The following is a 114,483-nucleotide window of genomic DNA, read 5'->3' on the forward strand; positions in this document are numbered from 1 at the left end:
GGGTTAAGGATCCAGTGCTGTCATTGAAGTGGCTCAGGTCACTGCTGTGTTATAGGTTTGATCCCTGGCCCAGGAACTTTAATATGCCATGGGTGTGGCAAAAAAAAAAAAAAGGTTTAAAAAATAAACTAAAATTATTTACCCAAACTGCTTTATATCTTTAGCCACATTTCTTCTAGTATTTAGTTAAATGGCAAAGTGATACAATAGGCGATTTCTGAAAATAATTTCTAGAAGTTGACTTATAATAAATCTACTAATGAAACTTTTTTTTTTTTTTCTTTTTCTTCTTAGGGCCTCACTTGTGGCATATGGGAGTTCTCAGCCTAGGGGTCTAATTGGAGTTGCAGCTGCCAGCCTATGCCACAGCCACAGCAATTCGGGATCCAAGCCACATCTGCAACATACACCACAGCTCACTCCAGATTCTTAACCCACTGAACAAGACCAGAAATCAAACCCACGTCCTCATGGAGTCTAGTCCGGTTTGTAACCTACTGAGCCACAATGGGAACTCCCCTAATGAGATTATTTTAAATTCTGCTAAAGATTCTATATCCCTGTGGAAATTTGCACCTTGGTGACTTTAGCTTCTGCTATAAATTCTGTCAAAGCAAAAATTCAAACACTAACCCGAAATCTATTTGCTGTACATGACATATAACACTGACAGTGTCCTACAAAGTTCAGGACAATACTGGCATCCGCAATGCTGTGCCACTTACATTTATTGGGATTTTTGCTTGCAGGAGGTAGAAAATCCAGCCAACTAGCTGAAACACTGAAGCGAATTTATGTTGCAGAAAAATTCAAAGATAGATCTGACTTCAGTTAAGCTTTCATTTAACCCAGCAGCTCAAAAATTAGGACAAGTACCCAGTTTCTCTCCCTCAAAATTTTGCTTCTGCTTCTTCAATGTTGACTCCACAAAGATAGTTGCTAACACCTTTGGAACTACTTTGTTCAGGTCCATTGTCTAACAGAAAAATGAGAGTTTGCTTCACCAATTTCTCAAACCACCTCTGAGAATGGGGACTCTTTATACCATATGGAATCTTTTCATCTATGAACCAGTCTTTGGGTCAGGGGGTGAGGTGGGGGTGAAATACACTGACTGGCCTAAGCTAACAGGGCCTACGCTTGAAGCTAGTGGAGGAGGGGTCAATGCCGCTCAAACCATATAATTGAGAAATTTATGGTACTATTAAGAAGAAGAAGAGATTATTAAGAAGGAAGCAACAGGAGTTCCTGTCGTGGCTCAGTAGTTAATGAATCTGACTAGGAACCATGATGTTGTGGGTTCGATCCCTGGCCTCGCTCAGTGGGTTAACGATCCGGCGTTGCCGTGAGCTGTGGTGCAGGTGGCAGACGCGGCTCGGATCCTGCGTTGCTGTGGCTCTGGTGTAGGCCGGCAGCTACAGCTCCAATTAGACCCCTAGCCTTGGAACTTCCATATGCCGCAGGTGCAGCCCTGAAGAGACAGAAGACCAAAAAAAAAAAAAGGAAGCAGCAAATGTTCACTGTAATACTAAATCTAAAGTGACTGACTTGGGTATTCTATCAAAATAAAATACAAAGTGAAATATAGCTTTAAATAACTTGGTTTTTGCTTTGTCATACCTGTCCTGAAAGGAGTTTCCTACTGATGCCCCTACCAAGAGTAAACGTCTCTGCCTGGCATTCAGTTATATCCACCTAAAGATTTTTTAGTTACTTTCAAGGTATACATCTCTTATCAGATATGTCTCTTCAGTCTCCCTCCTGTAAATGTTTGTGGTCGTACATTTTTGAGAAAAAAAAGTCTTTATTATAAAAACAATACATGCTAACTTAAAGGTCAAGCAATATAAAAATGACCGAGGAGTTCCCACTGTGGTGCAGTGAGATTGGTGGCGTCTCTACAGTGCCAAGGATGCAGGCTTGATTCCTGGCCAGCACAGTGGGTTAAAGGATCCAGTGTTGCTGCAGTTGCCATGTAGGTCGAAACTGTGGCTAGGATCTGATCCCTGATGGGGGAACTGTATATGCCTAGGGGCAGCCAAAAAAGAAAAAAAAAAAGGGACTCAAGTAGAAAATGGAAGTCTGTTACATTTAGAGTGAGGGTCAGAGATAGAATACAGGTTATAGGTGTCTGGTTGCACATATTACTTTGGTTTAAAAAAGAAATCATAAAAAAATAAATCATGACTTTTACATTATAACTTGGCTGTCCTACCTGGCATCCAAATGGCTTCATCAAAGTGGTCATGTGAAAAAATTCCTACTTATGTTTTTACCTGCCTTGTTTGCTTTCTTTTCCACTATCTGTCTATTTAGATCTCAGTAATCTTTCAGGGCCTAGCTGAAATCACACCTCCTGATCCCTACTCCCTTTTAAAAACTGAACTTATTCAGTGCTTATAAAGAAAGCATAAAAACGTAAAGAGAATTTAAAAAACCATTCTGAGTGCTTGAGTTCTTACTGACTTTCCTCTCTACTTGGAGCCTGTACCACACAATTAGCTTGTAGCTACAAATTGTTTTCATGTTGTTTGTTATTATCCCATATATGTAACAGTAGGTGACAAGGTTGTGGGTGGAACTGTTTTATGGAGTCCGGGGCTGGGGGTGTGGGTTTACAGTCTCATGACATAGCAATGAGTGCAAGGGAGGTGTGGAAGCAGCTTGCCATGGGAAATTACAGAAAATTGGGCTGTGAATTTAGAAGCAGGGGTCTGGAGCAAGTCCTGAGGTAGGATTTGTACACAAACTAGAAGACAGGACAAGGCAATATGTCAAGGCCAGGAATTTGGTTAGAGATCTGAAAATCTATAGGAATGAGAGAAGGTATAGCAGAGCATGAATTAACAATAAAAATGATGATAATATACTATGTGTAGTTCAAATGACATATGAAACATAATGTATAACATCAAAAACATCAAAATAATATCAAAACGACTAAAATTGTAAATGTGACTGTCCTTTGTCTCAGCAATTCCACTTCTAGGATATTATCCTAGAGAAATATTCACACAACTGTGCAAAGTTAATTTACTCAACATTGTTGGTAAGAGCAAGAGATAAAATAGAAACAACTCAAATGTCTATCTAAATGCTTATTTGCTCACATTTCCCTCTACTATTCACAAATACAGTGGAATAATAGTTATTAAAACAGAGATAGATCTATCAACACTGGCATGGAAGGAGATCCAAAATATATTTTAAGAGAAACTTTCTGGAGTTCCCGTCGTGGCACAGTGGAAACGAATCCGACTGGTAACCATGAAGTTATGGGTTCAAACCCTGACCTTGCTTAGTGGGTTAAGGATCCAGTGTTGCCATGAGCTCTGGTGTAGGTCGAAGACACAGATTGGATCTGGAGTTTCTGTGGCCTTGGCGTAGGCTGGCAGCTATAGCTCCGATTAGACCCCTAGCCTGGGAACCTCCACCTGCCGCGGGTGCGGCCCTGAAAAGACAAAAACAAAAAACAAAAAAACTTTCAGAACAGTGCATATGACATGATTTCTTTAAAATATAAATTACACAGGTATTATTTACATATGTTTAATGACATTTTAAAGGAATTTTTTCAAAGCATCATCATCTGATTATTTGTTTTGAAATCACCTAGAGTGCATGTTAAAATACATAATTCCTGAACCTCATAGCAGATGATCTACTGGATCATACAAGATCTACTACTGAACTAGTATACTAGACCTACTGAATCACAATCTCTGGTGACTGGACCCTAGACTCTGCATAGCAATCAGTCCACATGAATCTTGTACCCAATACAGTTTGAGGATTGCTGGATTAATATAGTATCTGGAGTTCCCCTTGTGGCTCAGCAGTAACGAACCTGACTAGGTATCCATAAGGATGCGAGTTCCATCCCTGGCTTCACTTGTTGCTGAGGTTGTGGGTCAGTGGGTTAAGAAACCAGTGTTACCATGAGCTGTGCTGTAGGTTGCAGACGTGGCTCAGATCTTATGTTGCTACGGCTGTGGCATAGGCCAGCAGCTGCAGCTCCAATTCAACCTGGGAACTTCCATATGCTATGGGCGTGAACCTAAAAAGACAACAAAATAAAAAATAATGGAGCAAGGTAATTGCAGGTCATGTTAAGTAACAGAGTGATGAAATAGTAAATTGGGGAGTTCCCATCGTGGTACAGCAGGAACTGTGAGGTTTGGGATTCGATCCCTGGTTTCACTCAGTGGGTTAAGGATCCAGCATTGCCGTGAGCTGTGGTATAGGTCACAGATGCGGCTTGGATCCTGTGTTGCTGGGGTTGTGGTGTAGGCTGACAGCTGTAGCTCTGATTAGCCCCCTAGCCTGGGAACCTCCATATGCCCCAGGTGTGGACCTAAAAAACAAAAAAACAAAAAAAAAAAAAAAAGAGAGAGAGAGTAAATTGGGGTGGAGTAGAGGGGTAAAGGAAGACTTTTTTCAGGAAAGATTTTTGACTGAGACCTGAAAGATGAGAAGAAATTGACACAACACTGTAAATCAACTATACTTTAATTCAAAAAATATTTTAAGGAGTTCCCTTCGTGACTCAGTGGTTAGCAAACCTGGCTAGCATCCATAAGGATGCAGGTTTGATCCCTGGCCTCGCTCAGTGGGTTAAGGATCTGGCATTGCCGTGAGCTGTGGTGTAGGGCACAGATGCAGCTCAGATCTGGCGTTTCTGTGGCTGTGGTTCAGGCTGGCAGCTATAGCTCCAATTGGACCCCTAGCCTGGGAACCTCCATATGCCTCGGGTGCAGCCCTAAAGAGACAGAAAAAAAAATATTTTAAGAAAAGATGAGATAAAACAGTCATATGAAAACTTGTGCATGAGCCACAATCTTGGTCTGGGGAAGAGCTTGACATATTTAAAGGGCAGAAAAGAACTCAGTGAGGCTAGAGCAGAATGAACAGGAATGTGGTACCAGAAAAGGGTGGAATGGTAGCTGAACTTACATCATATGTAGTTCTGTAAAGAATCTGTATTTTATTCTAGGAAGCTGGTGTTAGTTTTAAGAAGGAAGTGATACTGTATCTTTTGCATTTTAAGTGATAACTTTCATACCCATTGACCTGATATTTTCACTTAGAGGAATTTTCCCACAAATTTTTTTTTTCAAAGATGTTAATAATTAGGAGTTGCTATATGGCTCAGTGAATTAGGATCCAGTATTGTCACTGCTCTGGTGCAACTTCAATCCCTGGCCCGGGAACTTCTGTATGCCTCAGGTGCACCGAAAAAAAGATGTTCATGATTAGAACTTTATATTAAAGACAACCCAATAATATAGTTAATGTGTAAGCAAAAATTGATTTAGAAGCATATAGAATGATATATAGCTGTTAAAAGTTATAAATATGTGGATTATAAAAACACACTGAAATAGTCATAATATGTGAAGTCAAGCAAAACAGATATTTTATCAGAGAATAAATCTACAATGAAAAAAATTTCCACTGTTGTAAAGTCTATTTATTTTGTTCTAGATATGCTTCTGTCATTGTATATAACACATATTTTCAATTTAAGAAGGAATTCAAATAGCCACAAAAAGTGAGTATGTGCCAAGGGGAAGGGGGGAGGGGAGGGAGTGGGATGGACTGGAAGTTTGTGATTAGTAGATGCAAACTATTACATTTAGAATGGATAGGTCCTACTACATAACACAGGGAACTATATCGAATCTCCTGGGGTAGACCACAATGGAAAACAATATATTAAAAAAGTATGTATATGTATGACTGAGTACTTTGCTATACAGCAAAAATTGGCACATGGCACAATATTGTAAACCAACTACACTTTAATTTTTTTTAAAAGCATGCATGTTAACAAAGATTAGGAAGTAAGGTGTATTTGGGGCCTTAATATTTATTGGAAACTTTCTATAAAGTTGATCACATCATAACAGCAACCGAAAAATCAAGTGTTATCTTTTAATAACAAGAACTATTTCATGGAAACCTGTTCTCTCTCATACTTGACTTGGACTGAATGTATTGGAAAAACTAACAGTGGTCATAGTTTTTAAAATAGTGAAGATGTGTAGCACACCATCAGTCACATTGTTTGACATCAGTTATGTAACATGACAACTCTGTGAGAGAGTCTACTAAGCTCTTGAATTAATAAGAACTGTTGTAAAGACATATAGATGATTTTCAATTTGGATATATTACTACAAATGGTGAAAAGACCATTTCCTGTTATTTCTGAATTCATACTCATCAAATTACTGAAAATGTGGGGTAAGGGAAACAGCTACTTGAGAGGAATTAGCTATATAAATGAAAATTTGGTTGACGGGGTGCCTGTGGCATGCAGAAATTCACGGGGCAGGGATCGAACCTACACACAGCTGTAACCTGAGCCACAATGACACCGGATTTTTAACCCACTGTGCCACTAGGGAACTCCTGTAAATGAAAATTAAAGCATACATTTCGTTAATAAATATTAAGATTAGGGGGTTCCCGTCGTGGCTCAGTGGTTAACGAATCTGACCAAGAACCATGAGGTTGTAGGTTAGGTCCCTGGCCTTGCTCAGTTGGTTAAGAAAAAAAGATTAGAAATCTTTCAATGTAGACAATAATCGAATATGACACCATATTATTTGGCATTTCTATGTAGATCTAAGTTGAATATGGACCTTAAAAAGCTTTGTAAATTAGCTCTCTATCAAAAGCTTCCCCTTAATACAATCCAATACATTATCAAAAAGCAAAGTGAAAGTATACTATCAAAATAAGATAAGTAGACTATCAAAAAGTATACATGAGAGAATTATAATGAAGGAGGTGGACTAGGTAAATAACCAATCAATGTCTATTCAGTATCCAGTCCCTAAGTGGCCAATGTACTGAAGATACTAAATTATGGAAATTCAGGATAATCAATAGTTCTCAACCAGTGGTGCATACACCTCAGAACTTCCTTGAGTTTTAAAACAAGAGACCACATTAAGTTCCCCCCTGGAAATTGTAAACCATTAGGCCTGGAAGAGAGCTTGTGCTTATGTATTTTTATTAGTGTTTCTTAGGTGCTACTGATGATCTTGGGTGGGTAAGAATCATCCGGATAGAACCCCAGTTACTATAGATTAGTTTGGGTGGAAAAGCACCATAAAAGAAGAGAGACTTCATCTGTGCCTTGCCAGATGGAAAAGCTTTAAATAAAGTAGAGATGAGTAAATCATTTACTATATGAGCAGAAAGTGAGGCCGGAATGGGCAAGGTATTGTTTGGGAGAGAGTAAGTAGGCCTATTCCTCAATGAATTCAAGGCCAATAAAGATGGTAGTGTCTACTGAGTAAGGTAATTACAAGGTAAATAGTGACTTTAAGAAAAAGTCAGTAGGTGTTTCCACTGTGGCACAGCAGGTTAAGGACCCAGAGTTGCCACAGCTGTGGTGTAGGTTGCAGCTACAGCTAGGATTCAATCCCTGGCCCAGGAATTTCCATATGCCATGAATGCAGCCATTAAAAAAAAAAAAAAAAAATCAGTAAATTCAGTAGAGGGTTGAATCCAGATTTAGGGGTTAAGAAATGAAAAAGAATGGGGAATCAAGATAGTGGGTATTTAAAACAGTCGTTTGAGAATTTGGCAGGGAGATAAAGTAAAAAATAGAATGGAATTTAAATAGGAAGAGAAGGATCAAGAGAAGAATTTTTTTCAAGACAAAGATGCCTGAACATGTTTGCAGGCAAGAAGAGAAGAGCAGATATTTTTAAGTGGGTGAAATTGGGATTTATATCGTCCAAGTGTTTTTAATGTATTTGTTTAAGGACTAAAATATATTACAGTGAAATTACAACAGTTTAATTAGAATTAGAATTGAGTAAATTTAATGGGAATGGGAATTACTGAGAACCAAAAAAGTCTTCAAAACAGTCCAGGGCAGAAAGTGGACAATAAAGTAAAAGAAAGTTTCTGCCAACTCTGTCCACTTTCTTCCTTTGATCCTAGATCCACAAACTTTAGACGCAGACACTGAATGGAAAATTTCAAGTAGGAAGATGTAGACAAGTACATTTAATTTGAGCTAGAAATGGACCAGGTCTGCTTTTCTCCAGAGGAGCAGGTAACTGGTTAAGGTGAGTGAGTGCTGTCTTCTGCTTCAAATCTCACTCACTGGCTTAACAGCTTCTTCCTTGGAATAATCTCTTAACGTTTATGTATTAATGACACCAAAGCAGAAGAAAAAAATTAGGCATTATTAGATTGGCTTGGTTTGATTACAATAACCATGTTTTTTTTTTTAAATGATTTATCAACTCTGGATAGGGTAGGACAACAGCAGCCACTATTAATAGATATGACTTTATGGAAATTATCCTTAAGTAAGATCATTCTGTCAGTTAAGGTAGGACAGACTCAAGTGGGTGAAAGAATACAGACAGGTCCGTAATACTCTTGCTGTCTTCTCAAATGTGAGGTGATAAGGGCCAGAGCCAAATTCCAATGATTAGAATACTAGGTTATTTTTTATAGGATGGTTTACTTTTTTTTAACTTTATAAATATCAAAACACTATCACATTTTATTATTTCATTTGACTCTCTCAAAAACTTTCTGCAGTTGAGAGAATGGAAGATACTTTCCGAGGCTGCTCAGAGAGGCAACAGACATTTGGAGCCATTCAACAAGTTAATGCATTGAACAAATGTGTGAGTGCCTACTATATGCCAGTCACTGTCCTAGTTAGGGTTATATATCTTGCTAATACCTGAGCCAGAGTCAGAACTCTTGATCCAGGAAGTAGATGGACACAGAGCCACATTACATGTACTTATGGCTGCTTTTTAGGAGGCCTTTGGCACACAAAGCCCAAGATGCAAGTTTTGGAAAATATAAATGCTGGTAGGATATACCAAAAAACATACACCTTTTGGGTATGACCTATAAAGGAAAGGTTCTTGTGTTTGACAAGCAGCATGTCTTACTTTTTTTTTTTCTTGAAGCAGGATGATGTGAATATTTTTTAAATACCTTTGAATATGGATTAAAGGTTTAAGACTTAATTATATAACCTACAGGGTGCAAGGTATGTGTCAGCAACCATGATAAAACATTATATTTTATGAAGCAATTTTAAATTTAATAGGTATACATAGCATGATATATTTGCATTCTTTAAAGAATTTGAAAGCAAATAGATGCTTTATACCTGTCATAGAGACATAAAAGAATGAGTTCTTTTTTTTTTTTTTTTTTTTTTTTTTGTCTTGTGTCCTTTTAGGGCCGCACCAGTGGCATATGGAGGTTCCCAGGCTAGGGGTCTAATCGGAGCTGTAGGCACCGGCCACACCACAGCCACGCCAGATCCGAGCGGCGTCTGCAATCTTTACCACAGCTCACGGCGAGGCCAGATCCTTAACCCACTGAGTGAGGCCAGGGATGGAACCCAAAACTTCATGATTCCTAGTCGGATTCGTTTCCCCTGCGCCACGCCACGACAGGAACTCCAGAGTATGTAACTTGTAACCTTTTTTTTTAGGATCTACTTGACTTGATTACCTATGTTATTTTGGAAACTTCTAGGCACATGCATATATCCACATCCACAATTAACACACACAAATAACCAGTTTCCAATTTTTAAATAAAACTGTATGTTTTTAGTTTTTATGTAAAGATTAACAATGACTAGCGAAAGTAGGGCACGATAAGTGTGTTTCCTCCATATCAAGTCCCAATACTTGAAGCAAAAGTCACACTTTTGGAAGTTTTTACACAGTGTTGTAAACAGTTTCTGTGGTCTGGGTCCACATGGCCTTCCTGCTTGCCAGGATGAAGAATCCTCGTCTCCACATGTTGGTGTAGTCAGACTAATCAAGTAGCTGCAGAAAAGGCACATTCCTCAGTCAACCTTATGTGTCTGCCCTCTGTTCTTGAATCAGTCATTGGTTTTATGGGGCAGGGCAAAGACAAGACACCAGCATCAGATGCATCATAAACGGAATAGTCAAGGTCTCCCCACCACAGCGTTTCTTTTTGAGTGGCGATTAGCTATAAGTCAAGGTCTTGTAAAGCGAATCTTCATTTCGATTTAGGGTGGGTGACACCTCAAAGGCATTTCTTTTCCTCCACAACTGGAAACCTTGGGAAGGTTATTTGGATAGATCACCTCTAAATAGCAATAGAGGTGACACTGTCAGATGAATCACTGAGCCCAAGACGTCAATGGCCGACCCTTAAATTCAAATCCTTCAGCCACGCGCTCCAGCCGGAAAGCCCACGAATCACAGGGTCCTTAATCCATCCCAATAACAGCGAAATTTTTGGACGCCAGAGAGTCGGGATAGCACCCCTGGGCGGGTTCCCGCCCGTCTCTTCCGGGCGGCGCGCTGAAATCAAACCTGGCTTGGAGGCCTCGCCGCGCGCGCTCCGCTCCCCTTGCCTGCCCGGCCTACAGCCCCGCCGCGGAGCTGGGCGGGGCCGCCTCGAGGCAGCAGGGAAAGGCTGGCGGAGGAGGAAGAGACGCGGGAGGCGCGCTCTGCGCAGGCGCGCAGTGCCCCGCCTCCCTAGCGTCGGCTCCCGGGCAGGCAGCGCGGGCCCTCCCACTCTCCCCCGCGCTGCCTCACGGCCCCGGCCCTCGCTTCACCCCGACACCCCGGCGTGCGCGTCCTCTTGCCGGCCTGCAGGCCCAGGGCCTCCGCTTGCCAGCCCGCCGCTTCTCCTCGCGGCCCCGGCTCGCGTTCACGCTGTCGCCCGGGCCGGCGCGGCCGCGGACAACCGCTCCCCCTCCCACACCTACCCCGCCCCCTCCCCGCCTTTTCCGCCCTCCTGTCCCCCTCCCTCGGCCCGCCGCCGCTGCTCCAGATGAGGTGATGGCAACGGCCAACTTCGGCAAGATCCAGATCGGGATTTACGTGGAGATCAAGCGGAGCGATGGTGAGCCTCGCCGCCGCCCCTGCTGGCCGGGCCGGTACTCGGGTGTGCAAGGAGGGGAAGCCGGCGCCGGCCGCCTCATTGATTGCTCCGCCGGGCTGTGGGGGCGGGAAGGCGGCGGCCGCGGCGCTTTTGTGTGTGGCGTGTGTGCGAGTGAGGCCAGTTTGGGGTCCGCCCCGGGTGCCGCTGCGGTGCAGGGGAGAGGAGGGGCCCTGTGGAGGGCTGGGTCGGGGGGGAGGCCGGCAGGGAAGGGCCAGGGTGTAGCGGGCCGCGTCTCTGGGGACTTAAAGCGGGCGCGCCGGAGGATCCGGGCCGGGGGCCTTGCTCTCCCGCGATCTCCATCCTCCCGGGGACTCCAGCCCGGTGGGCGGGGGCAGCGAGCTCCGTTAGGGTTGACCCAGCCTCTCAGATCTCTCGGCCTCTTCATTTTCCGGTCTCATTTCTGAGGGGTGAGGGGTGAGGGGTGGGGGGTGGGGAGAGCGTGAAGACCAGAGACTTCGGTATTTAGGGAACCGACTTGTGGTCCAAGGCCGAGGTGGGGAAGAAAGGCCAACCCCGTTGGTTAAGCTGTCTGGTTGTCAGGTTTCTTCGGCTTTCATTTCTCGAGCATGCCTGTCTTTTTCGCTAGACCCTTCCTTGGAAGAGGGATGCTCAGCCTTGAATGTGGGTGGGGGAGCAATGGGAAGAAGTATTCGATAAGCTTCTCAAAGGTGATGAGACTGAAAGGGAAGGAGGGGGATGAGCCTAGTCAATGCGAGGCACTACTGAGAGGGTGCGAGTGGGCGACCGGATGTTGATCTTTTCACACCCTCTGGAGAGGTAACCGAGAGAAAAAGTGTAAGACGAGGTGAAGACACAAGCTTAATTAAAAAATATTTTTTAAGTCTTAGGCTTTTATATCTTTCTATGGATTTCTCTTGGGGAAAATGTCACTAGCTTGGGGTGTGGAGTGATACAGCGCCAGCCAGGCTTGGAAATAATTTATATTGTAAAGGAGAAAACGCATGGAGGGGGATGGTCATTTAGCCTACTCAGTAGTAATGTCGCTATCACATCCACACCTTGTTGGTTTCCGTTAGGTTTGACCAAATCATGTGAGGCTAGGTTGACTTTAATGTTTTCCATGTGATATATTGGAAAACCTGTATAGCTAATGGTTTGTTTGTTTTTTTCCTTTCTCTCTTCGTTATATTTGATGTAGTTTGTTTTAACAATTGGAAGCATTATCTTGTGTGGGAAAGGATTAATTATATCACTTAGAGCTTTAAAAGCTACCAATAACACTAGTGGAAAAGAGGTGTCTCTTACTTGGGATGGGTTTCTTTATATTATTTTCTTCAAATTATTGTCCTTAAGCAGTGTTGTTACTGTCATTTCTTTTTTAGGTAAATGCATGTTCACTGTATACTAGGAAAAGTAGGATTTACATATTTAAAATGGGGGCAATAAAATGTAAGTTCTTTATATTCTAAGCCTTTAACTGTGAATGTAGGTATTATTGTAGAATCTATCAGAAAAAGGTTTCATGAAAGGTATCATGAAAATATAAAATTTGGATAATTATGTATTTTCTAGGCTAACATCTTTTTATTTAAGCATATCGGATTGAAAACAACTTTGGTTCTTTTGGAGTTCTAGGATAGAGACTTTTAATATTCTTTCCGCCTTTGCCTTCTGCCTGTACTAGAAACCCAGACATCAAGAGCTTTGGTTCTTACATAAGAGATAGTAACCTAAAATCACATTTCAAAGAAGTTTGCCCTTGAGAAATAATGGCAGTCATTACAGTGTGTATCATCCTAACTTACAGTCCTGTACATATTTATGCTTCTCAGATGCATGGTAGAGTTGAAAGTAAAATATAAGAGAACTTGAAAAGAAGGGAGTGATCGTTTGCATTGAATGGTGGCATTTCACAGTAGAAACTGATGTTGGGAGACTCCCCTTAAACATTCCCTTTTTCACTTTAAAGGAGCTGTTTTGTTCCTCCCATTTCTATAGCATATCTGTTTTGGATTAAAAAACAAACAAACAAAAAAGCGCTAGTAGGCATCCTAACAGAAATAAACTTTGTCTTGGATGAGCACTGATGGAAATCGCTATGAGACAATGGAAATCACATGAGTGAAGAAGAGCTACTCTAGACTGCTATTAACTGGTGACTTGTTTTTCTGAAGGCTTCCTAATGGTGATCTTTGTCCTTGTTTCAGAGCATGCTTTTCCCATCTGTGATGCTCATGTATTAAAAATAATATATTCCAAGGGCAAACAGGTAACTAAAATGGATTTGTTCCTATCCTTCAACACCCTGCTCAAAATGAATCCCAGTAAATCTTCACTGATTGCTAAAACCGAATGGCCACTAAATTCCTAAGTCATTAGGAGACTGATGAGACAGCATATTTCCTTAAGTATTAATATTTGGGTACATTTCTCTTAATACTGTGTTTTCAAACTGCACGGGGAAGGGGGTAGTATGGAGAATGCAGTTGAAGGATGGCATACAACCCACAGCTACTTCAACCAGAACCATTGCACTACGGGATTTTAAATTCCCTGAATACATCTCTGTATCTCATCATCTTTCTAGCAGAGTTCCTTGTATATAGTTTTTGAGTGAATCACTCATTATTGGATTTTGGTTTTCAAACATTATTTTAATTAATGATTAAAATGAAGGGAATCTTATCTGGAAGGGAAACCCTTCCATCTATGCTCATCCTGTGCTGCTGATTCCCTACTCTGTCCTCCTATACCTCATACAGGTTTCTTAGTTTAAGTTCCTCAGAGTTGATTGAAGTTGAGTGATTTGTGAAGGCTTACTGACTTTTTGGTATTTTAAGGTTAGAAGTGACAGAGGTTAAGCATGGACTTTTGAGATTGTTCCTAGCTGCAGGAGATAACCTGCTATGAAACTGGACTAGTTACAGAAAATGAACACTCATGTGTATTTTCTTGCATGTGTCTTCCTATTATCTTTTTGATTCAGTTTCTTTTTGGAATCTAATGACTCCAAAAACAACCATCTTAATTGTTGTATAACTAGGTGTCTTTCATTGGGAGACCAAAAACAACAATAACAAAACTCTGAACAGTTAAAACATTTCTTAGTCATTCTACAGTAGTAGTAAGTAGTAAGATAGTAGTGACTATCCTTTGGGGACTGAGGGAGTGGTAAGAAATGTTTTGAATATTTGGAAGCTGCAGCTATGATGGGATTGTTCTTTGGGCTCTCTTCTTAGTCACAGGATTGATATGTGAGATCTGAAGAGAATCATATACTATTTCAACCAGAGAGATTATTGGAGATAATATAGTTCTCAGATGTGAAAACTGAGTTTCAAGTCAAAATAAGTAACTTGTCAGAGTTCCCATCGTGGCGCAGTGGTTAATGAATCCAACTAGGAACGATGAGGTTGCGGGTTCGATCCCTGGCCTTGCTTAGTGGGTTGAGAATCTGGCATTTCCATGAGCTTTGGTGTAGGTCGCAGACGCGGCTCGGATCCCACCTTGCTGTGGCTCTGGCATAGGACGGTGACTACAGCTCCGATTAGACCCCTAGCCTGGGAACCTCCACATGCCGCGGGAGTGCCCAAGAAGTGGAAGAAAGACAAAAAAAAAAAAAAGTAACTTGTCTAGATTCATAAAGCTTGTCAGTGACAGCCAGGCACCTGGTTTACATAAGATAGAAACCAGACTATCAAGAACTGTGACAGTAGAAAGAATTCTCTCTTACTTGAGAAACATATACACCTTTTTACAGCTCTGTTAAGATGTAGGAAATTGCTTCTCACTCCTGAGAAATCCAGTAGAGAGCAGTGTTACAGAGCCCATTTGGAATGATTCAGTGAAAAGTGCTGTGGGATATTTACTGGAAGGTCACAAATCTCAAAATTGTGGGAGAAAAAAGTATTCCTATCTCTATTAAATGGTGAAAAGAGTGCTTTAATTAAGCATGTGAAATCCAGAGGAAATAGAAGATTTCATAGGACCCATCGGGAATCTTGGAATTTAGGACAGCCAATCTAAAGATTTTAATGCCTAATTCTCTACCTACTTTGCCACAGTTACTCTTCTGCTAGTTCATCTCCCCCTCTTTCTTTCTTTTCTTTCTTTCATCGTCTTAGGGCCACACCCACAGCATATGGAAATTCCCAACCTAGGGGTCGAAACAGAGCTGTAGCTGCTGCCCTACACCTCACCTCACGGTGATGCTGGATCCTTAACCCACTGAATAAGGCCAGGGATCGAACCTGCATCCTCATGGTTACTAGTCAGGCTTGTTACCCCTGAGCCACAGTGGGAACTCCTACTAGTTCATCTTTACATGTCATTATATAGGCTTTTGGAGAATAGACTATGAATTTAAGAAATGAAAATGAACCACATGGCAGTATGGTTCTTTTTGGTACAGTTATGTGATTTTAATTATGAAATGGGTAGAATGAAGGAAATTATTGATTAATGAATTCTTTACATGATGATTAGCATGATGATGATTCCATATATGTATTTGTTAAGTCTTCATAGTTTTTCAAATAGGTTATCTAATTGGGTCCTCACGGAAACCTTCTGAGCTAAGTAGGGTAGTGGATGGCAGATTCATTGTTTTATAGGTGAAGAATCTGAGGTTGGATTATTTGCCAAGATCACATAGTTGATAAAACTTAAGTCCTTTTTCTCCTAACTCTCTCTTTAAATGCTGGCAAATGTTTGCTGATGATGGTATGAAATTGTTCACTTTGTGTACTTTGATTTTGGGGGTGGGGTTGAGATATAAAAGCTCCTAAAGCTGAGATAACCTACAATTAATAACGTTGCTTAAATTTGCCCAGTTTGTGAGATCAAATTGATTTCTAACGTTTTATTAACTTTAAGTATTAAGATTCGGCAATCTAAGGCTTTAAGACTTTTTTTTGATGGTCACTTGTTCCTTCCAGAACTACCAAAGAAAGCTAGAAATCAAATGTATTGCCCAGTCACTTGATTTTTATGACAGAAATTTTGGAACTAAGGGGAAAGCCTGTGTGTTAACTTTTTTGTGTGTTGTAATTTTTTTTTTTTAAATCAAGAGAAAGTAGCAAAAAGCCAGTTAAGCTTGTGGCCCTTCAAATAGGAAAAGAGGTGCAAGTGTGGAAAACCCTGAACAAGATTCCTTGGGAGATCATCCAGATCCATTCTTTCTAGTCACAAGTATACTTGCCATTAATGTTACGTTAATCTTTTGCAAAGCTTAATTCTTGGAATTAACTACCCACTTTGCCTTTAACACCACTGTCCTATAACCTAAAATAATTTTTCAAGGTGTTTGTTTTGAAATCATAGTTCTGAGCTTGAAAATAGATAAAATTTTTAAGCCCTAGCTAAAACTAATTTTTGCTTTTCTAGTCCAATTGTGGAGCAAATATAGGAAGGTTGCCATTCCATCACACACCAGCTCTTATGATTAAGGTAGTCATAATGGTATTATAGTTTGTAAGTGAAAAAGATGTTAGAACCTCCCTATATTAGACATTTAAGTGCCTGGTTACACATAATGGATGGTGTGCCAGGTACTTATTATAGAGAACTAAATACAAGCTCATGAGCACTGGGATTTGTCTAGTGAAAACTTACACAAAATGAAATGAACATCGTTTTATTGTTGGTTAACCTTAACTTTAAGTTTTTGCTGCTATGAAGGAGGAGTTGTCCTTTTTAAAAGTTGTGCTTCTCAGTGTAGTTCTGGGCTTTCTCATTTTAGGAACTGCTTATTTTTTTTCACCACCTACTACAATCAAGCTTCCAGTTCAACTGGGCATTTACTAGGGTGTGAGAGTATTTTGGTGTGAAGACCTTAAGTAATTACGCCCTATCACAAAATAATGTGATCTCAAAGCTCTCTGTTTTCTTGTTACAGAGTTAATTAAATACACTTTTGTAAACTGCTTTTTATATTTAAGTCATTCTAAATGGTGTTGGAAATACAAAAAGAAGGTACACACAGTTTCTGCCCTCAGAAACAAATAAATGATTGGTATATAGTGTGATTAATATTGATAGAACTATGTCATACTGTGTGTACATCAATAGAAGTCACCTTTTTAGGTTTAGATTCTTTAGTTAGACCCTTGAAGTTACAAGTCTTCTGGATGGAAAATATATGTCATGCATGCTGCCCCTTTCACCTCTTCTGCCCATTGCCAATATCCATTATCTCTTACGTCATGCTTTCCTGAGAAAGTCTTAGCATTCTTCTTAAAGTACAGCAGCACTAGCCCTGGCAGCCCCTGTTAGTCAATTAAAATTGACATTACTTGTCATCACTGGCCTGTTTTCTACTCTCTAATACAAATTTGAGTTTTTACTTTATCACTTAACCTTTTTTTTTTTTTTTTTTTTGATATAGAAGGGAATAAGGTTTAGTGTGTTTTTAAATTCTGGCAAACCAGCCCCTGGCAGCAGGTTCCTCTCTAGATATCCTGTGTTGGGATGCTTTTAAACACAGGGACCAAGAAAGCAAATAGAACCAGCTGCTGGTGCCTCTCTGTAATTTGGGAACAGCTTCCTCACACAGTGTAGCCAAAGGCTTATAAGAATCAGCACTTCCCTGGGCTATGTTTTACTTATTGCCAAAGACTTTTTCTCAAGGTTTTTTTGTTTTTGTTTTGTTTTGTTTTCCACTGGTTTTGGTATTAATTTTAACCAGATTTCACATACATAAAAATTTTTAAAAGAAAGACTGGATCAGGATGGGACGTATTTCTGGTTAAATTTGCTGAGTGTACTATGTAAAGAATGACACATTTGATTAGAACTCTTGGCTAGGAGCTATCCACTCAGCCTCATCCAGATAGCTTGTATCTTCCATTTTATCACTTGAGTTTTGTTTCTTTCTTAAAAAGTGAATCCAGGTGTTATTTTGATAGCTGAAGGAATTTTACATTTGTGCCCTTTTTTATTCTTGATACCTGAAGGATTTCACATTTGTGCCCTTTGTAAGTCACTTGCTTTGCTAAGTGTAAAGTATCAAGTATTTTGTTTGATTTTCATGACAACCCTTCAAGATAGATAGTATCTTCCCCATTTTACAGAAGAGAAACCCTATGCTCAGTGTTCAAACTACTATAAAATGTTTAGGCCTTATGAAGGGCCATTTTAGATATTTACATTATATTCATTTGTCGGGGCTATTCAGTAAGTGTATTTTAGGGATCTGAGATATGGATATATTTAGAGAACGCACTGAGTAAATGTTGTAGGAGTTCTGTTTCTAGCCTGGGTAGGGTTCAAGTTGTGGTTCACAGCCCTGACTGCTTATTAGAATTACGTTATTGAGGTTTGGAAAAAAACAACTAAACTTAACTCCCCCAACTATCACCACCAGTATCTGAGTCCTTTGCATAGAAATTCTGTTTTAATTGGTCTCTATGGAGCCAGGGCCTCAGTATTTTATTTTCAGTCACTTCATATGCTGGTAAAACAACTTCCCACACACGGGTGATTCCAGCTTGCACCCAAGATTGTGATCCCCTTATTTTAGAAAAAGTAACATTTCCTAACAGTGATTTGACAAGACCTCATGGAGAGTGAAGTTTGCATGATGAGAGGAAAATGACCATTAGATGGCTTGTGGGGGAAGGACACATTCCAGGCTCAAGGTACAACTTGTGAGCTGGTAATGGAGTGCTGTCAGGTAAAGGGCATTTCAGATAAGCATACCAGATGGTGGAGTTCCCGTTGTGGCACAGCAGAAACAAATCCGGCTAGGAACCATGAGGTTTCAGGTTCAATCCCTGGCCTCACTCAGTGGGTTAAGGATCCAGCGTTGCCATGAGCTGTGGTATAGGTCACAGATTCAGCTTGGATCTGGCGTTGCTGTGGCTGTGATGTAGGTGGGAACCTCCATATGCCAGGAGTGTGGCCCTAGGAGATTTAAAAAAAAAAAAAGACAACAACCAAAAAAAAAAAAAAAAAAAAGCATACCAGAGGGTGATAGATGAGGAAAGTAAGGAAGGAGGAGTAATCTGGGGCACTTTTTTATTAAAGACCTAGGAACGAAGGTAAGGTAAGGCGTCTTGGAATTAATTTCTAGGACACTTGGAAACTACTGTAGGACTTAATCTCCTAAGAGCAGTAATAGGAGTTAGCCAGTGATTAACGATAGATTAGAGGGAGAGAAGTACTGAAAATGAGAGCTAGTGAGGCTAAGATTCCATCAGTCTAGGAGGGTAAGCAATAATTAAGGAACAGATGAGATACAGAGCACTCACTGCAAGAGGAATTGATGTTATATGCAATATATCACTTGTGCCAAATAAAGGGCAGATGTGTTGAAAGGAATGGACTTAACATTTGGAAAGTCTGCATATAGGTTATAAAATCTCTTCAGCCTATTTAATCAAGCTAGTCCTATTCATGAATACAGTGTAGAGGACTATAGAGCCAGTGTACAATGTGATATCAAAGAGCATCCAACTTAGACTGTTCATAGTTTTTGCCACTAGTATGTTAAAGTGAGTCTTAAGGTATGAGTCACTCCCAGTAAATGTTTATATGTAGATCATGAATTTACTTAAACTGTAGCTGCTTTGCCTACCTTCAAAAGACTCAGTTATAGTATTTTTTTTTTTTTTTCTTTTTAGGGCTGCACCCAGGACATATGGTTGTTCCCAGGCTACGGGTTGAATCAGAGCTGTAGCTGGCAGCCAAAGCCACAGCGACACCAGATCTGAGCTGCATCTTGGACCTACACCACAGCTCCTGGCAATGCCAGATCATTAACCCACTGAGTGAGGCCAGAGAACAGACCCATGTCCTCATCGATACTAGTCGGCTTCATTACCGCTGAGCCACAAAGGAAACTCTTCAGCTATAGTGTATTAACCAAGATCCTCTCAGAATTCCTGGAAGGCACTGGGAAGGAAAAACAGAACTTAAAGGATCTGGCTTTAGCTCTTTAAGGGATGGTATATTTTGATTTCCTTCGCTCTTATTTTTGGACTATTTTTTCCTGCCCTGGCTTTTGCCTTCCCTTTTCATCCGCAAGTTTCTGAATATCATTTCAGCATTTAGAATCTTTTAACTGTTATTTGCAATTTTAGGACTTAAAAATGGGTAAGCAGGGGATGAGTAGAGAAGACATGAGTGGATTTTTAGGGCAGTGAGATAATACTGATATTATTATGATACTGATGATACTGTAATGGTGAATACATGCTGCAAATTTGTCAAAACTCAAAGAAGATACAATACCAAGAGTAAATCCTAATATAAAATATGTATCTTGAGTATTAATGTGTCGCGGAGTTCCCACAGTAGGTTATGAACCTAACTGCAGCAGCCCAGGTCACTGCATAGTTACGGGTTCAATCCCTGTCCTGGTGCAGTAAGTTAAAAGATCCAGCATTGCTGCAGCTGTGGCTCAGATTCAATCCCTGGCCCTGGAACTTCCATAGTACACAAATGTGCTGTGGGTGTGGCCATTTAAAATCATCATCATCATCATCATCATAAATGTGTTAGTGTAGGTTCATTGATGGCAACAAGTATACCCAAGTATGGGATATTGATAGTATGGGAGGCTATGGGTATGTAGGGGTGGGGGATATATGGGGAATTGCTGTACCTTCTGTCCAGTTTTGCCCATAAATCTAAAACTGCTCTAAAAAAAAAAAATCAGCTTTTGTCGGGGGTGGGAGGGATGATGACACATGCAAACTTTAGGTGTTAAAAGTCAAAGCTACATTTTAAGAATAAGGATCAGCTGAGGGTTGCAGTTAAGGTAAATTTATGCTTAGTCGGTTGGCCAATATGAGAGACCTAGGGTTTGCTTACAAAATTTTTAAGTGGGCTGTAGTGCTCAAATATAAGAGGATTCGCACATGCTTATAACTTTAGCACCATTTCTTTACTTTGGCCCATGGACATTTTGAGTTCAGATGCCGTGATAAATGTCCAAGCAGTGTGCTTCATCCTTGAAATTGGTTAGCATTGAATTTAAACAAGTTTTAATTTAAACCTGTTATAGTTAAAACTATAGAGAATTCTTTCTGTAAGAAATGCATATGAAATCTAATTATGTGTCATCCTGGGAAAAGTGAGTTGGGAGTACAAACAGCATTGAACTTTTTGGGAGGCCCAGGGTGGATGGTGTTTTTAAGCTTGTATGGACTGCTTAGGAGAAATGGATATAGTGATTTACTGATAAGATTTTTAGGAAATGAGAGCAAATTTCAGGCCCTAATTAATAAGGTAGGTCTTAGAATTTAACCACAGACATCACTCTAATGAAATACTGCTTTTGGTCAAAACTGCAGTGAGGAAATTCACTTATCAAAGGTTGTACATAAAGTAAGTAGTAAATATAAGATTAGAACATAGATTGTTTTCCTCTGAAGACCTCCATACTCTAATTCCTTTAGAGTTCTTTGTGTACTATGGATGTTCCAGGCATTGGAAGTCAGATCATTAATTCAATAATGCTTTTATTTTCTTTCTATAGTATAGACTGCCTTCAGCTGTTTTTATTAATCCAGCTAGCATTTGCTATATGATCATTATGAGTTCCTTTATCTGATGTCTTTGAAAGAATAGATTTTAGGACTTTTACCTGGAAAAGGCTGCTTTGTCAGTTACAGCAGATACTGAGTAGCTGTTGCCCTGAATGCAAGTATTCTGGCTATATAATTTCTTTTGGAAAAAAGTTCTAGTTGGTTCCAACCTGTTTGCACTGCTTAAGTTAGGCCATTGTTCACAGAGTTTCAAAGGTTTAGACAAGTGCATATGCTGGCAAGTGAAAAAATGCTTAGTAGATGAGCAGCTGTATTGTCAGGAAAATGCAACATTAGACCTGCTTGCTAGGAGGCTGCTGGCATAATTGATGATTTGGAGGCCTATCTAGATTCAGTGATCTTTATTTTTGTGAAACTCTTGTTCAAGATTATTTTGGGATAATATGTGGGTTTCATTACAAATTGTTTTCCAGTTATAGCTGTTAGGAAAACTGACTACAACATGGCCCTAAAAATTGGGATGTAGTTTTATTAAGAAGGATACACATCAAAAAGTCTACAAATAATAAATGCTGGAGAGGGTATGGAATGTAAATTGGTGCAGTCACTACAGAAAACAGATTGGAGGTTCCTTAAAAAACTAAAAATAGAGTTACCATATGATCCAGCACTTCCACTCCTGGGCATATATCCAGAAAATATGTAAATTCTAATGTGAAAAGATAGACGCACACCAGCTTTCATAGCAGTACTGTTTATAATAGCCAAGACATGGAAGCGACCCAAGTGTCCATCTACAGAGATATGGATAAAGGGGCGTGTGTGTGTGTGTGTGTGTGTGTGTGTGTGTGTGTGTGTGCGCGCGCGCGCGCATGCGCGCACGTATACATACAGTGAAATATTACCCACCTATAAAAAAGAATGAGGGAGTTCCCCTTTTGGCACAGGGAAAACGAACCTGACTAGTATCCATGAGGATGTGGGTTTGATCCCTGGCCTCACTCAGTAGGTCAAGGATCTGGTGTTGCTGTGAGCTGTGGTATAGGTTGCAGATGGGGTTTGGATTCCTCGTTGCTGTGGCTGTGGTGTAGGCTGGCAGCTGTACCTCTGCTTTGACCCCTAGCTTGGGGATTTCCATATGCCATAAATAGGGCCCTAAGAAGCAAAAAAATTTTTTTTAAATTTTAATAAAAAGGAATGAAATATTGCCATTTGTAGCAATGTGGTTGGACCAAGAAATATCATACTAAGTGACTTAAGACAGAGAAAGACATATTACATGATATCACTTATATATGAAATCTACAAATTAATACAAATGAACTTATAAAACAACCTGACTCACTGACATAGAAAAAACATTAATACCAAAGGGGAAGGGAGGGTATAAATAAGGAGTATGGGATAAATAGATACACATCACTATTTATATAAGATAGATAAACAGCAAGGATTTACTGTATAGCATAGCAAACTGAATCTTATAATAACTTATAATAGAAAGTAATCTGAAAAAGAGCATATATGTATGTATGTATACCTGAATCACTTTACTGTGCATCTGACACTAGTACAGTATTATAAATCAACTATAGTTCAATTAAAAAAGAAAAGAAAAATTCCTGGAGTGAAACTAAAATGTCACTACATTGTTGTTGGTTTTTTCTCTTTTTTTGGCCACACCCATAGCATGTAGAAGTTCCTGAGCCAGGGATTGAACCCAAACCACAGTAGCAACCCAGGCCACTGTAGTGACAACGTAAGATACTTAACTTGCTGTGTCACAGGGGAAAGTGATATATTGCTTTTAATCTTGCATGCTCTTTTGGGTTTCATTCCTTAACTAAGTTAAAAGTAAATAAAACTTACTTTCCTCCTACCACTCATACTTTTCCTTTTTAATCTATGCAGATGCATCTTTCTCTCTACATTTCCTTTGTGGCGGGAGGCATACTTGGAAGTTCCCCAGGAAGGGGTCGAATCAGAGCTGCAGCTGTCGGCCTACACCACAGCCACAGCCATAGCTACAGCCACGCCAGATATTTGGCCTACACCACAGCTCATGGTAATTCTGTATTCTTAACCCAGTAAGCAAGGCCAGGAATGTAACCCGTGTCCTCATTGATTATAGTTGGGTTTGTAGCCACAATGGGAACTCCTCTCTACATTTTCTAAATGTTGGTGTTCTTCAAGACTTGGTCCTACCCTTGCAGTACTTTTTGTACAGTAGTCTCCCTGGGTGATCTGAATGCTTCTCTTCACCTCAGGCTAGCTGAAAACACATACTATTTGTGTGTCTAATGGATTACTAATTATATCAGCTTGGATAGCTCATAAATACCTCAAATTCAGCATGTCAAAAATTGCTCCCATCATCTGTTCCCCAGATCTACTTCTTCAGTATCTCACATCAGTTTCATTAACCCTTTTGCCCCAGACACAAACCTAGATGTACTTGACTTCCTGTTCTGTCTTACTCTACTATCCTTTCATCAGAGCAGTTTCATCTTTTAACTGATCAAGTATCTTTTCAGTCCACACATTTTTTCATCCCTCTATTGTGGTCAGGTTAGCATTTTGTCTCATCTGTTCTACTGCAACAAATTGCTAATAAAGTCCTAGAGTCTTTCTACCTTTGGTCAGTTATTCTTTCAGAACAACCTCTTAGACATATACATTTGACCTACTGATCATCTGTTTAAAACTTTCTTTTTTTTTTTTTTTGTCCGTGCCTGCAGCAAATGGAAGTTTTCAGGCCAGAGACTGAACCTGAGCCACTGCAGTGACAAGGCCAGATCCTTAACCTGTTGAGCCACTTGGGAACTCCTGCTTAAAACTTTTTGATAAATTTCTCTACCTCTGTTGCCCTTTGGATAAAACCCAACACTGTTTAGCATAGCTCACAGTCACCCCTGAGCAATTTGACCTCCCTCTCCAGTCTCATATCTTGCCACTTGTCTGGGGCACTCCAAACACACCAAACTGTTGGAACTTGTACCTAACCTGTTTAATTCCCATTGCTCCTTTTTGTCTGTGTTAAGCATTTCATCCTTCTTTGATTCCTAGACCAGGATGGGTCACCTGCTTTATGTTTTCTGCATTGCCTCTATTTACTCTGTTAAAACGCTCTTGGGATAGTATTATATGTTTGTCTCAGATCAGACTCACATTCTGTTATGTCCCCTCTATACCCCCCATTTTTTTAAATGTTTTTATTTTTTCCATTATAGTTGGTTTACAGTGTTCTGTCAATTTCTACTGTAAGCAAAGTGACACACACACACACACACACACATTCTTTTGTCACATTATCCTCCATCAGTTCCATCACAGGTGACCAGATATTGTTCCCTGTGCTGTACAGCAAGATCTCACTTACTATCCACTCCAAGTGTAACAGTTTGCATCTACTAACCCTAGACTCTCAGTCCATCCCACTTCCTCCCCCTCCCCTTTGGCAACCACAAGTTCAGTCCTTGGCCTGAGAATTTCCATTTGCTGCAGGCACAGCCAAAAAGAAAAAAAAGTTTTAAACAGACATTCAATAGGTCAAATGTATATGCTTCCATAGAGAGCATATGAATTTACCTTCCTATCTGCAGAAGTACCTGTTTCCTCGTAGCCTTGTTCATACATTGTACAACATTATGTTTTTGAGGTTTGCTAGCTTGGATTATGACATTTATACTGTGCCTATAGAATTTTTTTTTTTCCTGAAGTTAAATGGCTCATAAAAGGTAAGAAGTTTAATTTTTATTTATTTTTGGTCTTTTTTTTTTTTTTTTTTTTTTGGCTATTTCTTTGGGTCACTCCCACGGCATATGGAGGTTCCCAGGCTAGGGGTCGAATCAGAGCTGTAGCCACCGGCCTATGCCAGAGACACAGCAACTTGGGACCTGAGCCACGTCTGCAACCTACACCACAGCTCACGGCAACGCCGGATCATTAACCCACTGAGCAAGGGCAGGGACCGAACCCACAACCTCATGGTCCCTAGTCGGGTTCATTAACCACTGCGCCACAACGGGAACTCCAGAAGTTTAATTTTTAAAGTGTATATGAGGTCCAGACATAAAATGAAAAAACATTCAAGTTCTAGTGTTGTGAGTCAATATAGAAAAATAAGATGTCATGTACTTTATCTGATTATGAAAAGAAAGTGATTTTTTCATTAAAATTTTGAAAAATGAACATTATAGTTTTCAACTTAATAAACTTGAACAGCCTTGCTAAATAATAGATTGATATTTTTCAAACTCTAAATATAGTTAAATAGATTTTGCTAATGAATTAACTTGCCTATATTTCTATCAGTTTGTACTTGTTTAACTCACTTAAGTAAATTGTCTCATTATTGAAGCCAGAATTGATGACCTTAATCTCTTAAAGCCAGTTATTTCTCTATTCTTTAACTATTCTATGAGTATTTCCTTAATTTTAAAAATCATTCAAAATGCCAGCCTTTAATTGGAAGGGTGTTTGGTTAAGAGTATGTGTATTGTTTATATGTTCATTTAGCCAATGTATATTCATTACTTTAGGCAATGTGCTAGCTCTTGAGAATATAACCGTTGGGGGTGGATGGGGGGATCAAAGATCTATGTCTACATAGAGCTTTCTTTCTTTTATTTTTTTTTTTGGCGGGGGGGTCTTTTTAGGGCCACACTCTAAAAAGAAGGTATATGGAGCTTCCCAGGCTAGGGATTGAGTGGGAACTGTAGCCGCCAGCCTACACCACAGCCACAGCAACACCAGATTGGCGCCATGTCTGCAATCTACACCACAGCTTATAGCAATACTAGATCCTTAACCCACTGAGCAAGGCCATGGAACAAACCTGCATCCTCATGGATACTAGTCAGGTTCTGCTGAGCCGCAATGGGAACTCCACATGGAGCTTTCTTTTTATAGAGGAAGTGGAAGATGAAAAAGTATGCCACCCAATAATTTTCTTTGATTAATGGAGAGAAATCAAATCAATGTACATTGCCGTTGAAGGGAAGAAACACAAGGGTGAGAAGAGACTGAAAATGAAGAACAAAGAAAGATTACCAGTATCAAGATTTAGAAGTACATGAAACAGATGAACCTTAACATGACCTTTCAAGGCTCTTACCTTTCCTGTCTCTTCTCAGTTACTCCTTTGCTCCCACTGTTTAACCCCACTGGCCTTCTTTTAGTGACTTTCCTACCCCAGAGCTTTTGCACAAACTGTTCCCTTCACCTAAAACTTTCTTCTTGCCCACTCTGCCTGACTAAATTTCTGCTTTTAGTTCTCAGCTTAAACGTTATTTCTACACTTGTTCAGAGTAGCCTTTCCGGATTGGCAAATCAAAATTTGAACTCTTAAATCTCTCTCAGTACACTTTACATTTCCTTGATAAACTTTGTTGCACTTTGTTAGTGTACCTTTATTTTTGTGATTTTTTTTTTTTTTGAAGTCATAGACCATGTCTCTTTGGTTCTCTACTGTAAACCTAGCGTCTAACATGGTGCTTAGCATATAGCAGGCATTCATTGATTAAATTATGAAATTAACCACCAACGAGGAGTTCCCTTCGTGGCTCAGTGGTTAAGGAACCTGACGAGTATCCATGAGGATGCAGTTTCCTGTTGTGGCTCAGTGGTTAATGAACCTGACCAGTATCCATGAGGATGTATGTTCAATCCCTAGCCTTGGACTTGGGTTAAGGATCCGGCATTGCCATGAGCTGTGGTGTAGGTTGCAGACTTTGCAGCTTGGATTCCATGCTGTGGCTCTGGCATAGGCTGGCAGCTACAGCTCTGATTTGACCCCTAGCCTGGGAATTTTCATACGCCACAGGTGTGGTCCTAAAAAGATAAAAAAGACCCAAAAAAAAAAAAAAAAAAAACCACCAATGATGAGTATGCATCATGTCCCTGCATCCTCAACAATTTAGGTTTTCAAAAACTTTTGGAGTTCTCTGGTGGCTGAGCAATTTAAGGATCCAACATTGTCACTGCTGTGTTGTGGGTTTGAACCCTGGCCTGGGAATCTTTGCATCCTCCAGGCACAGCCAAAACAAAACAAAACTTTTCACAAGAATGGGAGTGGGGGTGGAAATGAATAGGCAGAGCACAGAGGATTTTTAGTGTAGTGAAAATATTGTGTGTGGTACTGTAATGGTAGATACATGTTACTATACATTTGTCCAAACCTGTAGAATGTACAACACTAAGAATGAACTGTAATGGGCTTTGGGTGATGACTGTATGTCAGTGTAGGTTTTTCAGTTGTTAACAAATGTACCATCCTGGTGGAGGGTGTTGATAATGCGTATTTGAGGGTAAGGAGTATACAAAGAATCTCAGTACCTTCTGCTCAACTTTGCTGTGTACCTAAGGGTAACATTTCTCTAAAAAATTAAAATTTTTAAAAACCATAACAAAAACATCCTTATGTCCTAGGAATATACACAAGAGATATGAAAACCTTTATCTACGTGGCGTGTATAAATGTCTGTCACATCATTCATAACAAACAAAAGGTGGAAACAACCTACATGTTACATAACTGTGTGGAATATTACAGTGTGGACAAATGTTGAAAACATGCTCATTGAAAGTAGTCAGTTACAAAAGACCACATTATAGGATTCCATTTAGGTAAAATGTCAAGAATGGGCAAATCTATAGAGACAAAAACTAGCTTAGTGATTGCTTGTGGTTGTTAATAATTGTTGGGGGAATGAGGGAGTAACAGCTAAAGGATAACACAATATCTTTTTGAAGTGATTTAAATATTATGAAATTGGTAATGATTGCAAATATTTGTGAATACACTTAAAAACAGTAAATTGTATAGTTTAAGTAATAAATTATGTTATGTGATTTATACCTGAATAAAGTTTTTTTTTAAAAAAACTTTTCATAGGCAAAAATGGCAAATTGTTTAATTTGGTTTACTGCTAGTAAGGCTGAAGTTCTTATGTTTTTTGTTTGTTTTTGCTTATTGTACTTTTTGTTTATCTCCTCATACCTTTATTTTTTCTTTTTTTTTTTTTTTCTTTCTTTTTGTTAGGGCTGCACCTGTCGCATATGGAAGTTCCCAGAGTAGGGGTCTAATCGGAGCTGCAGCTGCTACCCTACACCACAGCCACAACAACGCAGCATCCAAGCCATCTCTGCAGCCTATACCACAGCTTGCAGCAACACTGGATCCTTAACCCACTGAGCGAGGCCAGGGATGCACATCCTCAGTCAGGTTCTTAACCCACCGAGCCACAGTGGGAACTCCTACCTCCTCATACCTTTAAAATGGTTTTCTTAAGAGAGTTGCAGCTGTGGCACAATGGATTAATCTGACTCAGTTGCTCCGGTTGCAGCTGTGGCATGAACTCAGTCCCTGGCGCAGGAACTTCCATAAGCTGAGAGTGTGGCCATAAAACAAACAAAAGACTTTTTTGGACTTGATTGTACCAGGTTATGTGAGTTCTTACTTTTTGAACTCTTCTTCTTAATCTCCTAAATTCATTCTCCTTGTCTGCTTCTTAAATGTTGATGCTTCCTAGAATTCTGTCATTGATCGTCTTCTATTTCCTTATGTTCTTTTCAGTTACTGTGACCTATTTTTAAAAATTTGCAGTGTAGTTCACATACAGAATTCACCCTTTTTAGAAGTAACAGCATTCGTAGCAATGGACGTAGAAATTATCATGCTAAGTGAAGTTAGTCAAACAGTGAGACACCAACATCATATGCTATCACTTACATGTGGAATCTAAAAAAAGGACACAATGAACTTCTTTGCAGAACAGAAACTGACTCACAGACTTTGAAAAACTTATGGTTTCCAAAGGAGACAGGTTGGGGGGCAGGGGGATGGGATGGAAATGCTATAAAATCGGGTCATGATGATCATTGTACAACTATAAATGTAATAAAATTCATTGAGTAATTAAAAAATAAAGAATCCACCCTTTTTTGGCAACAAAACAAAAATAAACAAGTTTGATTATATCAAACTAAAAAGTTTCTGCACAGCAAAGGAAGCCATCAACAAAATGAAAAGGCAGCCTACAGAATGGGAGAATATATTTACAAACCATGTGTTTGATAGTTAATATCCAAAATATTTAAAGAATTCAGTAGCAAAAAAAAAAAAATTCTTGTTGAAAAATGAGCCAAGAATCTGAATAGACATTTTCCCAAAGAGATATAGATGGCCAACAGGTACATGAAAAGATGTTTAGTATCACTGATTATTAGGGAAATGCAAATGAAAACTACAAAGAGGTATTACCTTACCTCTGTTAGAATGGTTGTTATCAAAAAGTCAAGAAATAAGTGTTGGTGAAGATGCATAGAAAAGGGAACCCTCCTGCACTTTCAGTGAGAATGTAAATTGGTACAGCCACTATGGAAAACAGTACGGAAGTTCTTCAATTAAAAATAGAACTATCTGGAGTTCCCGTTGTGGCGCAGTGGTTAACGAATCCGACTAGGAACCATAAGGTTGCAGGTTTGGTCCCTGCCCTTGCTCAGTGGGTTAATGATCCGGCGTTGCCGTGAGCTGTGGTGTAGGTTGCAGACGCGGCTTGGATCCCGTGTTGCTGTGGCTCTGGTGTAGGCCGGTGGCTACAGCTCCGATGGGACCCCTAGCCTGGGAGTCTCCACATGCTGCGGGAGAGGCCCAAGAAATAGCAAAAAGACAAAAAAAAAAAAAAAATAGAACTATCTAATGATCATTGTACAACTATAAATGTAATAAAATTCATTGAGTAATAAAAGAGAAATTAAATAAAAATAGAACTATCATATGACCTAGAAGTTCTACTTCTGGGTATTTATTGAAAGGAAACAAAAGCTATCTCAAAAAAGTATTTTACCCCTATGTTCACTGCAACATTATTTACGATATACAAGACATAGAGTCACTTCAAGTACCCATCAGTGGATGGATGAATAAAGAAGATGCGTGGGTGTACACATACACAATGGAATATTATTCAGCCATAAAAAAGAATGAAATCTTGCCATTTCAACAACATAGATGGACCTTGAGGGCATTATGTTAAGTGAAATAAGACAGAGGAAGACAAATAACATGATCTTTGTTATATGTGAAATACAGCAATAAAACAACCAAAGTTGAGTGCAGAGAACAGATTGGTAGTTGCTAGAAGCTGAGGGTATGGGGGCAGGGTAGGCAGAATGGAGAAAGGGGTCAGAAGGTACAACCGTAGGTTATTTAATAAGTCATAGGGTATAATGTACAGCATGGTCGCCATAGTTAATAATACCGTATTGTATATTCGAAAGTTGCTAAGACAGTAGATTTAAAAAGTTCTCATCACAAGGAAAGAATTTGTATATATATGCTGTGATGGATTCAACTAACTGTGTGACCACATCAGAATATATGGGGGGAAAAATTGGTCCTCTTTTTTTTTTTTTAATTTTATTTAGAGAAATATGTTTTATTTTTTTTAATTACTCAATGAATTTTATCACATTTATAGTTGTACAATGATCATCACAATCCAATTTTAGAGGATTTCCAAGCCACAACCCCAGCACATCCTCCCCACCCCCCAAACTGTCTCCTTTGGAAATCATAAGTTTTTCAAAGTCTGTGAGTGAATATCTGTTCTGCAAAGTTCATTGTGTCCTTTCTTCAGATTCCACATGTCAGTGAAAGCATTTGATATTTGTGCCTCATTGAATGGCTGACTTAGCATGATAATTTCTAGGTCCATCCATGTTGCTAAAAATGCCGGTATTTCGTTCCTTTTAATGGCTGAGTAATATTCCATTGTGTATATGTACCACCTCTTCTGGATCCACTCCTCTGTTGATGGACATTTAGGTTGTTTCCATGTCTTGGCTATTGAAAATAGTGCTGCAGTGAACATTGGAGTATGTGTGTCTTTGCGAGTCGTGGTTTTCTCTGGGTAGATGCCCAGGAGTGGGATTGCTGGATCAAATGGTAGTTCTATGTTTAGTTTTCTGAGGACTCTCCATACTGTTTTCCACAGTGGTTGCACCCATTTACAATCCCACCAACAGTGTACTAGGTTCCTTTTTCTCCACACCCTCTCTAGCACTTACTGTGTGTAGACTTTTTGATGCTGGCCATTCTGGCTGGTGTAAGGTGGCACCTCAGTGGTTTTGATTTGCATTTCTCTAATAATGAGCGATGTTGAACATCTTTTCATGTGTTTCTCGGCCATCTGTATGTCTTCTTTGGAGAATTGTCTGTTTAGATCTTCTGTCTATTTTTTGCATGGGGTTGTTTGTTTTTTTGGTATGGAGCTGCAGAAGGTGTTTATAAATTTTGGAGATTAATCCCTTGTCCATCAATTCATTTGCAAAAATTTTCTCCCATTCTGTGGGTTATCTTTTTGTGTTGTTTAGGTTTCCTTTGCTGTGCAGAAACTTTTAAGTTTGATTAGGTACCATTTGTTTATTTTTGTTTTTATTGTCATTACTCTAAGAGGTGGATCTGAGATGTTGCTGTCATTTATGTCAGAGAGTGTTTGGCCTATGTTTTCCTCTAAGAGTTTAGAGTGTCTATTCTTATACCTAGGTCTTTAATCCAGTTGGAGTTTATTTTTGTGTATGGTGTTAGGGAGTGTTCTAATTTCATTTTTTTCCATGTGGCTGTCCAGTTTTCCCAGCACCACTCATTGAACAGGCTGTCCTTTCTCCATTGTATAGTCTTGCCTCCTTTGTCATAGATTAGTTGGCTGTAGGTGCATGGGTTGAATTCTGGGCTTTCTATCCTCTTCCACTGATCTGTATTTCTGTCTTTGTGCCAGTACCATGCGGTTTTGATGACTGTTGCTTTGCAGTGTAGTCTGAAGTCTGGGAGCCTGATTCCTCCAGCTCCATTTTTCTTTTTCAGGATGGCTTTGGCTATTCTGGGTCTTTGTGCTTCCAAACAGTCTTTAAAATACTTTGTTCAAGTTCTGTGAAAAATTCCTTGGTAATTTGATAGGGATTGCATTGAATCTATAGATTGCCTTAGGTAGTATAGTCATTTTGATAATATTGACTCTCCCAAACCAAGAGCATGGTATGTCTTTCCATCTATTTGTGTCATCTTTGATTTCTTTCATCAGTGTCTTATAGTTTTCAGAGTACAGGTCTTCTGTCTCTTTAGGTAGGTTTACTCATAGGTATTTTATTCTTTTGGATGCAGTGGTAAATGGGATTGCTTCCCTAATTTCTCTTTCTGATCTTTCATTGTTAGTGTATAGAAATGCCATCAATTTCTGCGTATTCATTTTGTATCCTGCGACTTTGCCAAATTTGCGGATGAGCTCTAACAGTTTTCTGGTAGAGTCTTTAGGATTCTTTAGGTATAGTATCATGTCATCTGCAAATAGTGATAGTTTTACTTCTTCCTTTCCAATTTGGATTCCTTTTATTTCTTTTACTTCTCTGATTGCCGTGGCTAGGACTTCCAAAACTATGTTGAAGAGTAGTGGCAAGAGCAGACATCCTTGCCTTGTTCCTGATCTCAGTGGGAATTCTTTCAGCTTTTCACCATTGAGAATGATGTTCGCTGTGGGTTTGTCATATATGGCCTTTATTATTGTTGAGGTAGGTTCCCTCTGTGCCCACTTTCTGAAGGTTTTTTTTTATCAGAAATGGGTGTTGGATTTTGTCAAAGGCTTTTTCCACATCTGTTGAGAGGATCGTATGGTTTTTATTCTTCAGTTTGTTAATGTGTTGTTTCACACTAATTGATTTGCGGATATTGAAGAATCCTTGCATCCCTGGGATAAATCCCACTTGATCATGATGTACAGTCCTTTCAATGTATTGTTGGATGCGGTTTGCTAGTATTTTGTTGAGGATTTTTGCATCTGAGTTCATCAGTGAAATAAAAATTGGTCCTCTGGGAGTTCCCGTCGTGGTGCAGTGGTTAACGAATCCGACTAGGAACCATGAGGTTGCGGATTCGGTCCCTGGCCTTGCTCAGTGGGTTAACGATCCGGCGTTGCCGTGAGCTGTGGTGTAGGTTGCAGACGCGGCTCGGATCCCGAGTTGCTGTGGCTCTGGCGTAGGCTGGTGGCTATGGCTCCGATTTGACCCCTAGCCTGGGAACCTCCATATGCCGCAGGGGCAGCCCAAGAAATAGCAAAAAGACAAAAAAAAAAAAAAAAATTACTGAATTGTATGCTTTCAGAGGACCAATTTTTTGTTTTCTTTTTTTTTTGTCTTTTTGCTATTTCTTGGGCCGCCCCTGTGGCATATGGAGGTTCCCAGGGTAGGAGACTAATTGGAGCTGTAGCCACCGGCCTATGCCAGAGGCATGGCAACGCGGATCTGAGCCACGTCTGCAACCTACACCACAACTCACAGCAACACCAGATCCTTAACCCACTAAGCAAGGCCAGGGATTGAACCTGAAACCTTATGGTTCCTAGTTGGATTCGTTAATCACTGAGCCACAATGGGAACTCCCACAATTCAGTAATTTTTAACTATATTCACAAAGTTGTATTACTGTTATCTCTGTCTGATTTCAGAACAATTGCATGACCCCAAAAGGAAACCCATACCCATTAGGAGTTCCTGTCGTGGTGTAGCAGAAACAAATCCTACTAGGAACCACGAGGTTGCAGGTTCTATCCCTGGCCTCGCTCAGTGGGTTAAGGATCCGGAGATGCCATGAGCTGTGGTGTAGGTCCCAGACGCGGCTTAAATCCTGCCTTGCTGTGGCTGTTGCGTAGGCTGACAGCCGTAGCTTCGATTAAACCCCCTAGCCTGGAAACCTTCATATACTTTGGGTGCAGCCCTAAAAAGCGGAAAAAAGGAAAAAAGAAACCTGTACCTAATAGCAGTCACTCTGCATTCCCCTTCCACTCTTAATCATCTACTAATCAACTTTCTTTATTGATTTGCCTATTCTGGACATTACATATAGGTGGGACCATATAGTATGTGACCTTTAGTATCTAATGTCTTTCACTTAGCATAATCTGTGCTCAAAGTTTATCCATGTTATGGTATGTTTCAGTGCTTTATTCTCTGTGCCTAAATGATGCTCCATTTTACTTACCTATTCATCAGTTGATATTTGTTTTGTTTTGTTTTTGCTATTATGAGTGGCACTCATCTACAAGTTTTTGTGTGGACATACATTTTTAGTTTTCTTGGGTATATGGATACCTAGGAGTGTAATTGCTGGGTCATGTGGTAACTCTGTTTAACATTTTGAGGAACTGTCATACTATTTTCCATGGCTACACCATTTTACACCCTAAGCAGTAATATTTGAGGGTTCTAATTTCTCCAAATCCTTCCACAAACTTGTTACTATATATCTTTTTTATTATAGCTGTTCCTATGGGTGTGAATGTGTTTATTAGCCTTTTGTATATCTTCTCTAGAGGAATATCTCTTCAAATTCTTTGACCATTTTAAAAATTGTATTACCTGTCTTTTTATTGTTGAGTTGAAAAGATTTTGTGTGGGGGTGTGGTTTTTTGGGTTTTTTTAAGGGCTGCAGGTACGGCATGTTCCCAGGCTATGAGTCAAATCTGAGCTGCAGCTGCTGGCCTGCACAACAGCCATAGCAGTGCAGGATCTGAGCCACATCTGTGACCTATGCCACAGATGGTAACCCCAGATCCTTAACCCACTTAGTGAGGCCAGGGGTCAAACCCACGTCCTCATGGATGCTAGTCAAGTTCATTTCTGCTGCTCCACAATGAGTACTCCTAGTTGAAAAAGTTCTTTAAAAATATTCTGGGATTTCCCATTATGGCTTAGTGGGTTATGAACCCAACTAATATCCATGAGGATTCGGGTTTGATCCCTGGCCTTGATCAGTGGGTTAAGGATTTGGAATTGCCATGAGCTGTGGTGTAGGGCACGGCTCAGATCCTGCATTGCTGCAGCTGTGGTGTAGGCCAGCACCTGAAGCTCCACTTTGACCCCTAGCCTGGGAACTTCCATATGCCATAGGTGTGGCCCTAAAATAAATTAATAAATATTCTGGATACTTTATCACATATATGCTGTGCAGACATTTTCAACCCATTGCATGATTTGTCTTTTCCCTTTCTTAATTAGTATTCTTTGAAGCACATTAATTTTTAATTTTGATAAAGTTCAATTTATATTTTCTTCTGTTGCTGTGCTTTCGTTTTTATATCTAAGAAACCGTTTCCTAATTCAAAATGTTCTCTTATGTCCTTTTACTTCTGTAGTCCCTTTCATGATGTATGTAACCTAAAATATTTATGTATGTTCTTCCTTGATCCTAGTACCCATTCTTGACTTTTTAATGTGAATAATGTGGTATTTATCAGTGAATACACTGAAGTTTTTTGATACAGCATGATTAAGACTCTGGGATATATTTGAATCCTAGTTGTGAAATCAGCTGTCAATGTTGCTAGAGTTGAAGGGTACCTGTTATAAGTGTAGGTGTGCATATGCGGTATAATGTGTCTGGGATTTAGAGGAATCATAGTAAGATAGCATAAAATCAAGCATAAAGAGATATGTGGGAAGTAGAGTTTAAATTTGAACTATGGTAAAGATGATTTATTTTGGTTTGGTTTCTTTTTTGATCATATCCTTAGTATTGTTTTTAAAAAGAGAGTTCCTGTCATGGCTCAGAGGTAATGAACCCGACTAGTATCCATGAGGATGAAGGTTTAATCCCTGGCCTCACCCAGTGGGTTAAGGATCTGGTGTTTCTGTGAGCTGCGGTGTAGGCCCAGACGTGGCTCAGATCCCTGAGTTGCTGTGACTGTGGTGTAGGCCAGCAGCTGCAACTCTCATTCAGCCCCTGTCTTGGGAACTTCCGTATGCCACAGGTGCAACCATGAAAATAATTAATTAAAACAGATCAAAGACATGTAGTTCAATTTATTAAAAACACTTCCAGGTGTACTAAAACATCTGGGAAAAGAGGAAAATACATTCATAAGAAGAGATTTCTTTTTAGAAAGAAAGAGTGCATGGGAGTTCCCTGGTGGTCTAGTGGTTAGGGATTGGCACTATCAGGCCTGTGGCATGCTGCAGCCAAGAGAGAGGGACAGAGGGAGGGAGAGAGAGGGAGAGTGTGGTGTGGAAACCCCATAAAATTGTATCTCTGTACATACTAAAATGAATATGGATGATTTGGTATCTCAGATTTGCTTTAAAATGATCTGGTTGTGGTAGTGGGAGGAATGGCAGTGGGGTTGGCCATGAATGAAACTGAATGAAGGATATTTGGTGTTTATAATATGTGTTTGCAGTTTTCATAATAGAATTAAAATTAAAAAAAAAAAACTTTCTAAAATGTCCCTTCATACCTAATCTTGCTCTTTAGTTCAGATCTACCTTTTAAATAATTACCACGTGGTCTTTCTGCTGGTACTGCCAATTAAACTCATTAAAAATGGAATCCAGAGTTCCCATCATGCCGCAGTGGAAACGAATCTAGCTAGGAACTATGAGGTTGCAGATTTGATCCCTGGTCTCGCTCAGTGGGTTAAGAATCCAGCATTACTGTAGCTGTGGTGTAGGTTGGCAGCTGTGGCTCTAATTAAGACCCCTAGCCTGGGAATCTCCATATGCCTTGAGTGTGGCCCTAAAAAGCCAAAAAAAAAAAAAAAAAAGAAAAGAAAAGAAAATGGAATCCATTGCCTTTATCTACAGATTTCTGTATTTCTTGTATTCTTTATTTTGAAATTAATAGAAACACTGTATACCTGGTTTTCCAAGATAGAAATTTCAGACGTTGCCAGCTTCTCTAACTCCTTGAAGATTTTTGCTCATGACTCAGTATTACTCTCTCCTACCCTATTCCTGTCATATTTTTTTGATAATTGCATTGTTCATATATATAGATGATCCTTCTAGTACCCTCTCCTCTTTGTTCTGTTCTTCCTTCCTTTCAGTGATCTTGCCCTTGGTCTTAGCTCACTGTATTCCTGACATCGATAAACATCCACCCATCCATCCAGGATCCAGTTTCAAGCATCCTGGTTTTCAGTCACCATTCTGCCTTTCTAACCTAATCTCTCTAGTATCCTGACTCCACTAATCTTTTGACCCACCCTACAACTTTTTATAGTTCCTTTTTCCCCTCATGTCCTCACTTACTTTCTTATGAACATTCCCTTATATATGTAATTTAAACTCCCTTGCCCCCTATCTTGATTGACAGAATCCCAAATCACTCCCTTATATATGTTTTAAACCCACCAGCCCTTTCTAGATTGTCTGAAATTGACTGGGGGGAAAAATCATAATTATGTTAACTGGTAGCAATTCATATTCATGGCTACTTTCCTTGAATTAGCCATCATATCTCTAGTCCCATTCACTCTTTCCTAGCTGACTTTTGTCATAAAATCCTTAGTGTTTATTTACTCACCCACACTTGACCTTGCTTGACATGTCACCACAGTGAAATATAAACAATCAGAAAAGAACATTCTCAAGTGTACCATATCTATCCAAGTTTTAGTATCTGTGCCTGTAAATCTGCCTTCCTTACTTAGCCATCTGTCCTCACTTTGCCATGGATAAACTCTTACTGCTCCTGTTTTAGGCCAGTTTCCTTTACTTGTACACTAGGTTTTATCCCCCTTTCACCTGTCCAAAATTACCATTTCATGAGTTCTCTTTTGGCTGTATCGTTAATATTTTCTTTTTTACTGAATTATTTCCATTGACATATTAGATTGTTGTTATTTCTCTCGTCTCTAAAAGTAAGAGTGGCTTTTGATCCCACTTTCACTTCTAGGCATTGCTTTTATACTTGATCTGTTAACAGCATTTGACACACTCTCTCTTCTTGAAATAAATACCATTTTCACTTCACTTTTAGAACTTAACGCTTCTTTTTCTTTGGCAACTTGCTGGTATCTTACTCTCTCCCTTACTCTGTACATTGAAGATGAGGATGTCTACCCTCATTTTCTTGATGATCACATCCACTTTCCCTACCTTAAACTATCTATATTAATTTTTTCAAACCTTTTTTCATTATTGCCTGCTTCAAAGTGCTATTTTTTTCCTAATCACACTGTCCCATGAAATTTTAAAGTCACTTGAACAGGGAGTTCTTTGCATGGCTCATTGGTAACCCAATTAGTATCTATGAGGACTCTGGTTCAGTCCCTGGCTCTGCTCGGTGGGTTAAGGATCTGGCCTTGCTGTGAGCTGTGGTATAGGTCACAAATGTGACTCGGATCCTGCATTGTTGTGGCCATGGTGTAGGCTGGCAGCTGCAGCTCCAATTCAACCCCTAGCCTGGGAACTTCCCTATACCTCAGGTGTGGCCCTAAAAAGACAAAAACTAAAACCCCACGCAGAAACTATGTATTTGTTTATGTGCTATGTGGTCTTATGACTCTACTTTTCCTTGTATACCTTTTGCTTAAGCCACATTGACTTTGCTGTTCTACATTTTACTTTAGCGGTAAAAGGGTTTAATGGAGTGATTATCTATTCCTTAATCCACACTGGTTAGGTATTGAAAGTAGGAATTTCCCTGGCTTAGAGCCCCTACCATCTTGGGCTTCCATAGGTAGAGTGGAGCAGAGACTGATGATAAATCCTGGGGGGAGTAGTGCATTGCAATCAGAGATTGAGATTTTGGCACAGGGCCAGGAATGTGTCTTGTTTTCTTTGTACCCCTACTTCCTAATTATTGCCTTTACCATTTGAAAGAGGATATATTAGTCTGCATAGCCTCCTATAACAAAATACCGTAGCCTGGGTGGATTAAACAACAGATACTTATTTCTCACTCTTCTGGAGGCTAGAAAATCCAACCAAGATCAGGGTGCTGGCTGATTGGATTCCTGTAAGAATGGTCTTCCTGTCTTGTAGCTAGCCATCTTCTGTGTCCTCACATGATGGAGAGACAACCTCTCCCTATTCCTCTTTACAAAGCCACAAATCCCTGCATGAGGACCCTCAGGACCTCATCTAATCCTAATTATCTCCCAAAGACCCCCATCTCCAAATACCATCACATTGGCATTTAGAGCTTGAATATATGAATGGGAGGGGACAATACAGTCCATAGCAAAGGAGTTGGTAAATGTTCTGAATCTAGGCTACTGTTCAAGACCATGGCAACACAGTAATTCATGAAGGAATTGTATGGTAGTTAAGAGTGTGACTGTTTTAAATAAAATTAACCAAATTCATTTTCAGTAATTAGTGGTTTAACAAAGCCTCAGCATTTTCAGTTGAAATTTCTTTTATGTCTGTAGCAGTTTTATTTATTATTTATTTATTAATTCATTTATTTATTTATTTGTCTTTTTCCAAGTCCGCACCCGCGGCATATGGAGGTTCCCAGCCTAGGGGTCTAATTGGAGCTGTAGCCGCTGGCCTGTGCCACAGTCACAGCAACACCAGATCCAAGACGTGTCTGCGACCTACACCACAGTGCACGGCCACACTGCATCCTTAACCCACTGAGCGAGGCCAGGGATCAAACCCACAACTTCATGGTTCCGAGTCAGATTCGTTAGCCACTGAGCCACAACAGGCTCAGTGGCAGTTTTATTTTAATGTTTAAGTATAGTTATCCTTATTATTTAGCTTGAATGGGCGTTTCTCATATTCTTCCTCTTCTACTGTTGGCGTATATTGCTGTTTCTACAGACAGTAGCAATATTATATTTATATCTAAATATTATACAGCAAGATTCATCTCCTGGTAAAATATTCAGATTGCTTAGCTTCTTGAGCAGTGAGAGGGTGTTTTTTGTTGTTTTTTTTTTTTTTTTCTTTTCCTGGTCTTTTTATTTTTTGGTCTTTTTCCAGTGCCACACTCACGGCAGATGGAAGTTCCCAGGATTCAATTGGAGCTGTAGCCGCTGGCCTTCGCCAGAGCCACAGCAACGCCAGATCCGAGCCTTGTCTGCCACCTACACCACAGCTTACAGCAAATGCTGGATCCTTAACCCACTGAGCAAGGCCAGGGATTGAACCCACAACGTCATGGTTCCTAGTCAGATTCGTTAACCACTGAGCCAGGACAGGAACTCCGTTTTTTTTGGCTTTGTTTTGTTTATGTTTGTTTTTTCAGAAAGATTCTGAAGTTAATCAGTCTGCTTGGTGTTCACATATGCACATCTGCAAAACAGTTATTGAACTCATTCTCTTGAGTTCAGACCTTAAATTCACTAATGAAAGTTAGGAGGGTATGGGAAATCTAATAGGGGTGGCCAAGCATTTTATGTTTTTTCGGTTTTCTGTGTTATGTACTTTTTGTTTGTTTGTTTGTTTTTCTTTCTTTGCTGTTTAGAGTCATGCTCGCAGCATATGGAAGTTCCCAGGCCAGGGGTCCAATCAGAGCTATAGCTCCTGGCCTATACCACAACCACAGCAACACGGGATCCAAGCCACTTCTGCAACCTACGCCACAGCTAATGCAACACCAGATCCCTGTCCCACTGAGCAAGGCCAGGGATCGAACCTGCATCCTCATGGATACTAGTTGGATTCATTTCCACTGTGCCACAATGGGAATTCCATGTTTTAATTTTGTTAATAAACATGTGTAAAAATCTACATTACCTGGGTTACTGCTGTTAAAAACATTTTTAAAAATTCCAGAATAGCCCTAGCTCTTGTTAGGATGTATTTAAGCATAGGATAAGATGGTATGTAAATACAACTAAGAAAAGTTGACAGAAAAATGCACCTGTATGGCTATGGAATTCCCTTTTGAATAAATAGGAATATAAGCCAGGGAGCAAATAGATAGCATTGCTGGATATATGCAGCAGGTATCTGTGAAAACCAGTTCTTCAGAACTTTTAGATTAGTGCTTGCTTCAACAGCATGTGTCCTAAAAAACTTTGGACTGTCAGCAGTGTTATTTAATACCACACTTGTAAAATTCTGGTGTGCTAGATCACAAGTTTTTCATTGTTAAACAAATGAATGCAGATGTAGTTTGGATATTCTGTTACCCAGGAGAATGGCCTTTTACTTAAAATGTGTTGAGACTTATTTAGTTATTAAACTTTAGTTAATAAACATTATGATTTTTTTAATACTTTCTATGGTATGTTTGTTTATGTTTTCACTAGTTCAGGTAGAATTTTAAACATATAATAATATGATTTTAGAAATGCAGCTTTTATGTTTTCTAGTGGTTTGGGTACTTTTTTTAACCCTCTCTTCCCCCAGCCCCAAGTATGCAGAATTATATCAATAAACTGGTGTTTTCATACTTTTTAATGGGATCATGGCCCCTTTGTTTTGACGTTTTTCTTATTACCCTTGTGGGTGAATGAGGATGGAAATTTCCTAAAAAGCTGCACAATGAGCCTTTCTAAATGATAATTTTACCCAAACTCTGCGTGCAGTTTAGTTCAGTCATCCCCATAAAAGCCCAACATGATCTGAAATTTCCTGTCAGCCAGAGAAAACTGAGGATTATTGAATTTTCATATCTCTTTTCAAAACAGTGAGGTGAAAATTTGAGGATTTGTAGTTTGTTCACAATGTGAGTGATGTTTGTCTCATTTTTAAGTTGTATTTTTTTTTTCATGAAAATTCGTAGCTGTACCATTCCCGTTTTTCAAAATTACAACTTTGTATTTAAAATTCCAGCTTTAGGAGTTCCCATTGTGGCTCAGTGGTTAACAAATCTGACTAAGAATCATGAGGTTGTGGGTTCAATCCCTGGCCTTGCTCAGTGGGTTAAGGATCCGGCGTTGCCGTGAGCTGTGGTGCAGGTCACAGATGCTGCTCGGATCCGGCGTTGCTGTGGCTCTGGCATAGGCTGGTGGCAACAGCTCCGATTAGACCCCTATCCTGGGAACTTCCATATGCCATAGGAGCGGCCTTAGAAAAGGCAAAAAAAGACAAAAAAATAAAATAAAATTCTAGCTTTGTGTTTAAAATTGTCTCAGAATTCCAGCTTTGTGTTTAAAGTCTAAGAAAGGAAATGATAGAACTTTTAAATTTAATTATAAACAGTAACATCTTAAATGTAATAAACCAAAACAAAACAAAAAGGTCTCTATGTTTGGCAAAGTCACATTCCTCAGGGATTTACTAAACAGCAACAGCGCTGTTGCCAGTGTCAGCTGAGGCATTATTTGTGCTCTTCTCTAATGGCTACTTGTTCCACCAAAGCTGTTGAAGAAGGTGTGACACATACATAGTCTTCCTCATTAAGGATTCTTTTCATCACTGATGATGTTAGCTAACAAAACCTGGATATCAGAGTTTAGGAGTTTAACTTCTCCTGGATCTGCTGCAATGATCTCTGACAGATCACCAGATCTTTTTGGCCTTCATTTACTGATCAGTGCATCTAGGAGAGATTTGACATTTACCGTTCAAGAGAGTATAAATAATAAATTGGAAGCTGCTTTGGGGTAGTCGGCAAGACAAAAAATGATGTGTGCACATTCCTGTGTATTTAACCTTTTTCATTTTCTAAATAATGCTTAGTGATGTCCTTTGTTGTCTATTTTATTTTTTAAATTTTATTGGAATGTAGTTGACTTAAAAGGTTGTATTAACCTCAGGCATACAGCAAAGTAAATCAGTTATATGTATACATATATCCATCCTTTGCAGATTCTTTTCCCACATAGATTGTTACACAGGATTGAGTAAATTTGCCTGTGCTATATATGGTAGGTATGTCTATATCAATCCCAACTCCCTATTCTTTCTATTTTAAAAAGCAACATTTTGGGAAGTCCAGCTTTTTCCCTTTGGTCTGTCTTCGTGTTCCTTTTAATAAATTGAAGAAAGGAATTTTGGATCTGTTTGTTGTTGTTGTTGTTGCTGTTGTTGTTGTTGGTATCTGTTTTAAAAGACATCTTTAAAACAAACCTCTTAGACAATGAAAGTTAATGTGTTTTGCTATGACTTCTTGGAAAGATGCACCTAAATTTGCATTCCACACTGGCGCTGGTTCTTATAACTAAATATACACTCATTTTTTTTATTAGAATCAATATTTTATACAAAATTTAAGAAATAATAAAACCTATTTAAGGTTTAATCACATGATGTAAAGGTGGAAAAGTTTTGAGGTCAGTATGTTTTAAGAAAATTTATCAGGATTCTCTTCTGGTACAAAACTGACTTGGAAGAAAGTGCTTCTTTCAGGTATTTATTTACCAACTACTCAGAAGTGAGTGAGCATATATGTATTTTACTCACCCTCCAGAAACAATACTATGCCAAACACTTGTTCTGAATGTATGATTTTATAGGTCAGAGTAATATTTAATTTTTTGTTCTTCCTAATATGGGTATTTATACTTGCTTTTCCTCTTAGTCCCTGCTTGTAGAGAGGAGAAAACTGGATTTTATCACCATTTTTAAAAAAGTCAGTTAAGGAGTTCCCGTCATGGCACAGCAGAAACGAATCTGACTAGCATCCATGAGCACGCAGGTTCCATCCTTGTCTTCACTCAGTGGGTTAACGATCCGGTGTTGCAGTGAGCTGTGGTGCAGGTCGCAGACACACTCGAATCTGGCATTGCTATGGCTATGGTGTAGGCCGGTGGCTACATCTCAGATTTGACCTCTGACTCTGGGAACTTCCTTCCATATGCTGCAAGTGTGGTCCTAAAAAGCAAAGAGGAAAAAAAAAAGTCATTTTAAAAAAGAGCCATTCAAATTATGCAGTAGTATTCTGATTGAAAACTGAGGAGGTTACTAGATTTGTAAAAAGAATATATATATTAGAGAACTGTATATTTTATTGGCATATAAAATTTTTCTATTTGTTTTCATTACATTGCTAAATGCAAGTGAATGACCAGTGTCTACTAGTTTATTTAAAGTTTATGTAGGAGTTCTGTCATGGTGCAGCGGAAACAAATCCAACTAGGAACCGTGAGGTTATGGGTTCCATCCCTGGCCTCGCTCAGAGGGTTGAGGATCCAGCGTTCCCATGAGCTGTGATGTGGGTCGAAGATGGGGCTTGGATCTGGCATGGCTGCAGCTGTGGTTTAGGCCAGCAGCTGTAGCTCCAATTAGACCCCTAGCCTCGGAACCTCCATATGCTGCAAGTGCAGCCCTAAAAAGCCAAACCAAAAGTTTGTGTAAAAATTTGTAAACATTTTTAGCTGATATTTATGAAGCATTGATTTTTGAAATGTTTGTAAATTTATCAAATGTTACACAAAAATTAATGTTAACTTCTTAGGGTTTGCACACTGCCATTGTGAACAGCCATAATTCAAGTTTTATTTTCACTAACCACTTTAGTTGTTATTTTCACATATTTCAGCTTTGAAAATTTAATTTACATCTCACTATTTTAGAACTATGAAAATAAACTTTCATAGAAACAGTTTAAAGGGGGACTGATACAAATAATGTTTACTTTTTAGGAAGACGTGTCATAGTATGCTCATGTATACCTCAACTCTGGTTAGAGTAATTAGAAATAGAAAAAAGCATGGAGTTTGTAAATCCTACATATGTCGCAAACACCTGCAACCTTTTTAAAAGCACTGTAGGTCTGAGAAGAATTGATTGTTGCTTTTTCATATTTGTCCTTATGTTCTATCACTGTATCCTTTTAATGTACATTTATTTGTTAGCATTGTAAATATTCAGACTTGTAAATGCTTGTAATGATATTTTATTAGGATTCTTGAATGTTTTATTTTAGCCTTTGCTTTCTGCATCTGCAGCCAAATTATACTTTATATGTTAGACAAGGTCTATGCCAGCCTAATTGGTTGCTGGCATTTCTTAGCTTCACAGCTGCTGTGAATTCAGCTGTGAACTAGGAAACATATAATAGGATCCTGTTTTCAAAGACCAAAAGGCAATTGTCAACATGTAAAACTTGTTTTTGACAGCTAAATAAATATATGAGATTTTATTGCAAGTTAAATAGCACCAATAGCAATCTTAAGTAACCATCTTAATTTTAAAGATTTAAAGTCCTGAAATATAGAATTCATTTATTTTTAATTTTTGTTCACTGGGCAAAGGTAGCTTGAGTTCAGTTGTTTGTTCTATTCATTAATCTGTCTTAATATTTACTAGTAGATTAAAATTGAGTTCTGAACTATTTTATCTTTGATTTCACCGCAAAAGTTGAGACTTAAATTATGTAAAGATATCTCCTAAAGTGAGCTAAACATAAATGGTTTTGAAATAAAGATTATGATTTCAAAATATTTAACATTTATATTATTTGATTTAATAGAGGTTATTTTTATAAGGTATCCTGACATCTAAATATGGGGTAAAACTTATATTTCTCTTAGGTTTAACCATATGAAATGGTCATTTTTTAGATTAAAAATAGTCAAATATAGATTCCAAGTTTTTTCTCCTTATAATTATTGTGGTTCTCATATGATTTTTTTGTTTGTTTGTTTTGTTTTTGTTTTTTGTTTTTTGGTCTTTTTGCTATTTCTTGGGCCGCTCCCGCGGCATATGGAGGTTCCCAGGCTAAGGGTTCAAAGCGGAGCTGCAGCCACCGGCCTATGCCAGAGCCACAGCAACTCAGGATCCGAGCCGCGTCTGCAACCTACACTACAGCTCACGGCAACGCCGGATCGTTAACCCACTGAGCAAGGCTAGGGATCGAACCTGCAACCTCATGGTTCCTAGTCGGATTCGTTAACCACTGCGCCACGACGGGAACTCCTCATATGATTTAATTGTATTTAAAAGTCTTAGTTCTCAATAGCAGAAACCAAAAGGAACCTGTTTTTAAACAATTCATCATCTCCCACTAAGGTGGGGAATCTGCTTCTAAAAATCAGATGTTGGGAGTTCCCATCGTGGCTCAATGGTTTAGCAAATCCTACTAGGAACCATGAGGTTGCAGGTTCGATCCCTGGACTCGCTCAGTGGGTTAAGGATCTGGTGTTGTCGTGAACTGTGGTGCAGGTTGCAGACAAGGCTCAGATCCCAGGTTGCTGTGACTCTGGCGTAGGCTGGCGGCCACAGCTCTGATTAGACCCCTATCCTGGGAACCTCCGTATGCCTGGGGTATGGCCCTAGAAAAGACCCCCTCCCCCCAGAAAAAAAATGTTGTGTGTGAAAATGCTGACTGGGAGTCTGTTTGCCTTTATTTTGAATAAGAAGAAATTACAATGTTAATCTTCAATCCAAACTCCCTAATCAGTTTTAGAAATGTATCTGGCACTAATACTATCATGTTAACAAGCAATAAATAAGGGTAGCAAATCCATTTCATATGCAGTAAAATATTTTCTTCCATTTTAACTTGTGGTAATGACCATCTATCAGTTCTATTTGGAATGTAACTTAGAACTTCTCTTTGCACACTTGTTTAAAATGTGAATTAAGTTTGGGCACATACAAATATAAATCTTTTCCTATTTAAACATTGGCCAAAATACCTTACATTGAGAAATAACTTTTATTTTTAAAAAAATTTTTGGTATAGTTGATTTACAATGTTCTGTCAGTTTCTGTTAGGTAGCAAAGTGACCCAGTTATATTCTTTTTCTCATATTACCTTCTATCATGTTCTGTCACAAGTGTTTGGGTATAGATCCCTTTGCTATACAGCAGGACCTCAGTTGCTTGTCCATTCTAAATGTAATAGTTCACATCTACTAACCCCAAACTCCCAGTCCATCCTACTCTCCCCAGCTCCCCTCAGGCAACCATAAGTCTTTTCTCTATGTCTGTGAGTCTGTTTCTGTTCTGTGGGTATATTTGTGTCATATTTTAGATTCCACATATAAGTGATATCATATGGTATTAGTCTTTCTCTGACTTATTTCACATTTGAGAATCTCTAAACCATCCACGTTGCTTCAAATGGCATTATTTTGTTCTTTTTTATGGCTGAGTAGTATTCTATTGTGTATACATAACATACTTTTTTTTTTAATTTGGTCTTTGTAGGGCTGCACTTGTGGCATATGGAGGTTCCTAGGCTGGGGGTCCATTCGGAGCTGTAGCCACCATCCTAACATGACAGCCACAGCAACACAGGATCTGAGCTGTGTCTGTGACCCACACCACAGCTCACAGCAACACCAGATCTTTAACCCGCTGAGCGAGGCCAGGGATCAAACCTGTGTCCTCGTGGATGCTAGTCGGGTTTGCTAATTCTGAACCTTGATGGGAATTCCCCCATACCACATTTTCTTTATCCAGTCGTCTGTCAGTGGACATTTAGGTTGTTTCCATGTCTTAACTATTGTGAATAGTGCTGCAGTGAACATAGAGATGCATGTATCTTTTTCTATGAAACTTTTGTCCAGATACATGCCCAGGAGTGGGATTGCTCATAGTTTTATTTTTAGTTTTTTGAGAAACCTTCATACTGTTTTCGTAGTGGTTGTACCAATTTACATGCCCACCAATAGTGAAGGAGGGTTCCTTTTTCTCCACATTCTCTCCAGCGTTTGTTATTTGTTGACTTGTTAATAATGGTCATTCACACTGGGATGAGGTGGTAACTCATTGTAGCTTTGATTTGCATTTCTGTAATAGTGATGTCAAGCATTTTTTGTGTGCCTGCTGGCCAGTCTGTATGTTTTCTTTGGAGAAATGTCTGTTTAGGTCTTCTGCCATTTTTCAATTGGGTTGTTTGGTTTTTGTTGTTGTTGAGTTGTATGAGTTCTTTGTATATTTTGGAGATTAAGCCCTTGTTGGTTGCATTGTTTGCAGGTTTTTTTTTCTCCCATTCCATAGGCTTTTTCTGTTTTTTTTTTTTTTTAATGGTTTCCTTTGCTGTGTAAAAGGTCCCATTGGTTTATTTTTGTTTTTATTTCTATTGTTTTAGGAAACTATCCTAAGAAAACATTTGTGTGGTTTGTGTCAGAGAATTTTGCCTGTGTTCTTTTCTAGGAGTTCGATGGTGTCTTGAGTTTATTTTTGTGTATGGTGTGAGGATGTGTTCCAGTTTCATTGATTTACATGGAGCTGTCCAGTTTTCCCAGCACCACTTGCTGAAGAGACTGTCTTTTTCCAATTTTATATTCTTGCCTCCTTTGTCGAAGATTAATTGACCACAGCTGTCTGGGATTACTTCTGGGTTCTCTATTCTATTCCATAGGTCTGTATGTTTGTTTTGGTACTAGTACCACACTGTCTTGATTACTGTAGCTTTATAATATTGTCTGAAGTCTGGGAGAGTTATGCATCCTGCTTGTTTTTTTTCTCCTCCAGGATTGCTTTGGCAATTCTGGGTCTTTTATGGTTCCATACAAATTTTTGCATTGTTCTAGTTCTGTGGAAAATGTCATGTGTAATTTGATAGGGATTGCATTAAATCTAGAGTTTGCTTTGGATAGTATTTTAACGATATCATTTCTTCCAATCCAGGAGCATGGAATATCTTTCCATTTCTTTGAATCCTCTTGAGAAATAACTTTTATGAAGCTTGGGTATTAAAAACCAAGAAACTTGGTTTCTTGGGGAAACTTGTACAGGATTTCCTTATACTTCCCAAAACTCTGCAACTACTTTTATGCTTCACCCTCAGCAGATATATTTATCTTTACAAGTAGGTTTAAGTCAAGCTGAAATCTTTTAAATCTGTTGCTAGATTTTTAAGTTTTAAAAAATCATAGTTTTGGAACTAATAATTATGTAATAGTGTGAACTTAACAGTTTTCAAATCTGAGTCCCATTTTCTATGAATATAATGTATAACTTAAAAATGGATTGACACTTTTCATCAAAATAGTACAATAAAGTTTATGTATTGGCATCCATCTGCTCCAGATATATAAGAGAAAACCTTTAAAAGGGCATAACTGAGGAGTTCCTCCTGTGGCACAGTAGGTCAAGGATCTGCCATGGCAGGTTGCACCCCCTGCTTTGCGCAGTGGGTTGAATATAAATAGCCATTATTGCTGCAGCTATGGTGTAGGTTGCATCTGTGGTTCCAGTTTGATGCCTAGCCCCGGGAATTTTCATATTCCACAAATGCAGCCAAGAAAAAAAGGCATAGTGGAGCTCAAGAACAAGATACCACCATGGAGCAGAAATGGCTTCAGAAATACTAGTGGATGGGTGGGGCTGAGCAGACAAGCACAACAGAAGTTTGACTCCTAAAGGATGAAAAAAAAAAGAATCAGAGTTAGATTCACTGTTTGAAGGCAAAGGTTTTTGTGGCTCTTCTTTAAAGACATTGATAAAAAAAATTCCTGTTGATTTGTCCCCACAGCTTGTTTATAGGAAGTTTTCCTGAAAGGGACACAGTCCAGTGTAATTAAGGTAGGAATGCAGAAGTGATACTTTGCCACTGTGCACTGGATAAATCCACTTATTCGTGGCTTTATCTGTTCTGATTGATGATGTGTCTCACCTTCAGAAATCATTAAAGGGATATGTAGGACCAAGGTTTCCTATTAAAATAGAAAATAGTTTGAACTGAACAATAACAAAAATACTGAATATGAAAATGTTTAAGATGCTGCTAAAGCTGTTCTTGAAGAGAAATGTGTAGCTCTAATTGCTTTTAAGGAAAAAAGAAAGGATAAAGATGAATGAGCTAAGCATCTACCTTAAGAATTTAAGAAAACGAATTAACACGATATGCCCAAAGTAAGTTGAAAGAAAGAAATAATAATGACTAGGAGCAGTAATTAAGTATTAATAACAAAGTAAAAGGGGTCAACAAAACCAGGCATTGTTCTTGGAAAAGACAAATCTCTTGGGAGTTCCCATTGTGGCACAGCAAGAATGAATCTGACTAGGAACCATGAAGTTGAGGGTTCGATCCCTGGCCTTGCTCAGTGGGTTAAGGATCTGGCGTTGCTTTGAGCTGTGGTGTAGGTCACAGGCACAGCTCAGATCCTGGGTTGCTGTGGCTGTAGCGTAGGCCGCCAGTTGTAGCTCCAATTGGACCCCTAGCCTGGGAACCTCCATATGCTCCGAGTGTGGCCCTGAAAAGCAAAAAAAAAAAAAAAAAAAAAAATTGACAAATCTCAAGTGAGATTTATCAAGGGCAAATAGTTGAAAATTAGGAATAAATAAGTGATTATCATTACAGATGCCATAGGCATTCAATACAATTATGAACCTTATGTCCAGAATTTGAAGACTTAATATAAATCACCTAGAAAAATGCAATTATCAAAAGTCAAGAATAGAAAACAACAATAATCCTATATTAAAGAAATTGAATCTTCTCACAAATAAAACCCTAAGCCAAGATGGCTTTAACCAGTGTCTACGAAACACTTAAGATTCAAATAATTCTAATTTTATGCTAACTATTCTAGAATAAGGTTGGTATGAGAAAGAGGAACTGCTGGCCAGTATTATTCTTAATCAGTGGTATAAAAATCTAAAACAATATTCAATGCAATTCTAATCAAAATCCTAACAGGTGGGGTTTTTTATTGTATATATTTTTTGGAACTTGATAAGCTGATTCTTAAATTTATAAAGACATACAAGAAAGGGTAAAAATATCCAAGAAACTCTTAAAGAACAATGAGGAGGAAAGATTTATAACTACCAGATAATGTGACTTATTGCAAGGCTATAAAAGTAATTAAGACACTGTAGTTTTGGTTCAGAGATAAGAAAAATAGGCTTTTGTTTTGTTTTAATATTATGCCTGCAACCATGACATATAGAAGTTCCTGAATCCAAGCCATAGCTGTGACCTCCGCTGCAGCTGCAGCAACACCAGATCCTGTAATCTACTGTGCTGGGCCATGGATTGAACTTGCACCTCTTCAGCCACCCAAGCCACTGCATTTGGATTCTCACCTGCACCACAGTGGGGGCTCCTTATAGGCGGTTTTGCAGGTACATGGAAGGGTTTTTCAGGAAAAGATATTGGAACAGTTTCCTGTGGTGGAAATTGTGTTAGCATACACAAAGATCAAAATGACAGTGGATTACAGTCTTGAATATAAAAGGCTCTGTAAAACTTTGGAGGACAATATAGGAAAGTATCTTAATGACCTGAGTCTCTGGAAGAATGTTATGACATTTAAAAGCCATAATTAATATGTATATTTTAAAAAAGCCATAATTGAGATATATATATATATTTGACTACATTAAAATTAAAAATGTAAAGTCATCAAAAGGTACTATAGAGAAAATGAAAAGATAAGCCACAACTTTGGAGAAAGTACTTGTTATACATATAACAGAAAATTGTTACAAAGAGTATATAATTTCTGTAGAGAAGTAGAAAAAAATAAAAATAAAAACACAAACATATGAAAGGCCCAAATGGCCAGTGAACTTGAAATAGGCATAACCTAAGTCAGAAAAATTAGATCCACGATACGATTATTTTAAATCTGACAAATATTAAGTGTTATTGGAGATGTGAAGTAATTGCTAGTGCGATTATAAATCTTCATAGGCACAGCCATTGTAGGAAACATCATAACACTACCTCAAAAAGTTATTTTATGTTCTTACTCTTTATTTCTTCTTTTATTGTATGTCCCAGAAATACTTGTGTATTTGTATCAGTACACATGTACAAGAATGCCCACAGTACCATTGTTCCTAACAGAAAAAACATAAAAAGAAATATCCATCAACAGTAGAAAAAAATTTTAGCATATTCGTATGTAGTGAAAATAAGTGAATATAAATGAGTGAAAAGCAACATAAATGAATTTCAGAAGAATAGTGTTGCATAAAACAACAAAGTCTTAAAAATGTCCATTTATATACATTTAAAAATAGGTAAACTTTAGATTTTTGTGTATGTTACATTTATAACTGATAAAACTATAAAGAAACAGCACACAATATTAACCTCAAATATCAGGGTATTGGTTACTTCTGGTAGAGAGGAAAAAGAGGGAGAGGGAGGTTCACTTAAGGAGAGAGGCATAACGGGGTTTCAAAAGTATTGTTTTTTAACCTGGCTCATGGTGGATACATACTTGTTTGCTCTATTATTTTTTAAAATATGGATGTATATATGCTATAATTCACAATAAAGTTGATGGGAGAATCAGAGAACAATGAGTTAGGATAGGGTACAGGAATTTTTTTCAACAGAAATTGGGATGGTATTTGGAGGGCCACATGGGAATATTGTCACAGATTCTGGGGAAAGATATTTCTAATCCTGATTTAATCTCTGAGCTGTAATTCTGTATCTGTAGTTATCTTACTAACAACAGTGCATGATTGCTATTAACAACTGAGACTTAGGGATTTCCTGTTGTTGCTCCAGGGGTTAAGAGTCCAGCTAGTATGAAGATGTGGGTTCCATCCTTGGCCTCGCTTAGTGGGTTAAAGGATCTAACGTTGCCACAAGCTGCATAGGTCACCGATGCAGCTCAGATCTGGCATCACTTTGGCTGTGGTATAGGCCACAGCTGAAGTTCTGATTCAACCCCTAGCCTGGGAACTTCTTAAACAGTCAAACAAACAAAAAACAAAAATCAGACTTAGTATAAATTATCTAGTAGCATCATTTTACCAGTCATCCTGGCTCAAAATTTTCCTATGATATCCATATTTATCACTAAATGATCATTTTTTTCCTTTGAAAAACCTCATGTGACTGTCCCTCTTTTTATTTTATTAACACCTTTGTTTAACAAGTGATTACCATTTGACTTTCGAAAAAATAAAACTGTAATTTTTTACAGTAATTAAAAATAAAGTATTTGATTATCTCAACTGAACCATATTATAAAACAAAAACTTTTTTTTATTGCACCCAAGGCATACAAAAGTTGGCCAGTCCTTAGCCACTAGGCCACCAGGGAACTCCAAACAAAAATCTTTAAAGGCATATGGGAAAGATTCGGTCTTAGAAAATTTTTTTGCAACATCTTTTGGTAAAAGTAATAACCCCCCCCCCCCCATGTTGCATAGATAACTTCAGATATTTCTAGTTATCTGATTCACTGGCAAAAAAGCAAACACTTAAGATTTTATTTGTTCATTCATTTCCAGTCTTTTTATTTCTTATTGCTGGAATTTCACTTTAATTTCTTGTTGGATGAGTAAACTGAACTATACTAGAGATAAGCCAGCATTTTCTCAGTCTTGCCCTACTAAGTCTCAAGAGCTTAGTCTTAACTGGTGAATCAGCTGCTTTTGACTCTGCCAACTTGTAGCTGAAGGCTTTCTGAGTGTTTACATTGGTAATGGAAGTTTTGAAGGTACCAGCTTTGAAAAGACTGCTGATATTATCTCCTTGATTTTCTTTATCTTCCTTGCTCATCAGTCTAGGCTGTTTTTGAAGATTAAAGTCCCTGTGAAATCATGATATATAATGCAGATTTTGTCCCACTGGTCTGCCTCTTTTCACACATCTAGTTATCAATACATTAAGTCACTTCTCCCACCTTAGGAATGTTGGAATATTGTGGTAGATGCTCAATAGTAGGATTGGTAGTATTGGTCCTGCCTTTTGGAACCTGCACATGCTTTTCCCTATTTTCATTATTGTGGTAGTTATTTTGGGAATTACATGGAGACCTCTAAACTCTTCAACAGCATTAACAACAGCCTGTCCCTCTCCTCCTGGAAAGTTATATTTTCTTATGGTGTAGGCTGGTGTTCAAATATATCTTCTTTGGGATCATTTCCTATTGGTGAATTCATATCAATGTACTATATTAAACCACTTCACCTTTCCCAAAACCTTTGTAGCAATAATTTTCTTACCTCCGCTAGTGGGTATTATTACAGTTGTGAGGCTGCCCTTGGTGGGGGGGTAGGAAAGATGTCTGCTGGGTCCTAGCCTCACTACTCATGTTACGGAGATAATAAATTAGGGGCTTGATACAAACAATGGTAGCAGCCTCTTAGACTGTGGTGGTGGACAGCAGGGCAACTCATGTCTCTTTGAGGTTCACTCTTCACCTGCATTACCAGTTGAACTCATATCCTGTGGCAGTCATAAAGACATGGCTTAGATTTCCCTTTGAAAAAAAGCTTCGGCTTCAAGAAGTATATTTAGCTGACGGCCTCAGCTGTTAATGTCTTCAAGGCTCCTTAGCTTTTGAGCTGAGGCCTTGAATTTCCAGGGCAACATCCTGCCAGTGACTGAGCATGGTGTGAGTTCTGGTGGAGTATTTCTGTTTGGCCCAGCAAGACTCCTCTAATGGTCAGTCTTTTCTCTGGAGCTCCTTGATGGGTTGGCCAAGACTGTCAGATCTGCATCAAGGTCTGAGATTTTCTCTGCCTTATATCCCCTTTCCTTCGTAATCTGCATCATGGTCTGAAAATTTTCCACCACAGTCCTGTTTCCTCCTCCTTTTATCTTTTCACAGTAAGCCTCTTGTCCTCATAACTGTCTCAACCTCTGCTTCCCAGAGGACCCAACTGACATGTACTATTTGTACTAGTTATTTACCTAATAACTAGTACAAATCAAATTTCAGCGAGCATTATCTAATTTCCTTTTTTTAAGCCTCTCCCTTAAATTCTCCCAGTATTTTCCAGCTTATTGTTTCCCTCCATCCCCAACACTTGCCTCTCCTCTGATGTCCACTTACCTGAGTAAATGACACCACTGTTTACTCAGTTGCTTTTACATTTGTGTTTCACATTCGGTCTTTGACCCATTTAGAACTTTTTTTTTGGGGGGTGGAGTATTGAGTGTGATAGAAATTAGTCGAGAAAATGGAGAATTGCCATTGTCAGGGATGAATGGTATCAGAGTGGTATTGAGGGGGCAGATCATGTAGGGCTTTGTTAAAGGTCATTAAAAAGACTGATTTTTACTCTGTGCAAGATAGGGAGCCACTGGAAGTTTTAGAGTAAAGGAGTAATCTCATTTAGTTTTCACTAGGAACGTTTAGGCTTTTCTGTGGAGAATAGGCAATAGGTCAGATAGGGTAGAAGCAGAAAGTAGTTGGGAAATGCAATAATCCATGACCAAAGCATCAGTGGAATTGTTAAGACATGACATATTATCTGGGGATAAAACTCAGCGTCATCATTTTATTTTGTAAAAACCACTGGGAGTTTCTGGTGTACAATGAGGGTTGAAAATCTGTACTACACATTATAAATTGTTACAGAGCTATTTGGAATTTAAGCCACATGGGCTTTCTTCCTCATTAGCTTAATTTAGGAGTGTAGAGAAGCATAGTGATAAAAGCAAGTGCTTTTTACATCAGACTGAGGTTCACATCCATGCTAGTTGTTAGCTATGAAACCATGAACTTCAGTTTTTTCATTTTAACAAAGGAGGTAGAAGTTCCTGTTGTGGTGCAGCAGAAATGTATCCGACTAGTAACTATGAGGTTATGGGTTCCATCCCTGGCCTCGCTAAGTTGGTTAAGGATCTGGCATTGCCATGAGCCATGGTGTAGAAGACACGGCTTGGATCCTGCGTGGCCGTGGCTGTGGTGTAGGCTGGCAGTTGTAGATAGACCCCTAGCCCGGGAACCTCCATATGCTGTGGGTGCGGTCCTAAAAATCAAAAAAAAAAAGAAGAAGAAGAAGAAGGGAGGTGTCTACTCCATAGTTATTGCATAGCTATGTTTGTTATGTTAAATGAGCCAGTCTCTGACATGTATGTACTTAGAAAGTAATAGGTTAAAGAAACACCTGGCCTACAATATTGGTTAAAAAAAAAATTCCATTGATTACTCTTGGTGTTGATGAGGAATAGATGCATTTGTTTGGAATATAAATGGAAAGCGATTTTTCAGAGGTCTATCAAAATTTTAATTTCCTTGACCTGGTCTGCACAGACACCCAGTGCAACATCTTTTAATGGCAAACAGGAACAATTTAAATTATTCTTAGTGAAGGAATAAATTGTGATGCATTCCTTTTATGGAATGTTATGCAGTTATTAAAATTAATAGGTCAGTCTATAAAGCTGTCACGGAAAGATTGCCAGTATATATTTTAGTGATGTTAAAAAAAGCACCAATAGGAGTTCCGGTCGTGGCACAGTGGTTAATGAATCCCACTAGGAACCATGAGGTTGTGGGTTTGATCCCTGGCCTTGCTGAGTGGGTTAAGGATCAGGCGTTGCCGTGAGCTGTGGTGTAGGTTGCAGATGTGGCTCAGATCCTGCATTGCTGTGGCTGTGGTGTAGGCTGGTGGCTACAGCTCCGATTCGACCCCTAGCCTGGGAACCTCCATATGCTGTGGGAAGCAGCCCTAGAAAAGGCAAAAAGACAGGGGGAAAAAAAAAAAGCACCAATATATCACTTGAGAGTACATACTTAAATCATTGGTATTTGAATTTTTAACAAAGACTTTGTTTCAAATTTTTATATAAGCCCATATAGAAAAGATATTAGTAATTCCATATATAAATAATACTTAAAATTATTAGTATTCATATTTTCTTTAATGATACTGTATACCTTGTTATTATAGTAACATTTTTTGTTTTATATACTCTATATCTGGGCTTTTTAAAGATAATTAAAGAACTGTGAATTATTCTAAGATAAATTATAGATGCCTCAAGGATGTCATTTAGGAAATATATAAGAAAATTCCATATGTTCAGCATCTTATTAGATAATGTTGAATAAGCAGATATATAACACAGTTTCTCTCTTTACTTGACTAATAATCATATCTGTGAGTAAGATGAAAACAGATGAAATTAGTTTTAAATATATATATACAAATGTACAGAGTACTTATACTCATGTGTGTATGCATCTGTTGATCTGTGTGATGACAAGTACGTGATAACAAATGTGTAATAATAGTTTGTAATAGTGTAAAAAAAAAAAAATACACCTATCAGTAGGTATTAGGAGTACCCTGGTGGTGCTTAGGTATTCAGCATTGTCACTGCTGTTGCTTGGGTTCTATCCCTGGACTGGGAACTTATGCATGCTGTGGGCATAGCCAAAAAGAAGGCATTAAATAACTTGTGATAAACATGGAATGTTATGTAAAAATGTAAAATAATTATTTTAGATCTATAGTCACTAACAGATAAGATCCATAGTAGGAATACTTTCTAACAATTAGAACTCTTTTAACAGTATAAAATTTCAGATATTCCATGCCACTGTAACCATTTATCATGTGTTTTGAAAACTTTCAGTCTAATCCACTTTCTTGAGTTCTTGGTCTTGACAGGCTGCAAGATTTGATTCATGGTCCCATAGACAAAGTTCATTCCCTAATCCTGAGAATCTGTAGAAATCCCTTGTAAGGAAAATAATGTCATAGTCTTTTAAGTTTGTAAATTATAAATTTGTTTTTGACAATATTTAGGAATGCCATAATTCATGGCATTTTAAAAGTATATATTTTATTCCCCCTTAGGCCGAATACATCAAGCAATGGTAACATCTTTAAATGAAGATAATGAAAGTGTAACTGTTGAATGGATAGAAAATGGAGATACAAAAGGCAAAGAGGTATGATAACTGGGTTAAATTTTATTTCCAGTCTTACAATTAAAGATTTTTGAATATGAGACAAAACATAAAACTATAGAATTTTAATATAATCCATGTATTCCTTGACATTCCTCAAGTGACTAAAAAATTTCACTCAAAGGTAGATTCTCCTGTATATCTTATGTGATTGGTCATGTAATCAAGACCACAAAGTGCTACCTTGTTAAACATTTATTCTTTCTATGTAAATTTATTTGAAAACAGAAAGGTGAGTTGGTCACATACACTCATATATAAAATATTGTGTGCATTTTTTTAAAAACAGATTGACCTGGAGAGTATCTTTTCACTTAACCCTGACCTTGTACCAGATGAAGAAATTGAGCCCAGTCCAGAGACACCCCCACCTCCAACATCCTCAGCTAAAGTAAACAAAATTGTAAAGGTTAGTGGTGCAAATTCAGAGCAGGGTGTGTGTGTGTGGTGTGTGCATGTATATGCATGTATATTCTAGTTTGAAATGGGGCTGAGAAGAGTGTAAGTATTAGCTTGCTTTTTAATTATTATTATTTTTTTCTTTTTACAGCCATACCTACAGCATATGGAGGTTCCCAGGCCAGGGGTCGAATTGGGGCTGCATCTGGGACGTCCACCACAGTCACAGCAACACAGGATCTGAGTTGCATCTGCAGTCTGCACCATAGTGTGCGGCAATGCCAGATCCTTAATCCTGAGGATACTTAAACCCTGAGGCCAAGGATTGAACCTGAAACCTCACAGAGAGAACATCAGGTCCTTGACCTGCTGAACTGCAATGAGAACTACTAGTTAATAAACCTTATTGAGGAGTTCCCATTGTGGCTCAGCAGTAATGAACTGGGCTAGTATCCATGAGGATGAGTATTTGATCCCTGACCTTGCTCAGTGGATTAAGTATCCAGCATTGCTCCGAGCTTTGGAGTAGGTCGTAGACGTGGTTTGGATCCCATGCTACTGTGGCTGTGGTGCAGGCTGGCTGCTGCAGCTCCAACTGTACCCCTAGCCTGAGAACCTCCATGTGCAGAAGGTGCAGCCCTAAAAAGAAGGAAAAAATACTTATTAATTCTTTCTTGCCTTTACATGCATGTATACAAAGACAAACTTTCAAAGATTGAAAGTTGTCTAATTCAGAGTTACAACAGTCATTAGGTAAGATCCTATAAAATCCATGCCTGATTAGGATTTTTCCTAAGACTAATAATAGTTTCTTAGGAGATATGGTTCAAAACTGCTTGTTAGTATTTGCTGAGTGAACATATATGACTTCGATAAGGAAGAAGTGAGTTTATTATTCATAATAAATTCTCATTTCAGTATTCTGAAATAGTAATTCTGCTGTTTATGTTTATTAAAGGAAAATGGAAAATAACAGATTGTAGTTTAACTATTTCTCTGTTAACTTGTGACGGTAAATTTTAAAACCATGGTATATCCTCCCTAATAGTTTTATCTTAACAAAAATAAAAGACATGTTACTTTTATTATTTTAAAAGATAATTCCTATTCCTTTCTATAGAAATGTCTCAATGTTAAAACTTTGTATCAAAATACAACTTTTAAAATCAGGTAGTCCCTGAAAGTTGTTAAATCTGCAATTCGTTGCTTTGTGTTCAAAAATTCTTTTACATTGTTGGAGTTGTTGCTGTGGCGCAGTGGGTTAATGATCTGGCTTGTCTTTGTGGAGGTGCCATTTTGATCCCTGCCGTAGTGGGCATAGCAGGTTAAGGATCCAGCATTGCTGAAGCTGTGGGCTAGGTCTCAGTTCCAGCTCGGATTCAGTCTGTGGCTGGGGAACTCTGTATGCCATGGGGGAGGCTAAAAAAGAAAAAAAATTATTCTACATTGTTAGTTTTATCTCTACAAAGATTAAGATGATATGACTTTAGCACTAAAGGAACTTGCTATCTTGCAGGGAAGACGTAAATAAACATCCAAATATAATATAGAAACTCAGCAATATCAACAAAACATTCTGTTGTTCAAACCATGCATGTGAACCTAAGACAGAGTTTCTATTCCTATAATTTCATCCTGTTAAGAGTTACTGCTTAGAGGTCATTAGTTACCCCTTATAAATGTTCAGTTTTTCATATTTGGCTTCACAACCTTGAAGGACCATCATAGTTTATACTTCTTGGTGTATCATTAGCAACCTTTGCTGTGCATTAATATCATCTGGAAACTTTTTTAGAATACTTATTCCCAGGCCCACTCCCAGAGGTTGTTTTATTTTATCTGAAGGATGGCCCTAGCATCAATATCCTTTTAATAGTACCCGTGTGATTTGAAGTGTAGTTAGCATTGAGAGCCATTTGATATCTTTTTTTAGGTGAATGAAGTCTTAATAAATAAATAATAGGACCAAAAACTTCTGCCCTTAACTATTCAGTGTTGGAAATCTTTGAAAGTCTAATGAAACCTTTTAGTAGAACCGTCACTGTGCATTTTATAGTATTTTGATGTTTCACTTTTTTTTTGTTTGTTTGTTTTTTGGGGTTTTTTTTGTTTGTTTGTTTGTCTTTTTGCCATTTCTTGGGCCGCTCCCACGGCATATGGAGGTTCCCAGGCTAGGGGTTGAATCGGAGCTGTAGCCACCGGCCTACGCCAGAGCCACAGCAACGCGGGATTCAAGCCGCGTCTGCGACCTACACCACAGCTCACGGCAACGCCGGATCATTAACCCACTGAGCAAGGGCAGGGACCGAACCCGCAACCTCATGGTTCTTAGTCGGATTCGTTAACCACTGCGCCACGACGGGAACTCCCTGATGTTTCACTTTAAAGGGGGGCTGTAAATTGTCTAAAACTGGTATTTTATTAATTACCCCAGTATTCAAAGATGAAGTGTATTACATGATTTTGGCAGGATAGCATGATGGTTAAAAACGCGTACTTTAGTGAAATTACCTAATCTCTCTTTACTTCGATTCCCTCATCTTTGAAACCAGAATAGCAATAATAATGACCTCAGAGTTCCCTGGTGGTTTAGTAGGTTAAGGAGCTGGTATTGTCATTGCTGTGACTTGGGTCTTGGGTTCAGTCCTTGGCCTGTGAACCTCTGCATGCCATGGGTGCAACAACAAAAAAATTAAATAATATATGAAAGCAGCTAGTAGAATGGTAGGGACTTATTAAATACCATTTGAGATCATTAATTCTTCCTCTGCATCCTCTTGTTCCTTTCTGGTTTGATCAGAGGGTCTGCCATACCACTGGGCTAGTGAATCCTGTTACCAGTAACCGTTAAGCTGTTAAATAGAAATGTGAAAAAAAAATCATAATAATGACCTCATAGAGTTGTTATGAAGATTAAATTAATTAATACATATGGAATCTTTAGAGCAGTACCTGACTCTTGTTTGGGACATGTGGAAGTTCTTTGGGCCAGAGAGCAAATCCATACCATACAGTAATAATGCCAGATCCTTAATTCGTTGAGCCACCAGGGTACTCTTGTCCTTTATTCCTGAATGTTTTTGAGCAGTGGCAGGATACTCATAAAAGAAACTTGAATATTGATAACCATTAGGAGTAATTCATTAGAAGATAATTTTAGTTTTTCTCCATTTAGTTTTATATTGTTGTATGTCTGCTTTTGTTCAGTTAAATGAAATTACTGTGATAGACATGTATATGAGGAGTAGAGAGAAAATAAAATGAACATTTTCTCTTTTATAGAATCGACGGACTGTGGCTTCTGTTAAGAATGATCCTCCTCCAAGAGATAATAGAGGTGAGTAAAAATTTACTTACTCATTTTTGCCTATGGCCCTTACCAGGTAAATCAAAAGTAAACATTACCTTTGATGTACCTGTTCATTTACACTTTATGTGGCTAATTTTAAGATTGGTATCTTCTTAATTTCCAAACACAGTGTCAGTGATATCAAAAAAAATGTTTTATAATTGTAGTGAATGTGAAACTTATGACACAGTTTTGATTCATCTTATTTACCCAATGATTTTTCAAATTTGAGGAGAGTATTATGAGAAAGAAAGGATTAGAGAGTTAGTTTTCACAAGTGTAAATTTAATTATCATGACATTTTCCAAGATTTTCTGGGTAACAGACTTGCAAAAAGGGTCATGGGTAACTTTGTAAAATCTGCTAAAGACAGGTTGAACATTAATTGCATGTCTCTTGTATTTTTCAGCTAGGTGATGGAAACCACAGTTAATTTCTTTTCTAATATTTAGCTGTTGAGAATGGTCCATTCTGTTAGTGATGCTTCCCTGTATGGATGGATGGTGAAGCGGGACAGGTGTAGGTATTAGTAGTGAGATTGGAGGTAGAGGGAAAGTCCTGCACTTACAGCACTATTCTTTGAGCCTTGTGAAAATTTATATTTCTTAGTAAAATGTGATATAGTTAATATTCCTTTTTTCACTTTTTTAACATCCACAGTAGGACATTGTCTATTGAGGGTTTATGTATCTAAGGAGCAAAGAGTGGGATTTAGAATACAAGGAGCATTGAGGGACTTTCAAGTTTTTAACTTTCTGTATTTCAGAATTCTGTAAGTTTTTCAAAATGAGAATGCATATAAAATCTGTATTTTGTACACTTATATTTTTTAAATGATTGAAAACCTCTTAGCATTTCAGTGTATTGAACAATTATTACATATTTTGTTTATATACACATGAGTAGAGAACCTGGTAGTTTGGTAATGCAGTTTTTAAGTATCAGTTCTTTTGAGATATCTCTTTTCCTTTTAATAAGGTTCACCTTTACTAATTTTCTGTTCTAAATTTTAAAATTTGTTTCATTTACAGTGGTTGGTTCTGCACGTGCACGGCCTAGTCAGCTTCCTGAACAGTCTTCCTCTGCACAACAGAATGGTAGTGTTTCAGATATATCTCCAGTTCAAGCTGCAAAAAAGGAATTTGGACCCCCTTGTATGTAAATCATGTATCAAGGATTCAGTCATTTTAGGCATACATGTATTCTCTCTTGGTCAAACTTGTAAGTCCCCAAATAGTAATCAGTCTAATTACAGACTTGATTACAGATTTTAAATTGTGGGAAAAAAATTTTTTACTTGTTAGTTTAGTCTCTGTTGATTGGGTTTTTAAATGTATATTTTGGAGAAAAAATTATAAATAAAAAACTCTTGACAATGTTTCAGTTGCTTAGATTTTAAAATTCTGGCCAGATGATAATTTGAATAGATGGTATAGAAAAAAATTACTTTGCTTCTTGATCTCCCATTCAGAGATCTTTGATTCTAAACCAAGAGATGGCATGTATCAGTATGTTAGAGTCATTTTTCTTGACTCTTATTTGTATATTGTCCTTTTCCTACTTTTGTTAAAGCAGCTCATAAGTAAAATTCACATATTGTTATAGGCATGTTTTGTCACTGTGTACCTTTTTTTGGTGTATGTGGTAAAATGACAAAATTTTTGTATGTAAGTGCACAGTACTCTAAAAGGAAACTATACTTTTACAGCTCATCTTTTTCTTTCAGCACGTAGAAAATCTAATTGTGTGAAAGAAGTAGAGAAGTTACAAGAAAAACGAGAAAAAAGGAGACTACAACAGCAAGAACTTAGAGAAAAAAGAGCCCAGGTTTGTAAAAGAAACACTTTGTTTATGCACCAACCAAAGATTAGGCTGTTTCAGTGAAAGTGATTGGCTTATGAAAAATAATTGTGGCATTCATTTAAAGATTTCAATATGGTTCCTTAAATTGATATTGAAAAATAATATAAACTATTGGGGAAGTAACTTATCATGACATATTTTCACTACATATGCTTTTCAAGTTTTAGTGGGTATGTGTTAGTCCTAAAGCTTACTCCATTTTGAATATTAAGCCATTGTGTTACAGAACTCTGATGGAAGTATAACATCAAGAATAATAGGATTTGGGCTTTTTAGAAGATCTAAAAACACATACAGAAAAAATACCCAGTTAAAGTGTATGGTTATACTATAAATTTTTTAGTTGTTTTTGCATGGTTAATAAGTTCAACATACAATGAAAGGGTGGAAATTCATTGTTTTGACTTATATTAAATGTTGACTTATACTAGGTGTTGTGTTCCTCCTCTCACGTTCCCTTTAGATGGTAGAATTTTATTAGCAACGGAAAAATTGCATAGAAGACTGGTCTTTTATCCTTCTACAGGTCTTCACATATTAGAAATTCTGCTCTTGTACAGGTGATCATCCATTGTGCTTGCATTGTATCTGCTATATTCTTAGAACTTGTTTCTTGTAATAAAACATCAGGATCGTTTCCTTATTTAGGAGTACGTATGTTCAGATGACCTTAATCATAAAGATGTCATGTTGTAAAACTGTGGAATCCATATAATATTCAACCAGAATAAATCAGCTTCTATCTGAAAGTGACCTGAGAATGATCAGTTGAGTTTTGAAATAGTGCACAAAACAGATAGATCTGCTGCTACTTAACAAAGATGCCACCTGGTGTTTCCTGTGGGTACTTTATAGTATTTTTTTTCATCTTTGTGATCTCTTCTTACTTTAATTCTGCTTCTCACTTGACATAGTTGGTATTATTTCCCAGAAGTTTAATTGAAAGTAAGTTATATTTACAATTTTGAAATTTTATTGTACTCAGCAAATCTACATATAGTATATGGAAAAAATCTGGATTAAAAAAATTTTTTAACTACTCAATGAATTTATTACATTTATAGTTGCACAATGATCATCACAATCCAATTTTATAGGATTTGATAATTTATTACTCGTGGCTTGGAGATGCCACAAACTTTTGCTATTTGTATCTTAATCTGAATTTTCTCACTTTTGGAGCAAAAAGTAAACTGATGCTAGTGTTCAGTAATTGAATTTTAAAAATTATCTTGGCTTTTGATGCTTTAAATTCTGTGTCCTATTGATTTAGGAATGTTTTATACCATGTCTTAGTTTTTTTGGTTTTTTTTTGTTTTTTTTTTTGTTTTTTTTTTTTTTTTTTGAGAGAGAGTCAGTAGACGCTGGGAATGAACATAAATGAATCCATAGTTCTACTTTGCTGGATCATTGAATTAGGAATTGAGAAGAATCTGACTAAATGAGGTTTCTCTAAGTATTTCAGCTTTTCTAGAGTTCTTTGTTAATATTTAGGATGAGCACTCTTTCTATTTTACTCAATTTTCTAAGATAATTAAGGTATATGTATAATAGATGAATATTTGAAATAGGTTGAGTGGCCTTGATAAGGAGTATTTGGTTTGGAGTTAACAGAATGCATATAGACTAGCAGAATTGTGTTTCTCATATGAAAGTGATTCCTGGGTGTATTATTAATCTTAAATTCTGGAACTATCACATCTCCAGCTTGAATTTGGACTTGGCTGTTACAAATGACACAATTTATTAGCTTGAGTTTAATTTTCAAACCATACAATATAAATGCAACAAATACTACATTATTGTAATTACAATAGATGATGTGTTCTCTTTTTCTTCTTACAGGATGTTGATGCTACAAACCCAAATTATGAAATTATGTGTATGATCAGAGACTTCAGAGGAAGTTTGGATTATAGACCATTAACAACAGCAGATCCTGTAAGATTTTTTGCAAACAATTACCTGGAACTTTTTATGCTATGAATAAAAAGATGTTTAAAACCCTCTAAATTAATATTGTCTTTAGCTCTGTATTTTTTCTTCTCCTTATTAGTGCTCCTCCATATTTTAAGAAAATCGAGAAATCCATCCACATTCACCCTTGTTTCCAATGATTTAAAATGTTAGACATGCTTCTAACTTTAATTCTGCTTCCATTTCAAAGCAAAGCCTCCATGTGCTTGGTAGGGCGGAGCCACACTCAAGGAGTGATGTTAGAAGTGTTGAAAGACCCAGTTTCCTTTCTGACCATCATTTATACTTTTATCTCAATTCCAGACTTATTTCCTCTTTGACTTGGGCTGATGATCCTACCATCAATCCAAGTTACTACTAATTAATTTATTATTTTTAAATAAATGCTATTCTGGCTTTTAACAATAAGTGATGATTGTTGAGGACTGCTGTAGACCAGAAATCTAGTGCTTGAAAAATGTTAGGTTGTCTTATCATGCAACCCCTTTCCTACTGAACAATGAGAACTTATTGTACAGGTAATATTTTTGTGAGTAATTCATACTTAGGAAAAATAATCTGTCTGACCTAGCATATACGGAATGTATGGAGTATACCAAACACACTTGTGTTAGGCAGACATTATGTCTGATTTAATAGAATAGTTCATGAAATTTGCATCTCATGTACTTTAGTCCTTGCTACTCCTCCATTTATTTAACCTACATCTGAGCTCATTCTTTACCACAGTGAGCGGCAAAATCTATTTGAAAAGGGCCAGATATTTTAGGCTTTGTGAACCAAATGGTCTTTGTTAGAACTACTGATTTTGACCTCTGTAGTATGAAAAGCAGCCATAGGAGTTCCCGTCGTGGCGCAGTGGTTAACAAATCCGACTAGGAACCAGGAGGTTGCGGGTTCGGTCCCTGCCCTTGCTCAGTGGGTTAACAATCCGGCGTTGCCGTGAGCTGTGGTGTAGGTTGCAGACACGGCTCGGATCCTGCGTTGCTGTGGCTCTGGCATAGGCCGGTGGCTACAGCTCCGATTGGACCCCTAGCCTGGGAACCTCCATATGCCGCGGGAGCGGCCCAAGAAATAGCAAAAAAAAGGTCTACAAACAATAAAGGCTGGAGAGGGTGTGGAGAAAGGGAAAACTCTTTAAAAAAAAGGAAAAGAAAAAGCAGCCATAGACATATATATATAAGTGAATGGTTATGGCTATTTCAGTAAAACTTTACAAAAGTAGGTAATGAGTTGGAGTAGGCTTTCAAGCTGTATTTTGCCAATTCCTGCTTTATATTAAATATCATTAGAAGGCAAATATTAGAACATGAGTTTTGTGAAAAAATATTTATGTCTAAGAATTGGCGCATTGTAAAATTGTTCAAATTATTTTGGTTAATAATCTGAGAATCATGTTTCTTGTCTACAGCCAGTTATCTTTGCCAACAACTTTCTCTATAATCAGCCTTTGTTTTTTGAGCTTACTTATCCTAAATTTCTAAAACTTCAAGAAGAAATACTGCATAGTTGACTTTTCAGTATTTTATATACCACTGCTAATTACTGGAAAAAATATTTTATTTTTAGATTGATGAACATAGGATATGTGTTTGTGTAAGGAAACGACCACTCAATAAAAAAGGTATGCTTATTGAGCTGTCATAAAGTGTTGGTTTTTTGTCCTGTGTGCAGTAATATATTTTGAGAATGTCAGAAATCAGATTAGTTTGGAAGAGTTAAATGTAAATTATCGAGTTTGTACATAACCATTATGCAGATCTCTTTGGTTAGGTTTGTTGATTTGTTACTGCTCTCTGAATCTTTGCCATTCCTGGCTTCACAGAAATCTTGATTTTTTTTTTACTTTGTTATTGAAATATTCTGTCTTATTGAATGGCATGTTTATGGGATATTTCTATTTTCAAGACTACTTTTATCTAAATTCTTCCTACTTTAAATAATTTTTGTGCATTAATTCAAATGCTGTGAAAATTACTGGGCATTGATTTTCATTTTATTCTTTTAGAAACTCAAATGAAAGATCTTGATGTAATCACAATCCCTAGTAAAGATGTTGTGATGGTACATGAACCAAAACAAAAAGTAGATTTAACAAGGTACCTAGAAAACCAAACATTTCGTTTTGATTATGCCTTTGATGACTCAGCTCCTAATGAAATGGTTTACAGGTGAGTAAATTTGTTTTAAATCAGAATTTTATTTTTATACTGTGTGTTCATCACCACCCTGACCTTGATCTTGGCATGTCTCTCCAGAGGTGTAATATCCTTTTTTATCTTTCTGAGTTTAAACAAAAAAGAATATGTAATAAACACTGCAATGGCTGTTAAGACTTGTTCTCTTTAATGCTCCCCATATCAGTTTTCATTACTGATTAACTTATAAACTATCTAACATACTGTATGTATGGATAAGAAATTTCTAGAAAATGTTGACATTTTCTGTACCTTTAGAAATGAAATATGGTTTTTTACTTTTTAGTCTCTATAGTAGTGAGATTTGAAATACCTGTAATACATTGGTCACCTCTTTGTCTAAATATTTAGCATGTATCATAACTTAAGCAGGAAGAGTTCTGTAAACCTACCTCCATTTGCCTAATTTTATCATCTATAAGCTTTGAAATAGTTTTAGTACATGAAATTCTTGTATGTTTACATATTCAACTTATAAACAACTTAAACTTAGATGTATTGTGTCCCAAATTGTTGCCTAAATTTAGATTTTCATACATGGTTTGTACACGTTTAGTTCTCAGCATTTAACAGGTCAGTTTTAGCAGCATTGTTGTAATAGTCTGTATAGAATTGTCTTGGCAATTACTTGAATGCTATGTTCGTTACTCTTTTATTTTATAAATATGACTGGAAAACTAAATCGAAAGTTAACAAGAGTCTTAAGAATTAAAGAGGTTATAAATGAGATGCTGTTAAGACTAATCCATTGCCCTTAAGCCAGTGAATTGGGAGTTCAGCTGTAAAGAGGACAAAATTAAAGAATATGTGAATCTATATAGAAATATTGTGAAGATTTTTGTTTTAAAAGGGAATTACAATTATAAATTGTGTATTTTTACCTTTCTCAAAACAGTCCAAGAAATCCTTTCTGTGTATTTACTAGATTTAGTAAATATGTTGTGTTTCACCCTACTTCTTAATTTTACCAGTATTGGTTCTACCCCTTTCTCTTATCCTTAACTTTCATGGATTGAGGAGTTAGGCTGTTTTTTATTTGATCAATCTGTAGACTTATTTCTACTACTCCAATTTGACTGGAATTTTTTTTCTGGTACTTTTGTTCTGTATTTTTTCCAGTTGTACCTTAAAAGAAAAGAAAAAAAAAAAAACAGTTGTACAAGTGTTCTATGTATTATTTTTGAAGACTATAAAAAGTAGAGATGAGGGGGTGCTGCACCCATAGCATATGGAAGTTGGGAACCCATGCCACATTGCAGCAACACTGGATCCTTATCTTTTTTGGGTTTGTTTGTTTGTTTTTGTCTTTTTGCCTTTTCTAGAGCCGCTCTGAGGCACATGGAGCTTCCCAGGCTAGGGCTCTAATCAGAGCTGTAGCCACCAGCCTACTCCAGAGCCACAGCAACTTGGGATCTGAGCCGCGTCTTCCGCCTACATCATAGCTCACGGCAACGCCGGATCCATAACCCACTGAGCAAGGCCAGGGATCGAACCCGCAACCTCATGATTCCTAGTTGGATTCGTTAACCACTGAGCCACAACGGGAACTCCTGGATCTTTATCTTATTGTGCCACAGGGAAACTTCCTAGATTTGTTTTTTTATCATAATTCTTAGAGCTCTGCTCAATGAAAAATGAAAGATTTTTTTTTTGGTCCCTCCCTACCTTTGTATTTTAACTTTAGCAGGGATTGTACCAATATGTAATATTTTGGCATCCTTTTCCTAAATTGAGGCTATCAGCTAAGAATTCAGTTCTTATAAGCATAATTTATATTTACTTATTCGTATTCAGGGAAATCTTAGCACTTTTCTACCTGTTTAGGTGGTCTAAGATAATGTTTTTATAGTATTTTTCCCCTCTAGCTTTTTTCTGTTGGGATTATCACTTGCAGTTCTGTTTCTCTTGAAACTTTTGATACTTTTGCTGGATTGGATTGGGTTTTGTTTTCTTGTTTTTGTTTTTATTATGTATATCCTACTTGTCTGGCTCATATTATCTTTAGTTACTTTTTTTTAACTTCACTATTGTCTTCTATATATGTCTTTAGCTCAGTTAATGTCAGGTTTTTTTCCCTGACCATTATTATTGTGACCATTGTTTATTATGGAATTACTACCTGAAAATATGCTTTAAAGCAATTATAGGATATTACTTTTATTTCTTATTTGTTTAAATATCAACAGTACATTCTGACTGGTACATTTTATTTTTAAGGTTTACAGCTAGACCACTGGTGGAAACAATATTTGAAAGGGGAATGGCTACATGCTTTGCTTATGGGCAGACTGGAAGTGGAAAGACCCATGTAAGTGATTCATTACAGTTACATCCTGATGTAAAGCTAGTTTAGTTTCCTTATAGCTTAATTCTAGGATCTAAATTATTTTTTCTTTTTAACATATAGACGATGGGAGGTGATTTTTCAGGAAAGAACCAAGATTGTTCTAAAGGAATTTATGCTTTAGCAGGTAACTGTCCTTTTCGCCTATCATTTATAATGTTCTTTCTTCTTGGAGTTCCCTGGTTGCTGAGTGGGTTAAGGATCCAGTGTTGTTACTGCTGTGGCTTGGGTCACTTCTGTGGTGCCAATTCAGTCCCTAGCCCAGGAACTTGTGTGCTGTGAGTACAGCAGTCCCTCTTACCCCCCACTCCCCAAGCCAAAAAAAAAAAAAAAAACTCATAGTATTCTTACATATTATTCAAGTGACTTGGAAATAAGATTTATAAGCATTGTCCATAATTTTAAGGGTAACCGTAATACTACACTTATGTATATTTTGTCGGTTTTATATTATCGGACTACTTGGAAAGAAATGTGCTTTGGGGACAAATTTTGATTATGTTTGTGTCATAATCTGGCACATTGTTGGAGCTTAGTGTTTGCTGTTGAGTAACTTTTTTTATTTGTGAAAAGCTTTGTGAAAAAAAGATTTGTGAAAAGCTTCCCTTTCGAATGATTATGAAGGTGACCTTATTATGACCACCTATCATTTTATGCTGTTTATGAAGATAATAGAATTATTTTCTTGAATATGAAGGAGAGTGGCATCTAAACTTTAAATGTAGAAAAACTGTTATTATGGTTTCTTTTATAAAATTAATCCTCACTGTAGTCTTCATTTTTATTATGAATACCATCATTCTAGGTAAATATTAGCCAATTCCTCTAAAAATAAAAAGTTTAAATTGCTTTTTAAAAACAGTATTTGTTGCACCTTAACAAATTTTGTCCATGTGAAATTCTTGACAGCTCGAGATGTTTTTTTAATGCTAAAGAAGCCAAACTATAAGAAGTTAGAACTTCAAGTGTATGCAACCTTTTTTGAAATTTATAGTGGAAAGGTAAGTGGAAACTGAAAAATAACTTTTTTTTTCAGATTTTAAAATTGTATTTAAAATATACATAACATATAATTTACAGTTTTAATCTTTTTTTTTTTTTTTTTCTTTTTATGGCCACACCTGCAGCATATGAATTCCCAGGCTAGGGATCAAATCAATTCTGCAGCTACCAGCCTATGCAGCAGCTTGAGGCGACGCTGGATCCTTAACCCACTGCATCCTCAGGGACATTGTGTTAGGTTCTTAGACTGCGAGCCACAATGGGAACTCCCATTTTAATCATTTTTAAGTGTACAAGTAAGTGGAATTAAGTACCTTCACATGATTGGGCAGTCATTGTCATCACGTAATTGTTATATGTATTTGGAATATTATATTAAAGGTTTATATATGAAGGTTTTTTGTTTATATGTTTTGCTTTTTACGGCCATACCCATGGCATATGGAGGTTCCCAGGCTAGGGGTCTAATCGGAGCAACAGCTGCCAGCCTATGCCACAGCCATAGCAACACCAGATCCAAGCCATGTCTGCAACCTACACCACAGCTCATGGCAATGCCAGATCGTTAACCCAGTGAACAAGGCCAGGGATCAAACCTGCAACCTCATGGTTCCTGGTTGGGTTCGTTTCTGCTGCACTAAGACAGGAACTCCCTATATGTGAGATTTTTTTAAATTCCTTTGGAAATTCTTTAACATCAGTATTGATAATTATTCTAATAATTATTACGAGGATTCTCTGAAGTAATTTTCAGACTCTGTCTCTATTTTATAGAACTATTCTTTTAAAAAAAATCCAGTTTTCTAATTTTATTTTTATTTTTAGGTGTTTGACTTGCTGAACAGGAAAACAAAATTAAGAGTGCTCGAAGATGGAAAGCAACAGGTTCAAGTGGTGGGATTACAGGAACGGGAAGTCAAATGTGTTGAAGATGTACTGAAACTCATTGACATAGGCAACAGTTGCAGGTAACTCTCATTTTAATTAAAAAACAATTTCATAATCAGTTTTAGATACTTTGGGTATAACTAAAAGCAAAGCAAGATTGTTGTTCATTGTATCTTGGAAATAAAAGTCACCATCCATAAAGCTTTTGAAGTATGCCAGATTAAATTGTATCAATCTGGTTGTGTTTAAGTGTTATTGACTGAGAGTGTCCCTTTTGTATTTAAGTGATGAAAACTGGATAGTCCTTGTTTTTTCTGTTAATGAAAATACTGTGATTTGAACATACAAGTTGAACTTTTTACATATCAAAATGTTCTTAATCACTGTGTAGAACATCCGGTCAAACATCTGCAAATGCACATTCATCTCGGAGCCATGCAGTATTTCAGATTATTCTTAGAAGGAAAGGAAAACTACATGGCAAATTTTCTCTCATCGATTTGGCTGGAAATGAAAGAGGAGCTGATACTTCCAGTGCAGACAGACAAACTAGGCTTGAAGGTGCTGAAATTAATAAAAGCCTTTTAGCACTCAAGGTAAATAAAGTGCATTTAATTGTGAAAAGTCTTTTACTTTTGACTTTAGTTTTGTTTACTCAGTTATAAAATGATAGTACTAGAGTTCCCATTGTGGCACAGCGGATATGAATCTGACTAATAACCGTGAGGCTGTGGGTTCGATCCCTGGCCTCACTCAGTGGGTCCGGGACCGGTGTTGCTGTGAGCTGTGGTGTAGGTTGCAGGCGTAGCTTGGATCCTGAGTTGCTGTGGCTGTGGCATAGGCCAGCAGCTGTAGCTGTGATTGGACCCCTAGCCTGGGAACCTCCATATGCCACAGGTGCTGCCCCAGAAAGCAAAAAAAAAAAATGATAGTACTTGTTTTGTCTAATAGGTAAAAGGTTATCAAAATTTAGTTGTTTATATTTGCAATTATAGATTTATATTGCACCCAGAAATTTTCCTGATAGATATTATTTATTCTATTTTGGGAGTGGATAAAGATCTGTTAGTTGGCAGGTCAATTCCAAGGTTACTTAAGGTGATTCCACAGGGCCTTGTTTATTTATTTATTTATTTATTCGTCTTTTTGTCTTTCCAGGGACATACCCACAGTATATGGTTGTTCCAGGCTAGGAGTCAAATCAGAGCTACAGCTGCTGGCCTACGCCACAGCAATGCCAGATCTGAGCCACATCTGCAACCTACACCACAGCTCACAGCAATGCTGGATCCTTAACCCACTGAGCGAGGCCAGGGATCAAACCCACAACCTCAGGGTTCCTAGTCAGATTTGTTTCGCTGCTCCATGACGGAAACTCCCCACAGGGCCTTAATTATTAATTAGTCTTTTTTCTTGAAAGAAGGCAAGGAACTACAAAACTAAGCCAAGAAATTTCTTCAAAAAATGTTGAATGGCTTTCAAAAAGTTAGGCCAGGAGTTCCCGTCATGGCGCAGCAGAAACGAATCCAACTAGGAACCATGAAGTGGCGGGTTTGATTCCTGGCCTCACTCAGTGGGTTAAGGATCTGGCATTGCTGTGAGCTGTGTGGAGGTCGCAGTCGCAACTCAGATCTGGCATTGCTATGGCTGTGGCATAGGCGGGCAGCTGAAGCTCCAGTTCAACACCTAGCCTGGAACTTCCATATGCCTCAGGTGAGGCCCTAAAGAGACCAAAAGAAAAAAAAGACAAAAAGGTAGGCCAGTATTATATCTTTTCCTTAACTAGCTAAGCAAAGATTGGCAGAACTATACGACAGCATTCTATTTTTTTTTTTTTTTTCGTGGTACTGCTTTAAAAGTTTAGTTCTTTACAGTTATTCTCTTCCCTATCACTTTTTTCTTTTTCTTTTTTTTTTGCTGCCCCTGGGGCATATGGAAGTTCCTAGGCTAGGGGTTGAATCAGAGCTGCCACTGTCAGCCTATACTGTAGCTACAACACCATATCCGAGCTGCATCTGCAGCTTACATAGCAGCATTTGGCAAGGCTGGTCCTTAACTCCCTTAGCCAGACCAGGGATGGAACCTGCATCCTCAAGGACACTATATCAAGTTTTTGACCTGCCAGACCACAACAGGAACTCCTGTGTCTATCAGTTCTAAACACTAGTTGTGATCTTCTGAGGAATCTTTGGGAATTAATAAAGCAACTTGTTGAGTTTTTTTGTTTTTGTTTTAAATTTCATTTTCTTGAATTAAGATTTAAGGAAACATCTTTACTATAAACCTCTTAAAATTTTCAGAGCTGTTCAGATCTTAAATGTTTAAAATATGTTTATTTAATATTACGCTTTATAAGTCTAATATGTATGTGAAACTTGCTTTCTTAATTTTCAGGAGTGCATCAGGGCCTTAGGTAGAAATAAACCTCATACTCCTTTCCGAGCAAGTAAACTCACTCAGGTGTTAAGAGATTCATTCATAGGTGAAAACTCTCGTACCTGCATGGTAAGTTTATACTTGCTTTTGTTTTGTTTTATTCCTAAATGATTAATTATACAATATCTATGAAAAATTATAAAATACATTAATGACAAATCATTTTAATTCTTCTATTATGAGAGATACTATAATCCCTGCCAGTCTGATAGAATTTTATTGCATTTATAATGCATTCTGCTGATCCCACATCTGAGTCTTCTTGACTTTGGGTTCTATTGGTTTTCCTTGAGCATTGGACATAATTTTCTATTTCTTCAGAGGTTAAGAATTTTGGGTTATATAATTTTTACTTTGAATAAATATCCTATAAACACTCTGTATTTTGTTGTTTTGCTAAAGATCATTGATTTATTGTTACTTTTAGCAGGATATTAATTAGCTGAACTTACTCCAAACTCTTGTATTCCCTGCTATGGGCAGCAAATGACTTTGAAGTCTCTGTGTAGATCTTTTTTTGGGGTGTGTGGGGCACACCCTTAGCATATGGAAGTTTCCAGGCTAGGGGTTGAATTGGAGCTGCAGCTGCCAGCCACAGCCACAGCAACCCCAGATCCGAGTCACATCTGTGACCTACACCATAGCTTATAGCAACGCCGGATCCTTAACCCTCTGAGCAAGGCCAGGGATCAAACCTGTGTCCTTATGGGTACTAGTCTGGTTCATTACCACTGAGCCATGATGGGAACTGCTTGGTGTGGTTCTTTCAGACTTAGCTGTGTTTCTTGGAATCAACCTTTGTGTATTGTTAGTTCAGGGGTCAGCCAGAGATTTGGGTAGTATGTTATGTAGAATTTGAATTTCTCCCTCTGTGCTTATTTCTCTTCTAAGATAAATTTCACTTCCCAGCTGCTATGATGCCCACCTCCAAACTCTGTTCTTTAAATTTCTTAACCAGTGAAACTCCAGGTTTCTAATGAAATTTTAGTTGTCTTGTGTCACGGAGGCAGGATTTGCCCTTAGGCAAAAAAGTTATCAAAAGGAGGGGCAGATAGTCATCCCTTTTTCTGGGTGTTGACCTTCATTTTCTGTCTGATTTTTGATCCTTTTCTGGTGTTGTTTATATTTTAATTGGAGTTTGCAATTAATATCTGATTATGGTTATGAGGTAGTGAATTATCTTGGAGTTCAGGTATCATTAATAATTTTTTTAGATAACCATATTAAGATTAGACTTTAATGAGCTATATGTCATCATTTATAATGTTTTCTTTACATTTGCATTTTTTCTCCTATAGATTGCCACAATCTCTCCAGGAATGGCATCCTGTGAAAATACTCTCAATACATTAAGATATGCAAATAGGTATGAGAAATGGTTATTTATTTTGAAATTTAAGGGGAGTAGAACAGTATATGCTTTAATATTTCATCAAGTAAATCTTTTTACATTGTTCTTTTGCATTTTCAAAAGAATTTTGCATGTTATTCACTGAGATAAAATTTAGAATCATTTTGTCATGTTCTAAAAATAATTGAAAATGTATTGTGTAATTTGGGAAGACAGTTACAGTTTTTGTAGAATGATGTTATTATTTATTCTAGACTATGATTATATTCTTCCATTTAACCAAGTTATAATTTATATTAATTCAGAACATTTAAATCATTCAGGAGTTCCCGTTGTGGCCCAGTAGAAACGAATCCAGCTAGTATCCATGAGGATGTGGGTTCAATCCCTGGCCTTGCTCAGTGGGTTGGGGATCTGCCGTTGCCATGAGCTGTGGTGTAAATTGTAGATAGGGTTCAGATCCCTCATTGCCTTGGCTATGGCTTAGGCCAGCGGTTGTAGCTCCAATTTGACCCCTAGCCTGGGAACTTCCATGAGCTGCGAGTGCAGCTCTAAACCCCCCCCCCCCAAAAAAAATCATCCAAATTCTTCTTATTATATTAATACTCTAAAGAAGTGATTATCAGGAGCCAGTCTGTTTTTTAATTATTTTGCTATATGCTTAAAATTATTTTTTATAATATTAAATGTTATACATGGGGAATATAGGATTTAAGTAGTGGTAACATGGTTCTTTCTGGTGTTCTGTATGGAATCATTTCTTAAAATATGAAATACATTTGCATACGGAAAAGTATCTAAAATGTAAGTGAATTATTTAATGAGTACCTAAAACGTGAAAATTCCTGTCATCAGACCAGGGAATAGAACATTTCTAGTCCCCCTGAAAATGCCCCATGTGTCCGTTTCTGATCATGAATCCTGAATAACATGCCTAAATCCATTAATTTCTACCCCATTGCCATTGTCCTGACTTGGATGAAATAAATTTCTCATTTTTTTTTCTTTCTTTCTTTTTAAAAATGGTTTTACTATCTATGACTGTATCCCTGAACAATATAGATACCCGTATTTGAACTTCACATAAATGAGGTCATGCCATTTGTTCTTTTGCATTTTCATTTTGTTTCAGCTAAAGAGATTTTTTGCAATCATAGTAAAAACTGCTGGAAAGAATAAACCTATTGACCTTTTGTAAAAAGGAATTAAGAAAATAACTTCTTAAAAATATAATAGAACTTTATTTTTAAATTTAATTCCCTTTTCAACTTTGAATTATTAGATCCTAGCTTTATAGTACTTTCAATCAATCTGTGTAGTGAACATTTTTGGTTTTATGGAGTTTGTATCATTAATTTAAAATGCTTCTTATTTCAAAATTGTTCCTAGAAGAGATGAGGAACAGCTTAGTGTAATAAAATATTTACCATGTTGTAGAATTAAAACTCTCAATGTCTTCAAACTTCTGACTGCAAAGAAATCTCCTTAATGTGAAAATGCTGTATCTGGCCACTCCTCTAGTTCATTTAGGTCCAAATAAAATGTTTTAATTTATTATCATGTATGGTGATTCATTTGCAACATCACTAACCATGTGGGACAAATAATTCTTTTATTTCCATATCTCTAGGAATCAAGATTTTCAACCACCCTTGATACCTCATTTGAGGAATATAATTCCTGCATATATTATAGTTTAGGTTGGGCAAGAGGGCTTTGAATAGAGGAAAAATGTGTGGTTGGGGCTAATAGTGGGTCTAAATATGAGATTCTAAAAGATCAAGAAGTGAGGTTGAGAGAAAAAGATTTATTAAGTCAGTGTTAGAAAATGTGTGTAAATAAGCTTTCCAAGTGACTGTAAAGAATAAAAGGCAAATGAATCTGATACTGAACCTTTTGAGAGTAGACATTACCATAGGTCAAAGAAAGATTCTACGTAGAAGAAATTATTATTTTGAGCTATTAAGCAGTAATTTCATTTAATTCAACCTAAGGGAAATAATGAGAAAAACAAAGAATATTGTTAGTATATTGAACTGTTTAAACATTAAGGTTTCTATTCATAGCTAACTAGGTTTGAACCTCAGTTATGCTGCATTCTTATTGATTGAACTTGGGTAAGGTACTTTATTGCTCTGAACCAATTTCTCATCTGTGAAGTGGTGATAATAATGTTACTAGATTGTCATAATGACTAAATAATATAATGTCTAAAATTTACTAACCATAATATTTGATATATAAGAAATAGTTAAGGAGTTCCCATCGTGGCTCAGTGGTTAACGAATCTGACTAGGAACCATGAGGTTACTGGTTTGATCCCTGGCCTTGCTCAGTGGGTTAAGGATCTGGCGTTGCCGTGAGCTGTGGTGTAGGTCGCAGACGTGGCTTGGATCTGGCGTCGCTGTGGCTGTGGTGTAGGCCAGTGGCTACAGCTCCAATTAGACCTCTAGCCTGGGAACCTCCATGTGCTGCAGGAGCAGCCCTAAAAAAGGGGGAAAAAAAGTTAATAAATATTGCCTACTATTATGAAATGAGATTGGCCCAAAGGAGACATAAGGAGTCACAAAGATTGGATCAGAAAAGCCATGATTTGGTTAAATATAACTATTAGAGACCTTGGCAAAAGCACCTTAAATTCCATTGCTAAAGGGTTTTCTTCACCACAGTTCAACTGAATCACCAAACACAGGAAGTTATTTGAGTGATGGTTTTCAGTTTGTTCCAAGTGTGTTTCATAGTATCATTCCAGGTGCATAGAAAAGAAGTTAATTCATTATAAACAATGGATGCCATTAGGACATCCATTCTCTTGTATCCTGTTTGAAAAGATAGCAAGAGTGTTGAAGGCGCATTTATGCTAATAAACAAAACATTCATTGTGTTGACTACATAAGAAAACTAGGAGTTCCTATTGTGGCTCAGCAAGTTAAGACCCCATCATTGCCTTTGCGAAGATGTGGGTACAGTCCCTGGCTTCACTGTGGGTTACAGATCTGTCGTTGCCGTTGCCACGAGCTGCAGCATAGGTCGCAAGTGCAGCTTTGCCATCGCTGTGCCTTAGGCCTCAGCTGCAGTTCCGATTAGATCCCTAGCCTGGGAACTTCGTTCCGTATGCCACATGTGCACCCCTAACAAGAAAAAAGTTAGATGGAGTGATCATGTAGTTATCAAAGGGGCATTTCAAATTTAGGTGATGGTTTAGTTAAACTTCTATAAAGGATCATGAAAAAAGGAAGGACTGTGAAGCAGAGAATCAGAAGGAATCAAAAACCTCTTCGCATTGATTATTTTTTAAATATTCTAAATACATTGTCACAACAATATTGATCCTTTTCTAAACAAATTGAGTGCTATGTGGAAATTTAAAATATGCATTGCTGTCTTTACAAGAGCATTTTCTTTTAATTTGTTGCTGTTTTGGTGCTGCAGAGTAAAGGAGTTTGGAATTAGTCCATCAGACATTCCCTTCTCACAGGGTAGTGGCAGTCGCCCTGATCTCTCTCCTTCTTATGAGTATGACGACTTTTCTCCTTCAATTACCAGGTCTACTTCATTCTATACCTAAGATGTTTATTTTAATAGTTTCTTTTCAACTGTGCTGTGTATAACTCTTTCATTTATACTTATTTTGTCCTGAGCCATTTTATTTTCATTTTCATTTTGTTTGGCAGGTGGTGGTTATACTGCATGATCTCCATTTTTATGTACTTTATTAATTTATTTGTTTTAAAATGTGATTTAGAATTCAAGCTTCCTTTATCCCCTTCATATTTTTAAGGATGATGTCATCTTTGCATATTTACCATTGAAGGATAATTTTAAATGAAAAGTATACATTCTGGCAGGGAAATCACTAGGATCCTCTTGACTTAAAAAGTTACCCTTGGAGTTCCCTTCATGGCTCAGTGGTTAATGAACCCGACTAGTATCCATGAGGATGTGGGTTCGATCCCTGGTCTCACTCAGTGGGTTAAGGATCCAGTATTGCCGTGAACTGTGGTGTAGGTCATAGATGTGGCTCGGTCTGGCATTGCTGGCAGCTACAGCTCTGATTCACCTCCTAGCCTGGGAATCTTCATATGCCGCAAGTGTGGCCCTAAAAAGACCAAAATAGGAGTTCCCATCGTGGCACAGTGGTTAACGAATCCAACTAGGAACCACGAGATTGCGGATTTGGTCCCTGGCCTTGCTCAGTGGGTTAAGGATCCGGCGTTGCCGTGAGCTGTGGTATAGGTCGCAGATGTGGCTTGGATCCCGCGTTGCTGTGGCTCTGGCTTAGGCCGGTGGCTACGGTCCCATTAGACCCCTAGCCTGGGAAACTCCATATGCCTCGGAAGCAGCCCAAGAAATGGCAAAAAAAAAGAGACCAAAATAAATAAATAAAGTGTACCCTCTCCCAAATGTGTCAATTTACATGTAATGGGTAAACTTTTTTTAATGATAGACCTTTACAATCTTAAAATCTTTATCGATTAGAAATATTATTTCACATATAACTATTTTAACTGAGCCTTATCACTACCCAAGATATGCATAATGTATTAAATTCTTTGACTTTGGGCAGTGATTCATTTATTGATCTAAGTATCATTGTTAGCATTTTTCTGTTAATATAGTTTAATTCCAACAAGTCTTTTATTTTGAAGTACTGAATCTGCATACTTTATTGATTCTCATTTGTTATGCACAATAATGTGTGAAGTGTTCATAAAGTTATACCTAGGTAAATTCCTACAGTTAAACACCTAAACATACTTAACAGTATTTGACTGATTTCGATTAGATTTGATCTGGAAAGCTGACATCATCAACATTAATATGTTAGTTGAATTTCTGTTGGCATTTGCTCAATCCTCTGCATGAGTCTTTGTTAATTTTATATACCTCTTATGTGTTTATAGGGTGAAAGAATTGACTGTGGATCCAACTGCTGCTGGTGATGTCCGTCCAATAATGCATCATCCACCAAATCAGATTGATGACCTAGAGGCACAGTGGGGTGTGGGGAGTTCCCCTCAGAGGGATGATCTAAAACTTCTTTGTGAACAAAATGTAAGTGACTTAATATAGTTGTGATTACCTAATCCTAGTCATTTTATCTATAGCACAATAAGTGGAAATTATCATCTAAATCAGGGGTCAGCAAACTAAAGCCTTATGGGCCTGCCATCTGTTTTTACAAATAAAGTTTTATTGAAACTTGGCCATGCTCATTCACATCAGTCACTGTATGGCTCACAAGTCCAAAATACGTTATGAAAGTTTGCTGACTCCTGATCCACTATTCTTTTTGTCATATTTTATACCGGTATTAAAATTCGAAGTGATATAGGGAAAAAAATAGTTTAAGAATTGTACATACAGTATACCATATATATAAAACTTAGAACTACAGACACATGCACATGTATTAAAAGAATGCATGAACTATATCAAAATCAGTCAAAATACTGACACTTGTTAAATCTGGTTGCTTTTATATTTTTGGAATGTTTGATGACATTTCGTAACTTAAATTTTTTCTTTGTATATTAAAAGTGTAGTTGATTTACAAATGTTGTGCCAATTTCTGCTGTACAGCAAAGTGACCCAGTCATACATATATATATAAATCTCTTTTCTTATACTCTTCCATCATGGTCTATCCCAAGAGACTGGATATAGTTCCTTGTCCTGTACAGTTGGACCTCATTGCTTATCCATTCTAAATGTAATAGTTTGCATCCGCTAAACTCAACCTTCAGTCCATCCCACTCCCTCCCCCTTGTCTTAATTTAAATTTTTGATTCCTCTGTTGCTCAAAAATAATATATGTCCATTGCACAAGGACAAAGAGGTATAAGGAAATAACAAGAAAGCACAAACACATTTTCACGGTTATTGAACTTCATTATTTAAATGTATAATCTACATAGTTTTGTATCATTCCTCTTCCACTAAGAACCCTATAGTGGCATTTTCTTCTTTTTTTAAATTTTTTTTCTTTGTTTTTGTTTTTGTTTTAGGGCCTCACCTGCAGCATATGGAAGTTCTCAGGCTAAGGGTCGAATGGGGTCTGCAGCTGCCCACCTATGCCACAGCCATAGCAACACTGGATCTCAGCTGTGTCTTCACTGCAGCTCACGGCAATGCTGGATCCTTAACCCACTGAGCAAGGTCAGGGATCAAAGCCAAGTCCTCACAGATTCTAGTCGTATTCTTAACCTGCTAAGCCACAACAAGAACTCCCTCTACTAACATTTTATAGAACAATTTTAAGTGAACTTCTCTATCACTAAAGCCACATTTTGAGGAAATTAATCATTAGATGTTGGGGTTGGGAAGAGGCTCAAAACAGAATACAAGGCCAGAGAAGTTTGCTTGATGTAGGATCAAAATATATGTTGTGTACATTATGTCGGTTCTTTGTTGATGAAGTAAAGTTGTGAATTTTCACATTAAAATTCCAGTAAAAACTGGAGGTCCCGTTGTGGCTTATCAGGTTAAGAACCCGACTAGTATCCATGAGGATGCAGGTTCGATCCCTGGCCTCACTCAGTGAGTTAAGTATCTGGCTTTGCCACAAGCTGTGGCATAGGTCCCAGGTGCAGCTTAGATCCTGCCTTACTGTGGCTGTGGCGTTAGGCCAGCAGCTGCAGCTCCAATTCATTCCTTAGCCTGGGAACTTCCATATGGCACAGGTGAGGCCCTAAAAAGAAAAATAAATAAATTAGTTAATTAAAATAAATTTTCTGTAAAAACAAGCAAGCAAATTATATAGTGCCATTCACAACTTAAGATTTAATAAGAGTTGAGACCTTCAGAACACTAAGTTGATAGTCACAATCAAGGATATTGTTTACATCTCTTTTCTAGTGAAAAGAAATTTAAGACAGTTATATGAATTAACTTGTTTGTGAAAAGTAAACAATACTGAAGAAATATTTCAGTATATTTATAAATGTGTTTCTGAAAAGTTGTACCTGAAAAGAGAGGGCTTTTTTAGAGTAATTCTCCAGTAAAGCTTGGGCTAAGTGAAAACTATTCCTTACTGATATTCTTAAGTTTGAGTTGCCTTATTGAGTGTTACGTGAAATTCCTTTGACCCATAGAAAGAAATTATGGCTTTGCCTTTCATTTTATATTTTTAGTAGTCTTTTAAACATTCAAGCCTCTCAGTTTGTGTCATTTTTGTAAGTGACATAGGAAAACTACTTTTTATTATAACATTTGAAATATAAACTTAAGGGAGTTCCTGTTGTGGCTCAATAGAAACAAACCTGACGAGTATCCATGAGGATGTGGGTTTGATCCCTGGCCTCACTCAGTGGGTTAAGGATCTGGTATTTCTGTGAGCTGTGGTGTAGGTCACAGACATTGCTTGAATCCCACATTGCAGTGGCTGTGGTGTAGGTTGGCACTTACAGTTCTGATTCGAACCCTAACCCAGAACTTCTATATGCCACAGGTGTGGCCCTAAAAAAAAAAAAAGCCAAAAATAAAATACAAACTTGTGTCATAATTTTTAAATTTTGTTTTAAGGAAGAAGAGGTTTCTCCACAATTGTTTACTTTCCATGAAGCTGTCTCACAAATGGTAGAAATGGAAGAACAAGTTTTAGAAGATCACAGGGCAGTGTTCCAGGTAAAGTAAAACAGGATCTTTCATCAAATGTTTCTCTGGAGAAATAAACTAGCAACTTTCATAATTCTTTTGACTATCACACTAATCTAAAAAAATGCTTGTTTACATTTATGTATATATGTATTCATAAGGCATATGACATAATAAATTTTGAATAGAATGAATGATGGCTACAATGAATGTTTGCAACTGTGGTGAAAAGACCATTTATTTTCTACTCTTCTCCCACTTTGTTTGCTTTTGCCATTTGTCTGTTTTTAGACGAGTTGAACTTCTGCCCTCCACTTCCCCTTTCTTTATGGTAGGCCAGTTTGACAGTAGTAGAAAAAACTTCTAAAGGGTACCAGAGCAGTTGAGGAAGAGTCATTCTTTGCAGAAAAGGAAGATTGTTTCAGGAGAATTATTGCTGAACCTTGTTTTGGAATCCAGTAGTAGAATTGTGAATGCCTTGTTAGAAAGAAGTGCATGCACTTGTCTTGCTCAAAATAGATTTCTTAGAAAGCATACCTGTGTCCTTACATGATTTGTTTCAAATGATTTAATAAATCAGCAGCTAAAATTAATATGTATAGCCGTCTGTGCCCTTCTGAAACAAGGTGTCATATAAAGACCATCATTTGCCACTCTGCTACTTTATGGTGAAGTCTACCAGTGCTTTGTTTATTGGCAGAACTGGGTGTTCTTTTAATCCAGTATTTGTTTTACGGTTCCATTCATTGTTCCTCCATACTGTGATCTCCATTTCTTTTTTTTCTTTTTCTTTCTTTTTTTTTTTTTTTTTTTTTTTTTTTTTTTGCCATTTCTTAGGCCGCTCCCACTGCATATGGAGATTCCCAGGCTAGGGGTCAAATCTGAGCTATAGCCACCGGCCTACGGCCAGAGCCACAGCAGCAGGGATCAGAGCCGCGTCTGCAACCTACACCACAGCTCACGGCAACGCCGAATCCTTAAACCACTGAGCGAGGCCGGGGATCAAACCCACAACCTCATGGTTCCTAGTCGGATTCATTAACTATTGTGCCACAGCGGGAACTCCTCTGTTTTTTGTTTTGTTTGTTTTTTAGGGCCACAACTGTGGCATATGGAGGTTCCCAGACTAGGGATCGAATTGGAGCTACAGCTGCCGGCCTACACGACAGCTCACAGCAACACTGGATCCTTAACCCACCTAGCAAGGTAAAGGATCAAACCCGCCACCTCATGGTTCCTAGTCAGATTCGTTTCCACTGCACCACAACAGGAACTCCTGATCCGCCATTTCTAACACTAGGGTTTTTTTCAAAAATTGAATGTATAGGAGTTCCCGTCGTGGCGCAGTGGTTAACAAATCCGACTAGGAACCATGAGGTTGCAGGTTCAATCCCTGGCCTTGCTCAGTCGGTTAAGGATCCGGCATTGCTGTGAGCTGTGCTGTAGGTTGCAGATGTGGCTTGGATCCTGCGTTTCTGTGGCTCTGGCATAGGCCGGTGGCTACAGCTCCGATTCGACCCCTAGCCTGGGAACCTCCGTATGCCGTGGGAACGGCCCTAGAAAAGGCAAAAAGACAAAAAAAAAAAAAAAAATTAAATGTATAGCTGAAGGAAAAGAAAAATATTGGTGTGTGTGTTATGTGTGAACTTTAATTGATGCATAGTTTTCTAATAGATGATTCATGGCCTGGTTATACATTAAATTGCATTGATGTTTGGAAAAGTGAAGTTATATGTTGCATAAAAATAGAAAATGTCCATTTTTATATCCAAAAAATTTAATTTAGAATGATCTTACCTTGTTAATCCATATGATTCAGATATTCTTAAAGAATGAAACTCATAAATTCCACATATCTAAAATCAGTTAAGAATAAAGGCTTTCCTTAAAGTATTTATGAATAGTAACAAGTAGCTACTATTTAGTGGTTCATTTGACTCTTCTAAAATGGGCTAGCCATTGGTCCCTTATAGTCAAAATGTTGAAGAGGTAATGTTTAGAATTTAGGATTACCTCTTGGCCCAACCACTGAGAGGCCTCAAATTCCAGATAACTTACAAGTTCTAGGTTGCCAGAGGCCTCAAGTTGCAGACTTACTATTATATTCATTCTCTCTTTGTTTTAGGGATAGTTGTTGAGGGTTCTAGATTTATCCTGCTCATTGGTGTGTGTGTGTGTGTTTCTGTTTGATTCATTCCCTCTCCCAAACCTCTGGTGTAAAAATAAGATGAAGTCTTCTTGTTTAGCCTAGTAGTATATCTGTGTTTGTGTTCAAATTTAAGGAAATGTTCCTAATTTTACTTTGTAAATAAAGATATTTTATGGTTGCTAATATTTTAGAGAGCACCATATTGAGTATGTTTGATTATATATAAAACATAAAATTTGTAAATTGGTTTCTGTCTTAGGGGCTTATTGGAGTGCTGATTTTTTTTTTTTTTTCCTTTTTTTCGGGGGATATTCATTTTAGGAATCTATTCGATGGTTCGAAGATGAAAAGGCTCTCCTGGAGATGACTGAAGAAGTAGACTATGATGTAGATTCATATGCTACGCAACTTGAAGCTATTCTTGAGCAGAAAATAGACATTTTAACTGAGCTGCGGGGTAATTCTTTTTTCATTTTAGTGTTTGAAATTTGCCTAATATTTGTATGTAGTTCATGGGAGGATTTCATATTGTCACTTCAGACATCTGAAGTGAAAATTAAGAGCATCTTGGAGAAGATAAAGACATCTTATGATTAAAGAGGGAAAATATATTTTAACAAGTCTGTACATTTTATATAACGATTCAGTTTTAGTTTGGTAGGCTGATGCTTTTCAGAATTACTTTTCTTGGTTAGATCCATTCAGGGTCATCTTTCTATATAGCTTCATACATATATTTCCTCTCTGTGAATCTTGGGTCATGTTTTTCCTTTGAACACTTGTTTAAAAAAATGAAGGGGGGAGTTCCTATTGTGGCGCAGCAGAAACGAATTGGACTAGGAACTATGAGGTTGCGAGTTCGATCCCTGGCCTTGCTCAGTAGGTTAAGGATCCGGCATTGCCATGAGCTGTGGTGTAGATAGCAGATGAGGCTTGGATCTAGCATTGCTGTGGCTGTGGCGTAGGCTGGCAGCTGTAGCTCTGATTAGACCCCTAGCCTGGGAACCTCCATATGCTGCAAGTGTGGCCCTGAAAAAACCAAAAAAAAAAACTTCCAACTTTGCTTATGAAGGGAAGCATGTGGCTCCCCTACATGCTATGTCTTCTGTCTTGGCTTTTTTAATTAACTTATATATGCAGCTTCAGATAAGCATTTTGTTTTTATTTTTTATTTTTTTTTTGCCTTTTCTAGGGCCACTCCTCGGCATATGGAGGTTCCCAGACTAGGGGTCTAATCAGAGCCGTAGCCACCGGACTTCTCCAGAGCCTCAGCAACGCAGGATCTGACCGGCAAAGCCGGGTCCTTAACCAACTGAGCAAGGCCAGGGACCGAAACTGCAACCTCATGGTTCCGAGTCGGATTCGTTAACCACTGAGCCACGACGGAACTCCATAAGCATTTATTCTATGTGCTAATTTCTTAGCACATTAGCTGTCTTCATTTATAAGCAAGTAGGCATCTTTGTGTGTATTTGCAATGTAGCATGGAACCAGGTTGAAATTGCTAGTTTTTAGCACCAAAAAAGCTGCTTAATGTTTTCAATTAGATTTTTTGTAAAGTTGGTTATTCAAAATCATATCCTGTAGAGTCAGCAGTAACCATTTTGCCAGTTTAGAATTGTTTGGGCAGATGTAAAATTTCTAAAATTTGCTTTTGTTTTTTCTGTTCTTCATATTCAAGTCTTGGTTTAAAGTGTTTTGGTAGTTCCTGTCAAATCTCAGTGTTAACAAAGCTGACTAGTATCCATGAGGACGTGGGTTCAATCCCTGGCCTTGCTCAGTGAGTTAAGGATCCCACAGGATTGCTGTGGCTGTGGTGTAGGCCAGCAGCTGCAGTTCTTATTGGACCCCTAGCCTGGGAACTTCCATATGCTGTGGGTGCAGCCCTAAAAAACAATAAAAAGTGTTTTGATCGTTTTTCTAATCTGTCGTAACGTACAAAAGCAGCTTTTTCTGTATGCGTTTTATTCAAAGACAAATCACAGTGCATCCTAATTTTTTTTTCTCGGTAAAATGTAGCTTTCAACTAAGTTCACTCATATTTTCTCTGTTCATGTATATCAGGTATATCCGGAGTTCCCATTATGGCTCAGTAGTTAACAAACCCAACTAGAATCCATGAGGACTCGGGTTTGATCCCTGGCCTTGCTCAGTGGGTTAATGATCCAGTGTTGCTGTGAGCTGTGGTGTAGGTTGCAGACTTGGCTCAGATTGTGCATTGCTCTGGCTCTGGTATGGGCTGGCGGCTACAGATCTGATTCGACCTCTAGCCTGGGAACCTCCCTGTGCCACAGATGTGGCCCTAAAGAGACAAAAAAGTCAAGTATATCCACAACTTTGAAGAAATTACTATCTAATTATTGTATTATTCAGTTCCTTCATAGAAAAATTTTACCATCCAGAGATAATTTTGGTATTCTTACAGATAATATAATAATTTGAGACCTAGTATGCTAGGCAGCAGATCCAGAAGTCCTTAAATTCCTTTCTAAATTTCAGAAAAGTCATATTTTTAAACTTCATACTTACAAAAAGGGGAAGAGATTTCTTTATATCTTATATAAAGATATTTAAAAGACTATGTCTTTTTTCCGAAAGCCATATAACTTTTGCACCGTTAACTCATTTTGTGTGTGTGTTTGTGTTTGTCTTTTTAGGGGCACACCCACGGCATATGGAGGTTCTCAGCCTAGGGGTCGAATCAGAGCTGTAGCCACCAGCCTATGCCAGAGCCACAACAACGTGGGCTCCAAGCTATATTTGTAACCTCTACATCACAGATCATGACAATGCTGGATCCTTAACCCACTGAGCGAGGCCAGGGATTGAACCCACGTCCTCATGGATGCTAGTTGGGTTCGCTAACTGCTGAGCCGTGACAGGGATTCCTTCACTGTAAACACTTTTTTTTTTTCTTTAGGGCTGCATTCAAAGAATGTGAAGGTTCCCAAGCTAGGGGTTGAATCGGAGCTACAGCTGCTGGCCTACACCACAGCCTCAGCAACACCAGCTCCTTAACCCACTGAGCAAGGCCAGGGATCAAACCTGCAACCTCATGGTTCCTAGTCAGATTCATTTCCCCTGCACCACAACAAGAACTCCTATAAACACATTTTAAAAATTGGGAAACTATTGGGAGCTGCTGGTGTACAGGACTTAAAAATATCCTTGGTCTCTATTGACTAATGACAGTCCCACCCCAATGTGACAGTCAGAAATGTCAGTAGACATTACCAAATGTCCCCAGGAAGATGGGGCAGAGGGAGGAGCAAAAATCACTCCCAGCTGAGAATCAGTGTAAAAAGATTTCTCACCTTCACATGTGTTATTTGTGTCTGCCAATTATACTCACCTATTTCTGACTCTTAATAACTGAATCAGTACATGATAGACAGTAAGACAAAATTAAGGCCAAGAAATTTATGTCCCATAATCTCCCTTTCCCATTGTACCCTTTTGCAATTCCTGATAAGGAAAAAATGAGATTTCTTCTTAAAAATTCAAATAATCTGTAGCTCCCTCTGTGGCCTACCAGGATGGGAGGCATCCTGGGAGTGCTGGGATGTAGGTTTGATCCCCAGCCCAGCACAATGGGTTAAGGATCCAGCGTTGCCACAGCTTCAGCTTAGGTCGAGCTATGGCTTGGATCTGATCCCTGGCCCAGGAGCCCCATATGCTACAGGGCATCCAAAAGTGAAAAAGAAAATTTTTAAGTTTCATAGCTTAAAAAGGTAAAATAAGAATTAAGAGGAGTTCCCACTCTAGCACAACAGGATCAGTGGCATCTTGGGAGCACTGCTGTGCAGATTTGATCCCTGGCCATACGTATGCCAAGGGGGAGCCAAAAATATCAAAAAAATTTAAAAATAGGAGTAGATATTTCATAATATTGAGAGAAAAAATGTCTTTTTTAACATACATATATAGCCTGTATACACTGCAAAAAGGAATTCAAATAAGTTAAAATTGAATACTGTAGAATGTGCCAAATCTAGTGGAAATCTGTTGAAGATACAAAAAAAAACCCCCAATTATTTCCAAAAGGCTAATAAATCTGTTGCTTGTTGAGCATTGTATTTAGTTCTGAGTTTCTGGACAACAAACAACAAAAAGAAAAATCCTGAGTTAATGTTATGAAATAAGAGCACTAACTTGATAGGACCCATAAAAGCTGTGTACTACCATTGCATGTAATGCAGTACTTATTCCCCTGTTCTTTTCTTTTTCAAGATAAAGTGAAATCTTTTCGTGCAGCTCTACAAGAGGAAGAACAGGCCAGCAAGCAAATCAACCCAAAAAGACCCCGTGCCCTTTAAATCAGCATTTGCTGCTAACAGATCCCTGGAACCCTCGCTACTGTAACATACAATGGTTCAGCTATAAGGGCCATTTGACAGTTTGAAATTTTAAGTGTCTGTGGAAAATGTCTTGTCTCTTCACCTGAATGACATTTCAATTTTGTGAAACACTCCTTTGTCTAAAAAATGCTTCTACTCCAAGATGCACAACCAAGATTTGGGAATAGTGAAACATTTTGTTTCATTTACCCAAATAGTGATTTACTTTTGGAGATCCTTGCCAATTTTATTTTCTGTATGATGAAGTAAGATTGTGGACTTGATCCAGAGCTGAATAGTAGGGGGAAGCCACAGCATTTCCTTTTAACTCAGTTCAGTTTTCATAGCAGGACTGAGCAGTTTTAAATTCTTTCTGTGCATGCATACCTCATCAGTGATTGTACATACCTTGCCCACTCCTAGAGACAGCTGTGCTCACCTCTTCCTGCTTTGTGCCTTGACTAAGGCTATTGACCCTAAATTTCTGAAGCACAGCCAAGATAAATTACATTCCTTATTTGTCAGTGTAAATTACCTTGATTGTGTGTACATTTTTACTGTAATTGAGACATTTTTTGTGTGTGACTAGTTGATTTTGCAGGATGTGCCATATCATTGAATGGAACTAAAGTCTGTGACAGTGGACATAGCTGCTGGACCATTCCATCTTATATGTAAAAAAATCTGGAATTATGATTTTAAAACAATAACAACATGGTTATGATTTTCTTAGCATTTTCTTTGTAAAGAACTAAAATATAAACTAGTTGGTGTATAATAAAAAGTAATAAAATTCTGAAAAGAGTTTTATCTTAGGATAATACATATATATACAGTGTGTGTTCCAGTGTGGTATTAACAAGATTAATAGTGCAGTTTGATCTGTACCTATACCATTACTTAAGTTGAAGTATCCATTAGCACCCCAAAATATACCCTTTAAATGTACTGTTAAAGGAAATTGGCTTCTGATGCATGAACATGTACATTGAAAGTAGTCCATAATAGAACTGTTAGTTTACGCTAAATGTAGACAGTACATAACTCTCTAGAAAAAGGATTTACACTAAAAAGTTGACTTTGCCTTAAAAGGCAGATCTAACCCAATCTCCACCCATTACCTAATGTATGATGTTTCACCATTATTGGGTGAGAATCTCCACATTCTCACCAATAAATTTGGTCAAGGGCATGCTACTTTTTAATGGTGGCTCTTATTTTTACAGATTGCTATTCCAAGGAAGAAAACTGGCCACTTTTCATGTAAATATTTTGTTAAAAGATTTATCTCTCTAGGAGTTTTCTCTCAGTTCCCATGATAGTGTCTAGGAAGTACATTAACAACAACAGAAAGTCTCCCAAGGATACCTTGCTTTGATTTACTCCGGGGAACTACCAGCTCATTTGTATGGGCTAAAGGGAAGCAATGAATAGAGAGTCATATGAGCCAGATTCCCTAACTTCACTGTCCATAGAACTCAGAGGGTAGTTGTGGGAAATCCTAACACCATGGTGAAAAGCTCCTCTGTAAACTTGAAACCTAGGACAAATGTAGATTTTCACAGTGTGCTTATTATTAATAAATTAAATATATGGAATGAGTTTTAGAGACAGTTTACTTCAATACAATCACTTTTGTTTTTGGAAGGGACTCAGGTTTTCTTGCAGCTGTAAGATATGTTCTATTTGTGTTTATTTCAAGAAGAGGAAGAATGGAGAACAGTTACTATTGACCTTATAGAAGCTGTTTGAAAAAGGTAGTTTCTGAGCCTAATTGACCTTCAAAGGGCAATAAAGAGATATGTGAATTTGCTCATTTTAAAGCACAAGAGATTAGTCTTAATTTATTACTTAAATTAGAAAGGTACTATCTCTGGAAGGTCTCCTCATATTCAAATATGCTGCCTTAAAATATAATAGCTTCATTTTGATTCATATTCAAGGTATATTAAAAAATTAGTACCAGAAAAAATTATTGGTAGTATAATCCATTCTTCAGTTTTACAAATAGGGAAATCTGAAGGCTATAAAAGGGACTAAAACTCAGCAGTTCATAAGGGACAGGGAAATAGAAATGTGAATTAAATCTTAAATTTTCCTTTAAGAATAGAGATGGTACAAGTGAAGTTTGCAAAGTAAACAGTTTGTGAAATTTTGAAAAAAACCTCAAGGTTTATGTAGTATTTATGTAACAAAAGTGGCTTTATGCAGCTATTATTTAAAGAATAACTTACATTTTTTGGATCTGGGTTAAACATTCTTTAATTTCTCAGACTTGAATCTGATATCCCTATTAATAACTAAAAATAATACATTATTTTAGTTACATAGGAATATTTAATACATCACTTTGAAGCCAGATTTCTAAAAACATCTGTTTCGGCAAACATCTATCTTCCTTTCTACGTGCACTCAGTGAACCTTTGTTAAAATAATTGGAAACACTCCTATTAAGTTAGGTATAAAGAAAGCCAAATATCATTGAAAATATTTTTATTAATCTCCTTATATTAAAGAAATCAGCTATATAAATCTGTTATAAGACATAAACAATATTTAGTATATTGCTGATAATGATTTAAACATTGTAGCTAATTAAGACATTTATGACATCTATTAAATTCTCAACCTAACAGTTTAGTCCTTTTTTTTGTTTTGTTTTGTTTTGTTTTGTTTTTTGGTCCTTTTAGGGCCGCACCCACAGCATATGGAGGTTCCCAGGCTAAGGGTCTAATTGGAGCTACAGCTGCCGGCCTACACCACGGCCATAGCAACGCCAGATCTGAGCTGTGTGCGACCTCCACTACAGCTCACGGCAATGCCGGATCCTTAACCCACTGAGAAAGGCCAGGGATGGAACCCACAACCTCGTGGTTCCTAGTCGGATTGTTTCTGCTGTGCCATGACAGGAACTCCAAACCTAACATTTTAACAATAGCTTAAAACTAAGCATCAGATATGTAAAAAAGTACTGAGAACATGTGACTGTGGCAAAATGGCTAGTTTGGGTTTTTGGGTTTTTTTGAAACTGAAAAGCATAGAACTTTAAAGCCAGTTTTGATTTCTAAAAACCCTTTGAAATTTTGTTAAACCTATTATGACTCCCCAAGAAAAAAAAAAAAACATAGAGTCTTAGAGTTCATTTCATTCTAGTTGAGCATCATCCTCATTTCACAAGTAAGGAATCAAGCCCAGCAGTAATGTGCCTGGCACCACACAGTGGCGGTAGCAGACTCAGGCTTACAGAGAACCCTGATGTTTATAGGGTAAACAGAAAGAATGAGAGAAGCAAAATAACATTTTAAGAAATAAATGCTTTACTATACAAATGACTAACAAGAAGAAATGGTATGGGGACTATGTGACTAAGCATAGTTTGACTTTTTTATGACTTGGACAAAGGAATAAAGAGCTAAAAACCTAAAAAATTAGATCTTCGCAGTAATATATAACGTAGAAAATAGAAATGTAACATTTATGCAATACACTGTTAGAAATAATCTTAAGTGTAAAGTTGTGCGTGTCTGCGGCTCTTGAACTTGAAGATTATCATGTATAAACTGGGTCCTTCCTTTATTTATTAAAATCAAGCCCCCCCAAGAAATCCTTGGATACTTAGAACTGATTTCCTTAAAAATTCAGAGTAATAAATGGTGACAACTGTAAATCAAAAATAGTCAAGCACATAAGTGTTCAAGCATAGTTCATCTTACATTACTAAGAATATATAATTCCACTTTCTTCTCTTGAATTTGAAAACTTCTTTGTTGCAGATACCTAAGAAAAATGGATACCTTCTGCATTGAATCCATGTAGCAGTCTGAAAAAAGAAATCAAAATGGGATGGAATTGAAATGCTAATTTGTAGCAAGTAACAGTGCATACATAGTCCCTATACCATGAATTCTAAAACATACATTAGCAAAAACATGAAGCAAGCCCAGTCACTCCAGCACTAGTTATTAAAGAAACTATTCTTTAGCTAAATTTATGTGATATATATTGGTTAAAACCACATCACTTTGGTGTCTCTTCTATCATAGCCTATGTCTTAAAGGCACGATTAACTTACCTAAAATGATCTTAGACCTATACTATCCCTGACCTAAGCACATTGGCATTTGTTCCATTTCAATGTGAGTAAAAGTGAAGCTATCTGGAATTAGAGGCAGAAGAGAGATGAACGGCTAATAGGTGTCCATTCTTCCTCTGAACTTACTGTTGAGGTTCAAATACTGCACACTGCTTCTCTCTGGATACCTATGTACTTAGCAGATCCTAGTTAGCAAACTTCATGCTCAGTAAAACCTTGAAGAAAATTAATAAGACTGAAGGAAAATAAAATGAAATATTTCTATTTAGACCTTCCTGAGATTATTTTCAGGATGGCCCATAGGAACCATCAAGATCAGTTAAGATATCTGAAAAGGAAAGACAGGCGCTTAGGAATTCAACTCCTAGGATTAACAGGTAATAAAGAAAGACAGTAATGCTACTAGGCTGCCAATAAAACAGAAACACTGTCTTAGTTACAAACAACTGTGTTTCTAACAGAGAAGTCAAACCAATGACTTTTATAACAATCTACCCTCTTTTTTTCAGCCTCTAGACCATGGAAGCTTCAAAAATGAATTGGCTAAACAGTCAAAAATTTATGGCTTATCAGGAAATCAAAGTGCAAATACTTAAAAACAATGAAAACAATAATTACCTGGGTAATTTGACACCTTGCTCTCCTTTCCTAAGATTTATTTGTTCAATCCAAGGAAAATTAATTTTGGATTACACTGCCCAGATAATTATAACACCCTTCTTTTACTTCAGGTGTGTAGAACTGCCTCAGTGTATAAAATAAGTTACTACATTACAGAGCCAATCAGAAATGATAACCAGATATGACTGTAACCAATATTATTTCATAATTATTAGCTACTCAATAACAAAAAAAGAAAGCTCTAACTATATGTATTATGATTCTTCTACCTTACAGGCTACTTTTGAAGAGGCAAACTATTGAGACTCTGAATGGGAGTTGGGGGAGGGGGCTGGAGAGGAGCAGATAGACCACAAGACATTGCCACAGAGGTTATCTCCAGGCTTGGACTGTTCTTAAGGAAAATGTTCATTCTGCTGCAGCTAACTAGCCTCCATCTTTTTACACCAAATACTATTCCATGTCATGGAAGTGCTATGCAATAACTCCCAGGTAGCACCTTATACCGCTTAAAAGCCTTTAAATTTCTAATCTGAAAGTATGACAGTAAAGAAATGTAAACACGTAGGAAAAGAAAATTGTAATTACCTGATGAAGTCATCTATGTCCATGGAACGGGCCCGCTTGTCACTAAAACCTGTGCTGGTTAGGATTTGCTGTATTTTATCTGCTATGCTGAAATCTTCTGGTATTATCTATCAATATAAGATTCAGAATAAATGAACAACATATCTTTAATGAAGTCACCTTGACTCTTTTTTTTAGTTCAGCAAATAATAAAATAGTCACTATCTGTTCATCATAGTTTTGGAAAGCCTATTTGTCCAGGACTTGGATATCAAATTAAGTGGTAGATCCTTAGCACATACCAAATACTCAGATGACCCTGAGTGACTTAATCATGTATATTGCCCTTTTTCCTAAAAATTCTGAAATGGTTACCTTTCAGGCTTCACAAAGTAGTTCATAACACATAAAGTAAAGCTATAAACTAATTTTTTTTCTATTTTTGGTCTTTATAGGGCCACACCCACAATATGGAATTTCCCAGGCTGCAGGTCAAATCGGAGCTGTAGCTGCCAGCCTACACCATAGCAATGGGCAAGCCTGTCTGCAACCTACCCGACAGCTCATGGCAATGCCAGATCCTTAACCCACTGAGCGAGGCCAGGAATTGAACCTGTGTCTTCATGGATCCTAGTTGGGTTCATTACCACTGAGCCACGAAGGGAACTATAAATTTTAGAGCAATTGTTACTCTTTTAAAAATAGCATTTTCTTGGCACAGATTTCATTTGACCAGCTAGTTCTCAGAGGTGGTCTCCAACCCTTGAAAATATTAAATATTTCATATTTAACATCCTTCATCCCAAAATTTTTCTTAATCCAGTTTACTATTTCCTACACAGGCATATGTTCAAAGACTATTCAGAAAAGAGAAAATGCATATAGCAGTGTGGTATATTAAACCATATTAAGATTTGAGTAAGAAATTACAAAGAAAATTTGTTTTTATCTGTCTGCTCTTTATTTTGAAAGAACTAAGAAATCATCAAACATCACAGTAATTATATAGAGGTGTGTCTGTGTATGCACACACAATTAGTTAAAGAAAATGTTGCAAAGATAATAAAGACATGAAGTTCACAACTGGAAATCTGCTATTCATTCCATACTTTATACTAATTACTTAAGTTTGTGGGTATTAAAAAAAAGTCACTGAGAAAACAGTAACTTTAAAATTGTAATTGCTACGTGAACAAGCAAGAAGGGATGGCCACAATTCAAAGGCTAACAAATGGTACATGATTATTTTAAGCTGAGTAAGCTACCCATGCTTAAAACTTTGGGAAAATGATGAGTCAACTGAAAATTTTTCTGGCTAGAAAAAAAAGAAATGTCAGTAGTTAACAGAGGATGGAGTTGAATATTCAAGGTTGCTCAGATCTATTCTGCAAAATACACAGCAGCACTGTCCTGCTCTAGTCGTACTAGTTAGACATGACATACTGTCTTTTAAGGATCCTATGAAATGTTCAAAATTAAGAATCTTATAATAATAGATGAAATAGAATAAGAAATAGAGGGACATTTTCAAACAAATTATTGAAACAACAGAAATATTTTCTGCTTACAATATTATGGACCGAACAGTGAATTCTGTAGTTTTTTTCCAATAGCTGTTGCACCGCACTTGACCTATATAACATACAGAAATGACATCACTATTATTACTCACAAATCGCCTTTAAGCTTATTGTAAGATTAAATCTGTGATTCATATGGCAAAATTAAGGAACTTAATAGGGTGTTAAATATTTAAATGTATTAAATAATTGCAAACTAATATTTAAAAAATAACTCCTAATAATAAATCTCTTACATTCTTAAGTTCTAGACTCTTCACAAAACATCATCTCAAAAAAAATTTTTTTTCATTGTGGCTTTTACCTTTCTTTTGACCTTGGACCCCAAATTGTCATTATATTTTTCCAAGTTAAAATGCCATGAATCTTCTAAAAATGTGGAAAGTGTCCATCACTTCATTTTTCCAAGGAAAAACTAGGCAGCTACATGGTCATTTCCACCCCCCCAAATTCTGCCAAAAAACCTGATGTAATTCCCAACTTTAGGAACTTTCTTCATTAAAATCTGCCTCCCAAAGTACAAAATTAAAAATTAGGTTAATTAAAAGGTCTGGTCATGGATCATGTTTTTAGGGTTCTGTTCATGAAAAGGACCAAATTCTAGCACTTAGCACAATACCTGAAGCACTGATCCTTCATACATTATAAATCAGTAAAATACTTACTTAAATGCAGCAGACAGTGTCTTGTTTTTCCTAACAAAGGTGATCCTTACTAGGCCATCCCATTCCTGAAACAGTTGATGGATATTTTCTTACAAAATATCAAACCTTGCCCATATCAGCTAGATATTATTCTGTCTTAATAAGCAAAACTGCAAGGAACCTTCTGGAGTAATAAAAATGTGCTGTAGCTTGATCTGGCTGGCACAGATGCAAAAATAGGATGTATAGTTGATTTTCACACTTTTGTGCACCTTATGAATATTTTACCCTCAATTTTTTTTTTTCTTTTTTCCTTTTTTTTTCTCAGGCACACTGGCAGCATATGGAAGTTCCCAGGCTAGGGGTTGAATCAGAGCTGCAGCTGCCAGCCTACACCACAGCCACAGCAATGCCAGATCTGAGCTGCTTCTATGACCTACACCACAGCTCACAGCAACACTGGATCCTTAACCCACTGAGCAAGGCCAGGAATTGAACCTGCATCCTCTTGGATACTAGTCAGGTTCGTTACCATTGAGCCACAAGGGGAACTCCCCACTGAGGTTTTAAAGGTTATTTTTCACTTCAGTTTGTCTACTCTAAATAATACAAACATACATGTGCTTCTACAAGTATTTTTGTAGGATTTTGAGAATAATTAAGCCTAAATAGCCTAAACATTTATTTTATTTTATTTTTAATTTTTTTTTTTTTTCTTTTGTCTTTTGTTTTTTTAGGGCTGCACCCACAGCATATGGAGGTTCCCAGGCTAGGGGTTGAATCAGAGCTGTTGCTGCCAGTCTATGGCCAGAGCCACAGCAATGCCAGATTCGAACCGCGTCTGCGACCTACACCACAGCTCACGGCAATGCCAGATCCTTAACCCACTGAGCAAGGCCAGGGATTGAACCTACAACCTCATGGTTCCTAGTCAGATTTGTTTCCACTGTGCCAAGACAGGAACTCCAATAGCCTAAACATTTTAAATTTGACATTTATTGTCAGTTTGTTCTTCAAAAAAGTATACATTAGATTACACTCCCTCCCAAAAGAGTATGAAACCACTGAGCCACAACATGAACTCCCTATTTTCACATTTAGATTGACGTAGTATTTTTCTGCTGCTATAGATACATATCTTCCAGCTTGGACTTTTTTCCCTTTTACGGAATGACCTAGTATTTTAACCTCACCTGAAAATTGATAGGTGGTGGTGGATTCTTAGGTTCTATCCGTACAACACTGGATTCTACCTTGGGAGGTGGTCTGAAGTTATTCTTTCCAACCTATTAAAAACAATATGTTTAAGTAGTCTTCTCAAAAACAACTTTAAATAGTAATCAAATACACTCTCCTCACAGAAGGCACAGCTAGATGCTCAAGGATGAGTTAAGCCACATTACTTCAACAATAGTCACTTACTTTCATTAAATGGTCCACACGTGCTAACAGTTGAGTATTAATTGAGAGTCTGCAGTATAATTTATCTCCAGGTTTTGCAACTAGTCGGAGAGCAAATTCTCTTTGAAACATAAGTATAGCATATCTGAAAAGACAGCAGGAAAGAATAAGGAAAACAGTCATTTTCAACTACAAAAGTATATTAACTCCAATGAATTTTCTTAGGTGGGAAATAGAGCAAAGCAGTATCTGTGGTTACTCATAATTAATCTAGCTGGTAAGAAGGGAGGAGTACACTTTCAGCCTGAGCTTTAATACCACAAAATAATGCAGTAGGCTTTGTTTTCTCGTTGTCTAATGGCTGCACTCTAACTCCTTGCAAATGTAAGCCCTCAATGATCAGATGAGAAAGCATCGGCACTATTCCATCACCCCTTCTAGGGAAAACAAAACCCAAGCAAACAAAATTGGCTCAGTAGCCAAACTGTATTCAGAGAGTAGTAAACATCCTTCTAGAAGAGCTGAGGCAAGAGAAACAGGCCATGACATCAGTCCTCCTGACTTAACAGTTTAAGGGAAGTGGACTTTTCATTCAGGAAGCAAGGGGGAGGCTCCTTAACAGCAGAAGAGCACCTTCAGAGCTAGGATTTGATTTTCAAACTTTTTTGACAGTAAGTCACACTAAGAAATATATCTGATGGAAGTTCCCGTGTGGCACAGTAGGTTAAGGATCTGGCAGTATCGCAGCAACAGTAACCTGAGCTGTTGCAATGGCAAGGTGAGGGTTTGATCCCTCACCCAGGAACTTCCACATGCTAAGGGCAGAGCCAAAAAAAAGGAAATACATTTGACAGTGCAACATTGACCACAAAAATCTGTATGCATGTGTGTTTAAGTAACTCAAACAAAAGATTCATGAAACTATAATCACCTGGATCACATGCATTGATATGTGCTATTCCGTGTCACTTTTTTAAAAATGACAATCACGACTCATTAAATTTATTTTATAACAACTAAGGAGTTTTTGACCTGCAGTTTGAAAATCACTGGTAAGACTGTACTAGAAACCAGCAGGAGGCCACTGTAAGAAACTAGACTTACAATAATAAAAAGTCTGACTGGGGCTAATGGCATGAGCATGAGAAAATAAGAGAAGGCCACCTGGTCTCAGAAGCATGACTTCTACCTCCCCTCCCTCAATAACTCTATCAATTGAAAGAGACAGAGGAGTTCCTGTTGTGGCGCAGTGGTTAACGAATCCGACTAGGAACCATGAGGTTGCGGGTTCGGTCCCTGCCCTTGCTCAGTGGGTTAACGATCCGGCGTTGCCGTGAGCTGTGGAGTAGGTTGCAGATGCGGCTCGGATCCCTCGTTGCTGTGGCTCTGGCGTAGGCCGGTGGCTACAGCTCCGATTCGACCCCTAGCCTGGGAACCTCCATATGCCGCGGGAGCGGCCCAAGAAATAGCAACAACAAAGACAAAAAGACCCAAAAAAAAAAAAAAAAAAGAAAAGAAAGAGGGCACCAGATAAACAGATATTTTCAACAAAACACATTTTCCAGTAGTTTTTCAGCTGAATTAACCTTAATCTTTGGCTATCTGTGTTCATGACCTAAACTGTCATTTTTTTCTAAGATGAAGCAGTAACTCTGGTCTTGTCACAAACCTGAAAAAAGGTCGGTGCAGCAACAGCTTGAAGACAAAAGGAGAGGAGATCTGTAAGAGAATTAACTAGTTATTTCTGGGACAGACACACCAGAGAACCATTTAGTATAACATTCCTACAATTTGAAAACATACCTGATAAGGCAAATTTGCCACACAAGCATCAAAGAATGGCAAATCCGTTTTCAACACATCACCCACCATTACTTGAAGTCTGCTAGCCAAAGGCCTGATAATAAGGAAAAAAAGCAATTAAAAAGAATATTGTGGAGTTCCCGTCATGGCACAGTGGTTAACGAATCCGACTAGGAACCATGAGGTAGTGAGTTCGGTCCCTGCCCTTGCTCAGTGGGTTAACGATCCGGCGTTGCCGTGAGCTGTGGTGTAGATCACAGACGCGGCTTGGATCCCAAGTTGCTGTGGCTCTGGCGTAGGCTGGCAGCTACAGCTCCGATTAGACCCCTAGCCTGGGAACCTTCATATGCCGAGGGAGTGGCTCACGTAAAAGCAAAAAGACAAAAAAAATATATATATATATATATTGTTTCATGAGACTGAAATGCACTTTAGTTCTATTATGTATACTTACGTGCCCTGAACTCTTTTGTGAAGTTCAGCTACCAGCCTTGGGTCAAGTTCACAGGCAATTACCTAAATTAAAAAAAAAAAAAAAAAAAAAAAAAAAAATTTAGGTTAATTATGGAGTATAAATCTTTTCTTATCTCAATAGTAACTCTTAAATGACTGAAATGAATTAAACTTATTTCCTACTCTACCATCAATATTTCCTCACTTATACTCCACCAACACATTTTAAAGAACTTATTTGAAGAGAGTTCAATGACAAGACCATTTATAAAATGTGGGAACGGGGTTGGGGTTAAGGGAAGAACAACAAAAAACACTACTCAGAAAAGTAGACTATGGGAGAGAGAGTTCTACCCAAATAACTGACAGAATTTTTGTGTTTATATGGCCCCATGCTTTGTAACTCAACAAATGATGAAAAAAAAAAAATACATATATATATACACACAATATGTCTTTGTAGTCAAAGTAAATGTCCTAAAAGCATTCAGAATGAGTATATCACTTCTCTCCTCTACTAAGATCTAGAACACAGAGCACAGATAACTTCTCAAGTAAATAAAAAGGGACACCAGATAGGCTGAAATTTTAACTCAAAATTCAAAAGCTATGGAGTTCTGGCTGTAGCACAACAGGATCAGTGGCTTGGGAGCCCGGGGTCACAGGTTTAATGCCGACCTGGCACAGTGAGTTAAGGATCCAGCATTGCCACAGCTGAGGCTTAGGTTGCAACCATGGCTCAGATTTGATCCTTGGCCTAGGAATTCCATTTGACTGCAGGGTGGCTAAAAAAAAAAAAAAAAAAAAAAAGCTGAGGTTTTACTGACTTCTAGGAAGATCATGTCTACAAAGTAGGTAAATGGGCCTGTTTAGCTCCCAGATCCATTCTCCAGCTTTCTCTGTGCCTGCAGGGTGATCAGTCCAGCTCCCTTGCCCCTTGACTTCTGGTTGGTAAGGCACCAGCATTACAGGCTGCAAGGGGAGAGAATGAGTAATTTCTATTGCCTGCTCATGCCTTGCACGAGTTCTGGCAGTGGCTGTGTACTGCTATGACTGCCTCCTGTTCAAAGGCTCCCACTCTTACTGGCCTCCAATAACAGTTCCCTCCTCCTGCCTCTTGAGGTCTTGGTAACTTTCCTGCTGTTGCTAGTCCCCAGGTTTTTCACCAATGCTTACTTACCAACATTCCTGCATTTTGTAAATAGTCCCTTCAGTCCCCTCAACAACATTCCCGCATTTTGTAATTAGTGTGTTCATTAAACCCTCCTCAGATGAGTTCTTTAAAACGTGCTTTCTACTTCCACCACAAGACATGACAATGGTTCCATTTAATTGGAACTGGGTCAGCCAGGAGACAAAGAAGGTAGCAGCAACCTTATCTCAGAGACCCATGCTCCAGCTCTTAAGATCATCTCCAAAGTTCTTTTTTTTTTTTTTTTTTTTTTTTTTAATTTCCCCAATATGTCTCCAAAGTTCCAATAAGTCCAACCTCCTGGCTTTGTTTACTTGAGCCTAGAGGTGGTGGTAGCTCTTTGTAATTACTACTCTTGGGATACCTCAGTATTCCCATTTTATTCCTTTAGTCCTCTAACAATTACATAACCAGTTCCCTATATTAAATTCCCTGTACTGAAATACCTAATGTGGTTTGCTTTCCTGACTAGTATATCCCATATTTTCCTTATCTTTTAATCCATTTTTAAAAGTTGAGATCTAACAGACATATAACTTTATATTAGCTTTAGGTATACAACGTAATTCATTATATGTATGTACATTGCAAGATAAGTTTAACATTCATCACCACATAATTACAAATTTTTTTTCTTGTGATGAGAATTTTTACTCTCTTTAGCAACTTTAAAATATACTATACAGTATTGTTACCTATAGGCACCATGCTATTCATTACATCCCTAGGACTTACTTATTTTATAACTTGAAGTTTTATCTTTTTTTTTTTTTTTTTTTTTTTTTTTTTCCTCTTTAGGGTTGCACCTGCAGCATGTGGAAGTTCCCAGGCTAGGTATCAAGTCAGAGCTGCAGCTGCCGGCCTATGCCACAGACACAGCAATGCAGGATCCAAGCTGCATCTGTGACCTACAGCACAGCTAGTGGCCACACTGGATCCTTAACCCACTGATGGAGGCCAGGGATCAAACCCATATCCTTATGTAAATTAGTCAAGCTCTTAACCCACTGAGCCACAAGGGGAACTCTGTTAAGTTTGTACCTTTTGACCCCCTTTACCCGTCTCACTCATATCAGATAACATTTATAGCAAAGGAGCAAGAATTACTGTTAAAATAATAGCGATTAATTCAAATAGATCCATATTTGTAAACCACCTGAGCTTGCTCCATAGCCATTTCTGATACCAAAAATTAAATCCTCTTTTTACCTTTTTTGCCTTTTCTAGCAACTTTACAGTCATATTGCCAGTTCCAGGTCCAACTTCCAACACCACATCAGTTGGTCTCAAGGCAGCCTGCAAGCAAGCACAACCACTTTAGATTTACAGGCTCATCTGAACACATAATTTAATTTACATCTGAATATCTTTACTCAAAAGTGCTCAGTTAGGAGATCTTTATTCTCATTTCATTTTTAGGTGATTCCTTCATGACCTATGCGCTTAACGAAATCATCTCATTAACATTAGATGCAAGTGGAAATCTAACACTTCTAATTTGGGGCAATAGTTAGGAGTCAGAAAAGTTAGGCGTCGGAAAAACAGGAAGAGCAGTTCGTTCTGAGAGTGGCACTCTGCTTTCTAGCTTTGAAATGATTCCAAAAGCATCAAGTTACCAACTCTGTTACCACCAGGTTCAAACTGGAAAGGTCAAAATGATGACCTTGCCTGAGAACCACAGCATGTTGTACTAGGATCTCTCAATTTTACATCCTTGTACGGTTTCAGGGATACAGGAGTATCTAGAAATTGTACATAAATCTGGGTATCTGTATGCACACAGCTACAGTATTCGATTCCATGGCTTCTAGGAGATGCTCAAAGGAATCTGCAAGCCAAAAATGTTAAAAATAGGGAGTTCCCGCTGTGGCACAGTGGCTTAAAGATCAGGCGTTGCCACAGCTGATACGTCACAGCTGTGGCTCGGATTCAGTCTCTAGCTGTGGAACCTCCATATGCTGTGGGTGCAGCCAAAAAAAAAAAAAAAAAATGCTAAAAATAAAGCCAGCTCTCATTCTGCAAATGACACCACGTCAAGATGAGATCCTAGTGTAAATTCATGTTCTTTCAACAGCTTCAAGATGCTGCCTTTGCAACATGACAGTAATTTGCACGACCTAAGTTTCATGTCTTAGCGCTGTCATCTAAAACAGTAAGGTAAAATCGATAACCCAGACAGGAAATATACTCCAATGTGGCATTGCCTTATGCCACTTAAGTTTCTCTGGGAAACAAACTTTTAAAGGTTCAGACACATTTTTAGGCTATGGAGTAAATAAAAATTAGCAGTGATAGATGGTGCCTAGAAAAAGTGATTTGGAATAGAAGAATAATAATCTGGAATGCAACAAGTAGAAATGTCAAGCTAAGAAGTAAATACTCTACAGAAAGACAAAAGAATTTGGAGTCCGGAGAAACCGAGATCCACAGAATGAAGCAAATCATACTGAAGACAGCTTGTGAATCCTACACAATTCTTCAATTCATCCAACAGGTATTTATACAGCATCTAATTGGTGCCTGACATCCTTTCCGTGCTTAGATATTCCTAAAAATAAAATGAATTACCCAATAACTCTCCCTTTCCTATTCCACACCCACCTTATCGATAATGCTGTTAACAATGAGAGGATTTTTCAAAATGTGCTGCCCAATGCCCGTGTTGAACATGAGTCCTGTAAGAAAACATGAAACAGCCTTAATTTCCTAACTAAAATCAAATATTAGACTGTCCCTTAAAAGAAAGTAGGAGAGTTGAGGGAAGATTTCTGTGCCGAGAAGAACCAAACATCAAGCTAGGATTGATAAACTAAGTCCTCCCCTTCTGCTGAAAAGGAAGCGAGAGGGCGGCGCGCCGGGCCTGTGGCCGGCGCTCGGGGAAACCTAGGACTTGCGCTCCCGGATCGGGAATCCCGCCCAGTCTCACTGTCCCGACCCACATCTCCGTCCTCGCCCCGGGCTTGGTCCTGCCGGAAGACCTGACTCGACCCTGCTCCTCGGCTGTCCCCACCTCCGGCGCTCTTCAGTTCCCGGCGTTGTTGTTGCCGCTCGCGGCGACGGACGCTCGCCCCCGACTTGATCTTCGGCATCTTTTCCCGCAGCGGGCCCACAGGCAGGTTAAGTTAGGGAGAACCTAACCCGTTAATCCCGAGAAAGTGCACCACGTGGGAATCGCCGGCCTGCACCCCCAGCACCGGTTCGGATCACGTCTGGGAGGGGCGAGAACCCGCCCCCTGGTTTGCTCTGGGGTCCGCCCTCAGAGACTGAACCCGACCTTGGAGCCAGATGGCTGCTGGGAATTGTAGTCATAAACTGAAGGGAAAGCCTACCTCCGGAGCCTACAAATCCCAGAAGGCGCCACGCAACAGATCAGTTTGGATTGGCTAGTTTAGAATGGGGGCGGGGCTTGTTGTTCTTACAGCTTGGAGCTAGTTAAGTACGTTTTGGTGTGTACCCAGAGATGTTGGAGGCGGTTTAAGTTTAGGCCTGGCTTTTTCAGGCCAGGTTCTAGAATTGCTGAAGCCAAATGTTTTTTTTATTATGTCACCTGCCTATCTCCTGTTTCCCAGCAGATTGTGGGGTGAGAATCCCAGGAACTTGGGATGAAGAGCTTGCTTCTCTGGGGGTTGGAGTCCTCCACTACTTGATTTGTGGAAAGGAACTTAAAAGAGGTGTTTTAAGTTAAAATGAGGACCTCAGACTGTGACCTAATCCATTCTGACTGGTTTACTTTAGACACACAAAAGGGGGGTTGTGCTCAGAGGAAAGACTGTGTCATGACACAGCCAGAAGGAAGCCATCTGCAAGCTAAGAGAGACCCCAGGAGAAACCAACTCTGCTGACACCTTGATCTTGGCTTCTAGCCTCCAGAACTGTAAGAAAATAAATTTCTGTCAGAGTTCCCTTCGTGGCTCAGTGGTTAATGAACCCAACCAGGGTCCACGACAATGCGAGTTTGATCCCTGTTCTCGCTCAGTGGGTTAAGGATCCAGCACTGCCCTGAGCTGCGTGTAGGTTGCAGAGGCAGCTCAGATCCCCAAGTTGCTGTAACTCTGATGAGACCCCTAGCCTGGAAACTTGCAAATGACTCAGGTGTGGGCCTGAAAAAGCAAAAAAAAAAAAATATATATATATATATATATATATATAATTAAATTAAATTAAATTAAATTAAAAATAAATAAATAAATTTCTGTCATTTAAGCCACCCAGTCTGGCATATTTTATTATGGCAACCCTAGCAAACTAATGCAACACGTAATGAAAATTCATTTTCCAAGGGCCTACCTTAAACACACTGGATCATAATAGGATTTCGCCCTGGCAAATGCATTTTTGACAGACCCTCTAGGAGATTCTGATGCACAATGTAGGTAGGGAATCACTATTTTTTACACTAATATAGTTGGTCGTGAAATTCCTCCATAAATGAAAAAGGATTAGGAGGGCTATCCTCATCAGTACAGGGAAGCTGTTCTAATGATTGTATCATTTATTCTGGCCAAATTTCATCCAATTCTTTTTTCTCTCTGAAGTGAGACAGTATTGGATGCCTCATGAATCCATTAGTCCTAGGGAATTGTGTGATGCTGGGGTAGGAACTGCATTAAATAAATGACTATGTGGAGTTCCCGCCGTGGTGCAGTGGTTAACAAATCTGACTAGGAACCATGAGGTTGTGGGTTCAATCCCTGGCCTTGTTCAGTGGGTTAAGGATCCTGCGTTGCTGTGAGCTGTGGTGTAGGTCGCAGATGCAGCTCGGATCCCACGTTGCTGTGGCTCTGGCTAAGCTGGTGGCTACAGCTCCGATTAGACCTGGGAACTTCCATATGCTGCAAGAGCAGGTCTAGAAAAAGGCAAAAAGACAGAAAATAAATAAATAAATAAATGAGTATGTGGGATTTCCTGTCGTGGTGCAGCGGGTGCAGCAGAAACAAATCTGACTAGGAACCATGAGGTTTTGGGTTCCATCCCTGGCCTCGCTCAGTGGGTTAAGAATCTGGCATTGCCCAGAGCCGTGGTGTAGGTCTCAGACACGGCTCAGATCTTGAGTTGCTGTGGCTCTGGCGTAGGCTGTCAGCTCAGATTAGACCCTTAGCCCGGAAACCTTCATATGCCATGGGTGCGGCCCTAAAAAAAAAAAAAAGACAGAAAAAAAAAAAAAAAAAGAAATGAGTGTAGAATTTATGCTGGAATGTATTTGAGTTATTTTTGCAGCTATGAATGGTTTTGTAATTATAAAAAATAATTTTATGCTTCTCTGATTCATATCAGAATCCTTTGTTAATTAAAAATAATAATGTTTCAGCTTGGGTGTGCATAATTGATTCATTGCCATTCTTAGAGTGTTTTGTGTTATAACTTGAAAAAGAATTATAGCAATATTTTCTTTGGTAGAAGAGGCTTATTTAAATTCACAGCATGGGAGTTTCCGTTGTGCCTAAGTGGAAAGGAATCCATGAGGATTCAGGTTTGATCCCTGGCCTCTCTCAGTGGGTAGGGGATCTGGTGTTGCCGTGATTTGTGGTGTAGGTTGCAAATGAGACTAGGATCCCTTGTTACTGTGGCTGTGGCTTGTTAGCAGCTACATCTCCAATTAAACCCCTAGCCTAGGAATGTCCATATGCCACAGGTGTGGCACTAAAAAGCAAATTTAATTAATTGATTAATTCATAGCATACTTGAAATGACATTTTTAATATGCTTGGGAGTTTAATAAAAAATAAAAATAAAATATTGTTAGCATTTTCTTGTACAAATTATAATTCCTTACAGACTTTTAATGTATTTAAGTCATAAAAACATTAAGCATGTTTGAATTTCACACTTTTAACATAGATTTATTACTGAAATACTATATTCCTATGAAAAAGAATATAATTCACCTAGACAAGATAAAACAAAATTAAATTTAAATCTACTTAATATCAAGCTGTTTCATTTGATTAGAACAATGAAAATTATTGTTATTGTGACAATATCCAAATCTAAATGCTAAAATGAAGTGCTGTCTTACAGATTAGAACAATTTCAAAGAAAACCTAGAGATTTAATTTCTACTTTGCCATCTAAATCTTAACAGAAAAATGTGATGAAATTTGGTTGAAAGAATATACCTTGAAAACCATGAGCAAATTCTTCCATAAAAAATATTCTAATTTTATCAGATTAATAAAATGCTATCTTAAATTAATAAAATTAATTAAGAAAGAAGATTATGGTCTCCATTTAATACCAGCAGGATGAGTCTAAGCATTGCCAGTGGAAATCTAATAACTGATACCTTCAAAAAGTATCTGTTCCCTTGTGGTGCAGCAGGTTCAAGCGTGGCAAAAAAGAAAAAAAACAAAACAGTATCTGTCAGATAAATGTTTTCCTGTCATTACCATCAAATAATATATAACCTGTGGCAAAATAAATCACTTTGAAATGATTTAGCTTTCCAAATACAGCAGAAAAATTGTACTGAGAATTCTATTTGTGGATTATAACAGAGCCTATTTTATATTTTTTAGATTTATACTTACATATTATATTTTCATATTGCATTTTATGGGTTTCAAAGTACTTTTTTTTAATGGCCCAGGCATGCAGCAGCTTGATGTAGGAACTCAGTTCCCAGATGAGACTTAACCCAGGTTGCAGCAGTAAAAGAGCCAAGCCTAACCACAAAACCACCAGGGAACTCCCTCAGAGTACTTTGCACACAGATTTTCAGTGAAACCCTGGGAAGTTGTTAGGGCGAGCATGCTTACCCTAGTTTGCTTATGAAGAAACTGAGTCTCATAGAGTTTAAGGGTATTTGCTCAAGGTCTTTCAGGTAGTTGGTGCAGAGATAGGGATGGAGATAGGGATAGGGGTTCTGTCCTTGACACAGCTGAACACTAGCCTGTCTTTTGTGGGCTCTACTTATAGCTGAATGTTGCCATTACAGAAAATTACAGTTGGCTCTAGGTTTACACCCTTGGATACAGAGGACTCAGTGTACTATGCTATCTTATATAAAAGACTTGGGCATTTGTGGATTTTGGCATCCAGGAAGGGTCCTGAATCAATTCCCCCAGGTACTCTCATCATTGGTGGTAGAATGGCAGGGAAGCAAAAGATACTAGCTGAGTCATTTTAAACACAATATAAATCAATTTTACCCTTCAATAACAAGCTAGTGTAAGATTCAAGTGAATTTTTAAATATGTAGTTAAAAAATTAAATCTTTGGGAGTTCCCGTCGTGGCGCAGTGGTTAACGAATCCGACTAGGAACCATGAGGTTGCGGGTTCGGTCCCTGCCCTTGCTCAGTGGGTTAAGGATCTGGCGTTGCCGTGAGCTGTGGTGTAGGTTGCAGACGCGGCTCGGATCCCTCGTTGCTGTGGCTCTGGTGTAGGCCGGTGGCTACAGCTCCGATTCGACCCCTAGCCTGGGAACCTCCATATGCCGCGGGAGCGGCCCAAAGAAATAGCAAAAAGACAAAAAATAAATGAATAAATAAATAAAAATCAAATCTTTGGTTACCATGAATTTAAGAATAAATCGTGTACAAACGATTAATGACAGATGTAGTAAGTAAAACTAATTTTATTTTCCCCTTCTATGCATTTCCTGGGCCCCAAAGATAGGGCAACTACACTGTAAATGAAATAACAAAACCGGAAACTTAGCTTGCAAAAAATGCTGGAAAATACAGAAGGTATAATAAGATGAAAATTTTACATCTACTCTATTCTGGGATAACCTCTGTGAACATTTTGACATACATTGTGTTCTCCTATTGTGTTAACAATACATATTTTTATATAGTTGAGGTCATGCAATTTACTGGGTTTTTTTTTTCTTTCATAAAATATAGTAACATAAAAAGCATTTTTCCCTCCAAAAAAGCACTTTTCCCAGTTATTATACAAGCTTGATAATCAGTATTGAAAGCTGCTGCAGAAGAACTCATCTTGTGAATGTGAAGTTTTCTAAGTCATTTCTATACCATTGTTGTAAAAAAGAGCGCTATACACTTTTTTTTCTTTTTTTCTTTTTAGGGCTGCACTTACAGCCTGTGGTGCAGATTCAATTCCTGGCCCAGAAGCTTCTACATGCCACATATAGCACACCCCCCCCCCAAAATCACAAACAAAACAAAATTATATTACCAAGGGCAGATCAATTAGTTTCTCAAAGATTATTTTCCTAACCTGGTAAGCTTCTAATGAGTTAATTCATAAGAAACCAATGATCTGTTTTATAGAGTTGCCCAAGACCCAGCTTTAGCCAAGTTGCAATATTAAATAAAGTGTAGAAAATTGGAAAGCCTCTGAATTCAGAGCACATATTAGTTTTCTATTGCTGCTGTAAAAAATTACCACAATCAGTACCTTAAAAAAAAAAAACAAAACACACACATTTATTGTCTGAGAGTTCTGAAGTTCAGAGGTCTAAAATCATCTGCAGGACTGAGTTTCCTACACAGGCTGTAGTTGAGAATCCAGTTCTCTGACTTTCCCAGCTTCTTTAGGCTGCCTGCATTCCTTGACTCATGGTCCCATGTCACTCTGACCTCTGCTTCCATGGTCACATCTCTCTTTCTGACACTCCTGTCTCCATCTTATAAAGACCCTTGTGAATACACTGGGCCCATAAGGTAAACTTCCCATCTCAAGACCCTTAATTTAGTCATAGCAGCCAAGTTACTTTTGACATGAACAGTAATATATTCATAGATTTCAGGGATTGAGATTTGGCTACCTTTTTTTTTTTTTTTTTTTTTTTTCTTTTTCTAGGGCCGCTCCCTCGGCATATGGAAGTTCTCAGGCTAGGGGTCTAATCAGAGCTGTAGCCACCAGCCTACGCCAGAGCCACAGCAACGCGGGATCCGAGCTGAGTCTGCAATCTACACCACGCTCATGGCAACACCAGATCCTTAACCCACTGAGCAAGGCCAAGGATCGAACCCGCAACCTCATGGTTCCTAGCCGGATTTGTTAACCATTGAGCCACGATGGGAACTCCGATTTGGCTCTTTTTAATTTTATCTGCCACAGTGCATATATCTAAATTTGAATCTGTGCTTCTCCAATTAAGAATTTAAAATAACTTAATTCATATGAGCATCACCTTCTAATCTGTAAAATGAGGGATAGCATACTCTCCATGTAGGGTGGTGATGAGGATTAATGAAATAAATTATATGAAATGTCTACAGTTCAATGCTAGGCACTGAACTGTAACTGTAACTTAGAACAGTAACTGGCACGTAAGAAATACTTAGAAGGAGTTAGTTATTATAATGCTATTATTGAGGCAAATGAGTTGCATGTCATTATGTTTATGTGTTTCTTGGAAACTATTTGAGATTGGCTGATGAGGGAAGCTAATGTTTCTTTTTTTGCTGTGCCTCCAACATGGGGAAGTTCCTGGGACAGGGCTGGAACTCCCAGGCCGGGGATCGAACCATTACCAGCTACAGCAGTGACAATGCTGGATGCTTAACCAGCTGTGTCATTAGGGAATTCCAAACTAATGCTTCTATAATTCAGTGTTTTTTCCACCAAATTTCTACTTTCTCTTTTCAGTTTTCAACTGTATTTTGGGGAAAGCATTGAATTTATATTTATGTTTTAAATATATTCTGAACAGACCCAATGATCATTTAAATTAATATTTTTCTTTTTTCCCCAAAGAACATGAGGATATGAGAATATAGGAACAAAATGCTGTCATGTGAGATTATTTAACCAGCTGTACATATTTGTTTTGTACATAATATATTATTAGATTTTACGTTCATAGCAGCTGAAGCTAGGACCCCAAGTGCATCTTAATTTAGTACCCTGAAATTGTAGGCAAAATTTATGTATGTGTACTTTTTCAAGTTACAGCTTTCCTTCAATATCTGAAGAACCCAATATCCCAAATAGAAAAGATCCTTCTAAACCAATTTTTTCATTGTAATTAATATTAGGTGATTTCCCCCCCGCATTTTATTTCATATTCTTTATAGCCTTGTTCCAAAACTTGTGACCTTAAGATGCGCAACACAAACTGGAATCTCATTAGAAATGGAGAAGCTGGAGTTCCCGTCGTGGCGCAGTGGTTAACGAATCCGACTAGGAACCATGAGGTTGCGGGTTCGATCCCTGCCCTTGCTCAGTGGGTTAACGATCCGGCGTTGCCGTGAGCTGTGGTGTAGGTTGCAGACGCGGCTCGGATCCCGCGTTGCTGTGGCTCTGGCGTAGGCTGGTGGCTACAGCTCCAATTCGACCCCTAGCCTGGGAACCTCCATATGCCGCAGGAGCGGCCCAAGAAATAGCAACAACAACAACAAAAGACGAAAGACAAAAAAAAAAAAAAAAAAAAAAGAAATGGAGAAGCTCATGTCTCATCTCAGACTAACTGAATTAAGGTCTGTTTATTTATAAGATTTCAGTGTGAGTCTATGTACATTTAAATTTGAGAAGTAGGAGTTCCCGTCGTGGCTCAGTGGTTAACGAATCCGACTAGGAACCATGAGATTGCGGGTTCTATCTCTGGCCTTGCTCAGTGGGTAAGGGATCCGGCGTTGCTGTGAGCTGTGGTGTAGGTTGCAGACCCGGCTCAGATCCTGCGTTACTGTGTCTCTGGCGTAGGCTGGCGGCTACAGCTCCGATTAGACCCCTAGCCTAGAAACCTCCATATGCCGCGGGAGCGGCCCAAGAAATGGCAAAAAGACAAAAAATAAAATAAAATAAACAAAATAAAATAAAAAATAAATAAATAAAATAAATTTGAGAAGTACTATCTTTCAGTAAAATCGGAAGATGTAATGAAGCAACATAAATTTAAAAACATGCCCATTGGAGTTTCTGTTGTGGCTCTGCGGGTTAAGAATTCAACTAGTATCTATGAGGATTCAGCTTCAAAACTTGGCCTCACTCAGTGGGTTAAAGGATCCCGAGTTGCCTTGACCTGTGATGTAGGTTGCAATCGAGGCTTGGATCTGGTATGGCTGTGGCGTAGGCTGGCAGCTACAGCTCCCATTCAGCCCCTAGCCTGGGAACTTCCATATGCCTTAGGTGCACAAAAACAGAAAGAAAAAAAAAAAAAAAAAAAGGAAAAAAGCCCACAAAACCATCCAACTAGTGACAAACCCTATTAACATTTTGGCGCATATATACTTCCAAAAATGGAACCATATCAAACATATTGTTTTGTAATCCACTCTTTCCCTAGTGCACTGTGAATGTGTTAATACAACAATCTTTTTTTCTTTTCTTTTTTTTCTTTTTAGGGCCGCACCCAGGGCACATGGAAGTTCCCAAGCTAGGGGTCAAACAGGAGCTGCAGCTACTGGCCTATGCTACAGCAACGCAGGATCCAAGACACATCTGTGACATACACCACAGCTCATGGCAACACTGGATCCTTAAGCCACTGAGCGAGGCCAGGGATCAAACACATGTCCTCATGGATACTGGTCCAGTTCGTTTCCGCTGAGCCACAGTGGGAACTCCAACCAACATAATTTTTAGTGGCCAATTTTTATTTTATTATATACGCATGTATCATGATTTAATCATTCTTTTCTTGGTGGTCATTTAGGTAATTTGTATACTTTTTACTTTTAAAAACAGCCCTTGGGAATTCCCGTCATGGCACAGCAGAAACAAATCCAACAAGGAACCATGAGGTTTCGGGTTGGATCCCTGGCCTTGCTCAGTGGGTTAAGGATCCAGAGTTGCCTTGAGCTGTGGTGAGGGTCACAGACAGCGGCTTGGATCTGGCATTGCTGTGGCTGTGATGTAGGCCGGCAGCTGCAGCTCTGATTAGCCCCCTAGCCTGGAAACCTCCATATGCCGAGGGTGTGGCACTAAAAATACAAAAGACAAAAACATAAAAAATAAAAATAGCCCTTGTGTGATGAACATCCTTTAAATTCAAGGCTTATGATTGTCTGGCTCAAATCCTAACTCTGCTACTTACTAGCTTCTTCATCTGTAAATGGGCATGATAAAAAGTACCTCATAGGGCTGTTTTGAGGGGTAAAATACATGACTCATTTGAAGATCTTAGCAAGCTTTAAATGATTAATGATTAATGAATGTTATGTATTTTTTTAAAAGGGGGTAAATTATTATTATTTTAGAATTTGATTACAACCGATGTTGTTGGCATTAAAATTTTAAATTTAAGTGGGTACAAACCAAAACCCAGAAATTAAGTTTGGTAAAAATGAGATTATGAGTTTTCCAGTAATTACAGATTAGAAGGCAGAAATCAATTTAGTTTTTTTTAAATTTACTTATTTATTTATTTATTTTTTGTCTTTTACCTTTTTAGGGCCGCACCTGTAGCATATGGAGGTTCCCAGGCTAGGCATCTAATCAGAGCTGTAGCTTTCCGCATATGCCACAGCAACGCAGGATCAGATCAGCCTCTGCGACCTACACCACAGCTCACAGCAACAGCGGATCCTTAACCCACTAAGTGAGGCCAGGGATGGAACCCGCAACCTCATCGTTCCTAGTAGGGATTCATTTTGGCTGCGCCACAACGGGAACTCCAGAGTTTATTTTAATGTTATGTATTTTTAATAATCTTTATGGACACCGAACAACAATTTCTTTTCTGAGGTAACACTGCGGGA

The 114,483-nt window shown here is 38.1% G+C and overlaps 2 protein-coding genes across 8 annotated transcripts; one reads left to right on the forward strand and one right to left on the reverse strand.

The window, feature by feature from the left end:
* Positions 1–10,517: 10,517 nt before the first annotated feature.
* Positions 10,518–90,322, forward strand: KIF2A (kinesin family member 2A). Of its 6 annotated transcripts, none has more exons than XM_021076561.2 (21): positions 10,518–10,890; positions 57,519–57,613; positions 57,921–58,040; positions 61,313–61,367; positions 62,411–62,533; positions 63,106–63,206; positions 65,088–65,183; positions 66,789–66,843; positions 67,228–67,390; positions 69,635–69,725; positions 69,825–69,888; positions 70,671–70,762; positions 71,589–71,731; positions 72,043–72,247; positions 74,046–74,156; positions 75,386–75,453; positions 78,871–78,984; positions 80,343–80,493; positions 82,963–83,064; positions 85,505–85,640; positions 89,414–90,322. In XM_021076561.2, the coding sequence occupies exons 1-21, from the start codon at positions 10,827–10,829 to the stop codon at positions 89,497–89,499; spliced, it is 2,235 nt and encodes a 744-aa protein (XP_020932220.1). In that variant the 5' UTR covers positions 10,518–10,826; the 3' UTR covers positions 89,500–90,322.
* Positions 90,323–91,998: 1,676 nt separating this feature from the next.
* On the reverse strand, positions 91,999–105,085 carry DIMT1 (DIM1 rRNA methyltransferase and ribosome maturation factor). Of its 2 annotated transcripts, NM_001244313.1 has the most exon segments (12): positions 92,820–93,340; positions 94,823–94,929; positions 96,370–96,433; positions 97,047–97,111; positions 98,219–98,311; positions 98,448–98,571; positions 100,096–100,145; positions 100,230–100,323; positions 100,684–100,745; positions 103,084–103,170; positions 104,476–104,549; positions 104,885–105,085. In NM_001244313.1, coding segments are annotated over 12 exon segments (942 nt in total). In that variant the 5' UTR covers positions 104,964–105,085; the 3' UTR covers positions 92,820–93,297.
* Positions 105,086–114,483: the final 9,398 nt, after the last annotated feature.

The sequence above is a fragment of the Sus scrofa genome, chromosome 16, assembly GCF_054392235.1.
Source record: "Sus scrofa isolate SSC_HxYL_T2T_F1_AM1 chromosome 16, Sscrofa_HxYL_maternal_Yorkshire_Landrace_v2.0, whole genome shotgun sequence".
Classification (NCBI taxonomy): domain Eukaryota; kingdom Metazoa; phylum Chordata; class Mammalia; order Artiodactyla; family Suidae; genus Sus; species Sus scrofa.

Excerpts from the sequence above, each read along its gene's own strand:
- KIF2A (XM_021076561.2), top strand. The coding sequence starts at position 10,827 with ATGGCAACGGCCAACTTCGGCAAGATCCAGATCGGGATTTACGTGGAG. Across the intron at positions 62,534-63,105 it reads AAAGGAATTTGGACCCCCTT|CACGTAGAAAATCTAATTGT; the intron begins GTATGTAAATCA and ends TTTTTCTTTCAG. Across the intron at positions 67,391-69,634 it reads CCTAATGAAATGGTTTACAG|GTTTACAGCTAGACCACTGG; the intron begins GTGAGTAAATTT and ends TTTATTTTTAAG.
- DIMT1 (XM_021076560.2), bottom strand. The coding sequence starts at position 100,298 with ATGGTGGGTGATGTGTTGAAAACGGATTTGCCATTCTTTGATGCTTGT. Across the intron at positions 100,146-100,229 it reads TGGCAAATTTGCCTTATCAG|ATCTCCTCTCCTTTTGTCTT; the intron begins GTATGTTTTCAA and ends ATTCTCTTACAG. Across the intron at positions 96,434-97,046 it reads ACACTGTCTGCTGCATTTAA|GTCAAGTGCGGTGCAACAGC; the intron begins GTAAGTATTTTA and ends TATGTTATATAG.